This window comes from Sminthopsis crassicaudata, chromosome 3 (assembly GCF_048593235.1).
Source record: "Sminthopsis crassicaudata isolate SCR6 chromosome 3, ASM4859323v1, whole genome shotgun sequence".
Lineage (NCBI taxonomy): Eukaryota > Metazoa > Chordata > Mammalia > Dasyuromorphia > Dasyuridae > Sminthopsis > Sminthopsis crassicaudata.
Window position 1 is genome coordinate 241,931,965 of NC_133619.1, and position 144,179 is coordinate 242,076,143.

At 34.7% G+C, this 144,179-nt stretch overlaps 2 protein-coding genes across 6 annotated transcripts; both read right to left on the bottom strand.

The window, feature by feature from the left end:
* Positions 1-42,471: 42,471 nt before the first annotated feature.
* Positions 42,472-104,056, bottom strand: LOC141561133 (regucalcin-like). Of its 3 annotated transcripts, none has more exons than XM_074300274.1 (7): positions 103,851-104,056; positions 61,733-61,898; positions 53,978-54,160; positions 53,376-53,591; positions 49,900-50,031; positions 45,385-45,539; positions 42,472-42,698 (listed from the first exon to the last, which is right to left on the bottom strand). In XM_074300274.1, exons 2-7 carry the CDS (start codon positions 61,893-61,895, stop codon positions 42,648-42,650), a joined length of 900 nt encoding a protein of 299 aa, XP_074156375.1. In that variant the 5' UTR covers positions 61,896-61,898; positions 103,851-104,056; the 3' UTR covers positions 42,472-42,647. The 3 variants fall into 3 exon arrangements, with proteins under 3 accessions (XP_074156375.1, XP_074156374.1, XP_074156376.1); XM_074300273.1 differs by lacking the exon at positions 103,851-104,056 and adding an exon at positions 79,084-79,393; XM_074300275.1 differs by lacking the exons at positions 61,733-61,898; positions 103,851-104,056 and adding an exon at positions 54,487-54,673.
* A 9,558-nt stretch (positions 104,057-113,614) lies between these two features.
* Positions 113,615-137,547, bottom strand: LOC141561134 (regucalcin-like). 3 transcript variants are annotated; one of them, XM_074300278.1, is made up of 7 exons: positions 137,435-137,547; positions 134,328-134,508; positions 127,213-127,395; positions 119,429-119,644; positions 116,457-116,588; positions 115,610-115,764; positions 113,615-114,077 (listed from the first exon to the last, which is right to left on the bottom strand). In XM_074300278.1, the coding sequence occupies exons 2-7, from the start codon at positions 134,488-134,490 to the stop codon at positions 114,027-114,029; spliced, it is 900 nt and encodes a 299-aa protein (XP_074156379.1). In that variant the 5' UTR covers positions 134,491-134,508; positions 137,435-137,547; the 3' UTR covers positions 113,615-114,026. The 3 variants fall into 3 exon arrangements, with proteins under 3 accessions (XP_074156379.1, XP_074156377.1, XP_074156378.1); XM_074300276.1 differs by having other exon boundaries at positions 137,431-137,540; XM_074300277.1 differs by lacking the exon at positions 137,435-137,547 and adding an exon at positions 134,835-134,938.
* Between the last annotated feature and the right edge of the window lie 6,632 nt (positions 137,548-144,179).

Sequence of the window (144,179 nt, forward strand, 5' to 3'; positions counted from 1 at the left end):
ATCCTGAGGGACGTGCAACACATAGAATTAAAGGAACAAATTTCCTATTCAATTAAATTGTACATAAGTCATAACAACTTGTTTCATTATAATACAGCAAATAGTTCTGTGTTTTTAGGCTACTGGAATTAGGCAATTAAAAAAAAAGTTTATTATTTAGTTCCAGGTATTTGGCAGTTAATTAATTGCTTTTTTAATCCAAATCTTTTTATAGCTACCTATAAATCTGGTTCCTTGCTTGCCATGTGTCTGGATAGCATGTACTGAACAATCATAGGTGTGACTGGCTTGTAAAGCCCCTAGTACTTGTAAGGGAAATCCAAGAAAAGAAGACAAGTTACCTTTTCCTTGAAGTGAATATTTCACAGATAAGAAAAGGGGAGGGTGTCCTCCATGATGTTTTTGTTGTAGTGTCCAAAACTCAAACATTTGCTTCTAAATGTCATTCTGGACAAAGAAAAGGAACTTATCTGCACCCCAGTATGCTATTTGGAAGCAATTGTTGAGTTAATATAATAACAAATTGCTTGGGTATGCTATATCTACTAAAAAAAAATTAAAAATTCAACACATCCACTATCATCTCACCACAACCACATGGTTTTATAACAGATTATCATTCATCATATAATAAACATACAATGAGGATATTAATTTTTATTTTAAAATATTTTTAGGTTATACATGTTCATTTTTTATATATTTCCATATAATCATGTTGGGAGAAAAAAAGGAAAAACCACAAGAAAGAAAAAAATAGAAAAAAAAAAAAGGGTGAAAATAATATGCTTCAATTTTCATTCAGTTTCCATTATTCTCTTCTTTGGATATGGATGGCATTTTCCATTCCTTTCTATTCCAAGGAACTGCCTTGCTGAAAAGAGCTAAGTCTGTTATAGTGGATATACACAATCTTGCTGCTGCTGTGTACAATGTTCTCCTGGTTCTGCTCACTTCACTCAGCATCAATTCATGTAGACCTTTCCAGGTTTTTCTGAAATCATCCTATTCATCCTTCCTTCCTTCCTTCCTTCCTTCCTTCCTTCCTTCCTTCCTTCCTTCCTTCCTTCCTTCCTTCCTTCCTTCCTTCCTTCCTTCCTTCCTTCCTTCCTTCCTTCCTCCTTCCTTCCTTCCTTCCTTCCTTCCTTCCTTCCTTCCTTCCTTCCTTCCTTCCTTCCTTCCTTCCTTCCTTCCTTCCTTTCTTTCTTTCTTTTCTTTCTTTCTGAATGAAATGAGGTGAGATCTTTCAAGACAGTTGTGAAAATCGAGTAAGGCTTCATCTACTTCAGTGTTTGAGTAAGCCTGAAAGACTCTGAAGATCGAGTCAAGGGCATAAATTGAGTCCCCTTCCTGCTATCCTCCCATGATATCATTTTCTCCCTATTTCAGCCAAATATGGGCAACTATGTACTTATTGGTCAAGTTCAATTTCATGGGTAGATCTCGCCTGTAGAATGTAAGACTCTCAGCCAATGAGGATGAGGGTCACTGGTGGGAGGAGATGTTATGCGTTAGGGATTAAAGGTGCTGTCCTACCCACAGGAGGCGCCTCCTTTCTTAGATTGTCTGCTTGAAGGGTGGGACGCCCTTCTCCTGGAGAATGTACAATAAACTTTGCTTTATTCTAGAAAAGCTTTTTTATTAAATGGTGACCTTTCACCATTTCCGTACCACACATTTCTTTTGCTAAGGCAATTGGCATTAAGTGACTTGCCCAGAGTTAGACAGCTAGGACATATTAAGTGTCTGAGGCCAATTTTGAACTCAGGTCTTCCTGATTTCAGGGCCAGTGCTTTCTAAGCTGCCCCCTGTTCATCATTTCTTATAGCACAATACTATTCCACCATATCCATATACATTCATATATACATAACTTATGCAGCTATTCACCAATTGATGGTCATCCACTCATTTTCAAATTCTTTGCCACCACAAAAAGAGCTGCTGCAAACATTTTTGCATATGTGGTTCTTTTCCTCTCCTTATGTTCCAATGAGGATATTATTAAGCCTATGTATTTATACAAAATCCAAATATTATTCTTAGAAAAATAGAGTTTTAAAAGACCATTGTGATCCAGTGAAAAAGTTGACATCTTTAATCTATAGTGAATTGCTTGCAGTTTTTGGAAGGAGGAAGGGGAAGCAGAGGAAAGTACATTAGGAACACAAGGCTTTGTAAAGGTAAATCTTGAAAACTATCTTTGCATGTATTTGGGAAAACAAACTATTATTTAAAAAAAAAAAGGAAGAAAATAGTGTTAGATCTAAGATTATCTTGATTCAACTATTTGCTTGACATGGGCAAGTCACAACTCAGCCTCATTTTGCTCATGAATAAAATAATGACTTGATGAGGGAAAAAATAGGAAATGTAAAACTTATATGCTGGAAAATTTTATCTAAGTGAAATTCCCTGACAAGGTTAAACAGAACAGCCAAAACTGCAAAAGATATTAGAGCAAAATCAAAATATTAAAAAATAGAAAAAAATACAAGGTACCAACTTTCAGAAACAATTGTTTTAGAAAACAGGTTGAGGAAAGATAATTTAATAATCATCAGATTTACTGAAAACCATAAATAAACAAAAACCGTGACCCAAGTGAAAAAGAAGAGGCTATAAAAGTTGTAATTTTCTCTGAATGAGAACCATGTGCACCAAGAGAATAGCAGAGGACACTTGTGCCACAGTTCTCTTTTAATGTCCTGACCCAGTTTCCCTAATTGTCCTATTCAGTTACTCTGCCTCAAGTTATAACCATTCCCTCTTAATGTTAGGATAAAGGTCTTATATCTTAGATTTTAGACTATAATCATTCCCTCTTAGTGTTTGATGGGATAAAGGTCTTTATCCCTTTTAGACATCATTAGAATATCGGGGCCTCTCCAGTACCTCCCTCCATTATGTCATCCCCATCCAGGTACCTCCCCCATTATGTCATTGTTCTTGTTATCCTATAAAAGAATCCTATATCCTATATTCACTGCTGGATTCTTTGAGCCCATAGTCTCCTGCAGCCCTGGGATCAAACCATGGATCCATTTGGTCTCAGTAAATCTCTCCATTTAACAAATTCTGTATTGAATACTCTCTAATCTCTATCTTGCTCAGTTTCTTCAGCATTACAGACTCAGGTTGGGCAGGCCTTCAAGGTGGAATATAAAGTAATCTAATATAAAATAGAGACTTTTAGAAGGATATCTTCAGTGTCATAAGAGAATTTTAATAGAACTGCCATTTTGTCTGAGATAGCAGCAGGTCATGTGTTCAGCTGAAGTTTTTAGGAATTGAGCTGAGATCTCCAAAATCACTGAAAGGATTTCTAGTTCAGCTTAATTAATTTTATTTACTTATGAAGAGTATTTCTTCACTAGTAAATTTCAGAGCAGATCCCCTAGTGCTTACTGATTAATTTACAAATTGACCTGATGTGAAATTTCTCCTTCTAGTACAGTTGATATGTAAATCTTTTTTCCTTTCAGTTTTCCTGCTATAAAATTTATTTTTTTCTTTTTTTTTTAATTAATTTTATAATTATAACATTTTTTACAACATTATCCCTTGTACTCCCTTCTGTTCCGAATTTTCCGCTATTTCCCTCCACCCCCTCCCCTAGATGGCAGGCATTCCCATACATATTAAATATCTTATAGTATATCCTAGGTACAATATATATGTGCAGAACCAAATTTTATTGTTGTTGTTATTGTTGTTGCAAAGGAAAAATTGGATTCGGAAGGTAAAAATAACCTGAGGAGAAAAACAAAAAATGCTCACAGTTTACAGTCATTTTCCAGTGTTCCTTCTCTGGGTGTAGCTGATTCTGTCCATCATTGATCAATTGGAATTGAATTAGCTCTTCTCTATGTTGAAGATATCCACTTCCATCAGAATACATCCTCATACAGTATCATTGTTGAAGTGTATAATGATCTCCTGGTTCTGCTTATTTCACTCAGCATCAGTTGATGTAAGTCTCTCCAAGCCTCTCTGTATTCCTCCTGTTGTTGTTCATTTCTTACAGAACAATAATATTCCATAACATTCTTATACCATATTTTACCCAACCATTCTCCACTTGATGGGCATCCATTCATCTTCCAGTTTCTAGCCACTACAAAAAGAGCTGCCACAAACATTTTGGCACATACAGGTCCCTTTCCCTTCTTTAGTATTTCCTTGTGATATAAGCCCAGTAGTAGCACTGCTGGGTCAAAGGGTATGCATATTTTGATAAGTTTTTGGCCATAATTCCAGACTTTCACAACTCCACCAACAATACATCAGTGTCCCAGTTTTTCCACATCCCCTCCAACATTCATCATTATTTGTTCCTGTCATCTTAGCCAATCTGACAGGTGTGTAGTGGTATCTCAGAGTTGTCTTAATTTGCATTTCTCTGATCAATAGTGATTTGGAACACTCTTTCATACAAGTGGAAATAGTTTCAATTTCATCATCTGAAAATTGTCTGTTCATATCCTTTGACCTGCTATAAAATTTACAAATTTATCTTTGAAATTTTGACCTTTAACTCTCCTTTGAGTCCTGTAATATTCAACTCATAATCTTCTTGCTGATATAATTAAAGACTACATAAGAATTCTGAAAACTTTATTTGTGATTCCCTGAGTATTTCAGTATCATGAGCCTAAAAGTGCATATAATATGCTTATAATAATAATATAATAATAAGCTTATAATTAAAATGCCTTTGTATGTTAGCACAATTGTTTGGAAGAGTTAACTATCCAGGCAAAACATTATAAGAAAGATATATTAACTTTGCTGAAACTACCATGTAGCACAAAGGAGAAAAACCAGTGGAACCTGAAAAAGTAGACATTCTCAACCTATATAGCAAGTATACAGGGGTACAATGTGTAATATAAAAACCTCTCCACTCCAAATGTTCATATGGACCATTTGTGCCTGACCTGTGTTACAGCCTTCCAAGCTTATATTGGTCTAATCAGCCACAGTTGGACAAAATGTACCCCCATTATAGTGATGTCATTATGACCCTCTTCAAGAACAAAGGACAACAACCAACTAACCAATCAACCAACAAAACTCTGCCATAATTCAGTCTATATACAACCAACATAACTTTCTCAAGGTAGTACCTGGGATGTATCCAGATGATCTTGAGATTCTGTAAGGAAATTGCTGGGATCAACAAGAAAGACTCTGAACATATCTAAACCCTCTAGCACTTACTGGAATGCCATCATTGATTGGAATTAATTCCATTTTTTTCCAAAATTCTAATATACTGCAAAGAATTATTTAGAATGCACTACTTAATAACAATAGTAATAGCTAGCAATTTGTATAGCTTTTTAAAGTTTACAAAGGGCTTTACAAACATTATTTAATTTTATCTTTTCAATAATCCTGTGAGGTAGGTGCTTTATAACCTCAATTTACAAAGAACCTGAGATAGATTAAGGTAAAGTGACTTGCTCAGAATTATATTGCTAGTAAGTATCTAGGGGCTTTGAATTTGAACTTAGGGCTTCCTGACTCCAAGTCTAAGATGTTATCCATTTGACACTGATCTGCTTAGTATACATCTTGCTTACACATTTTTATTATCCATGTACATAGAGCAGAGGCTTATAAGAAAATAGAGACACAAGGTGTCAAGAAACATTATAAGAGTGCTGGTAATTCAACTCTGAATGGATCTTGAGATATTTAATACTGAAGACTTGCCAAATATCTCAATCAATGTTGATGCATAAGGGTGAGGGAGCATTTGCTTGACCCAACAAATCCAGCTTATAGATTTCTATCAGAAATATCTAAGAATCCCTGTACCTATGATGGAAAATCTCAGAAATCATCTCATAGAAATGCTAGTTAATAGTATCACACAGAATCCAGTAGTTTTTATATGTCACCCATAGTGATAGTATTAAAAAGGAATAGAACAATACAAATATATGTAGACTACCAGCTTTGAATGAAAGAGTCAAAGTGAACTTTGCTAGAGGTTCAAGATGTCTTGGATTGTCTGTCTGGCAGTCCGTTTTGGACTTGAATAATAAACACTATCAGATTCTTTTGACAAAAACTACCTTAGCTGTTTTTTAGCGTTAGCTTTTAGCTTTAGCTAGATTTTTCCAATTTGAGTGTATATTCAAAAGCACCTCAGGAGCACTATCTGATTTCCACTAGCTGATAGAGAAAGTAATTGCAGGATTGATCTACCTGGAAGTGTTAGTGTACCTTGATGACATCTTTATTTTTAGTAAACACTGGATAAGGAGAAAAGACCAATGAAAATGTTGGATTGGCTAGAAAAAAACTGTTGACAGCTGCTAATTCTGTTGCATCTCTGTTAATACACAGTCCAGATCATATCCTCCCCCCAACCCCCACCAAAATGAGAAACTAGAAGTTGAAGTGGAGCTTGAGATTTCCTTCAGAGAGAGTGCCAAGGAGGATTCTGGGAAGATGGTAGAGTAGGCTGGTAAATTTCAAGGTGCTTACATTAATACTGCTCATTTAAAAAATGAACTTACAAAGAAGAAAGAACTCCACCATTGAAACATATAGGAAGACCAGGCTTCATCTTCAGAGGAGAACACTTTAGTAAAAAAAAGCTTCTACCCCAAAGAGTAACATGAAATGGATTTCTACCCAGAAAGAATTTATAGAAGAACTCAAAAAAGAATTCAAAAATCAAATGAGAGTCATTAGGAAAAACTAAAAAAAAAAAAATAATAATAATAATAAAAACTATACAAGAAAAATAAGAAGCTTATGAAAAAAAGTTAACTAACTAGAAAAGGATGTATAGTGTGTCAAGGTGAAAATAATTCTTTGAAAAATAGAATTGGGCAAGGGGAAACCAGTGGAGCTATGAGAGACAAAACATTATAAAAATGAGAAAGCAGAACAGACTGTGAAACATAAGAAAAATGACAGATCTGTAGAACAGATCAAGAAGAGAAAATCAATAATTGGACTACCAAAAAGTTGTGTCCAAAAAGAGAACCTTGACACAATAATGCAGGAAATAATTCAAGAAAATTGTCCTTGAGTGATAAAACATGAGGAGAAAGTAGAAATAGAAGAAATCCATTGATCACCACCTCAAAGAGATCCCTTGTGGAAAATCCACTGGATATTATCGCCAAATTTCAAAATCCCTAGATCAAAGAGAAAGTTTTGCAAGAACCAAGGGGGGAAAAAAAAAACCCAATTCAAATAAACAGGAGATACAATTAGAATTGTACAAGATTTATCAATAGCTACAATAAAAAATCTCAAATCCTGGAATCATATCTACCAACAATCAAAAGAACTAGACCTGTGGCCAAAAAATCATATCCTTCAAAATTATCTCTAATTTTAAATGAGAAAAAAATGGACATCCAATAAACTTGCAGATTTTCAGGACTTTTTATCACCCAAACCCAAACTTAATAGAAAATTTAACATATAAGAGCCAACATTAAAGATCAATTTTTAAGGGATTTAACATGAACAAACTGTTTAAATATAGACAAGTTGTTTATGGTTTTTTTCTTTATATGGGAAAATATATACTATATGTTTAAGATTCACTTCAACAATAGGGTAGCTCAAAATAAAGATTGGCAGGTTCAAGATAAAAATAGTAATCATATTACACAAATGAGGTGCAGAGGAAGAATAGACACAGAGGCATTAGAGGGAGGAAGAGGGCTTGTAGTTCTGAAAACCTACTCAAATCAGGAATGGGTTTAATAGGCAACACTACATATATACCATGAAGGGTATAGTATCTTACAAAATTTATATAGAAATAAGGGGGGAGAATGGGCAGCTGGGGAAGAAAAGGGTGAGGGAAGAAGACAAGGGAAGGATCTTTGAGTGGGGGAGGTAAAGTAATAACAAAGCAAGTTATGGAGCAGAATGTAATTAAAGAGGCAGCACGGATAGGAAAGACATGTTGGGTGGGAGTGGGTGTGGGTGGGAGTATTATATCAGACAGTGACTGATCTCAAATGGAACCAAGAAGCAGCTGATGATATCCATAGCACAATGATGAATAACCATAAATGTCCTAAATGATAATTTCAGACATAGAGTGCAAGAAAAAAAAAAAAAAAAGAAATGATTTGTAATAGAGTTCCCTGGCCCAAGATAATTGTGTTGTTGACTGATATTTCAGTTGTGCTTGACTCTTCATGAGTTCTTTTGGGTATTTTCTTGGCAAAGATACTGGAATGGTTTGCCATTTTCTTTTCCAGCTCATTTTACATTTGAGGAAACAGGCAAACAGGGTTAAGAGACTTTACTAGGGTCACATAGCTGGTAAGTGTCTAAAGTCCCATTTGAACTCATGTCTTCCTGACTCCAAGAATGATGCTCTACCACAGTACTACTTAGCTATAGCTATAGATATTATCAAGAAGTGTAAATCTTGTGCTATATTTATACAAAGAAAAACATTACCAATCATACTATGAATTTGAAGAATATAAGTACTAACAAATCTTTGGAACTTATCTCTATTGACTTTCTATTTCTGGAAGGAGATGATAAAAATGTTAGTTGTATCCATATGGTCACTGAGCATTTCACTATGTTTGCACAAATATACCCAACCAAAAACACGACAGTATCTATTATTGCCAAAATATTATAGGAAATGTCTTTTTCAGTATGTGTATTTTTATGACAGGATCTACTCTGACTTAAGTAAAGAATTCAAGAGCAAGTTATTTAAGAAATTTTGATTTTGTAACGTATCAAAAAGTTTAGAACTAGTTCCTACCATTTACAAGAAGATCTACAGTCTAAATGTTTCTATCATATACTGTTGAACATTTTAGAAACTTTGAGAACAAAACAAAAATTTCAGTAGCATCATCACATGTCATTTCTAGCAAACATGTAAAGGTCCACCACCAAAGATGCTATAAATGTGCTTGTGCTTGGATAGAAACTTTGTCTATTTATTAATTCATGCTTTGGAATTTCAGATGAAGAGGATAATACAACTCACACTCAATATATCTTTCAGTTGAGAGAAAATATGAAAGAAATTAATTATTTGTGACCAGTTTAGAAGAGCTGTGACAGAAATTAGAGATAGTATTAAGCAAGACTTTTTAAAAAACTTTTTTGTTTTTTGTTTTAGCTTTTTATTTTCAAAACATATGCATTTTCAACCTTCACCCTTGGAAAAGCTTGTGTTCCAAAATTTTTTTTTTTATCCCTTCCCCTGACTCCCTCCCCTAGACAGCAAGTAATTCAATATATGTTAAAAATAGGCAATTCTTTTATACATATTTCCATCATTATCATGCTGCACAAGAAAAATCAGATCAAAAAGGGGGAAAATGATAAAGAAAATAAACAGCAAGCAAACAACAACAAAAAAGTGAAAATACCATGTTGTGATCCACATTCAGTCCTCATAGTCCCTTTTCTGGATGCTGATGGCTGTCTCCATCACAAGCCTATTAGAATTGGCCTGAAACAATTCTTTGTTGAAAAGAGCCACATCCATCAGAATTGATAATCTATGCAAGATTTTTTAAAAAAAAGAATTAGAGTTCTATTGAAAAACTTTGGCATTATTCTCCAATTGATAAATAGTAAAGGACAATTTTCAGATGAAGAAATTAAAAGCCACTTTTTAGCCATATGAAAAAATGCTATAAATAATATTGATTAGAGAAATGCAAATTATGACAACTCTGAGGTCCTATTTCACATCTCTCATATTGGCTGACAAGAAAAGATAATGATAAATGTTGGGAGGAGATGTGGGAAAACCAGGACACTGAGGAGAGCAATTTGGAACTATGCCCAAAGAGCTGCCAAACTGTGCATACTCTTTGATCCAGCAGTGTCACAAAGAGATAATTTTTTAAAAAATCATAAAAAGCATGTGCAATAATGTTGGTAGCAGTCCTTTTTGTAGTGACAAGGAACTAGAAGAGGTGAATAAGTTATGATATATGAATGTAATGGAATATTATTGTTCTATAAGAAATGATGAGTAGGTGGATTTCAGAAAAGCCTGGAAAGACTTACATGAACTGGTGCTGAATTAAGTGAGCAGAATCAGGAAAACATTATACATGATAATAAGGTTATGTGATGATCAGCTGTGATGGACTTGGCTCTTCTCAACAATTCAGTGATAATTCAAGGCAATTCTAATAGATTTGGAATACAAAATTCCAATCACATCCAGAGAGAGAACTGTGGAGATTGAATGTGGATCAAAGCGTAGTATTTTCACCTTTTTATTTATTTGTTTTATTTCTCATGGCTTTTTTCTCTTTTGGTCTGATTTTTCTTGTGCAACATGACAAATATAGAAATATGTTTAAAAGAATTGCAAATATTTAACCCATATCAGATCTTGTTGCCTTGGGGAGGGGGAAGGTAAGGGAGGGAGGAAGAAAAATTTAAAATGCAAAGTCATAAAAATAAATGTTGAAAACTATTCTTATATATATTTGGGAAAATAAAATACAATAAAAAAAAAAAGAAAGAAAGAAAGAAATAGCCCCAGAGAATAGAAGGAGGTATAGTGGCTGAAAGTGACATTTTCAGTGAGGAGAACTATTATCTATTATAAGACTATGGCAACTCCGTTCTTGCCTAAAATTGTTGCTACAGAGACTTACAGTGTGCAGTAGAGAACCCAAGGAGAACAAATACACCTGTATCCAAGCTGCCCCTACTTTATATGTAGACAAACATCAAGTGAAGACAAACAAGTCTATAATGATCCTTATGGTCAACCCCTACCATCTACTACCTCAGCTTTAGTTACAGAGATAGTCCAAATGACAAGGGAATTAGTTCTATGAAACCAGTCACTAGAATGACTTGCAATATTATAAGTGAACTTAGTCACACACATAGGTGAGCAACAATATTAGAAACTGATCTTGTGAAATGTGTTTTGCATGCAATTGCATGTTTATAATCATAGATGTTAACTGTTGCATGTTTATGCTTATTTATTGTTTTATTTTGGTTCATTGGCATTGCATTCATTTGTCTATATTCTATTATATTTAGCAATTAGTGTCTATTTACTGTTCTGCTCCTTGTTTTTATATATACATGCTAATGCTTATGGTTAAGTTGGATGTAAGTTGAATTTCCTCTTCTAAATTTCTCTATTACTGTCAAGGATGCTACCATCTTTCTAGTCTCCAAGACAAGGTGCTGCCCTGAACTTCCCTTCTCTCTAATGACCCCCTATCCAATTGTTATTAAAGCCTATCCATTTTACCTAGATATCATTTCTCTAAAATGATCACTTCTTCCCTCTTACATCACCCTAGCAAGAATTTCATTATCTTTTGCCTGATCTATTGCAATAAGCTGCTGATTGTTCTACTGTCTACAATTCTCTCCCTATTCCAGTCCATCCTCCATTCATCTGCCAAAATGATTTTCCTAGAAAAAACACAGTTCCAACCATCTTACTCTCACATACTTTGCAATCCTGTTGGCCTCCTCATTCTTCTTTAAATAACATGTTTTATCTTCTAAACTTGGTCATTTTCAATGGTTGCCTTCCATGCATGGAATGCTCTCCCTTATCTCTGTCTACTGGCTTCCTTAGCTTCTGTCAAGTCCTAGCTAAAATCCTACCTTCTATAAGAAGCCTTTTCTCATCCCTCTTATTCTAGTGCCTTTCCTCTGTAGATTGTTTCCTTTTTATCCTATAGATAACATCTCGTACATAATTTTAATATGTGGTCTCTGTACAACATGAACAAGCTCTTTGGGATCTTGTCTTTTGCTTTTCTTTGCATTTTTAGCACTTAGTACACAATATCTAGCTCCTAGTACTGGTTAATAAGTGCTTATTGACTGATAATTATAGTATCATTATTAGTGTTATCTAAGTCTGCTTTATTAGTCATGTTTTACTGATTGCCATGCGATTAAACTGTGCATGTATTATGTCCTAAATGTAACTCAGTCATGTTGTTCCATGTTCATTGAATATACTAGTTATGTGCATTTGTTTTCATTAAGGCCATAGGTTGTTTATGTGGGAGGCCAGAAACATAATTGTTATTTAAAGTGCAAATGTTTGTTTTGAAGCTGAATAGTCATAGGTTTCAAGTTCGTCCCATCTGATTTTTTGCAAGAAACTACAAAAAGTTTGACCCATGGGAGGAATGTAATAATACTTGTCCATGCAGGTTGGGTGGTTTGCTAAAGATTATTTGTATACAGAAGCATTCTGTGCTGCCTATGTGTAAGGGGACATGACTCATAACTGACTGAGAGATTGCTGAGCTCATGATGATGATGGAGTGAACCCTGGAACTGTGTCCCCTTTAATCTGTAAAAGAAGGGAGATTTAGGGTCCAGGCTCTCCCCTGGGAAAAGCATACCTTTCCCAGACAACACCCTCCTCCCCAAGTTAAATGGTTTCATTCAGTTGGAGATCTCAGCCTGATATTCCTATTGAGTAGCTTGAAACTCCAAGATAAGTAATCTCTTTTCAACTGGAAATTTAGGCCTGGGGGCATTGAAGCTCTAGCCTCAGACTGCTAATAAAAGACAAATCTGAATCCCAAATCTTTGCAGAAGTCTGAAACAAGATTATGCTTGCTAAGGAAGCTCTCTTCTTGGCAAAGCTCCCTGCCAGGACTCTTGCCCACTGTGAAGATATTCTCTTCTCAGTGCTAACCTTTGTTATCTCCCTGATAGGACCTTTTGACATTAAGAAGTCTGTCTTCCTAGCAAAGCTGTTCATTGCCAAACTCCTAATGAGGAGTTTTGCCTGCTAGGAAGTGAACAATAAAATTCCCTTTCTGTCACTCATATTTTCAGGTTTGTGAATTCTTTCGCATTAGACCTGCACCAACTAGAGGGGATTTCCTACCCCAATTCTCTCACCTCTTCACTAGCACTAGTTTCTTCATTTGCACCTCATCAATGATGTGTAAAGTGTATGTGTATATGTATATATGAAATATTACTTCAAATTTTAGTAGGGCATTTGAGGGAAGGAGTTTGGGAAAGAAAGTTTGAGGGAAGAAAGTGTGATTTTTGAATGCTAGATAGGTCTCCTAGGAGTTATAGACATGTGAGGAGTTGATACTCCAATACTAGAAGTTGATCTCTTTATCAGCTTCTCACCTTTATGAGATTATTCTGTCTTCTAAAAAAGTTCATGTACTCTTGTTTATCCTTTTACATTTTATCTGTATTACTTCTCTGATTTGTTTTTGCAATTTATTTTGATAAAGAAATATACTACTTGTGAAATCCTGTTGTGTAACTAGTATCTGATGGGAGGGAGCTAAAGCTGCCCAGAGTAAACATTCACTTTGAAGACAACTGTGAATGACTTAGCAATTCTCAGCCATACAATGATCCAAGACAATCTCAAAGGATTAATGATGAAGCACACTGTCTCCAGAAAAAGAGCTGATGTTATTTGAATACAGATTGAAGCATATTATTTTTCATTTTCTTTCATTTTTTCTTTTATTTTAGTCTTCTTATGTAAAATGATGAATATGGAAATGTTTTATATAATTTTTATATGTTTCATATAATTGCACATGTAAGTTAATTACTTACCAACTCAAGGAAGGGGGAAGGGAAGGAAGGACAGATAGAATTTGGAACTCAAAATTTTAAATATAAAAGTCAAAAAATTGAAAAAAAAACTAAGAAAAGCAGATTTTATTAGGAATCTCTTATTGTAGCCCTAGAATATAGATATTTGATATGTGGTACATAGGTATAATCCTAGTTAGATACCCCTCTTAAGGATAAAAGAATGAAGGAGAGATTGCCTAACCATAGCAGTGCTGGATGTTGCCAGCACCTCAATGCCATCATGACCCTTCTACTCTTAACAAAGTTGGAAATAGCAATAACTCTTGAAAATTCCGTGTGTCCTTCCCATAGCATCTACCCATGCTATGCTAAATACAGCTCAAACACATATGTTCATGTCAAATGAGGTTATTAGACTAATGTCTTCTAAAGTTCCTTTTAGCTCTAGGTTTTGACTTTATCATCAACATTATTATTATTATCATAATTATTATTGTTATTGTAATTGTTGTCTTGTTAGTACCTTCTTGAATTCTAATGTAGGGGCAGGAAACCTGAAGGAAACTGGTCTGGTTCTACTATAATGGATAAGAGTACATACAGCTCCTTGCCACCCTAGTTTTGATGTGTGGGAACATCAGAGTAGTATAAGTCATGAACCCAGTATGTCATAACACTGCTGAATATTTCATGCATGTTTCACAAGAGAAGCACAAAACCTAATACTGATGGTAACCACCCAGGGTATCTTACTGCACCACTGTGCCTTCTAGCTTCTACTTTTCCCACGTCCCAATTCCCTTGCCTCACCAAATCCCATCAGCACCAAGTTCTTGTACCACCAAGCTGATTTCTATCTACCCAAATCATATGCATTTACTTCATATCTCTGGAAACCCTACATAACTATGCCAGTAGAATTTCCCATGCTCACAGCTTCCACTTACTTCAGTTGTCCATGGAGAATCCAAGAGAGTTCATTTCCACAAAATCTATATCAGCCCCTGTCTTGGCTACTCGCCTCACATTATCTGACTTCTGTATAGTTCGTCTTCTGAGAGGATCAATTCAGTAGAAGAGAGAGCATATTGGCAAATGATCCATAATCAAGAGCTTGCTAAATATTAATGGAAAGATTTGTAATAAAAAAAGTCTAGAATAAAATTCTACATCTGATACTCATTGCCTGAATAATATTGGGCCAGTCACTTAACTTATATCAGTTTTCTCAAATATAAAATGATGGATTTAGGGTAGATGGTCTTGAAGATTCTGTCCATATCTCATTTTGTGAGATCATATATATATATATATATATATATATGTCCTATAACCTCCCACTGCTTATTCCTCTGTTTATCAATTATTCTCATGATTTGGGTAATTAATCAATGCTCTAGATTCTTATCACCACTCGATAGGCTAATTACATTGAAATCCTGGGCCTGAAAAATAGAACCTTGATCTGAACTAATACTACCAAGTGAACTGATAGTGGGAGAGGTCTAATCTAAACAGTCATATAGCCTTTTCCTTTGCCAGCTCCTTTTGAACTTCCATAGGTAGGATATTGGGAGTGTCCCATAATATTGTCCAGACTTCATGACCCATGATAAAAATTAGATGGAACAAAAAGGTAGAAAGAAAGAAAAAGTGATAATTAGATGCATGATCATTCTTGGTCCATAGGGTTATCATGTACATGGCTCCTTCTAAGATTTTAGGAATAAGCTACAATAGTGTTATGGAATCATGACTCATCAGAGTCACACAGTATCACAGTTTGAGATTAAGGATTTAATTGTTGACACAGCTGGGAGCAAAACCCAGATCTCCTGTTTCCTCAAACAGTTCCTTTCAATTGTACTTTGTTGTTCTTTTTAAAGATTAATTTATTTAATATTTTCCCCCAGTTACATTTAAAACAATTTTTACATTTGTTTTTAAAACTTTTGACTTCCAGATTCTCTCCCTTATCTCCATATCTCCATTCCCCCAACCTTCTTTAAGAAACCATATGTAAAGTTATGCAAAACATTTCCAAATAAGTCATGATGTTGTTATTTTTTAACTTAAATTTTTTTAAACATAACATGTGTTGGTTTACAGTCAGTCTCCATAGTTCTCTTTCTAGATGAAGATGGTGTTTTCTACCTAAAGTTTATTGGGATTGCTTTGGATCACTGAACCTCTATGAAAAATCAAATCTTTCATAGTCAATCATTGCATAGTCTTGCTGTTACTGTATACAATTTATTCCTGGTTCTGCTTGTTTCACTCAATATCAGTTCATGTAAATCTTTCTAGGCTTTTTTAAAATCAGCCATTACTTTCATATACGATAACTTATTCAGCCATTGGGCATCCACTCATTTTCCAAATCTTTGTCACCACAAACATTTTTGCACATGTGGATTTTTTCCCCTCCTTTATGATTTCCTTAGATACAGACCCAGAGTGGATCAAAAGTCACATCATGGAAAAACAACAACAACAACAACCACAACAACAACATAGATCTCTGACCCTAACTTAAAAAACCCTCAATAAAGAGAGATATTCATACAGAGAGAGACAGAGAGAGACAAAAGACAGCGTATGCTTCAATCTGTAATCAGAAACAATCAGTTTCTTCTCTAGGTATGGATAGGACTTTTTATCATAACTCCTTCAGAGTAATTGTGGATCATTGCACTATTGAGAATAACAAATACATTTATACTTGGCCATCCCAGAACATTGTTATTACTTTGTGTACAGTACATTTCATTTTACTTGAGTTCATGAAGGACTTTCCAGGTTTTTTTCTGAGAGCATCCTGATCACCATTTTTATAGCACAAAGATGTTCAGGACAGCTAAGTGGCACAGTGGATAGAACATCAGCCGTGAAGTCAGGAAAACCTAGGTTCAAATCTGGTCTCAGACACTTAATACTTCCCAGCTGTGTGACCCTGGGCAAGTCACTTAACCCCAATTGCCTCAGCAAAAACCAAAAAAACCAAAATGAAATTCTATGAAAATTACATATCACAGTTTATTCAGCCATTTCCCAATTGATAGGCATCCTGTCAATTTCCATTTTCTTGCCCCGAGAAAAGAGTTGGTACAGATATTTTTGTACATATACTTTTGTACTTATTCTTTAAAAAAGAAATCTCTTTTGGTATTCATGGCTAGTAGTGGTATTGTTAGATCAAAGAATATGCATAGATTTTGCAGCCCTTTGGGCATAGATCATATCTTTTGATCTTTTATCATTTGGGACATGGTTCTTATTTATTTATTTAAAAATTTGACTCAGTTCCTTCTAAGTCTGAGAAATAAGGCCTTATCAGAGATACTTTCTTAAAATTTTTTTTTTACAATTATTATTGCTAACTGTATTTCCTCCCATTTATTCTAGTCTCTCTCCCCTTTCACTCAGTCCCTCCTTAAAAGTGTTTTGCTACTGACCACTCCCTTCCCCAATGCACCTTCTCTTTTAACATCTTTACCCTTTCCTGTTTCCCATTTTCCTCCTACTTTCCTGCAGGATAATAGATTTTTATATGCATATTGAGTTCCTTTTTGAGTCAATTCTGATAAGGTTTACTCACTCTCCTCCCTTTCCTCTCTTCCCCTCTACTGTAAAAGCTTTTTCTTGACCATATTTTATGACAAATGGTTATACCATTCCACTATTCCCTTTTCCTTTTTCCCTGTACATTCCTTTTTCACCTCTTATTTTTTTAAATCATTTTTATTATAAAATTCATATTCAGTTCACAACTGTGTCCTCTATATATATACTCCTTCAAACTGCCATAACATTAAGAAAGTTCTAATGAGTTACAAGTATTATCTTCCCATGTAAGAATGTAAATATTTTTTATAATGTCCCTTATGATATCACTTTCCTTATTACCTCTTTATGCTTTTCCTGAGTCCTGTATTTAAAAATCAAAATTTCTGGGAAGGGCTCAGCCAGCCTGAGAGCCTGGCAAAGAGAATGGCCCCTTGATCTCCCCTAGCCACTGCTCTTCAGGAATTAGTGACATTAAAGAATGTGGACATAAATTTTTTCTCAGAGGAGTAGAGACATCTGGCCCCCTCTCAAAAGGAGATGTACCAGGAGGTGATGCTAGAGAACTATAGGAACCTCATTTGCCTAGAGACCATGCCATTTCTAAGAGAGATGTAATCTGCCAGTTGAAAAAAAGGGGAAGCCTGTTGGGTACCAGAGGGAGATGTCCCCAAATCTGCTTTGAAGAATCAGAGATTATCCCTGAATCTTTGTAAGTTTGTCACATCGTCCAAATAATCTTCTGAACAGCTCACAGAGGATCATTGCTGTTTCTCCCAGCAATAAGAAGCTTCAGAACCTAATAATGTCAGATTAAAAACAAATTGTCATGATGACATCCAATCTAGAATTCATACTGGAGAGAAACCCCATAAATGTGATGAATATGGGAAAGTTTTACCCAAAGGCTCATAACTCATTGCACATAGTAGAATTCAAACTAGAAAGAAACCTTATAAGCATAATGAATATGGAAATGCCCTTTAATTAGTGCTCATTCCTTGATGGACACCAGAGAATCCATACTGCAGAAAAACCGCATAAATATAAGGAATGTAGGAAGATCTTCAGATGAATCACTCAACATCAAGGAATCCATACTAGGGAGAAACCTTATAAATGTATAAACAGAGTTCACAATGTATTCAACATCAGAGAATTCATACTGGAGTAAAGAATATGAGAAAGTCTTTAGTTAGAGGTTTCAACTCATTGTACATCAGAGAAGTCATACTGGAGAGAAAGCTTATGAATGCACTCAATGTTGGAAAGTCTTTAAATGGTACTCACAGCCAACTAAGCACCAGAGAATTCACACTGATGAAAAAATCTTATGAATGTGAGGAATGTGGGAGAACCTTCCATTTCAGAACAAGTCTTACTACACATCAGAGAGTTCATTCTGAGAAAATCCTTATAAATGTAATGAAGTAGAAAAGCTTTCAGATGGATCTCATATTTTAATATACTTCAGACAATTCATACCAGAGAGAAGTCTTATGAATGCAAAGAATATGGAAAGACCTTCAGATGGAGATCAGAAAGTATGCTATGTCAGAAAATTCATATTGGTAAAAAACTTTATGAATATGAAAAAAAATTCCATTTTTTTTCATTATGAATGCTTGAAAACTTCTATTTCATTGAATTTCCACCTTTTCTTCTGAAGGATTATAATCAGTTTTGCTGAGTAGCTGATCTTTGGTTGTAATCCTAGCTCCATTGTTCATATCATATTCCAAGCCCTCTGGAATGTAGAAGCTATTAAATCTTGTGTTATCCTGATCGTGGCTCCACCCTTTTCCAAGAGTTTCTTTTTGGTTGCTTATAATATTTTCTCTTTGACCTGGGAGTTCCAGAATTTGGCCATAATATTCCGGGGAGTTTTCATTTGAGGATCTCTTTCAGGAAGTGATCAATGGATTCTTTCAATTTCTATTTTACCTTCTGGTTCTAAAATATCAAGACAGTTTTCCTTGATAATTTCTTGAAAAATGATGTCCAGGATCTTTTTTTTTATCATAACTTTCAGGTAGATCAATAATTTTTATTTCTCCTGGATCTATTGTCCAAGTCAGTTGTTTTTCTAATGAGATATTTTACATTTTTTTCTATTTCTTCATTTTTTTTGGTTTTGTTTTAGTGCATCTTGATTTCTCATAAAGTCATTCCATTTGCTAAATTCTAATGTTTAATGAATTATTTTCCTCAGTGAACTTTTGAACCTTCTTTCCAATTGGCCAGTTTTGATTTTTAAGGCATTTTTCTTATTATTAACTTTTTGTATTTCCTTTTGCACCACTCTCAATTCTTTCTCTAATTTTTCCTCTATCTCTATTATTTGATTTTCAAAATCTCTTTTGAGCTCTTTCACAGTCTGAGCTCAATTTTTATTTTTCTTGGAGGCTTTGGTGTAGGAGCTTTGACTTTATTATCTTCTTCTGAGTGTGTGTTTTGATCTTTATCACCATAGTAACTAAGAAAATTTTTTTGTTGTCTGTTCATTTTCCTAGTCTATTATTTGGTTTTAACTCTTAAGTTAAAGTAGGGCTCTGTTTCCAGGGTGTAGGATGCACTGTCCCAATCTTCAGGGATTTTGTGCAGCTTTTTCAGAGATTCTTCTAGAGATCTGACTATAAGTCTCTTTTTTGCCCTGGAATTGTTAGGAGTGTCCCCACTCTACTGTAGCTATAAGATCTATATGCTAAAGCAATAGAGTCCTGCTTTACTGACACTAGGGCTGGGGCTGGAGCCTATGCTGGGATTGTGCATTGAACCCCACCCTGTTGCCACAGACCTTTTCTGATGACCTTCTAAATTGGCTTTGACCAAAAAAAATTCTACTCTATCTTTTTTAGTATTTTGAAGCTCTAAAATTTGTTTAGAGTCATTATTTAAAGGAATTTGGAGGGGTTTGGGGGAGAGGTTGGGCAAGTTCCTGCCTTTACTCTGCTATCATGGCTCTGTCTCCCTCCTATCTTGTTATTCTTGAGAAAAGTCAAAGATAATTATTTTTCTTTTAAAAAAATTTTGTACTGATTTATTTTGTTTCTGCATCATCTGAATTCTTTTCCTCCCTCTACCAGAGGGCCACCCCCTATAACAAATAATTAAAAAGAAAGAAAGATAAAAAGGAAGGAAGGAAGGAAGGAAGGAAGGAAGGAAGGAAGGAAGGAAGGAAGGAAGGAAGGAAGGAAGGAAGGAAGGAAGGAAGAAAGGAAGGAAGGAAGGAAGGAAGGAAGTGTAAAGGGCTAGAACTGAGCAAATGTACTTGGATAATGGAGCACGTGAGACTAATTGCCAATTGGACAATTCTCTATTAACATGTTTGAAGGATGACCCTCCCCAACTATTTGGTGCTGGCTGGATCAGTGACTGTGGACAAAGGAGGGGAAGTGACATGAGTGAGTGGAGGAGGAGGAGGAAATTGAGGCATTCTCCTGGCAGTGGAGAGAGAGGAGGGAGGTGTGGAGATTGCTAGATCTAATTCCCTGACCGTGACTGCAAAAGACCAAGAATAAAGGCTTTTGATTATCCTGACTCCGGCTGATTCTGAGAAGACAGGGTTCCAACAAGGAAGAAAGGAAGAGAAAGAAAGATCCAAACACTACTTGTCTCCTTCAGTCTTGGGAAGGTTTTCCTAGATATTCCACATCCTTTCCATATTTTTAATATCCTATTAACAAGCTCTCAGTAAAGGAAGGAAAGAAGAAGGAAAAGGAAATGAGGAAGATGAGGAAAACCCTAGCAAAATAGGTCAATAGATGGGGAATCTGATAAATACAAATTCCTACATTTATGTACCCTTCACATCTCCAAAAGAATAGGGGGAAGTATCATCTTATACCAAAAACGTTTAATGACTATGATACTTGAAAGAATTAGTGGGGATGGTGAGCGTGAGGTCCCACCACTCCTATTTTAAGGATATAAGGGTAGCTTTTAGCAGCATGGCAATGCTGAGGGTAGAGAAGAGTGTAGAAGACCCTAAGAAAAATGCTTATTTCTTCTTACTAATTAAGTTCCCTAAAGTTACAGATTGTGTACCAATCAAATTTTGAATCTTCATTAGTGTAGAGCAAAGCTTCTTTTTTTTTTTTTTTTTTTTTTTTTTTTTTTTTGCTGAGGCAATTGGAGTTAAGTGACTTGCCCAGGGTCACACAGCTAGGAAGTGTTAAGTATCTAAGACCAGATTTGAACTCAGGTCTTCCTGACTTCAGGGCTGGTGCTCTATCCACTGTGCCACCTAGCTGCCCCAGAGCAAAGCTTCTTAAACTATGAATTGAGATTTCATTTGGGGTGCTGTGACTGAATGCGGGGAGTGTAAAAAACTTGACAACAGTAAAAGGTACCAAATATTCTGCCAAGATTTAGTTCTTCAGGAGCATCCAGGTGGCGTAGTGGATAGAGCACCAGCCCTGAAGTCAAGAGGACCTGGGTTCAAATATGATCTCAGACACTTAAACTTCCTAGCTATGTGACCCTAGGCAAGTCACTTAACCCCAAATGCCTCAGCAAAAAAAAAAAATAAAATAAAAAAAATTAATTTTTCATGTAAAAATAAACAAGCCCATCCATCTCATTAGTATGCAAATTTGCTTTCATCTTTAAGAAATAGTAAAATTATAATTTATACTCTAATATATTTAACATGTATTGGTCGACCTGCCTTCTGGGGGGGGGGGGGTGAGGAGAGAAGGAGGGGAAAAATGGAGCAAAGTGTTTGGCAATTGTCAATGTTGTAAAATTACCCATGCATATATCTGTTAAATAAAAACTATTAAAAAAAAAAAAAAGAAGTAGTAAAATTATATGCATACCAAAATTGTTTTAAAATAAATTTCTTTATGGTTTATCATCAGTAAATATTTGGTTAGTATACTTATTTTATTTACCTATGTACCTGGGATCATGTAAAATTTCCTTGGATGAAAATGGGTCAGGAGTGTAAAAAGTCTGAGAAATCTTGGAGTACAATAAATATAGAAGGGACTTAATAAATATCTCTGGGTGTATATGGTGTAGTAGATAAAATGCTATTCATAGAATGAGTTGGATCAGAATTAAAATATGCTTGTTGACATTTACTACTTAGTACATGAAGGTCTGCTGGTCTCAGTTTCCTCACCTGTAAAATGGAGATAAAAGTAGTACCTGTCTTTCAGGATTTTTAAGACTCAAATGAGATTTATAAACTACTTAGCAAAGAGCTGGGCACAAAGGAAGCACTTAATATACCCTTTTTTCCTTCTCTTTCGCTCTCTCTCTCTTTCTCTCTCCCTCCCTTTCTCTCTCTCTCTCTCTCTCTCTCTCTCTCTCTCTCTCTCTCTCTCTCTCTCTCTCTCTCTCTCTCTCTCTCTCTCTCTCTCTCTCTTTCTCCCTCCCTCCTTCTCTCTCTTCCTCTTCCCCCCTTCTCTCCCTCTCTCTCTTCCTCTTCCCCCTCTCCCTCTCTCTTCCCCTTCTTTCCTTCCTTCCTTCCTTCCTTTTTCTCTTCTTTCCTTCTTTCTTCTTTCTTTCCTTCATCCCTCCTTTCCTTTCTTCCTGAAAAATATTGAGAAGAAAAGGCGAGATGATAATTACATTTTCTTCTTTATGCTTTTAAAAAAAATACCTAGTAGGCTCCCTGTTTTCAAAATTCAGCTCCTTGGAACTATAAGAAATGAATGATGAAGTTGAATGGTGTTTTGGACAGAGAGAAACTAAGGAATTGATCCCTGAGGCAAGCAGGGAGAAGGCACTGAGAGAGATCAGTTGTGGTCCCATCCTCTGGGGAGGTGGTCCAATCTGAAATCCAAGATGTCAAACCCCTGAGGCTCATTCTCTGTAGAGGTCAAGCAGTTTCACCTTGCTATGCCCTGTCAGAAAACCCAGTAATGTCCCTGAGGTTAAATTTTCCCAATAAAATCTATTTATGGCTGCTGCCCCTCCTTTGGGTTAATCCACCACAATACACTGCCTTGTGGTGTTTTTCTCCTTATCCTTTCTCCCTCTTCCCATGGTATCTTCCCCAACTCTACTCTGCTTCTCAATCCCACTTCTCCTTATAACTAATTCTTTCAGAGTGCTATGTCCATTTCAGGAATGCTCTCCCAACTCAATTTAATATTTACCATTCCTGGTGTCTTATTATTTCCCTTCATTTTGTTGGTAACCTCTTCCCCTAAATAAATCTACCTTTTGCCAAAGAGAATGACCATTGTGAATTCTTCACATGACTGAACCCCAACTTTTGGTGCTTGCTATCATCTAGTATTTACATCAACTTACTTTAGTCCTCAAATCACATCAATGAAGATAAATGACTTCCTCTAGAAGATATAAACTGGGGATGAAGGAGATAGAGGAGAGAGTCGAGAGATGAAAACATGGATTCCAACTCCAGCGTTCCAAATCCATTTATTTCAAGATCCACATTCCAATCATAGAAATATGTTCATTCTTTTGAAAGACTGGTTTTATTCCTTCTGGCAAGAAGGAACTGGGAGTTCCCTGGCCACAAGTTTCTCTCCACCATCCAAGACACCACCCAGTCAAGTACAGCCCCTTCCCATTGTATTTTAATACAGGGCATGTGGCTCATTTCAACTCTAGTTTAATAAAAAGCAAACTACTGATTTCTCAATTTCTACTATGTTTAGAAAAACTGCCCTTCAAAACTTGTTCTCCATGGCAGGCCCAGACACATATTAAACAACTGGCCCTATTCCACTGTGTGTGTGTGTGTGTGTGTGTGTGTGTGTGTGTGTGTGTGTGTGTGTGTGTGTGTGTGTTTTAAAGAAATAATTCTCCCTAGCATACATCTCAGCCATTTCTAAGCAGAGAAATATAAACATAGGCAGAAAATATAGAAGCTTAACCTATTGTTAACTTTTATTCAAACAGGGGAAGCAAACTAATGAATTGAATTTGGTAATGGAGGTGGTTGTATTTTTCATTGAAATGATTGTCTTGCTATTAGGCTGACACCTGCTTTTCTGAAAAGGCACCCAGACTGCTTCCTCCTAAGCACAATTGCACCCCATTAAAGTCTTATGTTACTGATTCATGGAAAAAAAGAGAGAGAGAGACAGAAAGACAGAGAGACAGAGAAAGCATGACCAAAGAATACCAATAAACTAGATTTTATGAGGCGTCTTTCACACGACCAGATTTATGGCTTTGTTGCATTTGCAAAGATTTATAGCATTAATAAAAAGAAAAGAAAAAAAATTCTATCATTGACAACAGCTGCAAAAGAAAAAAAGTATCCTATGACATGAAGGGGAAAAGTGGTGTATAAAAAGAATAAAAAGCTTAAAAATATAAATAATCACACAAAAAGAACTATATATATATAGTTAGAGGTACTAAATTTGAGATAAAGAGGAATAGCATTTATATGACACCTACTAGGTGCTAGGCACTGTGATAATAACTTTATAAATATTATCTCATTTAATCCTCACAACATCCCTGGGAGGTAGTATTATCCTTATTTTACAATTAAAGAAACTGGGGCAAATAGAAGTTAAAGAAGTTCAGTGTCTCAACCTGAAATTGAAGAAAAGTCTTCCTGACTACAGGCCCAGTTCTTTAATAACTATAATACTTAGTCCCCTGAAGAAGCAAATAAATAAAAATAAATGAAGTATAATAAAATAAAATAAAAACTACTTGATTTAGAGTCAGAATTCTTATTTTTCAATCTCAGGTGTGCCATGATGCAGTCAGAGGATGAAAGATTTAGAAATGGAAAGAATCTTAGAGAGACCAATGAATTCAATCCCCCTCATATTTATTCTAATTAAAATTTTTTTGGTATTTGTATACTTGACAAACATTAGCAATGTGTGGTACGGAAATGGTGAGGGAACACCATTTAATAAAAAAAGCTGGAGAGAGCTCTAGAGAAAAGCAAAGTTTATTGTACATTCTCGCGAGAAGGGCGTCCCACTCTTCGAGTAGACTATCGAAGAGAGGAGGCGCCTCCTGTGGGCAGGACAGCACCTTTAATCCCTAACGCAAAACGCCCCCTCCCACCACTGACCCTCATCCTCATTGGCTGAGAGTCTTACATTCTAAACGCGAGATCTACCCATGAAATTGAACTTGACCAATAAGTACATAGTTGCCCATATTTGGATGAAATAGGGAGATGTCATAGGAGGGGAAGGCAATGCCCTTCAGAGTCCTTCAGGCCTACTCGAACTCTGAAGTAGATGAAGCCTTACTCGATTTTCACAACTGTCTTGAAAGATCTCACCTCATCTCATTCAGCAAGTATAAGCATTTCAGCATGCACAGAAGAAAGCATGCACAGCATGCACAGGAAAACACGATTATCTTAAATATGGCTTAGGTTTTTATTTTTAAATTTATATATATATATATATATATATATATTTATTATTATTATTTTTGCTGAGTCAATTGGGGTTAAGTGACTTGCCAAGGTCACACAGCTAGGAAGTGTTAGGTATCTGAGGTTAGATTTGATTCAGGTCCTCCTAACTTCAGGGCTGACACTCTATCATCTACACCACCTAGCTGCCTCTTGGTTTAGGTTTTTAAAACAGCAAAATAAATTCAATATGTTAGTTACAAAGCTGTGTTTAATCTGTCTGAATCTTTTATTTTCTTCTGTATTGTTTTTAATGTTATAAGAATCCTCATTTTTTTCTATTGTTCCTTTTATTTTGAAGTATACCTAACATTGGTTTTCTTTCTCTTACAAATCACAATCCTTCAGAAAAAAAAAAAAAAAAAAGCCCAAATATTCCAAACAACAACAAACCTTTCTTGTAGTAATAAGCGTAATCGAGCATGACAAATCCACATATTGGCCCTACTGAAAAATCTATGTTACTGCTTGTTGAGTGAGTTAGTGAATGAGATGAGGTGAGATCTCTCAAGACAGTTGTGAAAATCGAGTAAGGCTTCATCTACTTCAGAGTTCGAGTAGGCCTGAAGGACTCTGAAGTTCGAGCAAAGGGCATTGCCTTCCCCTCCTATGATACCATCTCCCTATTTCATCCAAATATGGGCAACTATGTACTTATTGGTCAAGTTCAATTTCATGGGTAGATCTCGCGTTTAGAATGTAAGACTCTCAGCCAATGAAGATGAGGGTCAGTGGTGGGAGGGGGCGTTTTGTGTTAGGGATTAAAGGGGCTGTCCTGCCCACAGGAGGTGCTTCCTCTCTTCAATTGTCTACTCGAAGGGTGGGACGCCCTTCTCGCGAGAATGTACAATAAACTTTGCTTTTCTCTAGAGCTCTCTCCAGCTTTTTTATTAAATGGTGTTCCCTCACCATTTCCGTACCACACATTAGGTTGCTTCCTTATAGGTTGAAATAGTAAAAGTCCTTAAGACTTTTTTCTTTGCAATGCTCTTTTGTTCAGTCATTTCCCAGTGGTGTTCAATTCTTCATAACTGCATTTGTGGTTTTCTCAACAGAGATACTGGAGTGGTTTTCCTTCTCCAGCTCATTTTATAGATAAGGAATAGATCACTCACCTTGGTGTCTGAGTTCTAATTTGAACTCAGGTCTTAATTCCAGGTCCATAGTGCTTCATAGCTTTCCTCCTTGGAAAGTAGGGGCTGCTAGAAAGAGAAGAATTAAAAGGCAATGATGGGATTTGAAGAGCTATCTTGGGGAAAAGGAGTTAGATTTATTCATAACCCCAGAAGGCATAATCAGAGCTAACTGTTATTTGTGTGGAATAAGTGGGTTGTTTTGAAGAGGACTAATGACATCATGAGGATTATGTCTTGATTTGGAGGTAGTGGGAGGAATTTGCCGAGAGGTGGATTAGATTCTAAGAAAATAAACTTTCAATTAGTGTTATCTCAAAATTAAAAGGGCTTCTTTGACAGATGGGGAGCTCCCCATCCATGGAAGCAAAGGCCATGGATAAGGACAAGGGGTCAGTAATATTGTCACAGGTGTTATTTCTTCAAATAAAGGTTGGATTTCTGAATATCCTTCCACATTCCAAGATTTTATGGTCTCTTTTGCTTCTCTCAATATCACTGTAAATTAAGAGAGCAGGTACAGTAAGATCCATATTTTAAGAATGGATACCCTGAAGCTCAGATTGTTGAAATGAATTCAGGGCTCTTTTTTATCTTTATGTACAGCTTCTTGAGTCAAAGGCCTAAATAGCAACTCCATATATATCTGAATAGGACGCAAATCAGAGTCAGATACAACTTAAAAGATGAAAGACTTTCCTAGGAAGTCCACAAGAAGGAGGCCTTTCCTAAACTCTGGATTTATTCAGTGTTTACTTTTTTAAAATAATATTTTATTTTCCCAAATACATGCAGTTAGTTTTCAAGATTTGCCTTAGCAAAACCTTGTGTTTAAATTTTTTCTCCTTCTCTTCTCCCCTCCCCATTCCCCAAGAGAGCAAGTAATCATATGCAATTCTTCTAAACATATTTCCATATTTGTTATGCTGAACAAGAAAAATCAGATGAAAAGGGGAAAAAACACAAGAAAAGGAAAAAAAAAAAAACAAGCAAACATGCAACAATAACAACAAAGTGAAAATTTGCTTTGATCCACATTCAGTCTTCATTGTTCTTTCCCTGGATGCAGATGGCTCTCTCCATCACAAGGCTATTAGAACTGGCCTGAATCACCTCGTTGTTGAAAAGTGCCAAGTCCATCACAGTTGATCATCACATAATCTTGTTATTGTGTACAGTGTTTTTTTGGTTCTGCTCTCAGTGTTCATAAAACAAAACAAGTCTTTCCTCAGCTTTCTACATGGTATTTTAATTATATTAATTTAATTAATTAAATGGTATTTCTTCCACTTCCTTTTATTTAGGAATTTCTAGACAGAGAGAGGAATATGATGGGGAAGGAAAAAGACAAAGGAGACATTTTCCAGGCCATTATCTATATGCTTCATTGCTAATCAATAAACCAACAAGCATTTTAAAAATACCTGCTATGTACAGAGTGCTGTGCTAAACTTTGGCTATACAGAGAAAGGCAAAACGGTCCCTATTTTTAAGGTTCTCATAGTTTAATGCAAATTCCTAAGTTGGTTGTCTATAAACATCCTCTGTGGCAGGGGCCATGAACAGATTTGGTTATTAACTGAAAGTTTGATGCTTGGAGCCTAATAGCCAAATGTATGAAGGTCCATGTTAGGACATGGAAAGATCATTGGCCTAGGATTGGAAAATCTGGGTTCAAATCCTAGCTTTTATTTAATGCCCTTTATAATCTGATCTTATATTTCCAGTCTTATTGTACATTGTTTCCCTTCCAACACTAAAATTTAACCAAATTGGAGTTCTTATTGTTCCTCACACGTCACTCCTTCTCCCACTTCTGTCCTCCACACTTGTCATGAGCTCTTTTCCTCACTTTCATTTCTTAGAATCCCTAATTTTCTTCAAAGATTTACCATGAAGCCTTTCCTATTTCCCCAAAGGCTAGTTTCTTCCCCCTAAATTATCCCATATCTCCATAGTATACTCTTCAAATATGTATATTACTTGGTTTACTACTCTTTGAATATACCCTTATGTCCATGGGATCTCCCCAGGTAGAAATAAGCTTCTCAAAGGCAAAAATGTCTCTTTCTCTCTTTTTTACTCCAGTTATTAGCATAGTGCCCAGCACACAATAAATACTTAATAAATCATTGTTACTTCACATATAACCTATATCAAATTCTTATTGTCTCAGAAATAAAGGAGAAGAGAAAGAGAAAGTATTTAAAACTCAAAATTTAAAAAAAAAACCAACAAATGTTAAAACAAATTTTTTACAGGTAATTGGAAAAAATTTAAAAATAATGTGGAAAAAATAATTGATTCTTGATAACTGTTATTACTTTATATTTATGCAGCTGTGGTTTAAGTCACCAAACCTCTTTTTGGCTTCAGTTTCTCCATTGGCAAAGGGATTTGATTTAAATTGTCTCTGAGGTGCCCTTTAGCTTCAAAGCCTACAATATTTATTTGCACTTCCTGCCTACCTTCCTACCAGTAAATCATAACCTTTCATGAAATTCCTATAAGGATAGATAATTCACAATCACAAGCACAATCACAACCAAATTCCTCTGGAGACAGGTAACACCCGGACTTATATTCACACTTAAATACAAGTATTTCATGTCCTTTCCTAAGGGTAATTTTTATAGGAGATAAAGAGAAGAGTCTGAAGGGAAAGGGCCAAGGAAAAAAAATCTAGCAAGAATAATTTACATAATTTTTTAGAATTTATAAAGTACTTTCCTTACAACAATTTTGTGGGTTAAATAGTGTTGGTATTATTTCCATTTTATAATTGGGGGGAATTAAAACTCATATTCATATGGTGGTAAGTATGGGAGTTGAGCTCTACTTTAAATGCATTCCTCACTTATCTTTCAAGTCCTGGATCAGATACCATCCTGTCAATTGAAAGGTATTTTCCCTTCTTTGCTAAGATTTGACCTCTACTTTGAACTTAATGCTTAAACTTGATCTTTATATTTGAATTCATGTTCTAAGTATGGACAGACTTTTGAATTTAATGTATATGGCTAATGTTTTCTCTGGGCAACTAAGTGCTACAGTGCATCAAACCTGTAGGCACTCAAATCCATTCTTAGACATTTATTAGCAATATGATTCTGGGTAAGGCCTTTAACATTTATTTACCTAAGTTTCTTCATAAATAGTAACATCACCTTTTTCCAGAGATACCGTGAGGAACAAATGAGATAATACTTGTTTTGCTTTAGGTTTTCTTTTCTTTTTAAGTAGTATTTCAGTTTTCCAATTACATGAGATTACAATTTTAAATTAAAATCTCCAATTACATTTTAAAATTCATTTTTAAAAAATCTTGAGTTCCAGATTTTCTTCCTTCCCTCCTCCCTCCTTAAGATAGTAAGCAATTTTATATAGATTATACATATGCAGTCACATAAAGCATATTTTCATATTAGTCATGTTGTGAAAGAAGAAACAGATCAAAAGAAAAAAAAACATGAAAAAAAAAATAAAGTTAAAATATCATGCTTCAATCTACATTCAGAATCCATCACTTCTTTCTCTGAATGTTAATAATATTTTTCATCATAAGTCCTTTGGAATTATCTTGAATCATTGCATTGCTGAAAATACCTAAGTCACTCACAATTTGTGGTCATAAAATGCTACTGTTATTGTGTACAATGTAAAATGAAATACAATTTTTATTTATTTCTTTTTTTCAAAGCAATGGTGGTTGGATGACTTGCCTAAGGTTATATAGATAATAAATGTCGAGTATCTGGGATCAAATTTGAACTCAGTTCCTCATGATTCCAGAATGGGTACCCTATTCACTACACCACCTAGTGCCCCAGGTAATATTTGTAAAGCACTTAGCACATAATAGGTGATATAAAACTGGTTATTTCCTCCCTTTTCTCCCTCTTCTCCCCATTACTTTCTTAAGACGATTAACCAAACAATAAATCAAGTCTTAATTTCCAATTTGAGTTGGTTCCAGCACATTACTGCATATGAGAACACAAGAGGCACATGCACAAGGAACTCACATAGCAAGAATTCACCTAGACATGGCAAATCATATTTCTGAGGCTGTGATCTGCATCCTCACAAAGCTGGCAATGTCTTCTTGTGCCATCAACAAATTAGCTGGGTCCCCTGATGGACCCTTGTACTGTGGATGTGCTATGCTGCTTTTAAAGAAGCTTTAACTTAATTGCATAGGTAGCTTCCTGCCTGAAAGAGAATCTACCTTTTTAGCCATAGCTCTAGGTTGTACCAAGTTAGGGATCCTAGTAATGCTCGCAGAAGTCTTCAAGTTTAGATCATATCTTTCTCAAACTTCTTTCTTTCATGACCATTTGGATAACTTTCAGTCTTAACTTTTATTTGGTTTATGATTCAAATTTTCTTTAATACTTACAATAGTTTAGTTGCTAGCTTAATTCCCCTTCAATTTATCCTAAAGACCCCTCTCAGCAAAACTGCAAAGGAACTGGATGGAAGTGAGATAAATGAAATTTTAGAAAACTTCCTAAATGCCCCTAAATTGCAAATCAATGAAGCTAAAAAAGAGTGGGAGGAGCTAGTGAAGATGGAGAAATCTCTCTTCCTCTCTCCCTCCCTCCTTTTTTCCCTCCTCCCTTCTCTTCTTATCTCTTTCTGTCTCTCTGTCTCTCTCTCTCTTTGTCTCTCTGTCTCTCTCTCTCTGTCTCTGTCTCTCTCGCTGTCTCTGTCTCTGTATGTTTCTCTCTTTCTCTCTCTCTCTCTTTATGTCTCCCTCTCCTGAAACAAAATCTGCTATTTTCCCTATAGATGGGTAAACGATGTATATGAAATTGACTTGAACTGGAAAGAACTCTGGATCTTAAGTCAGAACTATACTTGAATCTTGAGCTTCCACTTATTATTTGTGTAACCTTGGCTCTTATGATTCTCAATGTCTTCATTTATAATATGAAAGCATTAAATTAATTAATATAAAAGGTTGCTTCTTGAGGTAAACTCTTTGACCCAATGGAAGGAATTGAATTAAATTGAAAACTAAGACTGAGGGTGAAGGACAAACTTCACCTACTTCACAAATTTGTCTAGGGCTAATTATACATTTTGAGGGGCACTCCCAAAGGTGGAAAGGAAATTAGGCAGAAGTTTAGTATTGCTCCATCTGTGTAATGAGAGACAAAGAAAAAACATATTACGTGAGGAATCAGTTCTCATGCAAAATAATTATGTATATTAAAATATCAGTGTGGACATTAAGGAAAGTAATAGGAGGAAAGCCACCACCTTTTATTCAAATGACCTGAAAAGGGTGTGTTTGCCCTTTAAAAATAATGCAAAACAGTACACAATGGAAATCTTTGAATCACCAGGGAACACCTTTCTGAGAGGGGCAACATTATGGGTCTACACCTCCAGTATAAATTTTAGTTATAAAAATAAAATAACAAGAACACAACTCTGATTCACAAGGTGACTCAAGTTAGGGTCTGATACATCTTTACTAATCATAGACAAGAGTGATATTTGGGGTAATCTAGTCTCCTAACAAAAGGTAGAACCTGATACTTTAGCCTAAGATCCCAGGAAGATACTTGGAAATGGGCACTACAGAGGAACATTTGCTTAGAGTTAAAAAGACCATTTCATCCCTTAAAAGTCATCTAGTCCAACTCCTTTTTTAAATTTTTATTTATTTATTTATTAACAGATGAAGAAACTCAAATCCAGTGACTTAAGAGGCAGAATCAATCAAACTTTGGATCCAGGTCTTTTTGACTCCAGACTATGCACTCTAATTACTGTACTACATAGCTAATTAAGGACCCCCCAAAAAAGAACATCTAGACTAACTTCTTCATTTTACAAAAAAGGAAATCAAGTTTTAGAAAGATGAATTGATTTAGAAATATTTTGACATAGTGAAAAAAAAAAAAACCCTGGGCCAGAAAAACCGGAGTTAGGATACTTGCTGGCTATGCGATTCTGGGCAAAACTTTTTACCTATTTGAGTATCATCTATCTACCTTATATTTGTACTATCTACCTTATAGAGATATCAGAAATGTTTTATCAGCCTTAAAGCTCATTAAAATCTGAGTTACTCTTAGTAGATTGTAAGCTTCTTGAAAACAGGAATTGTTTTTGTTTCTTTTTATCTCCCCAGCACTAACCACAGTGCCTGACAATAGTAAGCACTTAATAAATGATTATTGACTTATTGATTGAGAGTAGCAGAAAAGAGGCACTTAACTGTTACAATAATGCTCTGTCTACTATCCCATTTTCTCCAGATCTGTGTAAACTTCACATTGAATCAAAAATCAAAAAGTTGGGATATATAATGGCCTATACATGATCTATAAATGTTTATTTATGATAATAGTAATATTTTGACTAATTGAAGAATTCTATTTAAAGAAGTGTGACAGAAGACTAGCCATTGAGATCCTAATCATTAAGGTGTTAAAAGGTTGAATTGACAGAACAAATCAGATATGGGAAGATGAGAAATATCAAATAACAAAGTGACAGTTAAGTGTAAAACTTGAATCAAAGTAATACTTTTAACAGTGATAGTAGGAGTTCTGAAGAGGAGAAGGTTTTTTGGGGAAAGATTTTGAAGTCCATTTTGGACATGTCAAATGTAAGATTGCAAATAGGACATCCAACTCAAGATGTCCAAAAGAAAGCTGGCCACGTAAGACTGGAGATCAAGATAGACGTTAAGGCTGGAAAAATGGATCTGAGAATCATTTACAAAGAGATGATGATTTAATTCCTTGGAACTAATAAGATCATCAATTTAAAGAGAATAAAAGTAGGAGATTATGCATATTATGCTAATTTTTTTCAACATATTGGTCAATTTTGCCAAAAAAAAAAAAAAAATCCCTTTTACCTTTTGTTATAGGGGGGGTACAGAGGAGCCATATCAGAAAATGTATAATACAATATATCAATAAAATTTACTTTAAAAATAAAACAAAATGCCAGCTGGAAATCAATGTGCATTAGGGGAAAGAGAAGAAATGTGATATTCATTTCATGGCATATGAACCTAGACCAAAGTGAGAGTTAAAATGAGAGCTTCATTTGGAACAGCTTTGGAGGGATATAGATAGCTATGAAAGCAAAGGAGAAAAGAATGACTCTCCCCACCCCTGAGTACCCTGGAGCCTATAATTGAGAATACTTTGAGCATCAGAGCTACTGCTCTTGTCTCACCTCATCTCATGAGAGCCTAGGGCAGGCTTTACTGTGGGCATGATGTCCTGACTCAGTGAAATCATTCTCATATTCTGTTTTTACGAAATCACGTACCCTGAGATTCTCATGCACAGAATGAGACAGCAGAGGCATCAAACAGTGATCTCGAAAGCACCCACAGGTCCATGGCACCCATCCAGGCTGGATTTCTTTATTATGGAGAGTCCTCCAAGGGCATGGGAGTACTGTGAGTCAGTGAGCACAGGGTCAACTTATAGGAACTTGTGACTGATGACACACTTTCAGGTATATCTTTTTATAAACTCAGGTCATCACACTACCCACCCATGGGAATCTAAAAGTAATTAGTGCACTTTGGAAAGCTTTCTTAGGCCCAGAGAAAGAAGGAATGCTTGTCATCGTGAAGTATGTTTGCCTCATTTTTTATATCTCATATCCAATACATACTGGATAAATGACCTTTATTTCTCTAAGCTTCAGCTTCCTCATCTATAAAATGGGCATATAATAATACTTACATTCCCAGAATTGTTGAGAGCATAATTAAAAATCCTAAATGCTCTATGTAAATGTTAGTTATTATTTAGAGATATGTCTTGTCCATGGCCACAAAGCAAATTACCCTTGTAATCCATGCTACTGTCTCTACCCTAATCAGGTTGGAAATGCCAAGGCTCTAAAATGAAATATGCATTTCTCTCCTCTACCTACCATACATGGTACAAAAAGGAAATTAGGAGGATCATGAGATCGTTGAATTTTTTTTTTTTTTTTCAGATTTTATGGTTCAGTTTCAGTCTTCATGACCCACTTGAGGTTTTTTCACAAAAATACTGAAGTAGATTGCTATTTCTTTCTCCAACTCATCTACATATGAAGAATTGAGGCAAAATAGGGGTAAGTGACTTGCCTAGGGTCATTTAGCTAAGTGTCTGAGGTCGAATTTGAACTTGAGATGAGTGTTCCTGACTTCAAGCCTGGTGTTCTAACCAATGTGCCTTCTAGTTACCTTGTAAAAATTAAATTTTATTTTCAGTTCCAAATTATCTCCTTCTCTCTTCCCTCTTTCTCATTTTTTGAGAAGGTAAGAAAAACAAAACCTATTACAAATATGTATGATCATGAAAAATAAATTCTTCCATTAGTCGTGTCTAAAAAAAAGAAAATAAAAGAAAGGAAAGGCAACTTCAATCCTCATTCAAGTCCATCAGCTCTCTATTTTGAGGTAGATAACAAATTTCATCACAAATCCATAGAATCCTACATTAAGGGATGGAAGATACCTGAGAGGCTATAAATTTCAATTTCTTCTTTTTGCAGATGAGAAAACTGAGGGAAAGAGGGTTGAATAACTTGCCCAAGTTCATACAGGTAGTACATTTTGAGACTCGATTTGAACTCAGATCTCCCTAACTCTAATCTCAGTTCTTTATCTAGTGTGCAATGTATCTGCCCCTTTCTCTGGGCATGCTACTGTTTATTAATGCACCTCTTCAAATGTGATACGAAGATCTGGATGCGATACTGTGACCTGACAATTGTAGAATACAGTGAGCCCATGATTTGCCTTTTTGTAAACTGCTAATACTTTTTATTAGCTTATGTTCTGTCACATGGGAATGGTTCTCTTAAGCTAACAGACCCAATGTAATCACATGGTTTGAAAGGCACACAACTTCATATATTAGTTGGTTTTGTTTTGGGGAATTTGGTTTATTTTTTTATTTTTTTTTGTTTTGGCTTTGCTTTGTTTTGTTTTACCACCAATACCACTAATAGTTCTATTTCCAAAGATGATTAAGGAAAAAGGAAAAGAACCTATATGTTCTAAAATATTTATAATAGCTCTCTTTGTGGTGACAAAGAACTGGAAATTACAGGGATGCCCATCAGTTGGGGAATGGCTAAATTTTTATGATGGAATTTTATTGTGTTTATAAGAAGTGATAAACCTGTTGATCTTAGAAAAGCAGGAATAGACTTGTATGAAATAATGAAGAATGAAATGAACAGAACCAAGAGAATATTGCAAAGAGCTATAATAAAGTCAAATTAACTACAAAATATATATGAAGGACGACATTATCTGCAACCAGAAAAGAACTGATAAATAGAAGTATGTATAAAATGATTTTTCACATACACACAGATATACAGATGTATACATCTTTGTGTCTAATGGTACTCATTTCTAGAAGGCAGAAACAAGGGAAGAAAACAGGAAAAAAAAAAGACTGATTATTATACATTTAAAAGACATAGCAATTTGTACATAATAGATTTGCAGTTTCATGTACAATCATCTTTCCCCCTTTATTCTACTATGTTATGAAAAATAAATAATGTTTTTTAAAATGCACATGATTTCATAACAATTGGCTAAATAAAATGTAAAATAAGCTGGAGAAAAAAATGATAAATCACTATAGTATCTTTGCCAAGAAAACCCAAAAAGACATCATGAAGAGTTAGATATGATTGAAAAATAACTAAACAACAACAACAATAACAACAATAAATGTCCAGAGAACAGCAAACGAGACAAAGCATCTATAAGCTATAATACAAAGAATGGTTTCACAGGGACAGTGGCTTAGAAACCAGCGAACTCAAGTTCAAACACTGACACTGATTATTTGTGTGACCTTGAACCGACATCTAGCTCTAAATCTATGAAATATAGATAACAAACCTAGAAGGGAGAAGATTTAGGGAGGTCTAAGAGCAGTTTTACAGTATTAAGAAAAGCTTTTATTAGGAGGAATCAGATTTATCATGTGAAGCATTAAAGGGCAAAAAAACAGATTATTCCTGAGAGGAAACTGAAGAGGCAAATCTTGGCAAAAAATGAAGAAGGGGCAGCTAGGTGGTACAATGGATAGAGCACTAGCCCTGAAAGTCAGGAGGACCTACGTTCAAATTTAGCCTTAGACACTTAACACTTCCTGGCTGTATGACCCTGGGCAAGTCACTTAACCCCAATTGCTTCAGGGGAAAAAAAAAAGGAGAATAATAAAGAATAATATCCTAGCAATCAGGAATGCCCCGTTGGGTAGTCTTCATGTATAGGCTGGATTAATATTTTATAAGGATGTTGTGTTGGGGAATTAGGAATTGTCTAAAGATAATACTGTGTGATCTTTAAGGTTTTTTTGAACTCTGAGATATTTGACAGATTTTATGAACTTATATAATAATAAAATAATAATAATGATAATAGCTAACATTCATTTAGCACTTTAAGGTTTTCAAAGTACTTTACAAATATTATCTCACTATGATAAGACACCATTATCAAAACCAGTCTTGAAGGCCATGAAGCAGATAAAGCACTGGATTTAGTGTCAGGAAGACCTGAGTTCAAATCCATATTCAGAAGCCTTACTAGCTGTGGGAGCCTGGGTTAGTCACAGCTGTTGTTTCAGGTTCCCTAGGTATTGTTAAGAATACAGCTTTAATTGGAGTGAAGGCAACTGGGAACCCAGTGTCAATAAACTGGGTGATAACTTGGTTCCCTTGCTATCTTTGGACAAGAGGAAGGATAACCAAATCTAATTTTGATGAGTAAAAAGACATGAAGATTGGGATAAGATTTCTGTCTGTAAGTAAAGTCGGAGAGGCATAATATAGAGACCATAGAGAAGTCGAGTCAGGAAAAATTAGGTTAAAATCCAGCCTTATATACTCATTATCTATATGACTATAAGCAAAGTACTTATCCTTTCTGAGTCTCAGAAGTTTTTTCATCTATAAAATGAGAATGATAAGAGCACTTATCTTTACAGATTTGTTGTGAGTTTCATATAAAAAAAATATGGATAATAGTAATAAGATTGTGATCAACTATGGATAGACTTCGCTCTTCTCAGCAATGTGGTGATCCAAGACAATTGCAATAGACTTGGGGTGGAAAATGCCATCATCATTCAGAAAGAATTATGGAGACCGAATGTGGATAGAAGCATACTATTTTCATCTTTTTGTTGTTATTTGCTTTTTTTCTTATTTTTTTTCCCCTTTTGGTCTGATTTTTTCTTGCACAATATGACACACATGGAAATATGTTTAAAAAGATTGTACATGTATCATCTATATCAGATTGCTTGCTGTCTCAGGGAAAGGAAAAGAGGGAGAAAAAATTTGGAACACAAAATTTTGCACAAATTAATGTTTAAAACTATTTGGAAAAAATAAAATACTAAGAAAAAATGTGTATAAAAGCATTTTTCAAACCTGAGAACCTTAAATAAATGAAAGTGACTATTATTCCTTTCCTGTAGGTAAGGGTAACATAATTGTAAAGAAAATGATGGGAAATGTTACTCTGTGAAGAGACACAATAACTTCCCACCTTATTGAAACAATGTATATAAAGACTCAGTTGAACTATCTATTGCAGATTATAGTATTTTCATTGAATTTTCTTTTAATATTTCCATCTGGTATTTCATAGTCCATAGTCACTCAAAAAAGTTTGATATAACTATCTTCACAGAAAAAAATCAAGTGGCTAAAAAGTGCCTACTGTTTGAATTGTGATATGCAGTTGGATGGTCAGCCTCTAGATTTAGTCATTTGTCCACCTATCTTGGACAGAAAGTATAGAGAGATAATAAACTAGATACAAAATTGAACAGGAGAAAGATTGCCTAAAAAATGTCTGAAATTATGAATCCAGAGCCTACACTAAAGATATTTATTTGCATACACACACATATTCATATATATATATATATATATATATATATATATATATATATATATATATATATATATATATATATATATATATGTCACACACACACACATATATATATGCATGTGTCACACATGCATCCTCTCCAGCCTTCACGGTGTAGATGTCTAAATTCTAATTCTTGTTGTTTGTCCTTTGTTCTTAAAAAAGACCATGATATCAGGGAGGTAATAACATAACATGTAAGTGAATTAGGTTCATGTAAATGAACTGGATTTAAATGAAGGAGGGCTGTGCAAAGTCACCTGCTCTACTTTCCCGTCCTGAGCTGTCTGGGCCCAGTGGCCAGATATAGATCAGGATAACTGGAGATGGCCCTGGATGAAAGGATAGACCTGGGACTTTTAAAGCTAAGGTCTTCAATAGGTCCAAGTTTGACTGAGGCAGCACCCATTCAGTGATTAAGACAGGGTAGCATTGAGGCAAAGAATTTCCTCAAAAGGGCAAATTCTAATTAATACCTATACCTCAGTATCAGTTTTTACATCACAGTCCCATGTGGATTGTGAGTCAAAGAGGCAGTAGGCAGCAGAAGAAGGTGGTTTTGAGTGGTGGGATTAAAAGAAGCCTTGACATTGTTGATAGACATAATCAGCCACTCCTGATCACTAATATAAAAGAGAATGAGTGTCTTTCCTTCTTGGCTTATTCACACACACTTTAGCCTGCTCTTGTAATCGTTCTTTTCCTTTTTTTTTAAGGACGCCCTAATGATATTTTTAGGAGTAAAAGTAGGAGAGCCAAGGAAATCAGATAAATAAGATGGAATTTTAGAATTTCCTGGCTTTTAGAAATTCATGACTAAATTCCTCTAAATATTTAGAACCATAGAGTTGTTTTTTTGTTCTTTTTTTTTTTTTAACTTTTGTTTTTGTTTTAAAAGGATGGTCTTCTGAATGATTTGGAATGTTTTTGCTTGCTATGGGGAAATATTTCAAGATGAAAGGAAGGTGTCCGTTCAAACTTGCTTAAATAGCTTTTCTACAAGACTTAAGCAGCCTGAATCATCCCCATTCAAAATCTGAAGAAAGCAAACAAAATAATTAAGTGTTCATTGCAATTAACTAGTTTTAGATAGATCAGACTCATATGCTGTATCTGGCTTATGATACATCTTGTAAGAATCCTTGTTTCAGAGTTCTGGCCTGTAACAGGAATTATTCTAGAAAAATGCCTAATCATTTGTTCCTTTTGGCTCAAAGATCCTTCAAATCTAAGGTCAATGACAGAAAGAAAGGACTCATATAAATCAAAATATTCATAGTAGCACTTTTTGAATAGCAAAGAATTATGAGCAATCTAAGTAAGTGCCATAAACTGGTGAATGGCTGAAAGGATGAATGTATATGATTATAATGGAATATTAATGTACAATAAGAAAAACTGAATATAAAGAATTCAGAAAAACATAGGAAGATGTGAATGAATTGATACTGAGTAAAATAAGGACAAGTTGAAGAATATAGATAACTATGACAATAATATGAATGATATGAATACTAAGACTAATTGTCTAAGGCTGGAAGGGATCTCTGAGGTCTTCTAGTCTGAGTGTTTCATTTAATAGATGAAGAAATAGGATTAAGGAAGTGATTTGCCCAAAGTCAGAAAGTGATATTAGAAACAGGATTTGAACCTAATGTCTTTTGAATCCAGAGTTAGAGCTCTTTCTGCCATACCATGAAGTTAAACTGGGTGAATGGAATAAACCATCTTAGTTCTAGAGAACAGATAATGAAGAGAAGTGGGAGAATATCAGGGCAGCACATTCCTTAAAATGCCAGAAAGTATTTCTGTTGCTTTGGTTTAATTGTTTGTCATTATACCAGGAAAGGTTCAATTGCAATGTAGAATAGGAAGAAAAGAAGGAAGGAAGCATCAGAATTATACATTGCAACTTGAAGAGAATTCAGAGGCTATTTATCCAATTCTGTCTCTCTTTCCCCCCCACCTGTGTGTATGTGTGTGTGTGTGTGTGTGTCTTTCTCTGGCAAGACAGTTTGTGTTAAGTGACTTGCCTGAGGTCATACAGCTAGTGTCTAAGCCCATATTTGATCTTGGATCTATCTGACTTCAGGTCCAGAGCTCTACCAACTTTTTTACTTAGCTATCAGAAATGACAATGATAACAGAACATAAGACATTAAGAGGATATATATATATATATCCCCCCTCTCCCCCCCCCCCAGGCTGGGGTTAAGTGACTTGCCCAGGGTCACATAGCTAGGAAGTGTTAAGTGTTCTAAGACCAGATTTGAACTTGGGTCCTCCTGAATTCAAGGCTGGTGCTCTATCCACTGCGCCACCTAGCTGCCCCCTATTAAGAGGATATTAAGAAGGAAAAAAACAAAAATGAATGGGTCTCAAAAATTAGAAGCTCTAGTCTCTAGTCCTGGTTCATTTTTCAAGTTTAAAGGACCTTGAGGAAGGTTTTCCCTGATTGCAGTTTCATCACCAATAAAATAAGAGGATTGAATGTTTTCTAATTATTGTGGTAATATATAGTTGTATTTTGACTTTTACAGCATATTATTGGTCTGACTTGTAGGCAGTGTATATCAAGAACTGGCTTTAGGGTCAAGAAGATATAGTTGGAGTCTTGCCTCTGACATATACTAGATGCATGGCTGTGGCTGAGTCACTTAAGCTCTTAATTCCTCTAACAATTTTTCAGGATAAGATGAAGAGCAGTTCCTAATCTCCTTTGGCCAAGAGCATTCCCTTCAAAGGAATTACCTACATCAGGAAATCATGAGTCTAGATGAAAATATATCTGATTTACTTGAAATGTAATCCATAATTATTTCATTCTATGGAGGGTGAGCAAATGTGATTTTCTTATAAGGCTGGGATGGAAAAATAGGTATAGTCCTTACTTTATAATCATACTAAAAAGAGCACATATATATATACATACATACATATAAAGAATTCAATTATATTACGATAGTAAATGGATTTAGTTGATTTATTCTTCAATTATTTAATGGATCTGTGAGTTCACCAATGTGGAATCCCAATATATCTGCACTTCAATCACACATTCATCAATTAATAAATTGATTAATGATTTATTTGTATCAATCAACAATTTATTAAGTGTTAGACACTAAGGATACAAATACAAAAGTGAAATAGTTTCTACCATAAAGGAACTTACATTCTAATGGGGGTATACTTTATATAGGGAAATTGTGGGTAGGGTTGGCAGCTTTGGTTTATGAAAGCAAAGGAATTCAGGAGTGGGGGGCATTAGGCAGTAAATGGTCTCACTCTGATGGAAATAGTACTATTATTTGATTATTGTTCCCATAATAAGGATAAGAAATGAAATGGTATACGTGGTGGACAGGATATGAGAGTTTGTGTGTAAGCAATAAAGCAGATGACAAGATATCTATAGTAGGTTGGCCCTAGTGTTTTGCTTGGTAGATGGTTAGCTAGAGTGTGAGACATGATCTGGAGCCAGCTAAAGTGGTTTGAGATGGATTTTCACTTACTTCACTTATTTACTCACTAATCAAGACTGTTTAATCCTAGGGCAAAGTCCCAAATCTAAATGGATTAATTCCATTAATCTTATTCGGAGGTTCACTGGTCTTGGTGGGTAATATAGACATAGCAACAGGGAAGATGGCAAGATGCCCATGCTAAATAAACTTTGATGTTCTGGTGGAAGGCTAGATGGTAGAGATGTCTATGACTTCCTCTCAATAAATAAAGGATTCATCCACTGCATGGAAATTGTGCAACATAGAGATAGCGCTTGAATATTACATTCTTATGCATAACTTCAACAGAGCATAAAAGTATATTGTGATAGCAAGCAAAAATAATAAAAAGTAAAGAAGAATATAACTAAGGGGAAAGATTTTAGCATAATGCATATATCTTTATTGTCTAAATCTGTTAAGGAATCATGAAAGAGATAGAGTACAAGTATAGAAATAAGTACTACATAGGACTACAGGACTGTGTTACAGGTTTAAATCCCTCTGAGGTATGAAAGACTTCTTGATGAAATTTTTGTGACCTGAAGTGTTCAACCTGCAAAGGAATACTGAGGGATTCCTTTCACACCCAGTCCAGTTACCTGTTAAAAATAAAACAGATTAAAATGTAAATCATTTCCTTTAATTCTTTGAAATCATGAAGAACTATCATGTCATGTATAGATTTTAAAGTCAAAGATACAATTGATAACAAAACAACTTAACTCAAACAACAGCCATTTTCCCAGCCGTCAAGATGCCCCCCCCCCAAAATCTGTAATATGCCCTATCTAAAAGTGGAAAGCTGTAATTCACAGGGGAAAAAAAAAAAAGAATCAGACCTATTTCCATCACATCCCACCCTTCATCACTTTGTCTGGGGTTTTCTTGACAAAGTAGAGTGGTTTGTCCTTTCCATACCCAACTTATTTTACAGATGAAGAAACTGAAGCAAATAGGCTAAGAGACTTGCCAGGATTCCATAATTAGTAAGTTTCTGAGGTCAGATTTGAATTCAAGAAGTTGAATTTTCCTGACTCCAGACCTGGCTCTTTATCCATTATGTGAAGATCCCCTAGACTCATTCATTCGAATGAAATCTACATGAAAAGGAAAAAGGTCTATCTATATGATTAATTAAAAGTGTAAAATAGAGAATATTAAAAAAAAAAAAAAACAAAGAAAGAACTAAATAACTTTATTGTCAGCTGCATAGTGGAGAGGACCACAGATAGTGGGAGAATTCTGGGTAAGGTATAAGACCCTTCAGCCCAGAGGGAACCTGCTAACAATGTCTGGTTTGGCTCCCCACCTCCCTTTGGTGCTCTCACCTTTCCTGAGAAGTCAAGGAGGGCGTGACAATCCAGGAAGGATGAGAACACCAAAGGGAGGTAGTCACACCCTCCTTGACTTCTCAGGAAAGGTGAGAGCACCAAAGGGAGGTGGGGAGCCAAACCAGACATTGTTAGCAGGTTCCCTCTGAGCTGAAGGGTCTTATACCTTACCCAGAGTTCCCCCACTATCTGTGGTCCTCTCCACATAGTACAATATTATAGGGCCATGGGAAATTTCTGCCATATCCCCTAAAGTGAATAAATAAACTCACAGACAGAAATACCATCCAAGAAACCTTTTGTGTTTCAGGGAGCATCTTTTTTGCTCAAGATATTCTTATTTGACTGATAACTAGAAGTAAGTAGATTCTTTATGAAATGGATGCTTTGGGTTCCAGAATCTAAACTTATATTACTAAAACTTATGAGAAATAGTATAGCATTATGAATAGGGAGCTCACCTCAGAAGTAAAAAGACCTGGTTTTAATTTTCATCTTGACATATACTGGCTCTGTGATCCTGGGCAAGTCATATAACCCCTTATTGCTTCAGAAGATTGTCTAAGACTATAAATTGGAGGAGAGCAGAGGTATTAAGACTGACTACAAAACTAAAGGTCTATAGAGCCATTGTGCTGACCTCATTGTTGTTGACATGTTTGTGAAACCTGGACATTATACCAATGCCATGCTAGGAAACTGAATTGCTTCCATTTGAATTGTCTTAGAAAGATTAGAAGATCACCTGGTAGGATAAGATACCAGACACTGGGGTTCTTTGCTTTAATTAAACTGCCAGGCATTCAAACTCTTATTGCAGAGAGTGTAAATCAGTTGGGCTGGCCACATTATTTTAATATCAAATGTATTTTAGCCAAAAAGATTATTTTATAGGGTACTCACATAGGGCAAGCACTCACAAGGTGATCAGAAAAAAAAGGATAAAAGGACACTCTCAAGGTTTCTCTTAATTTTAGAATTGAATGCATGCCATGGGAAACAATGGCACAAGACTGCCCAGCATGTGCCCTCATCTGTGCTGTGCTATATGAGCAAAGCAAAATTGAAGTAGCTCAAAAAAAATAATAAACATGTTGTGCAAATTTAGAGAATCCATCCCAAATGTTCAAATGGACTATTTGTACCTTGACCTGTGGTAGAGCATTTTGAACTCATATTAAATCAGCCACAGCTGGACATTTGGTAATTGATTCTAACTTAGTGATGTCACTTTGATCCTCTTCAAGAATGAAGGACAATAACTGACCAAGTTGCAGAGGGATCAAATTGCATTGACTTTGAGAGTTTCCTATAATATCAATTATATGATAGGTCTACTATCCATCCCTATTCCAAATATTATTCATTCGGAGTTAATACATATATTAAGGAGTTTAACCACTCTCCAGGATATGATTTATACTAATCATCTGTTCAATAAATTCCTTTTTGAGAGACAGTATAAACATAATGTAGACAAGTTTTTCTGGGGAGTTATCAGAAATTCCTAAATCATCATTACTCATCCTGAATAATACTATTTTTCATACTATTCTTTACATAATAATAATGTTCAGTCAAGTCTGATTCTTCATGACCTCATTTGGGGTTTTCTTAGCAAAGATTCTGGAGTGATTTGGTATTTCCTTCTGTAGCTAGTTTTACAGATGAGGAAATAGAGGCAAAAAGGATTAAATGACTTGTCCAGGATCACATAGCTGTAAGTGGCTGAGGCTAGATTTGAACTTCTTGACTTCAGACCTAGTTCTCTATCTGCCATGTCACCTAGCTGGCTAATTACATAAATATTAAGAGCTAAATAAATATGTGCTACCTTCTTGTTTATGTAGCATTTTATGATTTACAAAAAACATTTTTTTAAAAAACAAGAGCCCAGTTAGAGGTCCATTTTGCTGTATAAAAGAATGAATAAAAGGATCCATGGTCTCACTACCTTGAAAATCTCTCCTGCATGTGGTTCTTTTGTCAATTCTTCTTGGCTCAAGCCATCAGAGGCTGAAGTGACGTAGAGTTCAGAGTAATCCTTTCCACCAAAGCAGCAGGATGTAATCCTAGGAGTGGGCATCTTCACTGTTTGCATTCTTTTTCCTATAAAAATAATGGTAGCAGCTTAAATTTGTATAGATTTATAATTAGACCTTAGAGCCCAGGGAAAGTTGCCTGAGAAGTACCCTTAAATCAGTCTTCTAAATTCAGGGTATGATAATAACATGAGGCAGAATAGCACAAGGCAAGGTGTCAAACTTTTGTATGTAGTCTACAAGCAACCCACAAAACTCTGAGAATGGCCTGAATCATGTTAAAATGTAACTGGGAAATGTTTAACAAAGTAAATAAAAATAAAATAAAACATAAATAATGTTAATTTGTGGTTTTCTAAATTAATATGTGGCAAAGATCTGTTTCTATTGGGGTTTGACTCCTCTGGTCTAGTGGATTGAGTGTTAAAACTCCACAAACACAGAGCTAGTCTTTGTTTGAGGTAAGAGTTGACCTCAGGTTCTAAGATTCCAAGTCCATCATATATCTACCAGGAAGCACTAGTACTTAGGAAGCAAAACATTTCTTCTTTTGTTGCTTCTGCTTTGAAAAATTTAGTGATAAATTTATTCTTCCCCAATAGGTTGCTTATCACAAAAGCAAAATAGCTTCTTAGACTTTTAAAAGTTATAATGTTAAAAACAAATAAATTAAAATTTTTTTTTAAAAAACAAAAAAGAAAACAACATTTCTCCAATGTTACAGCTAGCCTTTGGCAAAATTGTGAAGTACACAAATTCTCTTTTAATTGCAGTCTCTCCCTTTATTTAGCCTTTCTCATCCACCATGATATCTTATACATCTTTCAGGACCCACAAATCTGTGGTCTCTTCTCTCTCCCTAATATCACTCCATGCTTTCAATATCTGTTAAGTATAATCTAGTATAAATTTAAGTCCATATATCTTCTCTTGAAAAATACAGAAGACTAGAAAGAATGTGACAGAGACAGAAACCCAAGATCAAATGCAAAACCTGACATCTATTAGTTATGTTATTATAGAAAAGCTTTTTATACTGTTTCCGTGTCCTTATCTACAAAGCAGGAATATAAATATTTATATATTTACTTTAAATGGTTGTTGCAAGAAAAGCACTACATAAATATGGTATGCATATTAAAATATTAAATATTTTAAATATATCAGTTTAATATATTGAAATGCAAATTAAATTTAAAATTAAATTTGCATTTAAGTTTTATTGGTGATGGCAGAATGAAAGGCTTGATCCACCATTAAAGAAGTTCTGAGTATTAGAGTCTAGTTTGGGGGGGATATTTTTATGTGGTAAGGTATCTTTACTGCTACTTCCTATTTTCTTTCTATTGGTCCAGGTTCAGGTGATATCATCCACACCCAAACAATTAACCTCCTAATTTTTCACCCCTCTTCAGCTGCTCCTCACTAATCCAGCAGCAGTATTTTATTTTATTTTATCCCCCCCACTTTTTTTTTTTTTGCTGAGGCAATTGGGCCAATTGTGACTTGCCTAAGGTCACACAGCTAGGAAGTGTTAAGTGTCTGAAACTAAATTTGAACTCAGGTCCTCCTAACTTCAGGGCTGGTAGTCTCTTCACTTCATCATCTAGCTATTCCTTAGAAGCATTATTTTAGAGCTCACTTCTACACTACCACCCCCCCACAAAAATTTTCTTTTTGATAGGACACAAAGACACATACTGTAATAATAGGAGCATTAAATTTGTAATCAGAGTTGTGGATTTAAATCCTACATCTAACACCTACTATATATTTTGTTTTATTTGTTTAATCTTGGGCTAATTATAACTTTTGTGGGTTTCTACATTAAAATGAATGAAAGAAAAGCATTTATTAAATTCTTACTCTGTATCAAGTACCAAATTAAACACTAGGGATACTAATTTAAAAAATAAAACAGTCCCCACTCTCCAGGATTTTAACTAGGAAGAAAAGATAATACATAAAGTGCAACTGCAGAGTAGATCAAATAATATAGAAATCCTAAGGGTTTATCAGTTAGGTGGCAAGGAACAAGAATTCTTAAGTTATATAAGAAGGTCAGATGACAATGGGCTGTGAGAGGTGAAGAAAGACATAGTATTATAGGGTTTAGAGATAGAGCAAAGGGTAAGGTCTGTAATGTTCTCTGGTTCAGTTTTCTTGGAGTCTTTTGGGAACAGACTTCATTTCAGTTCAGTAATCACCACAAGAATCGCCAAGGGTTAAAGTTCAACTCCTTTATTGTCTCTTTCAAAGTCTTGTCTCCTTTCCTGGGGCCCGGTTAGCTTTCTTAGAGGCCTTTTTCTCTCCTTGGTTCTGAGAGCTTGAGCTCCTGCCTGTCTTCTCTGACTTCTGAATCTCCCCAAATGATTCCTGGCTGAGGCTCCTAGCTTATATGCTCTACACTGAGTATAAACCAGTCATTATATCACTAGGAAACCATTATTTGTTATAAGATTAAATCAATCATACTGAACCAAGTTAAATTAGATAACTATTGTCTCTATTTCCACTGATTTAGCACCTTGTAAGAATCCTTTGTTTCAAATTCAGAGTTCTGGCCCATAACAAAGGCCTATAAATAGTGAAAGAGTAGATGGTAAGATCTTTATTGACTCCCATCTTATTCAAGTCTTGTGGGCCATTAAGCTGCTCAGGCAAAGGAGGATGGCAGAAGAAAAGAGCATCCCCAGTGAGGAGAAATCTTTCTTCCACCTGGTAGTCCCAGATGAGTTCTAGGATGGCATGGGACAGGGCAAGGGGGGATAGGAAGGACAGATATTGTACTAGAAAGTTTTTAATTTCCATTCTAACACTCAATCTTATTATTTAGACAGTTAAGAAATGAAATGATTAGAGAGCTGAACTTGTAGTTAGGAAGACCTAAATCCAAATCCTGCCTCAGACACTTACAATCTGTGTGACCATGGGCAAGTTAATTGACTTCTCCATGATTCAGTCTTCTCATTTATAAAATGGGACCATGATTACCAGACCTCCTAGGAGTATTATGAGGAAGTAATGAGTTTACCCATGTAAAGCATTTTGTAAGCCATAAAGTGTTATCTAATTTGAGTTATTTTTGAAGAGCACCAATGACTTTACAGGGTGATGTCTTGACTTGTGCATAAATTGGATTTAAGTGAGGTAGAGGCCAAAAAGCTGTCAACCTCACTCTCTCTTTCAGAATGACAAGACAAAAGTCAGAATAAGTAGCAGCGGTCCAAGACTTTGGTTTTTTCAATTTCTGACCAAGCTCTAAGCACTCCTCAGTACCTGCTTCTGCCACTTTCACGGATGTTGGAATAAATTGTTCTCATCTGCCTATTCTTTTGGAGGAAATCTTCACATGCTTGCAGTAGACATCCCAACTAACTCACATCCTAACTCATCCATAGTTTTGAGACTTGTCAAAGTTTTGTTTGCGTATGGCTGCTGCACATACTATAGTTTCTTGGAGTCACAGGTGAGAATTAAGTGCCAAGTAGACACCAAAAATGAATGAACAGCCCTAAAAAGACCTCAGCATCAGAGATATTATTCCTGTCTGAATACTCCATATGCCCCTATTTATTGTTATTATACTTTGCAAACAATAGATGTTCAATAAATATTTGTTGAAGATATGAAAAGAGAGCTACATCTTATAGTGAATTTAAAATCTGATTAGCTTTATGTGAAAATCATTTTGCTCATGACTTTTTTTTTAAAGTTGAGATAATTTCTTTTTTCTTTTGATTAAAGCTTTTCATTTTTAATATATATGCATAGATAATTTTCAACATTCACCTGTGCAAAACCTTGTGTTTCAAATTGTTTTCCTTCCCTTCCCCCACCCCTCATCTAAATGCAATACATCTTTCCAAAATTATCATGCTGCACAAGAAAAATCAGATCAAAAAGAAAAAAAGTTAGAAAGAAAACAAAATGCAAGCAAACAACAATTTTTAAAAAGGTGAAAATACTATTTTGTGACCCCCATAATCCTCTTTCTAGGTGCAGATGGCTCTCTTCATCACAAAACTATTGGGACTGGCCTGAATCATCTTACTGTTGAAAAGAGCCACTCCCGTCCATCAGAATTGATCATTGTACAATCTTATTGTTGCTGTGTACAATGTTCTCCTGGTTCTACTCACTTCACTTAGCATCAGTTCATGTAAGTCTCTCTGATTGCTTGTGACTTAGGAGAAATATTGGTCCATAAAAAAGATAACCTGGTTTGAATAATTTCTATTAAAAAAAAAAGTGAAAGACTGTAAGACTAGTGAGGGCAATTATGATTTGATAAATCACTGACTATTCTCTTATTTCTGTCTCTCTGAAGTCAACATACTAACATGGTATTTCTAGCTGGAAATGCCATTCCAAAAGCAATCCCATACCTGACAAAAACTTCCAGAATTTCGTTTGCAGTATTTTACCTGTCTCAGGGTCCAAGCGTATTATTCTTCCACCATCAATGCAAGCTACCCACAGCTTTCCTTCAGTGTCGATGCACATACCATCAGGCATGCTTTCTTCCTCTTCCAGCTTATAGAGAAGCCTTCTATTAGCTATAAAAAGGATGGAGAATTTTATAAAATCATAGATTTATAAAATCTTATTATTGGAAAAGGACTTAAAAGTGAGCTAGTCTATCTTGGGAAAATATCCTAAATGTCATCCCCATATCTCCATACAAATTAGGCTAGATTTTCCTTTAAAAGTATGGATACCATCCTTGAGATTTGATTAGCTTAGGAGACTGAAGATTACAAGCACAGATCATCAGTGTTCTAAGTTTCTTCCATGTTCCTCTAATTTTCTTACACTGTTACCATTTATGTCTAAATTATTCATCCACTTGGAGCTTATCTTGGTATATAATGCCTCACTTGTTCTTTTAAAATGATTGAGACTTATTCCATTTGGTTTTGTGAGTCTATTAAGGAGATTGATATTGAATCATTTTGGAAGAAGAGGGGTAACTCATTTGGAAGTGAAATATATTTCCATTGCCTCACTAAAGATCAGAAATTATAGCCTCTTCAATGTAAATTACTTTCCTGAATAAATATTCTATATTTTGATAGTTATTGGAAGACTCTATTTGTTTACAATGAATGGAGTCTAATATCTCTAGGGAGAGCTAAAATGAGTTAAGTTATAATTTTCTCAGAGACAGAATCTGTGTAGAGGAATAAGCCAGAGAGATAGGAATGATTATTTAAAACCCTCAAGGTAGACCAGTTTGAATGCTGAAAGCAAAAGGTTTGGCTCTGTTTTCTTGTTCCTTCATCTTTTTCTATACTACCATTATCCCAGCCTCTGCTGTTTGAAATCTCAGTCATTTCTTATTTCTCCTTCTTCACACTTTCACCTGTAGCTTCTTTGATAAAATCTTTCTTTTTTATTTCTGTTACTACCATCTAGATCAGATTTTTAAGAATCTTATCTCTCTTTTTTTTTTTTTCCCTGAGGCTGTGATTAAGTAACTTGCCCAGGGTCACACATCTAGGAAGTGTTAAGTGTCTGAGACCAGATTTGAACTGGGGTCCTCCTGAATTCAAGGCTGGCACTCTATCCACTGCACCACCTAGCTACCCCCTAAAAATCTAATCTTTAAACTGATCTCCCTGTCTCCATCTTTAGCCCTATGCAATCTATCCTGCATATCATCCAAAGATTATTGCATTATGAATATAGTAAACATTTAATAAATTTAATAAATAATAAATAATAAAAATAAATAAATAATAAATAATAAAATTTAATAAATTCATTTATTATTTTTCTGAAATAATTAATTCATATCTTTTTCCTAAGACATAGCTTTGATCATGTTATCCCCTGTTCAAAAATCTTCATGGACTCCCCATTGCATAAAGAATGAAATCCATCTCTGATATCTTTCTTATTGTTAGGTTGAACTATTGTTTAAATCTTGCATAGTTGTTTAACTTTTTACTTATGTGTTTTGTCTTTATTAGACTGTGAGATATACAATTGGGGCAGGATCTATTTTTTTGTCTTTTTTCTGTATCCCCAGAGCTTAGCATATTTCTTGATGCATAATAGGCACCTAATAAATGCTTACTGATTAACTCATTGACAATTTTTCCTTCTATTCTTTCTTCTTTCTTCTTTCCTTTCCTTCCTATTACTTCCTCTTTTCCTTCTCTCCTCCCTCCTTCCCTTCCTTTCTTCCTTTCTCCCTTATTTCCTTCCTTCCTTCTTTTCTTCCTTCTCTCCCTTCTCTACTTCATCTAGCCTAGAAGTTTAACAGCTACCCACATACCTAATCTGAGGGCTCTTTAGCAAGCATACTTTGAATTTATGGCTTGAATTTGTTCACTTTCCTTAGAGGATGAGCCCTCAGGGACTTACCATATTGGTGCCAGATTTAGTATGGACACTCAATCGGGTTTAGCCCACTATAATTCAAAACTCCAAAGATCACATGACCCATCAACCTCAACCTCCCCAGAAACAGAGATTATAGCACTACTCCCAATCATTTTTTTCTAAATAAATCAACAAGCATCTATTATACAATAACTTAGTGTGTACCCAGGAAGAGAAAATAGCTAATACAAAGTGAGTCAAAGAATACTGTTCAAAAAAGCATGATCATTGATCCCTAGTATCATGAGTTCTGTAACAATACATCAAAGCAATGTTCTTTGATATTTAAGTAGCATATAGACTCACAGAATTTTAACCCTAAAATTGAATTCATAAGCTATTTAGTTCAATCCTGATTTTATAGATTTAAAAAATTATTTTCTAGAAATATAAAATGATTCACTAAGTTCAAATAGCTGGTTAATCGTAGAGCTAGAGCTTGAACTCAGATTTTTAAACTATAAATTTAACCTTCTTTCTACAATCCGACCATTGCCACAGCAGATCAGAACCATGATAATCCAAGGCTCTGTATATCACAGTAGCACCAAGCAACATTATCATCAAAAGAGTTGTGGTCTTTTTGATGGGCATGGCCTTACTCATTGGCAATGAAGGCAGCTGCCCATCTCATGGCTATCAGCAAGGTTTCTCTGCCCTAATTTATTTCCCCTATCTACTCAAGGAATGGGGACAATTCCTTAAAAATTCTATAATAAAAGCCTAAAAATGAAAATAGCCCCAAAGCAAGTGTTACATAGACAAATTCATACTAAGAGTTTTTAAAAAAAGATTTTTCAAAGGGCAGGTTTTACTAGGGGAAAGGAAAAAGAGAACTGAGGGTACAGAGTGCTTTAAAACAGTGAACTTATAAATGACTCTATGTTTATTACAACAAGAGTTCTTTTTTGTTTGTTTGTTTTTTCTCTTCCCCCCCCCCCCCCCAGGCTGGGGTTAAGTGACTTGCTCAGGGTCACACAGCTAGGAAGTGTTAAGTATCTAAGATCAGATTTGAACTCAGATCCTACTGACTTCAGAGCTGGTGCTTTATCCACTGTGCCACCTAGATGCCCCCTTACTTTCTTTCTTAATTGAAGAGGAGGTAGGAAACAGAGAAGGTGGATTTTTATTGATTAAAAAAATCTAATTAAATGAAAAAAAAATTCTCCTATTTCACGATTTGTTCATAATTCTTTGGCCAGATTTGTATGTTACATCAAGGCTAATGTGTGTACCCTAGAGTCTTGACAGGTTGTTTTAATAGTCTGTCATAATTCCACTATTCACCAATTTGTTAAAACCATTTTAAATTTATTTTCTTGAATTAACCTCTTAGAGAAATGAGTTCTGTAAATCCATTAGCATCCATAGGAATTATTTGTCCTAAATGAACCATTGGAGAACAAGTCCATTTTCATATCACCTGTTCCGACTAGGTTAATAAGAGTGGTTTTCAGTATTCAGTATATTCAGGAATACTGAAATAAAAAAGACTATAAGATCATATTCATACCAATCTTCCCTGATTGTAGGTCATAGTCAAAGGCATGCACAGCATATTCCAGGCTATCAATGTGGTAGAATATTTGGTGATCCAGAGACCAGTCCAATCCATTTGAGATGCCTAGTTGGTCCAATTGCTTCACCACAGAGCAATCTGAATAGAGAGTATAGAGAGATCCTTGTTGTTTCTCCCATACTCCTGAGTTAGATTCTTCAGGCATTGTACCTACAAGGATCAATCAATCAAACAATCAATTAACTTTTATTAATCACTTACTATGTGCTAGGTAATGGAATCAAAAACAAAAAATAGGAAGCCTGGGTTCAAATCTTGCCCTAGACATTTACTAGTCTCTAAACTAGAAACATTTCAATTTGGAATAATATAAAACTTAGCAAAATTATTTTTGTCAGATTTATACCCAAAGCTCAGCATATTTTTTTTTTTTTTTCAAAACAAGTTGCTTCATCATTCTAAGACTCAGTTTTCTCATCTGTAGAACAGGGATAATATATTCACTACCTATCTCACAAGGTCATTGTGAAGCAAGCACTGAGGCAATTTTAAGAAACAGTATTAATATAAGCCATTATAATTATTTCCATCCTTACCAGCCACAAATCTTCCAGCTGGGTCCACTTTGCCATCATTGAACCTATTGTTTGGTTTATCCTGCTCAACATGAGAAACAGTTGTCACTGATTGGTTTTCCCAGTTCAAGAGACCAAACTGGGTTCCAAAGGCTACAACATAGTCCCCACACTCTCTGAGGGCCACACATCCTACACGGGCATCTGCAAGAAACACAAAGGAGCAGATAGTGAAGAATAGGAATCACTCCTAGTTAAGCAATGCTTTGAAAAGGCATCTGGTCCAACCCTTATACATGATTCTGGAACAAGTACTCACCTACAACTTTCACTTGAAAATCCTCTAAGATTGGGGACCCATTCCATTTTTTGGGAAGCTTTTCCTTACATTGAACCAAAGACCTATCTCCCTATAACTTTCACCCTTTGGTCCTATCCTTTGAGGTCAAGCAGAAAGTCTGATCCCTTTTCCATATGATAATCCTTTAAAATATTTGAATAAAAATTCAAATATTTATATTCTCCCCTACCTCTTCTTAATCTTCTTTTCTTCAAGTTAAATATTTCTAGTTCAATCAATAAATCTTTACATTGTATGGTTCCAAGTCTCCTCATCCTTTTGATTGTATTTCTTTAGATGTCAATGTCCCTTGCAAAATGTGATGCCCACAGTTGAATACTAAGCTCCAGATATGGTCTAATTAAAATAGGATACAGTGGGTGTATCATTTCCTTCTCTTCAAATACTATGTTTCTGTAGCTAGTAGTTTCACAGAATATGAATTTAGCTTCTCTGCCTGATTCCAGCCAACCACATTTGTTTACTCGGGAATTACAAAATTCTAAACTGCTCTTAGCTAGTCATGTGTGACTCAGCATTAAAGGTTGTTTTGGGCATGATGAAACAATCTCTTATTAATCACTGAGCCAGAGGACCATTAAAAGGAAAGGACCCACCTTCATTTGTTTTTTTCTCTTCTCTGCTACAAAGCACGAGAGAGCCCTTCAATCTTCTTGTTGGAGGGAGTTGGTTCTGTCACCTTTTCCCACCCACCTACTCCCTTTATTACTACTCCTACATGGCAATGAGAGATAGAACAGGGCACTCAACTAGGTTAGCTTAAGCCCGAAACTTTTGTCTGCCTGTTCACTTTGTGCTTATTTGATAAAAGACCAATTGGTGTTCTTAAGATGGTTCAGTCTTGTGATTTGAAAAGGTTAAATCCAGGGTCAATCAGTCAAAGATGACTAGAAGTAAAGGGAATTTCTTCATTTGACAAGATGACCATTACAAAAGGCTGAGCCCAAGCCCTGTACTGTCTTCCCAGAAGACACACTTGAAGTTATTTGAGCCTTGTAGAGCCTAGATGAAATTCAACAATGCCTGTTCTGCAGTTCCACAAAATCTTTCTTGTTTCAATGTTTAGTTTCAATATTCCAGCAGAGTATAACAGTAATTAGTACTATTGCTTGTTTAAGTTTCCATCAATATATGCTGAATGTAAGAATATCACAAATTACTGTAACCTGTATTAAGTTTTGTCAATGTAAACTGATGAAAATCTTTTATTTAGAACATTTGTGTATGTGTGTATAGGAAATAAATACCTGTCCTATACCTTTATATTGCACATTGTATAGTTTTCTACTCTTCACTTTGAGGAGAATTTAGATAGAAACCAAAACTACTTTTAAGTAATTTTCACTTAGGGTGAGAAGAGGCTAATCCCTCTCATTAGAAGTCAGACTCCTCTAATACCAAAGTTCATCCAAACCAAGTGACTAGTCCAAAATTGAGAGGGTCCTCTTAGGGAGGGAGGAGATAAAGAGAGACAGAAAGAGAAAAAGAAAGAAACAGAAACAGAGAGACTGAGACACCAAAAGAGAGAAGATGCAGCCTCCTAAACCCTTCCTCCAGGAGTGGTTTGTTAATTGTTAGATTCCTATTAATGTAGCCTAAGATTCCATTAATTTTTTCTCTACCATGTCATGATGCAGAATTTTGTGGAGATTTTTAATTTGAACTTTTTTTTGACCATTTTCATTTTTTAAGAAATGTAAATAGTACTTTATTTTTTCAATTACATATAAAAACAATTTCCAACATTGATGTTTTATAAGATTTTGAGTTCCAAATTTTTCTTCCTCCTTCCATTTCCACCTACCTCCCCAAGAAAGTAAGCAATCTGATATAGGTTAAACATGTGCAATATATAAAACATATTTCCCATATAAACAAACCTCTTTGTACTCATACTCCCCAGTGTTTGTGTACAGTAAACTCATATTGTACAATAGAATTACTTTCTAAATGGTAATTTTTTTATGGTAAGCATAAAAATCATATAATGTAGCAATTATCCTAGAAAGTCCCTGAAATCACCTATAAAAATAGTTGTTCAGTCATGTCCAACTCTTTCTGATCCTTCAGAATGTACTGTCCATGGGATTTTCTTGACAAAGATATTGGCATAGTTTACCATTTTGTTCCCCAGTGGATTAAGACAAATAGAAGTTAATTGACTTGCCCCTGGACACATAATTAATAAATAACCAAAGCTAAATTTGAACTCAGATCTTCCTGACTCCAGTGTTCTATACACTGAGTCATTAAGCCATCTTAACATATAGTACAGTATCTTTAAATAGTTGTGGCTGGGAAAAGGTTCATGCCTCTTTCAAAGAAGCAGTTTGTATTAGAAAACATATGGCTCTGAAATGGTTACCATAGAAACAATCAAAAGTAAAGTTGAGGGTTTTTTTTTTTGTTGTTTTTTTGTTTTGTTTTCTTTTAAGTAACACCTTATATCAAAACTTTTACTTAAATAGAAGAAAACAAAAAATAGGCAAAGCCTTAGTTGACAGGAAAACTGATAACAGGAGGGAAAATACTCTGGAAATGGATTCATGTATGTGTGATTACATAAGGAGGTAATCTCACTATCATGTAACTTACTTTTTTTCAGTCTCATCAGAAGGCAAGAGAAGGAATCAAAAAAAGTCAAAATGAACAAAAGCAGGGTCATAAGCTCACTAATAATGTCAGAAAGAACAACTAAACTATCTCTCATCTCTCTCAGTTTGACTAGAATGAATATCAATGGTCTGTCAATATTATAAAGAGATTGCTCTTAACATGCTCATAACAAGAAGGCATAACTGAGACCTTATGAGGGAACAGACCTCTCCTATCCCAACATTTATTCTAAGGCATAAATTAAACCTGGTTAAGTTAAATTCACCTGTGATTTCATTCCTTTATAGATTATTTTTTTAAGCCCAAGGATAGGATTTTTACATTTATTCTTATTAAATTTTATCTTACTATCTTCAGCCAATATTGTGGCTTGTTGAGAACTCTAGGTTCTTGAATCTATTATTCAGTATATCAGCTATCCTTCCCTGCTTCTTGCCTTCTCCTTCATTTAAATACATAGTCTTTAAAAATGGTTAAAAGAACAAAGCCAGGTAGATAACAGACTTCCCCACACTGGTTGTCATCCACCTCTTTCACAGGATGCCTTCTGAATTAATTGTCAATAGAGAAAAAATAGCTCTATTTTATTTTTCAAATTTTTTTCTAATTTCCTTTTTAAAAAAAATTCTGAACCCAAAAAAATAAAAGAAGCATTTTCTTAGCAAAGTGGAATAGAAAAAAAAAAAGAGGATTGCACTTGAAAGTGCAGGTTTATTATATTCAACTTGCTATTCTCTTTAAATATATAACAAAGTTATCATGTAACTTTATTAGTCCTCCTTCCATCCCATCCTAAAAATAGCTACCTTTGGATACAAATATTTGTATCCAATTGTGTGTGTGTGTGTGTGTGTGTGTGTGTGTTTACAGACACATACATACACATCAATTCTTTCTCTGGATGCTATTTGTATTTTCTGTATCGATCCCATTTCCTATGGAGAAGAAAACTTCTTGCAAATCTTTCAAAATATAAAGACTATCTTCAGGATTCTTTAACCAATGAATTGTTCAGTTTCATTTATGATAAATTTGTTTTGTTTTTGCCATCACTCTTTGATACAACCTTAATGAAGCTGATAGGACAAAATCTTACAATATAAGAGACACAAGGTATTTCCCAAAAATTCTGGTCCCTTGCTACCTTCAAGTGTCAATCAATCAACAAATATTTATTAAGCCTTTATGGTGTGCCAGACACTAATGCTAGCCTCTGAGGATTCAAGTACAATGAAGGATAGGATTCCCATTTCCAAGGAGCTTACATTCAAAGTACAAGTTACCCTACAGTACAACAAACAATAATCTAATAACTCTCTGCTGAAGTCTACCTTAAATTCAAGACTTGCTAACCTAACACAACACCACCAATAATAAAAATTAGCATTTATATAGAGCTTTAAGATTGCAAAGTGTTTTACATACATTAAATTATTTGATCCTCACAATTTTGAGGAAAATATTATTCCCATTTTACAGAAGAAACTGAGGCAGACAGAACTTAAGTGACTTGTTCAGAGTCACACAGCTTGTGGCTCAGGCAGGTTTTGAACTCAAGTTGCAGACCCTCATGATTTTCTAAAAAAGATCATTCAACCAATAAGTTATCTACTGGGTAGGTACACTGGCCAGTGATAATACAAAAGTAAAAGATAGAATCCTTCTCCTCAAGAGGCTTACTATCTAGTTGAGAGTAGTACTCTTACTGTCGTTAGTTGTTCATTCTTGAAGAGGAACAATGATATTAGAAGAGTGATGTCTTGACTTGCAAGTGAATTGGATTTAAATGAAGCAAAACTGTGCAAAGTTACTAGCTCCACTTTCTCAGAGTTACTGGGGTCCAGTGGCCAGATGTCCCTAGATGTAGTGAGAGATCCTAATTTTTTTTAACCTAAGGTCTTTCCTAGGTCCTGGCCAGGAAAGAAGCCAAACAATGAGCAAATGAAGCTTAGACTGGGATCTATTATTGGCCAATCAGGGAGAGCCACAGTGATTTGAAATCTACCTAGAATTCACCATCAATATTTGCTAATGCTTTCTTTATGGCATAGTCAAGCAGTACTGTTTGAATCACAATGGATCTTAACAAAAGCTGATTTTTCTGACATATTTCAATAATCATAAATGAAAACTACATGAGAGTTAATTGTCCCAGTTTTTTTTAAAGCACAATATCAATAGCTCAAATAAATAGGGAAAAAGAAAAAAAATCGAATCCCCAAATCCCAAGTTACCTTGAGAAATATGTGATAAAAATTTATATTCCTTTGCACAGAGAACCTACATGTAAGAGTATGACTCCCTAGCTGGACAGAAAGGGAAAAAAAAAAAAAAAGGAAGAGATGCTGATAATAACAAGAAGGGAGCATTTAGAGAACAATATATAATCAGAATATTATAAAATTAAGTGCTCAAAATGAAATGTACTGGGTACAAAGTAATAGCAATATTCTCAGATGATCAGCTATGAATGACTTCGCTATTCTCAGCAACACAATGATCCACAATACAAAGTCCATTCTGAAGGACTTATGATGAAAAATACTATCCATATCCAGAGAAAAAATTGATTGTGTTTGAATATAGATTGAGTTCTTTCTATCTTTCTCTCTCTTTCTCTTTCTCTCTTAACTTTATTTTTCTTGAGGGTTTTTTTTAGGGGGGAGATCTATATTTTCTTTTATGGAAATGTTTTGTCTTAATGGGGGATGGGGAGGATAAAGGAGAGAATCTAAAACTCAGTTTTAAAAACAAATGTAAAAATTGTTTTAAATGTAACTGGGGGAAAATAAAAATATCAAATAAATTTAAATAAAATTATTGGACACTTTAAAATGAAAAAGAAATAAAAGAAAATTAAGTGCTCAGTTATGTGACACAGACTAGAGATGCTCTTCGAATTTACAGGAGAGCTAGAAGTTTATTTCAAGTCATCTTCCTGAAGACTTTTCTGCTCTTCTCAAGAGTTAGTGTCCCCTTAAAGGTTACTTTGCATCTGCTTTGTATGTGTTTTATATATGCAACTGTAATAGCTGTCTCCTGGATTAGAATCAATTAATAAAGCAATCAGTATTAATTAAGCACTTACTATGTGCCAGACATCGTACTAGACTCTGATGATACAAAGACTAAAATGATACACTCTGTTCCAGGAGTTTCTATGCTTTGGATTAAATAGAAGAATGTACATTCCAATTTGAAATATCCTCAAAGAGCTATAAAATTGTGCATATCCTTTGATTCAACAATACCATAGCGAGGTCCAAAGACATCCAAATAAAGAAACAATAACCTCTCTGTACAAAACCATTTATAGCAGCTCTTTTTGTGATGGCTAAAAATTAGAAATGAAAGAGATCTCCATCAATTGAGGAATAAACAAGCTGCAGTATGTAATTGTGATGGAATATTATTGTGCTATAAGAATTGATAAGCAGGATGATTTCAGAAAAACTTGGAAGGATTTATATGAACTGATATTTAGTGAAGTGAACAGAATCAGGAGAACATTGCACACAGTAATAGCAATAGTGTTCAATTAAGAGACTTAGCTATTCTCGGCAATATAATAACAGATTGTTGTTGTTTGTCCTTTGTTCTCAAAGATGACATGACATCAAGGAGGTGATGCCCTCACATGCAAGCAAATTGGATTTGAGGGAGGGAGGGATATACAAGGTCACCAGTCTCACTTTTTCCTATAGAACCATCTAGGTCCAATAGCAAGATATAAATCAGGGTGATTTTGAGATGGCCCTAGTGGGAGACCTTGGCTTTTTAAAGCCAAGATTTTTAATGGGTCTCAGTTTTACTAAAGCAAAATAACTCCAAAGCTCTAATGATGAACATACTATCTGCCTTCAGAGACAGAACTAAAATTGATTGAATACAGACTGAAGTATACTATTTTTCATTTTTTTATTCAAGTCTTTTTTGTACAATATGACTAATATGGAAATGTTTTACACAATTGTACATGTATAACATATCTGATTGCATACCATGGCAGGGGAGAGGGGAGAAAGGGATAAAAATGTTTAAAAATTGGGAGGGAGGGAAAGAATGTAAACTTTATGAAGGTAAGGATTACTTCACTGTTATCATTAGATTCCCACAAGTTCTTAATAAACACTTAAAAATGCTATTTGTTTGTTTTCTTTTGATTTAACAATTCAATAGGCTTAGCGTGATCAAGGAAGGCATTGTGGAGGAAATGAGATTTGAGGCAGACCTTGAAGACTGGGGAGAAATTGAAAAGGGAGAGGTAAAGGGATATTTTAGAAAAAGAGAATGATAAGCAAAGACAGGATGGCTAGGATGAGTATCATCATCTGTAGATAACATAAAGATGGTACTTTAAGGTTTGTTCCTACTTACTTTGCTTGTTCCTCTTTTTAGAAGAGGAAACTGAGATGGAAAGAGATGAAGCATTTTGTTCCTAGTTAAGACAACTAGCAAGTATCTGAAGCAGGATTTGAACCCAGATCTTTGGGTTAACTAAAGGAAAAAGGTACAAATCAGGGAATAATAAAGAAGTAAGATCAACTAGTTCACATAGGCCAGATTATGGAAACTGTTGAAAAGAATTTTTTTTAAATACTAAAAGTTAGAACAATCTGAACTTGATATTACCAGCAACAACTTTCTTTCTTTTTCTTTTCTGTTTCCCTTTCACTCATGTATTGTGTTTGCAATATACTATTCTGCCCTAATAAAGGGATACATGGACATTAGTAAATCAAGAAAGCCCCTTTTTTTCATGTAGGAAGTTTTTCCAATAAGCAGCTTCTCCTACTTACCCAAAGTCACACTCTGTACTTCCCCAGTGATTGGGTTCCATCTGCAAACTTTTTGTGCATTGATATCCACAAAAACAAGGTGACCAGTCTTTTCGTCCCACACAGGACACTCTCCCATCCGGTTCTTTTCCTTCAGAACAGTCTCTATCTTAATAGAAGCCATTGCCTGAGGAAGAAAGTGAGTAAATGTCAGTAAATCCATGACTGAATCATATAGTTGGTGGGGTTTCCTTTATCTTTTATACAGACTGCATCTGAAAATTTGAGCCATCTGTTTATGGGACACTCTTTAAAGGAACACACTGAAAATTCTATTTGGGGAAGGGAGCTGAACTCATTGAACATTATATATCTCATTATTAAACAATCAGTTTGTGTAAGTAACCATGTATTACCATGTATTAAGCATCTACTATATGCCAGGCATTATGCTAAGCTCCAGAGATACAAAAAGAGGCAAAAGTCATTCTCTGCCCTCAAAGAGCTCACAATCTAATAAGGAAGACAATATGTGAATACATACAAACAAATTATATACATTATGAGACAGAATTAAAGATCTAGAAATGAAAAGACCTTTAAAGGCCACATAATTCAAACTTTCTTCCCATCATTTTTACAGATGTTAAAAAATGAGGTCCAAGAAGATTAAATGAATTGCTAAACATCACACAAGTAGTATTAGAATTGAGATCTGAATCTAGGTGTTCTCCCTTCCAAGTTAGTGAACTTTTCATTGTACCATCTTGCTCCTCAGTTGATGATATTTTGTAAAATGTCTTAAGATAGTTTTATTAGCTTAAAATTTTTCTTTTTTTGCGGTTTAAAATTTCATGAATTGGAAGGTACCTCAGACATTATCTAGTTCAACTGCATTTTTCAAATAAGGAACTTGAGTCCCAGGAACATTCAATGACTTGAAAATTTTATTTTGATATTCTTTTCCTCATAAATTTCATTATTTAATTCTGTATTTTATTTTTTTATTTTGGTGATACAACTGGGGTTAGGTAGCTTGCCCAGAGTCATACAGCCAGTAAATTTTAAGTGTCTAAGTTTGGATTTGAACTCAGCTCCTCCTGACTCTAGGACAGATATTCTATGCATTCTGCCATCTAGTTGCGTGTAAGTCTATATTTTTCTTTAAAAAAAAAAAAAAAAAAGCATTAGTATTTAACTGAGGCTATATTAGCTATGTAAATTAATTTGTGCAGTATTGTCATTGCAATGCAGCTGAACTATGAACACTGCCTTTCCAAATATTTATGTGTGCCTTTATTTCAGGCTTTATATTTTTATAAGAGGTAACATTTTGTAGAGGAGAGCAGATTCAGGAAAACCTGGGTGCAATTTTTCTCTGGTATGTACTGACCATATAATACCATGCTCTAGGCAATTCTCTACTCCCATAAATAGCAGTAAAAGTGCTAATCTGGGGGCAGCTAGGTGGTGCAGTGTTTAGAGCACCAGCCTTGAATTCAGGAGGACCCGAGTTCAAATTTGGTCTGAGACACTTAACACTTCCTAGCTGTGTGATCCTGGGCAAGTCACTTAACCCCAGCCTCAGGGAAAAAAAAAAAAAAAAAAAGTGCTAATCTACATTGAGAATGTGTTTCCCATGATGCAAATGGATTGAGAACTAGGCAGAGTCTGGAAGATCTGAGTTCAAATCCAGCCTCAGATACTTACTATCTGTGTGATTCTAGGCAAGTCACTTAATCCTATTGTCTCAGTTTCCTCATCCATCTGAGCTGGAGAAGAAAAATGGCAATTCTCGTCAGTACCTTTACCAAATATACCCCAATGGAGTCATGAAGAGTCATGCACAATTGAAGATCAACAAACACCATCTTTGTAATCATTGATCAGGTCCCTATCCTTATTTACTTTATAATTGTCTTTTGTAAAAGCTTCTTAAACTGTGGGTTCATATAGGATCATGTAATAGGAGTCACAAAATTATGATTTATCATCACTAAATGTTTGATTTGTATGCCTATTTTATATACCTATATACCCAGGTTACATAAAAATTTCTTGGGCAAAAAGAGATTGTGAAATGTTAAATCACAAGTAATTGGTGGGTTTTGTTGTTGATATAAATGAGGTTTCACTTTTCTTCATTCTCATGTAAGTCCCCAACCTGTCTTCTTATCTTGTTCAGCTCTCTTTTTCCACTGTGCCCTCGAGAACAAAATTCCCCTTTATCTTAAACTCATTTTTGTACTTATGAAAATTTAGTTCCTCTTAGAAGACTATATTCCTGACCACTCTCTCTAGTATTGGATGAGCTTTCTACCCATCCATCTTTCCACATTGGTTGACATCTATTAGCCTCCTTTCCTATTCCCTTCCTCTTCCTTTTTTTTCTCTTGAGAATAATGGAATGACTTTTAAAACTATTTGTATTAGTTCCCCATATATCTTAGAAAATAAATATCTTCTCTGAACTATTATAGTTTTTTTTAATTTTTAATTTAATTTAACTTTTTAAGCTTTTAATTCCTAAAGTCTGTCCCCACTCCAATCCATTCCATACATAAACTGTTAAAATGATTTTCCTTAAATTTAGTTTCAACTATGTTACTTCTTGTTCACTCGTTTTTCAGTTGTTTTGACTTTTAATGACCCCATTTGTGATTTTCTTGGCAAAAATACTGTAATGACTTGCCATTTCCTTCTTTGGCTCATTTTACAGATGAGGAAACTGAAGCAAAAAGTGACTTGCTCAGGATCACATAGATAGGAAGTATCTGAGGTCAAATTTGAACTCAAGAAGATGATTCTTCTTGACTCCAGGCCCAGTCCTCTATCTACTGGCCTCAAGTACATCATTATTCTATTCAATAATTTCATGTTTTATTATTGTCTCAAGGTTAAAATATATACTACTGCTTGATTTTTAAAACTTTTTTATAATCCAGTTCCAACCTAATTTTCCAGCTTTGTTACATATTATTCTCCCTTCCTAACAATCTGGTCTGGTTTGGCAATTGAATGGTGGAGTGGATAGAGTACAGGGCCTGCAGTCAGGAAGGCCTGAATTCCAACTCAGCCTCAGACATTTAATATCTGTGTTTCCTTGGTCAAATCTCTGTTTGCCTCAGTTTCTTCTGGTGTAAAATGAGAAAAATGATTGCATATACCTTGCAGAGTTTTTGTGAAGATCAAATGAAAGGATATTTGTAAATGCACTCAGCACTGGGTCTATACATAGTAGGCACTATATACTTGCTTATTCTTTTCCCTTCCCTATAATACAAGTTACTAACATTATGTTTCAGAAAGTATTTTAAGGTTATTCTTAAATTCATCTGCCTTATATATTGCCAAGAGAGATAAATTTATACTACAAATGGTTCAATCATTCAAAAATATCACTTTAACATTAAACAAATAAAATAGATATACAACAATGAAGATCTCTGTTCTCCAAAATGTGGCTTCCATACTTTGGGAGACATATTTTTGCATTAAAAAAGTGGCATATAAACTTAGACACATCACATAATATCTCTGAACTTCAATTTCCTTGTATGTAAAATGAAATGGTTAAACCAGAAGATTAATTAATTCTTTTCCATCTCTAAGATTCTAAAACTTTTATAATTTTCGGTTGGACCCAAAGATATTTGATATCAGCAATTTATATCTGATTGATAGCTTTTGTTTTTATATGACCATCATTTCCAAGTACATTCTCTCATACAAAGAGCCATTCATTATAGCAATGGATAAAAAAGAGGAAAATAGGTCATTGCAGCAAAATTAACTGCAAAATTGTATATCAACTGAATCTCGTTGTATATGTAGAATTCCATATCCATATCTTCCACCTCTGCTAGCAAAGGAGACAGATGCATTTTCTCATCTCTTTGAAGTCAAAGTTTATTATCAAAATGAGTGTTCAGTTTTGTGCTTAAGGGTATTATTTTTATTTTTAAGTTTATTCTTAATCTTGTGTTTTCTGAAAAGTGAAATTAATCTTCCTTCTGTGTCGTTCTCGAGTGAATTCCTAAGGGGCCCAATTTACCAAGTAAAACTATAAAGCTGTTGCTGTGATGGCAAACAAGATACTTCCAATGTTTGCATAAAAATGTAAAAAAGAAAAAAAATCCCCTAGCTTCTTAAGACTTTCATTTGAAGAATAATGCACTTACAAGGAGTATTTAATAAATATTTATTGACTGGAATCTTCCTTCTCTCAGGCAGAAAATAATTGAGGACATAATCTTCATAGTCATAGTCAAACAGGACAATAGTGTCAATACTTGAATAGAGATCTGCTGATCATGAGTCTGGAACTTTTCCCACAAGGCCGCTTAGAGTCAAAATAACAAAGCAATCAAGACCTGAGGCACCTTTACAGTTATTCTGACGCTATTCTGGCATGAGAAGCAGGCTGTGTGGTGAGAGGGAACAAGGATCTGTATAAAGTAAAGTGAATTAGAATAGATGCCAAAGGTTTAAAAAAAAAACCAAACCCACCCCTGGGACAGCTAGGTGGCACAGTGGATAGAGCACCAGCCCTGAAGTCAGGAGGGCCTAAGTTCAAATTTGATCTCATACATTTAATACTTCTTAGCTGTGTGACCCTGGGCAAGTCACTTAACCTCAATTGCCTCAGCAAAATAAATAAAAAAAATAAAACCCCAAACAGTTTCTAGCACATTAATTCAAATATGATATAAGTCACTCAAAGAAAGAAGTAATGGTGAGTTAGCAAAACTGCCCACAGAGTGGATATGGTACTTGAAGAAGCAGATAGCCTAAGAGCTGAGATGGTAGCCTCCGAAGTGTCCATAAAATTATGAATAATTTTTAAAAATTAGAAAAGATAGTGTCTTCTGTTCTTGTTAAGCTGGTAGTTCACCTATGCTATGAATTTGGCAACGAAGGAGTAAATTACTGAATGGAAACAGTGCCTGGTAATTTATGTAGCACAACTGAAGGAGTGAAAGTCCTCATTCAGCATTCTCTTTCATATGGGTGTGGACTGGCATATGGGTAAACAAACCTGACTGTTACTAAATGAAGCCCAGGTCTTCACTAAATAAAGAACTTAAGGAAAAGTAATGCTGTTGTGAAAGACAGGTAATAGGGTCAGGTCTAATACTTCAGGTAATCAAATGTCCATCATATGCATGTACTTTTGAAATTTGATGGCCATCATAGGCCTGTCAACAGAGAGAACATATAGAAGTTCTACTCAAGGGCTATGTCAGTAGGACACAAGTTCTCATAGATCCCACTTAGCTGGAAAGGTTTCAAGGGTGAGAATATTTATTAATTAAAGAGTTGTACATTCCAACATCATGTAGCTAGATGGTATAACCGATAGAACATTGGACTTGGAATCAGAAAGACATCTTCATGAGTTCAAATCTGGCCTCAAATATTTACTAGCTGTGCGAATCCTGGACAAGTCACATTTGCCTCAGTTTCCTAATTTGTAAAATGAGTCAGAGAAGGAAATGACAAACCACTCCATTATTTCTACCAAGAAATGGGATCATGAAGAGTTGGATACAACTAAAGCATCACAATAACAACCACCTCCAACATGAAGGTTTTCTTGATGCCTCCCAACTACCTAATAATTTCTTAATATTATTTTTGTAGAAATTGTGCACATTCTTGTATATATATTCTATTCAATATTCAATAGAACACAAATCTTCTGCAAAACTGTTTCTTTTTTGTCTTTGTGTCCCCATTGCTTAACACAGTTCTTAACACTTGGTAATAAGAGAAACAATTATTTCTCTCACATATTAATAACCATTTACTACTGGGGACATCCAGGATTGTTTCCCTTTTTATTTCCTCATTCTTTATTAGGTCAAATCCCACCCCTGGGCAATATAGCTGCAAATGAGATAGGATTTTAACATTCTCTTCAATCTTGTTCAGACTCCACCCAACTGGGGAAAATTAGTTCTAACTCAAAAGTAAAATAATTTAATCTAGGTGAATTGTAGCCCATTTTGTTCTACTCGGACTTGGTGGGTCTGGGGTAGAAAAGAGGTAGAACCTTTATCTAGATTGCTCAAGGTTAGATATGATCTGGGAGTAAGTCAAGTCCCCTCATTAAAATGGGCCCATCTCACATTGTTGGTGCAATTGTGAATACATCCAGCCATTCTGGAGAGTGATTTGGAACCATGCTTAAAAAGTTATCAAACTGTGCATGCCTTTTGACCCAGCAGTGTTACTACTGGGCTTATATCCCAAAGAGATTTTAAAGAAGGGAAAGGGACCTGTATGTGCCAAAATGTTTGTGGCAGCCCTCTTTGTAGTGGCCAGAAACTGGAAAATGAACGGATGCCTATCAATTGGAGAATGGCTGAATAAATTGTGGTATATGAATGTTATGGAATATTATTGTTTTGTAAGAAATGACCAACAGGATGATTTCAGAAAGGCCTGGAGAGACTTACATGAATTGATGCTGAGTGAAATAAGCAGAACCAGGAGATTATTGTACACGGCAACAGCAATAATATACAATGATCAATTCTAATGGACTTGGATCTCTTCAACAATGAGATAATTCAGACCAGTTTCAATGGTCTTATGATCAAAAGAGCCATCTACACCCAGAGAGAGGACTGTGGGAACTGAATGTGAATTACAACATAGCATTCTCACTCTCTTTGTTGTTGTTTGCTTGCATTTTATTTTCTTCATCATTTTTTTTTCTGGTTTGATTTGATTTTTCTAGTACAGCAAGATAATTGTATTAATATGTACACATATATTGGATTTAACATATATTTCTACCATGTTTAACATATACTGGACTACTTGCCATCTAGAGGAGGAGGGGTGAGAGAAGGGGGTGTGGAACTAGAACACAAAGTTTTGCAAATGCTAATGTTGCAGAATTATCTATATATATGTTTTTAAAAAATTAAGAAAAACAAGTAAAAAATATTCTTCTAAAAATAAAATAAAATGGGCCCATCTCTCTTATAATATCCATTCTCATTAAATATTAGGCAATTAGAATTGAGTTCTGCCTGTTAGAAATACCCATTTTTCTAAGGGCATATAAGCATTAAGAGGCCACCATGATGTATCATTGATTTAAGAGATACAACTAAATGACCATCCTTTTATTAATTACTTGCAAGACATGACTTTTATGGAAATGCATATGACTTTTCAATGAGGGGAGATAAGGTAGAAAGAAGAAGACAGAGAATCTGGAATGCAAAATTTTATAAAACAAATGTTTAAAATTATTTTACATTCTTGAGAATGATGTAGCTGGGGAAAATAAAATATCAAATAAGTTAGAAAAAATTTTAAATTATTTGCTAGCCATGATTAATAAAATAAATAATCACCCAGAAATTATGTTTCTTGAATATTTTGTATGTCTTAGTACTGACTAAATCCTTGTTGATTGATTAATTGAAGACTGCCTGATGAAGTGCAGAGAAACTGAGGTAAACCACCATGTAATGACTTTTTTTGGCCACAGAAACTTATGAAACTGTTAAAGTAGAGAGGGGCTATGTGATTTGTTTGTGGAAGGAGTATTCATACTAATGAAAATATATTTTGGGTAGTCTAGTAACTAACTCACTGCTCATCATGAATTTGAGATGAATTTTTCTTAAGGATTCTATCTACACAGTTTACATATATGTTGTACACATATTTCACCTACACAGTTAAGTGGCAAAATGTTTAGCATTTAGGATCAGGAATCAAGAAGACCTGAGATCAATTCTGGCCTCCAATATCTACTATTTATGTTACTTTGGGCAAGTCGCTTTAATCACTGTCTGGCTCAGTTTCTTCAGAGATAATAATAACATCTACCCCTCAGAATGAGGAGAAAACAAGATATTTGCAAAACACTTTACAAACTTTAAAATGCTATATAAATGTTAATGGTTGTTATTATTTACCTAGGAAGGAATATAGTAAAACCTGTTTCCAACTCTGTTTTCCATGCCATCCATCATTGGTCCTTCCCTAATGCAATCAAGTCTAAAGGATTCCTCTGGCCTTCCTCCCTTTCTTCTTGCACTATTCACCAATACTCCCCTCCTGACTCTCCAGGCTATCAAACCTGCCAAATCACCTGGAATATGGTCATTATGAACCCTATCTACATTATAGTTGTTATCTGTTTGGAATTTGATTCACACAAACCACACTACAGTATCTTTCCCCATCACCATGATTAGAACCTATCCATAAGCTTGTAGATCTTATGCTAGAAGAAAAGTCAAAAGTCATCAGATCCAACTCTTTCATTCCATAGAATACTGAATACTCATAGAAAACTAAAATCTGTGGAGATTAAATGATTTGTCTACATTCACATTGGCAATAAATAGAAGAGCTGAAATTCAAATCTATATACACCAACTCCAAATCTCATTCTCTTTTCATCTTTGTTAGGGTTGATGTTTTGACTTCCTTGTCAATTGGATTTAAGTAAGGCCATAGCTGCGGATATCAGCTTCACTCTTCCCTCCAGAGTTATTGAAGTCCAGAGGCAAGACAAAAGTTTTGATGATGGCCAGGATGCAATGAATGATCTTGGCCTTTCTAAGTTAAAGTCTTTCCCAGAACTCAGTTTATCTGAGGCAACGCCCATTCAGTGATTAAGGTCAATGAAAATTGAGACAAAAGATGGCTTAATTTGCCATCACAAAATGTCAGTCTGGAAGAGAAAGATTTTCTGTTCTGGGCAGAACAGAAAACAATTGCTAATTTAGACTCATTCTATGATGTCAAAAACCTAAGCAATGAGCCATAGAAGCTTGGAAAGGGGTGCTATTATTGGCCATCTTACCAGCTGCCTCTAATCCTCATGATTTAAAATTCTTGGTTTTCTAGTCAAAAATTCCTCTTCTGTGTGATCTATAACCATCTTTATCCTTGTTCAGTTTAGTCCTACCTCTCTTCTCCTTAACTCTTCTAGGATGGTATCTCAAGTCCTCATTAAATCATTAGCAAGCTTCCCTTCATTTTCCATCTCTTCTTATACTCATTCCATCTCCTAGTACTAAATAAAACCTGACCTTCTATTGGAGACACCAATTTCTTTATCGTCCAATGATAGACTCAGAAGGAGTTAGCACACTCCTTCCTCTTCACTGCTTCTCCTAGACCTTTGGTCTTCTATCATCACTTTAGTCTGCTGCAGTCCTTGTATTTCTAGAACATGTTCCTATCTTATCCAATTATTTTAGCATTAGGCATATAGCTTTCCTTTTTGCCCTAATTTTTGTCACCATCTTCTGTGATTTCAATTCTCATTGTGATGACCATCCAAATACTCAAGGGTAGGGAAGTCTTTGCCTGATAAATACTAGGATCTCCATAAATGCTTGTTGATTAAATAAAAACCTCCCCTCCAAAGTTACCCTTTTTTTAACTTTGGATATATCTTCTATATATTTATTTATTTACATCATGGTTCTCCCATTAGAATCTAAGTTCATTTTAAAAATAGGATCTAGCCAGCCCACTGTCATTACTATTTTTCAATAATGAGCTAGAAATGTTAGCTATAGCAATAAAAGAAGAAGAAACTGAAGGAATTAGAATAGACAGTATGGAAAGAAAGCTATCACGTTTGCAGATAAAAAATGGGTATACTTATAGAATCCTAGAGAACCAATTAAAAAACTAGTTGAAAAAAAAACTAGTTGAAATAATTAACAACTTTAGCAAAGTTGCATGATATAAAATAAGCCCATATAATCATCAACATTTCTATATATTACCAAAAAAAAAAAAAGTCCAGCAACATGTCATAGAAAGAAAAATTCCTTTTAAAATAAGTATAGACAATATAAATTATTTGGAAGTCTACCTGCCAGGATAAATCCAGGAACTATATAAATACATTTCCAAAACATTTTTAGTGCAAATAAGGTCAGATGTAAACAATGGGGAAAATATTAATTGTTCATGAGTAGATTATGACAATATAATAAAGATGACAATTCCGCCTAAATTAATCTACTTATTAGTGCCTACCCACTCAAACTACCAAAATTTTTTTTTTAACATTCATCTGGAAGACCAAAAAGTCAAAAATATCAAAGGAATCAATGAAAACAAATGTGAAAAAAATGTGGCTTAACCATACCAAATCTTAAATTATATTATAAAGCAATAATCATCAAAACTATCTAGTACTGGCTAAGAAATAGAGTGGTGGAATTCATTAGGTACAGAAGGCTCCCAAAGTGAGCATGGATACCTAGGATATAATAAACATTTAATAAATGTTTGTTAATTAATTGATAGATTAACATTCACTAATTGTGTCTTTGACCTTTTTTTCTCTCCTCTCTTTTGGTAATCTCACCAGTTATCATTGCTCAATTATCCCTCCTATAAAAATAATTCCTTATTCTAAATGTCTCACACTTGATCTTTTACTAGAACTCCATTCCAATACTTCCAATTACCTCCTAGACATCTTAGTCTCACTTTCCTTTGTTTCATCTACATTCAAATAATGACCACTAACTCTTGGTGTCCTTCAAGGTTCTGTTCTGAGTCTTCTCCTTTCCCTTTATTTTATCCCACTTAAGGATTTTATTAGTTCAACTTTCATCTCATGGTAGCTGAAGCAGGTGTTGTGGAGCACTTAAGAGCTTGGTCAGACATCAAAGATGTCAAAGATTATCCACTGCATCCTGGGACATTGCTAGTCATTTTGATTTTTGTCTTGCCCTTGTATTTCAATGACTCTGAAAAAGTGAGGTTGATGACTTTGTACAACTCTGCCTTACTTAAATCCAATTCAGTCATGAGTCAACATATCACCATGGCAATGTCATTGATTTTCTTTGAAAATGAAGGACAAATAACATATCTATTCATTTGTCAAACTTTGTTCATTTCTCCACAGCATCTTTTATATACCTCCTTCTCTTCAGTCGCACAGATGCAACCCTCAGTCAGTTCCTCATCACTTCCTGCCCAGACAATTGTAATTATTTTTTAGTTATTCTCTCTGCTTCAGGTCTATCTGTCTCTTTCCCATACACATACTCAAATCCATCCCACACACAGCTGCTAAAGTGATTTTTCTGAGGGCAGAGCCAAGATGGCAGAGAAAAAGCCAGGAATTTGCCTGAGTTGTCCTTGGTTTCCATTGAAAACAACAGTAAATCAAGTCTCTGAATGGATTTGAGAATGACAGAATCCATAAAAAGACAGTGAAACAATTTTTCAGCTTAAAATAACTTAAAATCACTTCAGAAAAAGTCTGTCTCACTTCCGTAAATAGGTAGCACAGCCCAATACAAGCACTAGATTGTGAGCCACCTAGTGGGAGGCTCTTAGCTGTAATACAATTTAGCAGCTCCTGGATCCTGACTCAGTAGGTAATGGCACAGCAGGCCAGAAGTGAAGTTTCCAGCCTCAGAACCCTGCCACTACAGGTGAAACCTAGCACAGTGGACAAGTCACCAGCTAACTTTAGCCCCAGTGAGGAAAGTCAGTGATAAGGAACCTGTCCCACAGCAAAAAGAAGCAAGGAACAGTGACCCTTGCATTCTAGGAGTAGAACTCAACTTATAAAAATGAATGCAAAAACAAACAAAAAAAAAGCCCTAACCATAGAAAGCTAATATAGTGTCAAGAAAGATCAGAACACAAAATCAGAAGAGGATAGTAATGGCAAAATGCCTATGTATGAAACCTCAAAGATAAATACAAATTGGTCTCAAGCTCAAAAAGTTCTCTTGGAAAAGCTCAAAAAGAATTTCCAGAATCAAGAAGGAGAGATAGAAGAAAAATCGAGAAATGAGTTGTGAAGGAGAATTATGAAAAAAAGAGTCAACAATTTGGAAAAGGAAGCACAAAAAATTGGTTGAAGAAAACTCCTTAAAAAAAAACTAGAGTTGACCAAATGGAAAAGGAGGTAAAAAGCTAACTAAAGAAAACAATTCATTAAAAATTAAAATTGAGCGAGCGGAAGCTAATGACTCTAGGAAACATCAAGGATCAATCAAGCAAAATTAAAATAATACAAAAAAATAGGAGAAAATGTAAAAAATCTAATTGGAAAATCAACTGGCTTGGGAAAATAGAGAATTTAAGAATTATTGCACTTCCTGAAAGCCATTAGCCAAAAAAAAAAAAAGAACCTGAACAATATGTTTTAGGAAATTATCAAGGAAAACTGCTCTAATATTCTAGAGCCAAAGAGCAGTTGTTTCAGTCATGTCTAATGCTTTATATGGTATGTGTCTGAGACCAGATTTAAAATCAGGAAGATGAATCTTCTTGACTCTAGGCGTGGACCTCTATCTACTGCACCTCAGAAAGACTTTAATAATATTTGATACATTTCCCTCACCCCCAACTTCAAAGTGATCTCTCCTTCCTGCTATTATCCATAGTGCTTTTTCCAGATCCTTTTTTTTTTTTTTTGCTTTCATCATATTCTGTCTCCTCTGATCTAGAGTTGGAAAGTACCTCAACCCAGGTAATTCCAGTTCAATCATCTTTATGAAATACTCTGCATCATGCCTATTGCCTACCTCTCCCTCCTAGAATAATCAGGTCAATTTTCAACACCCTCTTTGCCTGTTTCATTGATAAGGAAGCCTATCATATGCTGACGAAAAGTTAGATTGCACTCAGGTTTTGAAGAATGATTCCTTATTGGACAATTTTAGTTTTTCTTCATGAATAATGGTTTTGTCTCTCTGAGTCAGAATAAATGATTCTAAGATCTAATAATAAAATAAGACTTTCTTTACAGAAAGGTATTTTGAAAGAAATAATCTGGTTTAGTAATTGGTATGATGTAGGAAATGCATGCAAGTAGCAGACATCCCCCTATATATTCCAAAGTAAACTAATTTCATTTTTATCATTGTATCCAATGTAATCACAAAAATTATTCTCTTTTTCGCTTGACTTTTTTTTTTCTTTCCCATTTGGAGTGTCTCATATATTTATTCTTTTCTTTTATTGTTGTTTTTCTTTCTCATTGGAGAATGTAGCATGATAAATTAAAAAGACTCCTAGACTTGGAGTCCAGAGACCCTTGTTCTGGTAAGAATTTTTAATTGATTAAAATATATATGAGTCAAGTTACTTCAAACCAGATTTATTAAAAGTGCCCACCATATGCCAGATATTATACCTAGCACTGGAATATATGGGGGGGGGATGTCTGCTACTTGCATGCACTGAAAGTCACCTTCACTGCAACTTAAAACATTAGCGTTGTCTAGAGGAGCAAGAGATTAAGTAACTAGCCCATTAAGTAACAGTCACTATATATATGTCAGAGGCAGGATTTGAACTGGAGTCTTCCTGATTCTGAGGTCAGCTCTCTATCCATGATACCACAAAGCTCTTTGATCATTGTAAGAATATTGTTAAAAAGTACAAAACAGTAACACCCTCCCCAAATTGAGCTTACCATTCAACTCTGAGTGCAATTCACTTGTCTATCCATTGTGTCCAAGACATGTTCTGATGGACCAGTTCTATATATTGTCCATCTAATTTCATATCATGTTTCTCATCCTTTATTCATATAGCTCTTTTAGGTATGATTAGTTAGGAAAATTATTTTAATTGATTATAGATCATTTTTAGAAGGCTCTGTAATATTTCAGGCTTTAGTGAAATCAATACAATTCTATTTCTAAACTGGAGAGTCTGGAGAACCTCTCAATTTCTAAGGAATTTCTCTTTCATTGTAGAATGACACTACACTGGATTTTTTTCATGACAGAGGCAAACATCTCTGGTAAGAATATGTCTCTCTGCAAGCAGATTTCAGAAAAAAACTGGAGAGGCTTACATAAACTGATACAAAGTAAAATGAACAGAACCAGGAGAACATTGTACAAAGATAGTGACAATAACATACTCAACCATGAATGATTTAGCTCTTCTCAGCAATAAAATTCCAAAAGAACTCATGCTAGAAAATGTTATCCACATCGAAAGAAAGAACTGATAGCCTGAATGCAGGTTGAAGAATACTATTTTCACTTCACTTTTTTTCATGGTTTTTCCCTTTTGTTCTGTTTCTTCTTTTACAACATAACTAATATGGAAATGTTTTACACAACTGCACATACATCCATCAAATTACTTACCACTTTAGAAATTAAAGAGGAAGGAAAGAGAGAGAAAAATTTGGAATTAAAAAAACTTAAATGGATGTAAAAATTGTCTTTACATGTAATTGAAAAAAATAAAATACTATTTAAAAAAAGAATATGCCTCTCTGTTTTATGCACTTGATTCTAAAAATCAGAGGACGGCTAAACAAAATTTTATTGTTACACTTTCAAGGAATTTTGCATCATTTTAATATATACATAACAGATATTTTATTTGAAGAGAGTCTTTAAGGCAACAATATGCAGTTAACAAATAATAATAGGGATCCAGATAACACAATGAATAGAGCTGGACCTGAGTTCAAATCTAACCTGAAACACTTCTTAGCTGTGTGATCCTGGTCTCTTGACTTCAATTTGCCTTAGTTTCCTCAACTGTAAAAAAATAACATTTATCTGGCAGGGTTGTTGGTCAAGTGAGATAATGTTTGTTATTTATTTAGCACAGTGCCTGACACATAGTAGATGTTTTATAAACACTTATTTCCTTCTCCTTCCAAATAAGCATATCAGGATTTTATATTATCTGACTTTTTCAAACAATTGGATGATTCTAAAGAAGTGCTTTGCTGTAGAATATCTTTTAAAAAATTAGATATTCTTTTTTCAACATCTTCATTGAATATGTCCTTGATGTATAGACAGTTTATTCTAAGAAAAAATTTCTAGAGATGGGAAAGTAGGAATATGAGTCAGTAATTTTTAATATTTACTTAATAACTTTCCTCTGTAATAGTATAGTCTGATTTTTTTCTGAAACATTTGGTTTGTTGGAAAAAATTGTTTTGGATACCTTTCAGATATCACAGAAATCAATTCCCTAACACCTTGAACATTATGCTGCTTCCAACATGAACCTTTGCTATGTTTATTTGATCTGGTACAGCTGCTCTTCCCACTTGTTTTCTTTAGTATTATTTTGACTTTATGCAGCACATCACACAGTGATGCTAGAATCCAAATTTTGTGTCTGCACCATCATTTTTAGACTGGACTTTTCCATTTAGAAAAATCTATTTGGTTGTCTTCCTTCCTTCTATCCTTAGTGCTCTGAGGATGATTTAGCTAAGCAAGATCTCCTGCCAATTTTTCTATAAATTTATTTTTCCTTCCACTACTTCCACCTATTTTATGAACTCAAAACTGTTCATAAGTTTCTACTATTCCCTTCCATAAGATTTCCAGCAATTTGGAAAGTTTACCTTATAAACAAACTACTGTTGCCCCTGGTTGCCTTATCTCTCGACTTATAAAAGAGACCATATGTTTCCTGTTGATGGAGGTTAATAGCCTCATTTGGTCTCCTTGTTATAATGATTGATTACATCATAAACTTCCTTAGGAAATATCAATGTCTTTGTCAGTCCATCTTCTTTTATTGAATTCTCATTTTTAGTATCAACAGCTTGTTTAAATACTCAAGCTGGAATTGCTTCAATTGTATGCAATATTTTCTTTTTTTTTCTAATTTTATTACTATTCTAATTTGATATTGATTTGATCCTTCCTCTAACCAGTTGATGATCTCATTATATATGAGCAGTTTGTTGAGAAATGACTCTCACATCAATAACCAATGAGTCCTCATCTGCTATATGCTTATTGTATTGGCTACCAGTCATTTCCTGTCTCTTAGAATATATTCAACTTCATTTTTTGATGTGTTATTTGGTCTCATCCAGGATTTCCTAACTCACTTCAAAGAAAGTTTTCATGATACATAAGTAGGAGGTTTCTGTACAATCCTCTGATCATAAAAAGGGAGTAACAGCAATTCACTTGAAGATGTATAGAATAAATACACAGGAGATGGGGGTGAGGAGCCTCCCTCCTTTGGAATGAAGCCTGTCTTTCAAAAAGGAATCCAGAAGAAATCTTACATTGGTAATAAACTTGACTTTTATTGATAGCCCTAGGACATATTTGAAGTAGAAAGTAAGCAATTTTAAGGAGGAAAAAAGCCAAATTGGCAATGTCACACCTCTTATAAATCTTTGCCATTTTTTTATCCGAATGGTGTTATTATAATATTGAATATAATGACACCTTCCATTTATATAGTAGTTTATGGTAACAAAGTACTTTATATACATTAGTTTATTTGAGCTTTACAACAACCCCGTGAGGTAGGTAGGACAAATTATTTTTTCCATTTTTTAGATGAAGAAACTGAAGCTCAGTGAGGCTTATTAGGTGATTCAATGGAAAGTACGCCAAATTTGGAATAAAAAGATATAAATTCATATATCAGCACTGTGTGACCTTGATTAAATCACTTAGGGTGAGGCCCTTTCTCTGAGTCTCAGTTTCCTCATAAAAATCTATAATAATACATAAGTAAATAAACAAATACAGAGATTGGATGGGATAACCCTTAAAATATCCTCCAGCTCTAAACCTGTGATACTTCACTTTCCCAAAACAAATTTTTAAATGGCAGGCAGGACCCACACCCAAATCTAGGGCTTTTTCCAGTATACTATACAAAACATATCAAGCCTTTCAGATTTGAAATCTTCCCCAGATTGTTTTTATTTTGGAAAAAAAAATTTTTTTGGATTCCTAGAAACTCAGGATAGATGAATATATTTATAAATCAATTAGATGATTTTATTTATTGACTCCTATGATCCCCCGCATTTATATATCTCTTGAAGGAAAAGTATTTTACAGGTATAATCTCATTTGAGAACAGAAACTCTGAAGTAAATGCTCTTATTATCATTATCTCCATTTTATGGATGAGAAAACTGAGGCTGAGAAAAGTTGAGATTTGCCCAGAGTGCAAAGTTGAGAGGCAAGTCCACTATAACCACTTCATTACCTAGTTACTCTTTTATATTTTTTATACTTAAACGAGGGAGCAATGATTTTAGTATGGGAACTCTCTACCAACACACATAGCAAATGATCTATGATGTAAGTAGAAATAAATCCTAAAGCACGGCGCCCTCCACCTCCCCTTATTCTGAGAAGTTAAGTGCAATATCACATAATGAGCATCTGCTGAGGGATTTGAACCCTTGCCTTCTTGACTTCAGTCAGGTGCAGCCCTACACTCCAAACTGTCTCTGCTGTCTCCTACGTATTCAACATTTTCTTACAGTTTCCTCCCGTCCCCTTCTGCAGCATTGTAAATGCAGGAAGCTAGGTCATTAGCTTATTTAAGAAAAGAAAATCCCAGAATTCTCTACGATCACGTTCTGTTACCTGGGTCCTCTTGATGGTCAGAGCCTGAAGAAATCTGCCGAATCGCTACCCAGGCAGCCTAAGTGAGCAATGTTGCCAAGGCCGGGACGGCAACACAGGCAGTTCTCCTGATTGCCTCTCTATCAGTAATAAAACGGTGTAACTCATAATTATGGTTTCAGGAGGAATTAGCCAACGATCACAATTTGACAGCCCTGTCACTTGAAAATTACCAGTACTTCATCTCCTATAATAAAGAGTCATTTTAAGGCAAAACCTTCCCAGAGTGGAGAGAAGCCACTTAGCGGAATAATTGCCACACTCTGTTGTCATGGTAACCTATCCACTTTAATAGAGAAGAGTGTTTGGGGGCAGGGAGAGAGGTGGTAATTGTGAATTTGAACTTCAGCCGAACTCGAGTACCTTTTAAAGGAAAACCTTCCTTTTAGGCACTTTTATTGTTGGAAGGCTTACCCCCTTGAAACTATTCCCTATTTCCTTTCCATTTCCAGCAACTAATCCGACCTAGAAATTGCTTCTTTCGGCAAACTTTTTTTTTTTTTTTGAGTTCCAAATTATCTCCCTCTGCAATTTCATGTGCAGTCATGCAAAATACATTTCCATATTAATCATGTTTTGGAAAAAAAAACACAAATCAAAAAAAAAAATCCCAAGAAAAATAAAGTTTAAAAGATGATGTACTTTGATCTACATTCAGACTCCATTAGTTCTTTCTCTGGAAGTGGATAACATTTTTCATTGTGTCTCCCCTGAAATTGCTGATAATAGAGAAGTTATTTGCAGTTGATTATAGTGTGGTCAGACTAGGCGTTAAGAAAATCACTTTAGCAGCTGGATGGAGGATGGATTGGAGAGGTTTTGTCATTGTGTTGTTAAAGTCGACCCCATTTTGGAATTTTCTTGGCAAAGAAACTGGGCTGATTTACTATTTCCTTCTCTAGCTTATTTTACAGATGAGGAAACTGAGGCAAATAGTGACAGGTTTTCCCGTGATTTTAATATCACCTTTAAATCCAAACTCTTATATTCTAGGCAATTCATTTAGTCTTTTTAATTCTCAAGGTTTTTCTCCATCTATAAAATGGAACAACCATATTGGTGATCATTGTAAGGAGAGCGAAAAGTCTTGAAAAATCATAAAACAATATAGAAATACAAATGACAATGTTATTTTATACTTGAAAAGTATGGATCCAATCAAGTAATAAGCACTATAGGAACAGGTAGTAAATAGCAAAATGAGAATGAAACTGTAGGTCTTTCCAATCCCAAAGGACAAAGGATGAAGCATACTATCCACCTCTAGAAAAAGAATTGCTATTGTTTGAATGTAGACTGAAGCATGCTATTTTTTCACATAGTTTCTTTCATTCTTTTTTTTTTTTTTTAATTCAAGTCTTGAACAAAATGGTTGATTGATGTCCTTCATTCTAGAAAAGGACCAAAATGACATCACTATGTTAGAGTCAAATTGCAGTATGTCCCACTGTGGCTGATCAGACCAATACGAGCTCAGAGTGCTTTGCCAAAGATCAAACATAGTTGTTTGTATGTTGTCTCTCCCATTAGATTTTGAGCTCCTTGAGAGCAGGGTCTAGCACCTTTTTAGTATATTGAGCATTTAGCACAGTGTCTGGGACATAGTGGGACTTAAATGCTAGGAGACTGACTCTCTGAATCACCTCTCTCAAAGCTCCTTCTTCAGTTAATAAGGAGTTATGTATCCTTATGCTTACACAATACATTGCCTTCCCCATTGCCAGGGTTAAGGGCATGGGAGTTAGAGGTATGGCACCCCAGCAATTTGGAAAATCTGCATAAAAATTTTTGGCTGACTCTTCATACCAGAGAAAATGTCTGAATTACATTAGTATTAAATGAGAAAAGATGTTGATATTGTGTAATTCTATGCATATATTTTATGCATTTCTGAGTTTCTAAACTTTTTTTTGTTTGTTTCATCTGCTGGCTGCCTTTATATGTCATCTATGACTTCCACAAAACTCCCCCAAAATTCCCACTTGATTTCTTATGCTGACTTGCAATATATTAAAACCATGATTGGAAAATTATGATGTGGAAGGGATAACTGTATAGTTTAGTCACAGAGTTGTCCTTCCAGAGTAGTGCTCCTCCTGAGTAGGGAGATGAAAGTGTAATATGTGTGTGTGTGTGTGTGTGTGTGTGTGTGTGTGTGTAGTAGTAGTAGTAGTAGTAGTAGTAGTAGTAGTAGTATAGTAGATAAAGATCTTGTAGCCTCAAGCCAGCAAGACCTTTTGCATCTGACACATGTTAGGTGTGCAAGTGCTTTTAAATAGATTTTTTTTCTTTCTTTGTTCTTTCTCTCTCTCTTTCTCTCTCTCTCTTTCTTTCTTTCTTCCTTCCTTCCTTCCTTCCTTCCTTCCTTCCTTCCTTCCTTCCTTCCTTCCTTCCTTCCTTCCTTCCTTCCTTCCTTCCTTTCTTTCTTTCTTTCTTTCTTTCTTTCTTTCTTTCTTTCTTTCTTTCTTTCTTTCTTTCTTTCTTTCTTTCTTTCTTTCTTTCTTTTTATTAATTTTTATAATTATAACATTTTCTTTGACAGTATATATGCATAGGTAATTTTTTTTTTTTTTAACAACATTATCCCTTGTACTCCCTGCTGTTCCGAATTTTTCCCCTCCTTCCCTCCACCCCCTCCCCTAGATGGCAGGCATTCCCATACATATTAAATATCTTATAGTATATCCTAGGTACAATATATATGTGCAGAACCGAATTTTGTTGTTGTTGTTGCAAAGGAAGGATTGTATTCGCAAGGTAAAAATAATCTGGGAAGAGAAACAAAACAAAACAAAACAAAATAAAAACCAATGCTCTCAGTTTACATTCATTTCCCAGTGTTCCTTTTCTGGGTATAGCTGATTCTGTCCATCATTGATCAATTGGAATTGGATTAGCTCTTCTCTATGTTGAAGATATCCACTTCCATCAGAATACATCCTCATACAGTATCATTGTTGAAGTGTATAATGATCCCCTAGTTCTGCTCGTTTCACTCAGCATCAGTTGATATAAGTTTCTCCAAGCCTCTCTGTATTCCTCCAGTTGGTCATTTCTTACAGAACAATAATATTCCATAACATTCCTATACCATAATTTACCCAACCATTCTCCAATTGATGGACATCCATTCATTTTCCAGTTTCTAGCCACTACAAAAAGGGCTGCCACAAAAATGTTGGCACATACAGGTTCCTTTCCCTTCTTTAGTATTTCCTTGGGATATAAGCCCAGTAGTAGCACTGCTGGATCAAAGGGTATGCACAGTTTGATAACTTTTGGGGCATAATTCCAGATTGCTCTCCAGAATGGTTGGATTCTTTCACAACTCCAGCAACAATGCATCAGTGTCCCAGTTTTCCCACAGCCCCTCCAACATTCATCGTTATTAGTTCCCGTCATCTTAGCCAATCTGACGGTGTGTAGTGGTATCTCAGAGTTGTCTTAATTTGCATTTCTATGATCAATAGTGATTTGGAACACTCTTTCATATGAGTGGAAATAGTTTTAATTTCATCATCTGAAAATTGTTTGTTCATATCCTTTGACCATTTATCAATTGGAGAATGGCTTGATTTCTCATAAATTAAAGTCAATTCTCTGTATATTTTGGAGATGAGGCCTTTATCAGAACCTTTAACTGTAAAAATGTTTTCCCAATTTGTTACTTCCCTTCTAATCTTGTTTGCATTAGTTTTGTTTGTGCAGAAACTTTTTAATTTGGCATAATCAAAATTTTCTATTTTGTGATCAATAATGGGTGTCTAGTTCTCCCTTGGACACAAACTCCTTCCTCCTCCACAAGTCTGAGAGGTAAACCATCCCATGTTCCTCCAATTTATTTATGATTTCGTTCTTTATGCCTAAATCTTGGACCCATTTTGAGCTTATCTTAGTATGTGGTGTTAAATGTGGGTCCATGCCTAGTTTCTGCCATACTAATTTCCAGTTTTCCCAGCAGTTTTTGTCAAATAATGAATTCATATCCCAAGATTTGGGATCTTTGGGTTTATCAAACACTAGATTGCTTATTTTTATTCACTATCTTGCCCTGTGAACCTAAACTATGCCACTGATCAACTAGTCTATTTCTTAGCCAATACCAAATGGTTTTGGTGACTACTGCTTTATAATATAATTCTAGATCAGGTACAGCTAGACCACCTTCATTTAATTTTTTTTTCATTACTTCCCTTGAAATTCTCCACCTTTTGTTCTTCCATGTGAATTCTGTTGTTATTTTTTCTAGGTCATTAAAATAGTTTCTTTGGAGTCTGATTGGTATAGCACTAAATAAATAGATTAGTTTAGGGAGTATTGTCATCTTAATTATATTTGCTCGGCCTATCCAAGAGCACTAAATGTCTTTCCAACGATTTAAATCTGACTTTATTTTTGTGGCAAGTGTTTCGTAATTTTGCTCATATAATTCCTGACTCTCCTTTGGTAGATATATTCCCAAATATTTTATACTATCCACCGTTATTTTGAATGGAATTTCTCTTTGTATCTCTTGCTGTTGGATTGTGTTGGTAATGTATAAAAATGCTGAGGATTTAGGTGGATTTATTTTGTATCCTGAGACTTTGCTAAAACTCTGAATTATTTCTAAGATTTTTTTTTTTTTTTTCTTACAAGGCAATTAGGGTTAAGTGACTTGCCTGGGGTCGTACAGCTAGAAAATGCTAAAGTGTCTGAGGACAAATTGGAGTCTCCTGACTCCAAGGCTGCTGCTCTATCTACTGCGCCATCTAGCTGCCCCTAAATAGAATTTTTTTGGGGAAAAAAAATTCTGGAATTAAAATGCCTTTTAATAGAAACAGACATCTGCTGATACCAGTGTGTAATTGAGGCAAATTTTCAGTAATATTAGTGTGCCCAAAGAAATATTTTCCCCTTGCTGATGTTTTGTTCTATGTGTATTGTACATAGCCATAAGAATAAAATATAGGAGAGTGGCAAGAATAACCTGTGTTAAATGTTCCTCATAAAAATGAAACTCAGTCTGAAGAGACAGGATATAGAATACAAACCCCTCAGACTCTCAGATGGCAAATTTCATCAGTCATAAAAAAAATCTACACTATTGCTTCCCTTCCAATCCCCATTGTTACCCAGAGGAATACCAGGAAGGAAGGATTTCTCTATGCAGTGATGCATTGTCCTAGGCATGCTCCATTTGCAAAGGGAGCTAAGGGAAGCTTTTTGTGCTCAGTCATGCCCTCTAGAATTATTTCGGCTAATAGAACACTGACTCAGGCCAACATGTAATGAAAACACAGAGTCAATGACTCTAAAACAAGTGCAATAGATTTTTTTAAAAAAATAAGCTAAGCCCTTTTTCAGTAATTAAGAATATGTATTTAAATAGGGATAGGAACTAGACCTATGATTTCATTCATATAGGGAACTCCCAGGTGAGGAAACCTTTCTAAGTTAGGTAAGCACCTTTCTTCACCTTATAGTTTTAGAGAGATGCTTAGAACACTTCACTGACTTGCTCAGCCTGTATGTGTCAGAGGTAGGGTGTGAGTTTTCTTTCTACTACATCACTAGAGAGAGACAGAAACAGAAACAGAGAGAGACAGAGATAAACAGAGAGACAGAGAGTCAGAGAAACACAGAAAGATGATAGATAAGATAAAAAAATTATTGATAGAAAAAAGATTAAATGATTAAAGATGATAGATGGACAGACAGACAGACAGATATAGTATTCTACCAAAATTCTTAATGTAATTTTAAATTTTAGTAGCTTAAAACTGCTTTATAACTTTTTTGGGTCTACCCGTATAAATATTAATATATATTTACATCTAAATGTCAAATAACCAAGAATTAATCATTAAAATTGTAGGTTATGCTAAGTGAAATGAGCAGAAGCAGGAGATCATTGTACACAGCAACAGCAAGATTATGTGATGATCAATTCTGATGGAAGTGGATCATTCAAAGATCTTGTGATGAAGAGAGCCATCTACACCCAGAGAGAGAATTGTGGGAACTGAGTGTGATTCAAACATAGCACTCTTTGTTATTTGCTTGCTTTTTATTTTTTTTTCTCATTTTTTTCCTGTTTGATTTTTCTTGTATGGCAAGATAATTGTATAAATATGTATGCACATGTTGGATTTAACATATATTTCCACCAAGTTTAACATACTGGACTACATGCTGTCTAGGGGAGGGAGTGAGAGAAGTGGGGGGCGGGCGGGGAGGGGCATTGGAACACAAGGCTTTGCAAGGTTTTTTTTTTTGTTTTTTGTTTTTTGTTTTTCTTTTCTGAGCTGGGATTAAGTTACTTGTCCAGGGTCACAGAGCTAGGAAGTGTTGTTTGAGATCAGATTTAAACTCTGGTTCTCCAAAAATTCAGGGCTGGTGCTCTATCCATTGTGCCACCTAGCTGCCCTCCTTTGCAAGGGTTAATGTTGAAGAATTATCCATGCATATGCTTTGAAAATAAAAAGTCTTAGTATAAAAGGAAACTTAATCCCCAAGAGGATTTAGATAGGATCTAGTCCCACCTTTTCAATAAGATTCAATTAATAAAAACCCTGTCTGAGAAAGATATTTCACATTTTTCTCTTCCAAACATGCTATGCTCTAGTCAAACTAAATGATTCTGTTCCCTGACCATATTTTGTGCTTCCTTATTCCTGAAGACCCCTCCCACACAATCTTTCTTCACCCCTCTTGAATTGTTACCAAATGCTATCATCTTTTTTGAAAATTATTTTTTCATTCACTTGGTTGCTAATGACTTCCCATTTAACCTTATCCTCATCTAGCAATTTTTTGGCTCCTCTTTAAGGCACGTGAATAATATTGTTTTAGATTATAAATTTTTTGAGAAGTGATTTTTAGCATATCTATTGTTGTGTCACTAGAGTCTAGCATAACACCTTGAAAATAGCAGGTGCTTAAATACATGTATGTTAAATTGTATATTTAGTATCTATGTGTATACCTTAAACTTCTATATCACTATAAATTCCATAAAGGACCTCGAGTAAATTTTATATCTCCCCATAACCTGCCACAGTGCTGTATACATAATAGATGTTTGGTGAATTGAACAAAAATAACTTTTGGTACAAAGGAAGTTAATTCAGTTTTCATTTATTAAGCTCTCACTAGGTGCATAGCCCAAAATAGAATATAATAGAAGTATAAGGCAGAATCCATGACCTTCATCACTTCATTCCAGTTGTCACACAGAAGACAATTAGTAACATGCCTATCAGTGATGTTAAAGTTGATGTTTCACCATTAGAGATTTTGTTAAAAGAGAGTGACTTTAGATCTCTTTTAACAAAATCTGGGGAAAGAGATCTCATAAAACTATTGGTCATTAACTCTTTTGTTAGGAATTAATTAATCAATCATTTCAGCTTCCAAGAAACTATTGATCAAATAGAAGGGGGGAGGAGGAAGAGAGAATTATGGAGCCTATTAGGGAGGGCCGGGAAGTCTGCATGGAATGTTTTAATAGAGAGCTTTGGACAACATAAAGGTTTACTTGTTTACCTGAATTTGTCAGAAGGAAGGAGAGGTCAAAGGAGGGAGAAGTGGGAGGACACTAGTCATTCAACAGACGTTTTATAAAAACAACTGACATTTATATAGCTCTTTATGGTCTACAAAATATTTTATACATACATATTACTTCATTTGATCCCAAAACCTTGTGAAGTGAGAACTGGTATTATAACTCCATTTTATAGATGAGAAAAGATATAAAGGACATAAAGATACAAAGATGATTAAGAATGGCCCTAGACATCACACTTTTATCTAGAGAAGACCTATCTTGAAGTTCTTAAAAAAGCAAATGTGTAGCAACTTACCATTTCTCTTCTGTTAATTTAGAATCTTCATGGAAGAGACTTGTTTAAATAAGGGAAGACAAATTTCAAACAGAAAGATAATGGGGAGAGATAGAGACACCCAAGCATAATAATTTTTAAAATTGTATTTATTTCAATTAACAAGCATTTATTTTCTCTCCCTCCCATCTCCAAAAGAAAGAAAAGCAAAGCCATTTAGCAGCTAGATTGTAGACAGATTAAGAGTGTAGACTTAGGGTCATAGAGATTTGAGTTTGAATCCTGTCTCAGATACTAGTTGTTCACCTATGGGCAAGACATCTAAGATTTCACAGCTACGGTTTTCTGAGAAGAAATCCCAAAAAGATTTTTAGAAAAAAAATTTATTATTAGACAGAGGGAAGAGATGGAAAAAAGTATGGCTCTCTTGTTGTTGTTCAGACTTTCCATGGCCCCATCTGGAGTTTTCTTAGTAAAGATTCTGGAGTGATTTGCATTTCCTCCTCCAGCTCATTTTGCAGATGAAGAAACCGAGGCAAACAGGGTGAAGTGATTGACTTAGGGTCACAAGTGTGTGTTGATTGAGGTAAATTTGAACTCATGAAGCTCAGACTTCAGGCTAATTCTATCCAGTGTGTCACCTAGCAACCTTTATGAGTTTTACTCTATATAGAATTTGAAAAAGGGAATAAGGACAAACAGCTGAGTGATCTATACTTAGGTAATTTAAAAAATAAGGCTGTTTACAGATAAGCCACATAGATTGCTTGAGATGTATATCAGCAGACAAGTCTAAACATTCAATAAGATTTGGGAAAAATCAAAACAAAAGCTTTAAGTGAAATCTAACACAAGAACTAGATGGAATCAAAGTATTCCTTATAACAATCTGGATCCCCTGGAGGGGATCTAAGGTCAGCATGACATAAGCATCTTGCACATTCTAGGTTAAGCAATATCTAAGCACACAAAGCTAGATTTAAACAATATATAATAAATACAAATAATATAAATGATGGTAATATGGATTATTATTAATAGCAAATTACTTCCAAGATTGTTTGAGATAACCTGTATACAATGCTTAGCAAACCTTCAAGTACCATGCTTATAAATAAGCATGCATAGTTAAGCAAAACAAATTCCTATATTTGCCATATCCAAAATTTCATATTTCATTCTGCATATTTTGTCCAGTACCTCTCTGTCAAGGATGTAGACAGTATCTGTCCCCTGGAGTCATGATTAGTCCTTACAATGATCAGGGTTCTTTAGCCTTTTAAAGTTGTTTGTCTTTACTATGCTGTCATCATACAAATTGTTCTCCTGGTTCTGCTCAGTTAACTCTGCATCAGTTCATGCAAGTTTTCCCAGTTTTTTCCTTTCTGAAACCTTTCCTTTATCATTTTTATAGGACAAAACTGGTAATTTATTTCAATTATTCTTCAAATTAGTTTCCAATTCTTTGCCTCTATAAAATAAGTTGCTCTAAACTCCAAATACAATATTAAAATACAATAAAACATAAATAATATTAAACTTTAAAACAAATCAATATATGTTCTCAGAGATTTTTATGTATGAATTAGTGGCCATTGTTTCTATTTGAATTTGATATCATCAGTCTAAAACAGGTCAGATGAAGGGACTGTTGAGGTTAGTCTGAAAGGAGCTGAAATCAAAGGAATCAGAACCACAGGATTTGAGATTTGAAAGGGAAATTAGTATCCAATGATTCCAACCTATACTCCAAAGGAATCTAGACTATGCCATACCCAATAAGTGGTCATGCAAGCAACTTCAAAAATCTTCAATAAAAAGAGATCTACTAAAAAAAAAAAAAAAAAGAGAGAGAGATCTACTAATTCCAGAGCAGCCTGTCCAATTATAACTTTTGACATCACTCCTCAATTTGCCTTTTTGCAACTTCTACCTATTTCTCCTACTTCTGCCTCCTAGTCCAAATAAAACAAGTTAAATAAATATCTTATCTAAATCTCACCCCATCAAAAACTTGATCATAGATCAAGTCTGTGTCATCCCCTTCTTCAAGTCTTCTTGCTTTTCTATGCTAAATAGTTTCGTCTCTTCAACCTCCTCAAGGTCTTTCAACATCCTCATTGCCCTTTTGACATTTCTTTTATCCAAGTCTTTCCTAAACTATATCATCCAGAACAAAAAAAAATCCTTTAGACATGGTTTGGCCAACTCAGAGTATAGAGGGATATCAATAATGGTAATAATAGTAACTATTAAAGTTACTATTAAAGTAAAAATAGACCAAATTACTTTTACATCCTCCATCTTGGACTCAGCTTGTAATCCATTTAAATCCCTAGCTCTTTCTCTAGGGAAAAATGTAGATACTTAAGTTTAATGGCCAAGGACTCACCATCACAAGACCTATGTTCTAGTCTTAGATCCTCACACTTGAGATAAACACCATCTCAAGAAAAAACAAAATATGACATTTTAGGTTTTTCTTTCTAACCAGAAAACCATATTTTATGTTTTTCTCTTCCATGAAGGTTTTGTACTATTAACAGTCAAAGGGCCTGTGTTCCACATTGGACACTTGTCACAAATTTGTAAAATCCATTTTTTATCACTATCTCTGGCACAGTCAAATGTATACTTATAAATCTTTAACAAGTAGTCTTCCAGAGGGAAAGAGGAAATACACGTGACAGACTTTAATCTACATTGTTATTATCTTCGCCTTCACTTTCTTAAATCTAGAAATCAAGATAACAATAAATCAAACCCTAATTTGTAGCATTTGCTGATTTTCTGAGGTAAAAATTCTCACACTGAAAATTTAACAATTATCTCTCAAGAGCCAGTTGGAGCATGTCCCTGCTGAATAATACACCATCCTTCTCATTCTATTTGCTCCCATTTTCCTGGCTCTTGGATAGAAATTGTAAAGACTCAATTGTAACATAAGGGGAGGTCAGACTATATGATCTTCAAGGTGCCCTCCCCATCAGACATTCTATGAACCTCTGAATTTATAGCTGCTGTATGACTCTGAGTCACAAAATACTTCAGACTAAGCAATTAAAATTGAGCATCACTCCAAGAGCAATAGAGATGGGTACACTAGATACAAGGAGACAAACTTCTACCAGAGAACTATAAAGAATAATTAGAGTAAACTTCTTGAGTGGAGTGATTGTTTCCTTATTTCTTTCCTTAGCACTTAGCATAGTGCCTGACAAATAATAGATTCTTTTTTTTTTTTTTTAATAGCTTTTTATTTACAAGATATATGCATGGGTAATTTTTCAGCATTGACAGCTGCAAAACCTTTTGTTCCACCTTTTCCCCTCCTTTCCTCACCCCCTCCCCCAGATGATATGTTGACCAATACATGTTAAATATGTTAAAGTATAAGTTAAATACAATATATGTATACATGTCCATATAGTTATTTTGCTGTACAAAGAGAATCGGACTTTGAAATAGTGTACAATTAGCCTGTGAAGGAACAGATAATAGATTCTTAACAAATGCTTGTCAATTAACCACAAGTTATCTAACTGAATGTTAAGTCTTTTATTCCTTGCCTGTTATCCATGATTAGGGCTTTATTGAACAAAGAATATGCCTGTTCTATCTTTCAAGGAATCTTAAATAGTTTATAGATGGCAGACATTTTATTGGAAGAAAACTTTCAAGGTAATGTTTTGCCCACTGAATCAAATGGTTTTTATAATCATAAATGAGTGAAATCTTGCATTCTCTTTCATATATTGTATGATAGTGAGAAAGCCATGGTCTACTGTGGAATATCACTTGTAAAAACTTATCTTTTCCAAATTATACACTAATAAAATATATATTTAAAGTACATATATATGATTTTTATTAATATATATGTATATATATATAAAATTTTTTCCTCCACATTGTTGGCCTTTTTCCATTCTTAGATCCCTTGTGTATTGATCTCTCAAGACCTTTATACTTGTGCTGCTTCTAGCAAAGATCTCATCTAAATAATTGTTCTATGTTAATTGATTTCCCACTCTTTGTTATCTTTAGGGACATTTCTGATCTAATAATTCTGGAATTTAACTACAATAATCCTTGGAGTTTTCATTTTGGAGTTTCTGTCAAGAGATGATTGGTGGATTCTTTCAATGACTATTTTACCCTTGGGTTCTATGATATCAGGACAGTTTTCTGTGATGTTCTTTTTCTCTAAATTATAATTGTTCTCTGAGAGGAGGTTTCTTTGGGGAGTTTCCTCTCTCTTTGGTTCCCTAGAGCTCTTGTCTGAATGTCTCCAGCCAGCACGAAGGTTGAAGTTGGAATGAAATCTTACTCTGCCTCCAAGTGTGGGATTGTGGGTTTCCCAGAAGTCAATCCTAGTTGTGAATCTCCCAAAGTCTTCTCCTCCCAAGTCCCCTGAAGTTCTCCCGGGAAGTCCTCTCCTTGACTCAATCCTGGCTTTTTATATCCTCCCAGAGAATGATCTTGTGGGCACTCCCTGGGCTTGTGGGAGCGTCTTAAAAGTATGCTCTCTTAAAGGTGTGAATCTAATGTGTGGACCAATGATCGAACTCCTTTAAAGGTGTAAACTCTTTTAAAGGTTTGAACTCTTTTAAAGGTGTGAACTAAGTGCATAAGTACCTTGTAAGAATCCAAACAGTTTTCCTTAAGGATTTCTTGAAAAATGTTGTCTAGGCTCTTTTTTTGATCATGGTTTTCAGGTAGTTCAATTATTCTTAGATTATATCTAAAATATATATCTAAGGTCTATTTTTTAGGTCAGTTGTTTTTCTAATGAGGTATTTATATTTTCTCCTGTTCATTTTTTTTTTTTTTTGGTTTTGTTTGACTGATTCTTAATGTTGCATTGAGTAATTCACTTCCATTTGTCCAATTTTAATTTCTGAAGAATTATTTTCTTCAGTTAGCTTTTTTTTTAAACCTACTTTTATATTTGGCCAATTGTCCTTTTAAAGGAATTGTTTTCTTGAGTCAATTTGTGTGCCTCCTTTTCCAAGCTGTTGGCTCCCCCAACCAAGCTTTCATAATTCTCCTGCGGTCTCATTTCTTTTCCCCATTTTTCTTCTGTCTCACTTACTTGATTTTGAAAATCCTTTTTGAATTTTTCCAAGAGAACCTTTTGAGCCTGAGAGCAGTTCATAGTCCCCTTTGAGACTTCACATGTAGTAGGCATTTTGCCATTGCTGTCCTCTCTCAGTTTATGTTCTGATCTTTTCTGTTTCCATAGTAGCTTTCTATGGTCGGGCTCTTTTTGCCTTTTAGCTCATTTTTAAAAGGATGTTCTGTTCCTGTGAATGGGAGAGATTGTCCCAAGTTTTTTTTAACAGGGGGACAGGGGCTTCTCACTGATTTTCTGCATTGGAGCTAGAGTTACTGCAAGCTTTCCCATTGCTCTTGGTAGGCCTAGCTAGTCCTGCCTGTTATGCTAAGGTTTGAGGACTCAAAATTTGCTTTCTGTGATTGGATTGGAAGTCTCATAGATAGCCTGCTGAGCCACTGGCCCTCTGAACCAGGATAGAGTAGCCAGCACTGATATATTTGACTAAAAACCTCCTGCTAGATTCTCAACACTGCATCTGTGCTAGGCCCCTGTTCCTCCTACCCAAGAGAGATAGAGCTTTCCTGAAATCTTTCCAAGATATCTTAAGCTGGAAAATTGTTTCACTCTAAAATGTTTGTGGGTTCTATGACTCCAAAATCTGTTCAGAGGCTTGATCTAGGTTTGATTCTGAAGGAAACTGAGGAAAGCTCAAGCAATGTCCTTGCTTATCTCCACCATCTTGGTTTCATCCCTTTGGGGCCATTTCTGCCTTCTCTGTGATATTCATTGTTAATGGTGAAAGAAATTCATCATAAAAATCTCTGCAGAGAAGGGAAACAATAAACTGGGAAAACATTTTTATAGTCAAAGGTTCCAATGAAGGCCTCATTTCCAAAAATATAGAGAATTGACTCTCATTTATAAGAAATCAAGCCATTCTCCAATTGATAAATGGTCAAAGGATATGAACAGACAATTCTTAGATGAAGAAATTGAAACTATTTCTAGCCATATGAAAAGATGCTCCAAGTCATCATTAATCAGAGAAATGCAAATTAAGACAACTCTGAGATACCACTACACACCTGTCAGATTGGCTAGAATGACAGGGAAAGATAATGCACAATGTTGGAGGGGATGTGGAAAAACAGGGACACTGAAAATTGTTGGTGGAATTGTGAGTACATCCAGCCATTCTGGAGAGCAATTTGGAATTATGCTCAAAAAATTATCAAACTGTGCATATCCTTTGACCCAGCAGTGTTACTACTGGACTTATATCCCAAAGAGATTTTAAAGAAGGGAAAGGGACCTGTATGTGCAAGAATGTTTGTGGCAGCCCTCTTTGTAATGGCCAGAAATTGGAAATTAAGTGGATGCCCATCAATTGGAGAATGGCTGAATAAATTGTGGTATATGAATATTATGGCATATTATGGTTTTGTAAGAAATAACCAACAGGATTTCAGAAAGGCCTGGAGAGATTTACATGAACTGATGCTAAATGAAATGAGTAGGACCAGGAGATCATTATATACTTTAACAACAATACTATATGATGATCAATTCTGATGGATGTGGCCATTTTCAACAATGCGATGAAAGATGAACCAAATCAGTTCCAATAGAGCAGTAATGAACTGAACCAACTACATCCAGCGAAAGAACTCTGGGAGATGATTATGAACCATTACATAGAATTCCCAATACCTCTATTTTTGTCCACCTGCATTTTGGATTTCCTTCACAGGTTAATTGTACACTATTTCAAAGTCCGATTCTTTTTGTTCAACAAAACAACTGTTTGGACATGTATACATATATTGTATTTAATTTATATTTTAACATATTTAATGTATTGGGTCAACCTGCCATCTGGGGGAAAATTGGAACAAAAGGTTTGGCAATTGTCAATGCTGTAAAATTACCCATGCATATATCTGGTAAATAAAAACTATAATTAATAAAAATATTTAAAAAAAAAGAAATGATCAATAGGATGATTTTAGAGAGGCCTGGGGAGACTTAGATGAACTGATACTAAGTGAAATGAGCAGAACCAGGAGATCATTTACATGGCAACAAACAAGATTATACAATGATCAAATCTAATGGATGCAATTCTTTCTACAACATAGCATTCTCAGTCTTTCTGTGTTGTTTGCTTGCATTTTGTTTTCCTTCTTGATCCAATTTTTCTTGTGCAGCAAGATAACTGTATAAATATGTATACATATATTGGATTTAACATGTATTTGATATATTTAACATGTATTGGACTATCTGCCATCTTGAGGAGGATGGGGGAAAGGAGGAGAAAATTTGGAATACAAGGTTTTGCAAGGATCAATGTTGAAAAATTACCCATGCATATGTTTTGTAAGTAAAAAACTTTAATAAAGAAGACAATTAATACATTTTTAAAAGCTCTGCAGATTTTTTCTATTTTTCTTCTGTCTGTCCTTCCATTTTCATCCTTGTAATAATTTTACTTATTTTGCTCTATCACTTAAATCCTTAAAATGTTTTTACCCTTTATTGCTTCTCTCTCATTAAATAATCTTATATTTTAATAATTATATATTTTACTTCTTTGGCAAGGTTTTACAGGAATTTATATTTTACTCTGATATTGACTTTGGATTCTATTTATCTCCACTTGGCAAGTAAATTAAGCATTTTCTGACTGAAGTACTTTTTAAGGTTCCTTTGCTCTTTTTGCTGTGGAAATTGACTTGCATTAGTTAAACTTTGACATGAAACTATTTATATTTGTATCCTTTCTTTCATTCACTATCATTTTCAAATGAGCTCTATATCTTTTCCTTATTTTTATTCTTCTTTATTCCCTCATAAAGGGAAGCCCAAGTGGGAATGAAAAAACATGATAGACCCATGATTAGAGAAAGCAAATCATAGAATCCTAACAGAGACAATGAACCATGCCAGCACTTAGTATAGACTTAGGAAAGGAAGTAGAAGACAGTGGAAGAATCTCAGGAAAGCAAGGCCCAAACCAAAGATAACCTGACCACCTATGCTGTCCATGGGAACAAGAGCAATCAGACACTGGCACAAAATCCTGAAACAGAACTGAGGCTGAAGAGATAAGTAAGCAGAAGATACCAAACACCCTGAAAAAATATCATGTTTCAAGGAGCACATAAGAGAAAAATCCAACTTGGCCTAAGGACTTTAAGAGTATCTGAAAATCATGAAACAATTATTGAAAAATGAAATTATAAATCAAAAAGAATCATGGAAGAAAGTATTGGAAGAATAAATAGCTTAGGTAGGAAGTAGGAAAAAATTACCCATCCTTGAAAAATCAAACAGTACTCAATGATTCCAGGAAACAAGAACTGTCAAAATAAAATCCAAAGATTTTTTTTTAAATAGAAAAATAAAAACCATAAGATATCTGCTGTCAAAAATGACTCACCTGGAAAACTGCATGAATACTATGAACAAAAAAGGGTCACATGCCATATTTCAAAAAAATCATAAGTGAAAACTGCTCAGATTTATTTAGAACCATATGGAAAAAGGAAATGGAAAGAATTTATTAGCTACTTGTTGAAGGAAAACCTAAAATGAAAACTCATAGAAAGGTCATAGAAAAAAAAATTCAGAGCTTCTGGATCAAAGAAAATACTACAAACAACCAAAAAAAAAATAATCTTAATATCAAAGAACTAGTCAGGATTACATAAGACTTGGCAATCACTTCATTAAAGATGAGAAAAAAGTCAGTATATAATATTTCAAAAGGCAAAAGATAAAGGTTTGTAAACAAGAATAACTTAACCTGCAAGAAAATGGGGGAAATGGACCATTTATACAATAGAGCATTTCTAAACATTCATACTGAAAGGAGTACACCTGAGTAAAAATTTTGAAATGAAAACACAGAACTTAAGAATTTAGAAAGATAATATATTTTAGCAATTGATAGGGACTAAATTAATATAAAGTGTTTAATTTCTAACAAGACAAAAAGGGAAAACAAGCCCTTTAGAATTTTAATAACTTTATGGGTCATATAGGGAATTAATGAAAAATAAAGGAATTAGGGGTGGGTTTGGGCTTTTTGTTATTTGGGGGTTTTTTGTTCTGTGTGCTTTTCAATTTTATTTTTATTTTTTCATTTAATAGTATTTTTTCTAGTTATATGTAAATTTAGTTTTCAACATTTGCTTTTATAAAATTTTGATTTCCATTTTTTCTCCCTTTTTCCTCTCCCCTTCCCAAGATGGCAAGCAATCTGATATGTATCATATACAATCATACTAAAAATATTTCTACACTAGTCATGTTGTAAAAGAAGAATCAAAACAAAAGAGAAAAAAACACAGGAAATAAAAAAATATTATAAAAAATGAAAACAATATGCTTTGATCTGCATTCAGATTCCATAATTCTTTCTCTGGATGTGGATAGCATATTCTATCATGAATCTTTTGGAATTATCCTAAATCATTGAATTGCTGAGAAGAGCTAATTACCTAGATGCTAATTATTATACAATGTTGCTATTACAGTGTGCAATGTTATCTTGGTTCTGCTCATTTCATTCATGTAAGTGTTCATGTAAGTCTTTCCAGGTCTTTCTGAAATCTGTCTGCTCATCATTTATTATAGAAAATAGTATTTCATTACATTCATATTCCACAATTTGGCCATTCCCTTTGCTGGGCATCCCATCAACTTTCAATTCTTTGCCACCATAAAGAGAACTGCTATAAACATTCTTATACATTTGGGTCTTTTTTCCATTTTATCTCTTTAGGATATAAATCAACTAATGGATAGCTGAATCAAAGGATGTACACAGACCTTTGTGCATAGTTCCAAATTTCTCTCCAGAATGATCGAATCATTTCACAACTCCATCAGCAATGCATTAGTGCCCCAGTTTTCCTACATCCTCTCCAACTTTTATCACTTTTCTTTTCTGTCATATTAGCCAATCTGTGAATTAATGTCTCAGAGATGTTTTAGCTTGCATTTTTCTAAACAATAGTGATTTCGAACATTTTTTCATGTGACTATAGATGGCTTTGATTTCTTCATATGAAAACTGTCTGTTCATATCCTTTGATCATTTATCAATTGGGGAATAACTTGCATTTTTTGTAAATTTGACTCAGTTCTCTACATATTTTAGAAAGGAGTCATCTATCAGAAATACTGGATGTAAAAATTGTTCCCCAGCTTTCTGGTTCCCTCTAGATTGCATTGATTTTGGTTGTCTAAGACTTTTTTTATTTAATGTATTCAGAGTTAGTGGTTTTCTATTTCATAATGGTCTCTATCTTTTATTTGGTCATAAATTCTTGTCATCTCCAAAGATCTCATAGGTAAACTATTCCTTGCTTTCGTAATTTGCATATGGTATCATCTTTTATGTCTAAATCATGTACCCATTTTTAACTTGGTAAAGAGTGTGAGATGTTGGTCAGTGCCTAGATTCTGCTATTTTGCAGTTTTCCCAACAGTTTTTGCAAATAGTGAGTTCTTATCCCAGAAAATGGAATCTTTGGGTTTAGCAAACAATAGATTGTTATAGTCATTGTGGTTTGTGTATGTAACCTATTCCACTAATCCACCATTCTATTTCTTAGTTAGTACTAACAAGTTTTGATGATTGCTACTTGATAATATAGTTTCAAATCTCATCTAGGTAGGTCCCATTCATTTGCATTTTCCCCATTATTTCCCTTGATATTCTTGATCTTTTGTTCTTCCACATGAATTTGCTTATTTTTTTCTAGCTCTATAAAATGAATTTTTTGGTAGTTTGATTGGCATAGCACTGAAAAAATTACTTTAGTAAGAATTATTTTTATTATATTAGCTTGGCCTGCCCATGTTCAATTGATATTTTCCCAATTATTTAGATCTGACTTTATTTGTGTGAAAGTGTTTTGCAATTGTATTTATATAGTTCCTGAGTTTGTCATGACTTGTTAGTGGTTTTATCCCATTTTTGGGATCTTAAGAGAGGGAAAAGAAGGGAAAGAAAAAAGAATATAGTAGAGAAGAAATAAGGAAGAAGAGGATGGAAAATACTACTTCTCATATTTGGGTTACATGTAAAGAACATATAAAAATTAGGATAAAGTAGGAGTTGTCATCACATGAACCTCACTCTTATCTGATTTGGAGAAAGAACAATTGAATACATGTGTTTAAAGAGTTTGGTGGTATTATACATTAAACTTAAAAGGGAAAGAAGTGGGGTAGAGGGAAAACTAGATTTATATGTTTATATTACATGCATTATATATACATTGAATGAAATAAGTTAAAATTATTTAAGGGAAAAGTATATGGTGAAATAATGAAAATATAATAGTTGGGAATCTTTGCAGAAGTAGAAAAATCTAATAAAATGATAAAAAAGTTTTGAACCTATATAGAACTTGGAAAAAGTTAGCTATGAGAGCTCTCTGGACAATAGTGAATGGGAGTAGAAAAAAGTTTAAGTATTTTCAGCTATGCATGGCATCTTTATAAAAATTAATCATGTCCTAAAGCATAAAAACTTAATAATCAAATGCAGAAAAGCAGCAAAGTTAAACATGTACTTTATAAGCCAGAATTTATCTATTGGGCCTATATTTCAAAGAGATCATAAAAAGGGAAAAGTTCCTACATGTACAAAAATGTTTGTTGCTGTCCTTTTTGTAATGGCAAGGAAACCGAATGGATACCCATCAGATGGGAAATGGCTAAATAAGTTATGATATACGAATATTTAGGAATATTATTGTTCTATAAAAAATGATCAACAGGATGATTTCAGAAAGGCCTGGAGAGTTTTACATGAACTGATGCCAAGTGAGTAGAACCAAGAGAACATTGTATACAGCAACAAGATTATGTGATGATCAATTCTGATGGATGTGGCTCTTTTCAGCAGTAAGGTAATTTAGGACAATTCTGGTAGATTTGTGATAGAGAAAGCCATTTGCATCCAGAGTGAAAATTGCACAACATATTATTTTCACTTTGTTGTTGTTGTTGTTGTTGTTTGCTTGCTTTTTTGTTTTTTTCTCATTTTTTTCCCCTTTTTGATCTGATTTTTCTTGCACAGCATGATAAATGTGGAGATGTGTATAGAAGAGTTGTAAATGTTTAACATATATTGTATTGCTTGCTATCTGGGGGAAGGGATGAAGGGGAAGGAAGGGAAAAAAAATTGGAACATGGGGTTTTGCAGGGGTGATTATTAAAAACTATCTTTGCATGTATTTTGAAAATAAAAATCTATTTTAAAAGACCCCAACTTTAAATAATTATAAAAATAAAGGTTCTTTGAAAAAAGAATATAAATTTAAATGAAGACTTCAGTAATTTAATTCTAAAGAATTGTTGGGCTTCTAAAGAATAAACCATAAAAACAATAGATAATTTCATTTTTTAAATGACAACAATAAGATAACATGCTAAAACTTTGGGATAAATCAAATTAGCCTGGACCAAATGGAAGCATTATATCTTTAAATACATTTTATCAATAAAAGAAAGAATAAATTAACAAATTCAGCTTTGTAATTGAAAAATTCAGAAAAGCCACTATTTTAAAAAAACAACTAAATAAAAAGAATTGTGAAAAAGAAAGGATTTCACATCATTGAAAGTTTAAAAAACAATTGAATCGATTAAAAAAAACTAGGAACTTTTTTTTTGTGAAGAAAATATTGATAAAATAAATAAAACACTAGCAAATTGATGTTTCAAAAATATTGCTATTATTTGTCCTTTGTTCTCAAAGATGAAGATGATTTCTGGGAGATGATGGCAACATGCAAGTGAATTGGATTTGGTGAAATCAAATCACTCAAAGAAGGCTGTGTAAGGTCACTAGTTTCACTTTTTCCTCCAGAACCATTTAAATCCAGTGACCAGATATAGACCAGGACAACTGGAAATGGCCCTGAATGCAATGGGAGACCTTAGGCCTTTTTAAAGACTTGCAAAGGTCTCAGTTTGACTAAGGCAACTGCCCATTTAGTTATTAAGACTAGGTAAGAAAGAAATGAAAGAAAATCAAATGACAAACTTCAAAAGTTAAAAAGCAGAATTTACAAATGAAAAGGAAATAAAGAGAATTATTAGAAATTAGTTTGACCAACTATATATTCACAAAATCGATAACTTAAATAAAATGAAATGGATATATATTTAGACTGCAAAATATTCAGATTAATATGTATATGTTGTTTTCCTTTAGAATGTGAGCTCCTTGTCGCTTTTCTATTTGTAGCCTTAGCTTAATATGGTACTTATAGAATAGCATCTAATAAATGTTTTTTATTCATTTATTCAGAGATATAAGAAAAATATATAATTACTTTCACTTTGGTGACATTATTCAGTACTAATCATGAGCCATAACTAATGGTTCTTTTCTTGAAGTATTCATGATTATAATCAGGAGGCTTTGGGTAACATACAAATCCTTGGTTTCTCATTCCTTATTCCTGATCCATGTCTGCTAATACACATCTTACCATTCTTACCCATTCCCACCTTTGAACTGAAATCACCAAGTATTAAGATATATATTGATTGAATTTGAAGGTTCTTACTGAATTCTTTGAATTTCAGTATCTCTTCATTCTCTCTTCATTCATCTCTTCATCTCATGATGTTACATAAACTGCAATTGTTTTCATGTTTGTCTTATTGCTAATATTTTTCATGAGCATCACAAGACAAGATGGCCAAATGTCTGAGAAATTATATTTCTTGTTGTCACTTCTGTTGATTTCTTATTTGTCTTTCCAAAGGGAACTTATAGATCATTCTTTAATTTAGCTGATATAACTTTTTTTCTTTCAGTTTCTTTTAGAGTTCAACATCTTTTGTCTGGTTGAGATAAGAGTAAAGTTTATGTGAAATCCACTCCAACTACTCCTTCCTCCATATCTATATATTCTTCATATGCACCTCAGTTATGAGAAATTGTTCTAACCTCCTTCATCCTCACTTCTTTCCTAATATCTATTTTCCTTACCTTTTCCTTTCTCTCTTAAGGACATCAAAATAGAGCAAATCCACAACTAATTCCTGTTTGTCAAATCATGACAAATAAATATAATTCTGTATGGTAAGAAATGATAAATATAATGAAAAAAGAGAAGCATGGGAAAACAACATGAAATGATACAAAGTCAAGTGAGATTGCTTGTTAAGGACAATGCCTAAGTGAAGGGGCAGGTCAATTCCTTGAGACCGCCACATAACATCTGAGTCATAACATCTAAAGGAGTTGCAAAGAAGCCTTTACTGACACAGTTGTTGCTTGTGGACTGGGAATAAAATAAATTGGAGGCAGAGGGAAGAGGAGTGAGGTCAGACAGTGCAACATCCCCTCAGTACGGAGGTCAGGGAACAGCAACTGCCTCTCAACCTCCTTGTATCATCAATCAATCCTTCTCCTCCTCCTCCTTCTCCTCCTCCTCCTCCTCCTCCTCTCACATGAAGAGATCCAGCAACCACTGGCAAGTGGCTCCCACAATTGCTAAAATTCATTTCCTGTATTGGTACATCCAATTAGAAAAAGATCCTATGATTAGAGGACCATCAATCAAGTTAAAGTTTATAAATGGTCATGCTGAATTGTTCTTCATTCATATTCAACTCTTCATGAGTCTTCCTGATTTCAAGTCCAGCACTCTATCCACTGTACCACCTAGTTGCCCCCATAGATGGCCTAAAAACCCATCAATCTTATTAGCATTCTCTGCTCTTTCTTGTCATTCTACCATCATTACTGCAGAAGTGGAAGGGGGCAACATGGTTCTGGGACTGTTCCTTATATATTTCTCATTCCTTGGTTTGCTATGGTCAAAGGTTTCATTACTGAGTGGTTAGCCTCTCTGTGCTTAGCAACACAGTTCTCAGAAAGCAGACTTAATCATCTATCAAGATTGTACTCAAAAACTTTGCTGCTGGGTAGAACCTGTCAGAGTTTGTGTTCCACTGATACAGTCTTCAGGAACACAGGATTACTTCCATATCATAACAAAGCATCAAAAAATGGTGTTGCAGAGCACAAATATACAAATAAATAAAAAATATGTTTAAAATAAAAACAAAGTAATTACAGAGGGCAGTGACCACTAGTGGAAAACAGGAAAGGAATCTTTAATAATATTAGCACCAATGATCATCATTATCATTGACATTTATGTTGTTGTTCAGACATGTTCTTTATAATCCCATTTGAAGTTTTCTTGGCAAAGATACTAAGGTGGTTTGCCATCTCCTCCAGTTCATTTTACAGATGAGGGAACTGAGGTGAACAGGGTGAAAAAAACAGATTTACAAGAATTCTCTTATTTGAGCCTCATGACAAATATGTAAAGCAGCTATTACAGATATTCTTATAAGCTCAGTTTTACAAATGAGGAAACTGAAATTCAGAGAAATTAAATGACTTGATCATAGTCACTTAGCAAGTAAATTTCATAGTTGCACTTGAATCTAGTTCTTTCTGATGCCAAATCCAGAACTCAAGTAGTAATTCCTAGATGGAGCAACCTATTTAGTCAGAAGAAAAAGGAGAAAAAGGAAAAAGGAGGAGGAGGAGGAGAAAGAAAAGGAGAAGGAGCAAGAAGAGGAAGAGGAGAAAAAGAAAAAGGAGGAAGGGGACTAATAGGAGGAGGAAGAGGAACAGGAGAAGGAGGATGAGGATGAGGAGGACAAAAAAAAAAAAAAAAAAAAAGCCAACTGACAACATTTCAGATGCTGTGACAGCCAGGGGGAAGAACCGTTTTTGGTCAGCATAATTTCCCATTGACCTCAAAATTATTGTACCCAAATAGCTCAACAAATTGTGGTATATAAATGCAATGGGATGTAACTATATAGTAAGAAAGGATAAATATAAAGAATACAGAAAAGCATGGGACTCCTTAAGTGAAATGATTCAAAATGAAGTTAGCTGAATCAGGAATATACCATGAGTGAAATGTAAATGGAGAGAACAACAACAATAAAACTGAACAATCTATAATTATGGTGACCAAACTTGGCCCTGAAGAAGAAATGGAAGGGGAAATTTACCTCTCTCTCTCTCTCTCTCTCTCTCTCTCTCTCTCTCTCTCTCTCTCTCTCTCTTTCTCTCTCTCTCTCTCTCTCTTTTAAAGAAATGGGGGAATGAGTGTTGAACATTCACTAAACTGCTAATTTTCTCTTTTTTTATTCTTTGTTATAGGGTTATGTGTCTTTGTAGGGAAAAGGATGTTTTTGGAAATCTAGTTGATATAAAAAAAAATCCACCAATAATATCATCATAAAAGACCATTTCACATAGGTATAACTGGACCTTTCCTATGAGGTTACTGACATGCAATCAATGGGGAGAAAAGTGATTATTTTGAGTTTGGGTAGAAGTCTAGAGGTTAAAATAAAGAATTTTCTCAATACTTCATGCATGTTTCTTTTAATAAAATCTTTGTCAATCACTGTTCATTTTAAGAATAAATTCAAATGATTCTTCCATATAGAGACATAAATTACTTTTACTTTATACTTCACATGACATGATTTCCAGACCCACCCTCATCTTCATTATTTTTCCCCTAGATGGATTTTAATTGGTCAAAACCCTTCTTAAAAGGTGGTATCTAGAAATGGACAATATTCCAGCCACGACCTCGACCATCACAGAGCAAAATACATTGGTACATCATATCTCTATTAATAGCCCTTCCAACTCCAAAGCTATGACCCTATGAGCACAATTTAAGATCACTGACTGGACTTTTTTGAAAGAATACAAAGGCAGTTGCTATCTACAGCCTGGCGTTGGAAACATTGGCTCTTACCTTGAAAGTACGTGCCAATACCAGCTGGAATCTGAGTAGATATTTGGTTTGATATCACTTGATGAGAGAGAATAACTTCTGTAGGAGCTGTAATAAAGAGAGACTAGATAGAGGCTTTATAGATCAGCAATAGTATGCTGAAACCTAGAAATAGGGTGTTTCCCTGACAGCTAAATGTTGCATCACCATGAGAGCTTGTCAGCTGTGGCTTGAGGCTTCTGGCAAATATGCCTTTCTAGACTGAACAGATAGGGGAGGCTCAAGGGCCCAAAGGAAGTCTCCAGGACTGGCACTGTGTAGATTAATACCAATAGTTACATCCAGGATATCTTTCACTGACACAGACATTTCAATGTATCATATATGCATCTGAGTGCAGTAGATTCCTGGACTAAAACTCTAGTTCCAAGGTGAAGTAATACTATCACCTAAGGTTAATGAATTCTCTTCTCCTTGACTGCCATTGAAACCCCAAAGAGTTAGCCTGATAATGTTTGGCTATCTGATATCATTATAGTAATCTTTTCTAATTTAGCTTTCTGGCTTATTATTGCATTTATTATAGTCAATTAAAAGGGTCTATAAAATTAGCTTCCATTTATTTTTTATATTATTTGACATCTTTGTAACTGCACTTTATCTCTGATTTTTACATTTGTAATTCAGACTTCACATTAAGAACCAATAAATTGAGTTTGCTAAGTTAACCCCCCCCCCCCACACACACACAATAAAAATATAGCAAATGTTTACCCTTGTGCCATGGAATTTCCCATAAATTTCTGTATATTATTTTTCCACTTGGCTATCCAGCTATACCAGTAGCCCAGCCATATTATGAGACACCAAGAAATTCTGTTGAAATAATCACCTTTTGCTGGGTTAAGCTCTCTGTACAAGGTAAAGAAAGAAATTAGGATCTCATCCACTTTAGTTATCATTGGAAGAAAATATATTTCAATCCTCTATTTATCTTAGTAAAATTCACCCTTTTAACCAACCGTTCTATTACTTAAATGACTAAAAATTTAAGAATCAATTTCAATATTTTTACTATTAAAATTCAGGGAATATATACTCAAATGAATTATGAGGTCAAATTATCTAGTGAGATTTGTCTGGAGGTATTTTGTGCAATTAGGCTAGGAAGATGGAGCTAAACTAGCTTCTTTCTTCAGAGAGATCCTATTATAGAAAAAACATCACCCATCACAAGGATTAGCCTAATCTTTTTGGAGCTTGTCCAGCCTTAGAGAAGCGTAGCTGGTAATTCAACATGTTGCATAACCTATTTAGTTTAATTTGGTAATATTAATTTACTGTATCTATATGGCTATGAATCATGAATCAAAATCTCAAATGAGCCAAAAGTCAATGGAAAGACATATTTTCAATGACAACTTCTTTTTTAATTGTTTTTTCAATGAAGAAAAATATTTTTTTCTCACTACCACTCTCCTCATTGAAAAAGAAAAAGAAAATATTTATAACAAATACACATAATAAGCATAGCAACTTATTGCCCAAGGATGACTTCTTTATAGGAAGTGTTATAAAAGAATGTTCGTGTCTGGGAACAAATGTTCATATGAGTTGATCATGTGAAGAGAGCAAGGGATAACAGATGTATGGCCTTAAGGTTGCATTGATATCTGTGAACTGTTAAAAGATCCAAAAAGGATATGAGCAATGAACAATAATTGATACCTGAAGACTGATTCATGGCAGAAGCCTGCTTCCTGCCTTTTGAAAGAAAGGTGATAGATTAGAGGTGAAGAAATTAATATACATTCTCAGAAATGGTCTGATTTGTATATTTTTCATAAGTTGTTACAAGAGATAAGTTTTAATCTGAAGGAAAATATGGAGATAATGATAACTAGGAAGGAAGGAAAGAAATATTAGTTTATTGATTCAAACCTATTTCTTGGTTCAAAGAGCCAGTTATATGGGACTTTCTCCTTATTAATACTTACAGATTTTCTATCAACCAAACCCAAAATTTATTAGAAAATTAGAAAAATTAATAAAAAATTTAATATATAAGAGCCAATATCAAAGATCAATTTCAAGGAATTCAACATGGAAAAATTGTTTATAGCTTTTTTTTTTTAACATGGGAAATGTATATCATATGTTTGAAATTGACATCAACAATAGCATAGCTAAAAAAAAAATGGGGGCAGAGTTAAAGTAAAAACAGTAACTTTTTGTTATATAAATGAGGTGCAGAGTGAGAATAGACATAGAGGCATTGGGGGAGGGAGGAGTTATAGTTCTGAAGACCTAATTACATCGGTAATTGGTTAAATAGGCAACGTTACTTATATACCATGAAAGGTGCACTTTTTAAACTCTATAAGGAAATAAGGAGGAGGGAAGGGTTGGGCATATGGGGAAGCAAAGGGTGAAGGAAGAACACAAAGGAAGGATCCATGGGTAGGGTAAGGTTAAGTAATAGCAAGGCAAGTTAAGGAGTAGAATTAAAACAAAGAATCAGCAAGCATAGGAAAGATATGTGTATGTATATGTTTGGGGAGGGTGAGGTGTGTTTGTATGTATATATCTACATATATATACATACATATATCCTTTCTTAACTATGGCCTGGTTAGGGGTGGCAGGGGATGAAAGACGGAAAAAAGAAGAAAGTTAAAAAAAAATATGGAGCAAAGAACAAAAAAAAAAGTGTATAAGGACAATCATAAATATAATTTCATATATATACACTTTCTTGAATTGGTAATTTATCGTTCTGTATTTTGAAAGCTCCCTGATGTTTTATTGGGCACATGACAATGTTCAAGAGAATAGATTGTTCTCTTGAAAAAAAAAAAAAAGATTGTTTTATTTTGTTTTGTATTCCTTTTTTGTTTCTCTTTTTTCTTATTCTGCTTTTTAAAAATAAAATAAATTCTAAAAAATAAAAAAATGGCATTCAGGAGTATAGCTTGAATCTAAAAATTGTCTCCCCTAGATTAACGATATAGGATCTTAGAAACTATGACGTTTAAAAAATTTGAGAGATATAAGTTTCTGGGTAATTAATCATTTTATTAATATTGCTAGCATATTAACAATACAATGGACCAGTGACCCTCCTAAATGCTAAAGATCAATCATGGTGGTGGGTTTATATTTTGTATACACTTGGAAGAATGAGTTTTCCTGAGGGTAGCAATCAACTCTGATTAGCTAACAGTGAGAAGAATAAATATTACAATGAGAGATGGACCTATCCTAATAAGGAACTGGGGAGCTGTGACTTTGATTATATCATTTACTTTTAAATTACCTAACTTTAAGTAACCTAATCAAATAACTTATTTCCACCCAAAGTATCAACCACAATGGACTTCCCCATCTGGATGATGTCTGAACAAGATTGAGGAAAAAATTGATTCAATCTCATTATCAGCACGGTCTTTCAGAAACTGAACTACGTAGAGGATTTTGAAAAAAATCCTGTTCCTAATTCAATAACTGAGTATTAATATGAGAGAAATGGTTATTTCACTCATAATATTTGAGGGAGCAGATAGACATAATTCTAGCCTGATACCCTCTCTCTCTGAGGATAACAAAGTGGCCAATTATAGACATCAGTCTCCTGTTTATCTTTCTAGCAAGGACCAAAATCTCCTCTGGAGAAGAATAGGAGAAAGAGATGCTAGTACTCTTGCCTTTTTGTAAGCCATTGCTAAACAGACCCAGGGAGACATACATAACAAACATGGGTACCCATAGTACTAACAGACCATCCCTACAAAGGAAATAGAAGGGAAATGATGGGAAAAAAGGAAAGAAAGGGAAGAGACAGCATGAAAGAGGGGAAAAGAAAAAAAAAAGTGCAATATAAATAAAATATTTGTACAGAAGAATACAAGAGGTTTAGAGAAAATCCAAGACTAGTAGGATATTTTGGAGAGTTAATATGTTGAATTAACTGAATAACTGAATTTACCACATATTTAAAAGAAAACAAGAGATAAATAATGATTATAATTTTATATTAAATATTCATACCTACATATAATATGCTAGTGTACATGTTTATTGGAGTTTAAATTCAGATTAACACTTTTTAAAAAAGACTTGAGAGGAAGATTTCCATGGGTGTGGAAAATATCTTTGAAACTCATGAACAAGTCCTTCATAGGATGTGATGATGTTTGTGGGTTGAGACCTAAATTGGTAGATGAAGTATGCATACCAAGTACACTGATGCATGCCATCAATCCAAGTATTAGAGTATATTATACCATATTTGTGCCCTAAGGTTCCTGGATAATGACATTCTTTTTCTAATGCAAAAAGTTCCTGTTGCCTGGCATATTTATAGCATATTTATAAGTTTTATGGTTTTTACATCCAAAAAATGCCAATTAAGTATTTTTTGCATATTCCAAAAATTTATCTTTTTTTCTCTATTCTTTCAAATTTCAAATTTCTTTGCAATTGCAGTGGAACCTTCCACTTCATTTCCTAGGTTTGCAACTTAACATTTTCTAGCACAGTGGCTCTCAAAAGTGTGGTTGAGAGAGTCCTAGGTGGGGGGAACCTCTGAAACCCTTTCAGAGGGTCTACAAATTCAAAATTAGTTTTTATTTCTACTATGGTAAATATCTACAAATATGACCTATGTACACAAAACTTCTTTGGACAACTTCTCAATAATTTCTAATAGTATAAAGATACTGAGAACATGTTTGAGAACCACTGTTCTAGCAAATGGCTAAAAGTTTCATTCTGTCTAAAGATGTTCCAAAATATATAAATGTATCTTGGGTTTAGGAAGATGTATATATACAGAGATACATATCTATCTACTTATCTGTTTATCTAGGTAAACAAACACATATTTATATGTACATATTATTCCGTTTGTGTCCCAAAAGTATTAGCATAGTTCTAAGCTTTAATAGCTTAGCACTAAGACTTTGAGGACAATATGCTGGAGTGTGTGTGTGTGTGTGTGTGTGTGTGTGTGTGTGTGTGTGTGTGTGTGTGTGTGTGTGTAAATATAGAATCACAGACAATTAAAATCAGAAGGGATTTTAGAGATTATTTTATAAATCAAGCAATCAGTAAGTATTTACTTAGTGTCAAATGTATGTCCACTCATATTTCTAGAGAAAAATTGTTTCTCCCTTCAGGGAGCTTACCTTCTAGTGGAGGTATAGCATGTACTTATACCAGATATATGCAGAGCATTTACTATGGATGAGAAAACTAAGACTTAGAGTCCTAGTGACATATTTTGTCAGCCAATCAACAAGCATTTGTGAAGAGTTTATTATGGGTTAGGAACTGTGATAAAGGATGAGGCTATGAATATAAGCTGAAATATAGTCCCTACCCTCAAGGAGCTTATATTCTAATCAAGGAAGACAGAACATAAAAATAAGCTGGTAGGCCTGGGAACAGACCCCCAGAAAAGATCCATTGTAAAGATGATAGTAGTGATAAAGAAAGTGGTGAAGGCTGGAGAGGAAAGAACACAAAGGAAGTAATAATAATAATAACTGGCTTTTATATAATGCTTAACATTTGCAAAGCATTTGACAAACTGCCTCATTTGATCTTCACAAAAAGAGAGGTTTGTGCTGAAAGATGAATACTGCTATTATTACTTTTTTTTCTTTTTACAAATGAGGAAACTGAGGTTTGAAAAGGTTAAATTATTGATGTTCATGGTTACATATATTTAATGAACAGAGGAGGCAAGAACCCAGTCTAGGTCTCACCTGATTTCATGACCCCATTTAGGATTTTCTTGGTAGAAACAATGGAATAGTTTCCCATTTCCTTATCTAGGACATTTTGCAAAAGAAGAAACTGAAGTAAACAGGATTAAGTGACTTGATCAAGATCATACAACTAGTGCATATCTGAGGTGAGATTTGAACTCAGGAAGATGAGTTCTATCCACTGCACAGTCTAGCTGTCCATTCACTTAACTACCTGCCGGTTTTTTTTTTGTTTTGTTTTGTTTTGTTTTGTTTTTTTAACAGAGACAGAACTTGAACCAGAGGCCAGCTCTCTAGGCTGAAGCATTCCACCTTCAACAACCTTTAAGGCTATCTTGCTTAAATGGTTATGAATATTTCTGAAGGTTGCCAGGTGGCAGAGTAGAATCTTCCTGACTTCAAAATCCACTTTCAGATACTTCCTAACTTTGGGCAAGTCACTTAACCCTGTGTGCCTCAGTTTCCTCATTTGTAAAATGAGATGGAGAAGGAAATAATAAAACACTTCAGTATCTTTGCCAAGAAAACCCCAAATGGAATTGTGAAGAGTTAGTTGGACAAGACTGAAAAATTATTTAACAATCTTGAAATAGGAATTTTCCCCCCATTTCACTGTGGTTTGCTCAACAAATGTGCACATTAATATATATTTTCCTACTTTCTCCCCTCTGAGCTCTAAGAAAATGAAGAGGAACAGGTATGTAAGGAAAAGAAAACATTTTATTAGTTGCAAGAGATCCCAAATTGGCAGGAATGAAGGTTTGGTTGTTTTTTTGTTTGTTTGTTTGCTTTTTGCTTTTGGGATTTACATTAGATTGTTCTTCCATGCACTTTAATGTAACTTCATCAGTATAGCTGGGATGCTCTTGTTATAAAAATGTTGTTTTCAACTAGAGTGTTTGGAGAGAATGGGAGAAATCCCAGTTCCTTGATGTCATTAAATGGTGCAGCTTTGAGGTTCATGCTCTTCAAGTCAAAGGTAGCTGCTGTGTGCTTTCCTTCTTAAGGATTATAAAATCTAAAAAATTGCTTAAAGGAAACACAACTACCAGTTCCAGTTTAATGAAACCTTTCCTCACATGGAAGCATAATGCATTTTGGTTTGTACTTGCCTGTTATTAAACTTTTCCCATGAGAAGCCAGATGTTGACATCTGGGGCTGGTTTTGATTTTACCTCTGAAACAACTTATTTATTAAAAACAAAACAAACAAACAAACAAACAAAAACTTCCAGGAATTGAATTAGGCTTCTTGTTTAGAGTACCATAATGCAGAGAAGCAGATAGAAACATATGAAACACCTCTTTGGAGGCCTTATGGCAACTTGCTACATACTAATTGTAGAAAAAATTAATTTCTGAATCTCCAGTCACCAATTTATTCCATTTATCGAAAGTTTAACAAGGGTACTGATCACAGCTGCCAATGCATTCAGAGGCTCATATTTTCTGGCTACATCCTTTGACTATCTTGGAACACCTTAGAATGGTGATAGGTTTACAGCTGATAGGAGAATGCCAGATTTTGTTTCAGAAAACCTGGACTCTGATCCTGTCTTGCCACTTACTAGCTTATGTGACTTTGGGCAAGTCAATTAACTTCTTGGACTTAGATTTTGTTTTTGACTTAAGTTCAAGTAGCTCTTTTAAAAAAAATAAAATTCCACTGGTTTTCATTTTACCTTCATTTCCAAATATTTTTCTTTTTCTCCCTTCCCCCCATTTCCATCAGAAAACCACTCATTGTAAGGAAGAATTAAAGAAAGAGAAGAAAACTAGTTGGCAAAACAAAGGAACATCTTAATCTAGTCTGACATTCTATATACATATTCCTCCCAACAAAGAAGGAAGAAGGGTGCATTTTCTCCTTTCTTCAGAGATGGTCATCATTGTAATTATATAGAATTCTGGGAGCTGATTATTAGTCTTTTCATTTATATGGTTGCCATCATATGTATATTGTTTCTTTGTTCTGCCTACTTCACTTTGTATCAGTTCATCTGAGTCTTTTCATGATTGTCCACATTCTTCACATTAATTTTTACTACAAAGTAACATTTCATTCCATCCTATACATACTCACATCACCCCCATTCTATAATTTGTTCAATTAGTCCATAACTTATGACCATCTATTTTCTTTTAATTAGATGACCCCTTAGTTCACCTTAGTTCTTTTTTTCCCCTCAATAGTATTTTATTTTTCCAAAAACATATAAAAATAGTTTTCAACATTCATTTTTATAAGACTTTGTGTTCTAAATTTTTCTTCCTCCCTCCCTTACCTCCTCCACCCCCAAGACAGCAAGCAATCTGATACAGATTATATATGTACAATCCTTTTAAGAATATTTCCATGTTTATCATGTTGTGCAAAAAAAAAAAATTATATCAAAGGGAGAGAAAAAAAACTACGAGAAAAAAAAGTAAGTGAAAATGCTATGTGTCAACCCACCTTCAGTCTCCATAGTACTCTATCTGAATGCAATGAGCATTTTCCATCCCAAGTCTATTAATCCACCTTAGTTCTAAAACTCTGTGAGTCTATCTACAAATTATTTTATATGATTTTGATTGTGTGATCACTGATCACTTTTTACACCAGGCTTCACTGGTTGAGAGAAATCAAAATCCCATTATTCTGATATATAAAACCTCCCTGTGTCTTCTATGCTTCTATTCTCATCTAGTTACTTCTTTGGGTAGCCCTTTGCTGAGTATGAGGTAGGTAGAAAGGGTTCTACAAAGAAGAGTAAATTAAAGCTTCTTTCCTCAACTCTTCAGGGTAACTTGTAACTTCTTCTCCCAGGATCATTACCACTCAAGTCACTACTGAAAATCCCTTTGCCAACCAAACCTACCTGCCTTGGCACTATTTGCAAGTGCGCCCAAACAAATAGATATAAAATTATTTCCCTGAGGGAAAGTTAAAAAAAAAAAAAAGACATCTCCTGAAAAGTTATCTAACAAAGGAACAGATCAACTAGAAAGGTTTTAGGATCTTTTTCTGTCTTTCTGTCAACAAGGGTTTTGTCCTGGCAGAGGTCCCAAGTAAACAATTTCTCAAACTCCTAAGGCTACCTGTCTTTTTCAAAAATTTTTCCACCTTGATAAATTAGTAACACAGTAAGCCCAGTAGATGGCAGCTGAAACTAAGGATTCTGCTTACAGTTTACTAAAAGAACTTTTTTGATATATTTTTTATTCTAAACCCAAAGACCAAATAAAATAGATATTTTCATATACATGACAGAAACTGTATGTATTTTTAAAATGCTTAATTCAGCATTTAAGTCTTCACCACCACCTTTTTTGGTCACTTATAACACAATTAGTCAGTATAATTTAGAGAAGGAAATAAAATAAAGAGCTCAGAACATATCCATGGAGGGGAAACTCCCTTTACTCACAAAAATTGGTATCTTCTGCAGCCCATCATTTTGAAGGGCAGCCTATTATAATTATGAGAGGCTAAATGACTTATCCAGGTTCACATAGCCAAGATGTGTTGGAGATGAGAATACATTAAAAAATGTCTTTTATTAGGTCATATTTTTAGATGGTTAGACCTATTTTACTGACAAATAAGGTTGTATCCAGAGAAGTTATCCAGTCTCATGAAGGGCCCTCAAAAGCTTATTATATAAAGAATAGATATATTTAGCATGGAGGGAAGGGAAGACTTGGGGGGAGGGAAAGAAGAAAGACATGATGACTATCATATATGAAGAATCATTGCATGGAAGAAAAATTCAGCTCATTTTGATTTTATACCTTTCTTCTAAGAATTATCTTGTTACTTATATAGTTATATATACATGCATATATTATACATATGCTGCTGCCTCTCCTGGATAGACAGCAAGCTACTTGAGGTCAGGAACTGTCTTGCCATTACTGACAATCTACAAACAGTGGCTGATTTTTTACCAGGGATGTAGAAGAAACTTGAGCTTCAGGTCCCTGGCAACCCTGAGAATCTATAATTAAAACTAAAAACGTAAACAAATGGAATAGACATGCAAGTAGATTGATATTTATTGGGCACAAATCATGTCCTAGATCTTTTTATTATTACAAAATAGAAGAACTGATGTGGTCCCACTTCAAGAATAATCCTTAGCAATTTCACAGCATTCTTTACTGAAGATTTTATAGTATATTGACAGAAATGATTAAATATCATATAACTGCTCATGAAAAGGTATGAAGCATACACATCACAAGGTGCTCTTGGGTCTCTTTATTTAGCAGGGCAAAACAACCAGCCCCAAAGATTCATCAACTCCAATGTGACCATTACACATTATCCCAAATAAAGATCAAATCATTCATTTTTTGGCATTTTCTCCTTGAATCCAAATCTGCCAAAGGATTCCAGTAAATAGAAAGAGCTGGGAAAATTACTCCTGTATGGGTTCAAGATTCATCCAGCAAAAGGAAATGGGGCAATTCCTTTTACACCCAGACCAGTTATCTGTTTAAAAGAGGAAAAAAGAGGGTTGGACAGGGAACAAAATGTTTTGGAATAAAAGAAAAAAGAAATATCTACCCATGATTGATTTTTCAGATAATTTTCATATTTTATGAATAATGAGAATTTGTTTTAATCTTCATTCTAACATTATCCTTAAATAAGAAAGGCATTATTTACTAAATTAGGCATCTCTAGTAAAATCTGAGGCATAATCAGACTTCATTATTTACATGACATAAATCCAACTATTACCCACTGGTAATTAACTTGAATTTTAAAAGAAAAAAATGTTATTTGCTCTTCTTCATTTCTTTCTAGGGCATAGTTTTTTCAAGGACCTCATCTGCAATGTCCCAGAAATCTTTCCACCATGGAAACTCACTTAAGCACTGCACTTCTCATAATAGATGGACCCTCCACTTCTTTGTCCCCTCACTCTCACTGACTAGTTTCTCCCAGAACCTTTATTTTAAGGAATAGGTACAGGTCAGCTCTATCTTCTTTCCTCTACAACCTGCATTTCTGCCTCTCCTGGACTTTCTCTACCTTATATCCTCACTCTCCTTTTTAGTGTTATTTTCCTCATTAGAATGTAAGTTTCTTAGGTAGGGCCTATTTTTATTATTTGTGTTATTTTTATTTGTGTTCCCATTGCTTAGCACAGTACCTAGCATGTATTAAGTGCTTAATAAATACTTGCTGACTAAACCTGATGGAATCTCTATTTTCTGTTAGCTTCCTCCTCTGCAAGAAGAGAGAGTTGGATTAGACAGATGAATTCTAAGGTTTCTGTCATCTTTAAAATTTCACTTTCTTGGATTTTTGGTGTTTGTTTTGATACAATGAGAGTTTATCATAAGAACTTGAATAGGTTCTAAAAACATTCACACTCACAGCATTTTCCATAAAGATAATATCAACCATAGAACCTGTCACTCTGCCATATTCAAGACTCAGAATATTGTTCCTGGCACACAGTAGGAGCTTGTTGTTTTTGTTGTTTGTTCTTTCTCAAAGAGAATCATGACATCAGGGAGCCAAAGCCATGACATGCAAGTGAATTGAATTTAAGTAAGGGGGAGGGTGTTGTGTGAAGTCAACAGCCTTAAGAGCCATTGTGTCCATTGGCAAGATATAGATTAGAATGATTGGAGATGAACCTGGATACAGTGGGAGCAGTAGGAACTTAAACTTATTGAATGATCTATGCCCAATATACTCAAAGTGTCTTTCTAACTTGGTAAAGTCTGCTAGAGATTGTGCTTTGCCCCCATGGTTTTTGAGAATTTAGAGTCACTTTTATATAATACGAATGTCTTTTATTTGTCCTCTAGTGAAAGACAGACTAAGAATTTGAGTAAATAAATGCCGCAGATAGGGTGAACCAAAATTCTTAGTGCAATTTAAGCCATTATTAAAACTAAAGCTTTTGGGAAACTATATTAAGTAAACACAAGAAAGAGTACTAGCTGTTTTGATATTTGGAAAAAGGTTTTTTTGTCATGGAATAAAGAAAAACAAAATCAAATCACCTTGAAAATCCTTCCTGTATCAGGTTGTCTTGAAAGTTGATCAGCATCCAGGCCATCCCTGGCAGAGGTCACATATAATTCAGAATAATCTTTTCCTCCAAAACAGCAGGAAGTTGTTTTTTCAACAGGTAGCTTTACTGTTTGAAGTCTTTTTCCTGGTTAGCAAAACATTTGTTGTAAATTCTGTTCTACTGATAAGACAACTGGTCACTCTTCTTTATAGAGAGATAACTATGACAGGTCATTTCCTAAAGACCCCTTAATTTGGAGCCAGAAGATCTGGAATGAGTCTGGAATTTCATTCTAGAAATAATGGGTATCCAAAGAAGTTTTTAAAGCAAGGGATTGATATGGTTAGATGTAAACTTTCATTCTATCAGTTTGGAAGCTCTGTAGATTACAAATGGCAGAGAGAAGAAACTAGATATGGAGACACCACGGAGCAGTCTATTATAATAATACAGGCAAGAGGTAATAAGGGACTAGACTAACGTGGTTAGGGTGTGAGAGAAGAGTATATTCATGGGATCCCAAGGAAGTGCCAGCTGAAAAGTCTAAAGTCCTTATTTTAAAGGCTATCTTATCTATAATGATGATAATCCCCCCCCCCCCCTTTGCTGGAGTTAAGTGACTTGCCCAGGGTCACACAGCTAGGAAGTGTTAAGTGTCTGAGACCAGATCTGAACTTGGGTCCTCCTGAGTTCAAGGCTGATGCTCTATCCACTGTATCACCTAGCTGCCCCACAATGATAATTTTTATAATAGATTACTAGTTCCCCTGTAAAATGAACATTCCACTCCATTTTTTTGTGTTCTCATTAGACAAATAAACTTATAGTAGACTTACCTGTCTCTGGATCTAACTGGATCACTCTCCCTCCATTGTAACAAGCCACCCAGAGCTTCCCTTCATTGTCAATGCACATTCCATCTGGAATGTGTTCTTCCTTTTCCATCTTGTACACACTTCTGCGGTTAGCTAGGGTAGGAATAGGTTTGTCAGTACTGAGTATCTTACATAGTTTTTCTAAATGGCTTATTACTAAAATTTCTCAATATCAATAATTGTAAAGGGCTAGAACTGAGCAAATTCATTTGGATAATGGAGCACGTGAGACTAATTGCCAATTGGAAGGTTCCCTATTAACTTGTTTAAAGGTTGACCCTCCCCAGCTATTCTGTACTGACTTGATTGGTGGGACAAAGAGGGGGAAGTGTGTGTGTGTGTGTGTGTGTGTGTGTGTGTGTGTGTGTGTGTGCATGTATGTGTGTGTGTGAGGAGGAGGAGGAGGAAGAGGAAATTGAGACGCTGAAGCTTAGTCTCTCGTGGCGTTTGAGGGAGCAAAATGTGTGTGAGATTGCTAGACCTAACCCCCTGACTTTGAATATAAAAGATCAAGAATAAAGACGTTTAGTGATCCTGACTCCAGTTGATTTCTGGGAAGATAGAGTTCCAGCAAATCATGATTGTCTCCATATAGCATATGGTCCAGACGCTTAAGGAATTTAATTCTATGAGACAAATGGTTAGAGTAACTCACATGATTTTTTTTTTTTCAAAACTATTTCTTTGTGGGAGGGAAAGAAAGGGAGATTCAGATATATTTATTTTGATTATTTTTATTTTATTTATTCAGTGTTTTGTGAAAATTCCTGGAAGAGAAGAAAAATGATAGTGGAACGAATTATGAAATACTTGTAATTGACTTTCTTACTAAAATACTGAGAGCCATTTTTAAGACTGATCTGCATTCAAGTGCCCAGATTCTGATAGCATATATATTGTGCATCCTAGGGGAACATTTCTTGTGGATTTTGAAGTCATAGTATAGATATTTAAATTAACTCTAGTCTAGTAATTCATTATATCTTGTCCACATAAACAATATCACCACAAAATTAATATTGTATACAAACTAATATGAAGCTGTGCTTATTGAATAAGCCAAATATGTATATATGTATGTATGTAGAAGTACATTGTAAAGCTTAAAATTGGTTGGTTTAACTAACCCTGAGAATCAAAACAACAACAAAAATAAACCCAAGGGATCTGTAGAAAAACTGCATATTCCTGAACTCAGAACATGGACTTGACATGAAAAAAAAAAATCAAATATGACATGTGAAAGAAAAGGAGAAAAAAATAAGTCAAGAGCCTTATTTTTAGAGCCAGACATCTGTGCTGGTAGATTTTTTTAATGCAGTACATCTGAATAAAGAGAATTCTGGTTTCTTTAAGAAACAAAATTCAGTTCTAAAAGAGACTCTAGTTGATTCCTTTCTTTAAAATGTTGCCTATTAAATTCATCCATGTAACAAAATAATATAAAGGCATCAATACCTGTTTTAAATCATCCAAGAATTTATTTTACTTAACTATTATTTAATAAATGGATTTTCTCTTTTTTTCTTAAAAAACAAAAAGGGAAGGGGAAGAGGAGAGAGATAAGAGGGAGAGAAAATAAACACTTAATTTAAAAAAATCCAAGTTTTTGTCCCCATTATTTTAAATGAAATCACAGAATCAGAATATTTCAGCTCAGTTCTCCTACTTATTAAAACTGGCTAGAGTGAATCAATATATGAAAAATCACCATTACAATCTAACTTTAGATACCTTTCCTTTACAGTTATCCCTTCCACAATGCAGGAATAAGGGTTGTGGTTCCCTCATGATCTGGAAAGTCTGCATAAAATTTTTTTGCCCTCCCTTTGTACCAGAAGTCTGATTTATTATGATATTAAAAGATAAAATATATTGATATTGTATAAGATTATACATATGTTTGAAGAATTTTTGCTTTTCTAAACTTTTTCTCTGTTGCCTGCTAGTCTTTACATGTTGTCTGCAGTTTCTGCAAAACTCCCCCAAAATTCCCATTTAGTTTCTTATGCTGATTTATGATATATAAAAACCGTAATGGGAAACATCACAGTGTGGAAAGGATAACTGTCTTCAACTTCATGTGTCTTGTTTAATAGACCTTTTGGCGGAATACTGATAGAACTAGATCCAACAGAAATACAAAGTGGAAAACTGGTGCTAATAATCCCTAACTTGTATAATTACTTTGTAGTTATGCCAATCTTTCAAAAGATGCAGAATTTTATCAATGTGGATGCTATCCTTCACCTACACAGAGTATAACACATTAGTGCCTTTGGATGGTTTTTGTGAATGATTGTTATAGGCAAAATATACTCATGACCTAATGAAACTTTGATTAACAAGCCTCTCCAAAATTAGCTAAGCTGGTCTTTGTGATAAATGCACACAATTCATTGTACGTTCCACACTCAAAGTCCTTTCTACTTTGGCAGGACCTTCCAGGATTTGTACTTTATTGGAAGAGCTTTTGAAGATCTCTAACTTCTTTATACTATGTAGATATTTGGTCTATGCTATACCCAGATTTCACCATCTATAATTCCATTAAAAAAAATCTTAAAGACACAACTATACTTGCATATTACAATAAAAGCAATAGCTAGCAATAAGTGTTTCAACACTGTATTCTTTCATTCATTCACTATTGCATACAAAAGCCAGTATTGCAATGAAGAGTATTCACTGGCCCCCATTTAAATGGTTATAGATTGACCTTGCCTCCATTCAAATCTGTATAATAATGACCCATATCACCAAAAGGTCCCATAACATTCCCAATCTTAGAAAGTTCCTTAGTTACTATCCAGCTGAGTCTGGTCTTTAAACCTGGGGAGAAAGGTTGACAGTAACTCTCAGATGCAAAAAAAAAAAAAAAAAAAAAAAGTAATATCACAGAGATGACTTAACAATGGCAAAAATATCCATACCGATTTTTCCTGTCTGTAATTCATAATCAAAGGCATCCACAGAATAAGACAGGCTATCAATGTAATAGAAGATTTTATGATCCAAGGACCAATCCAAGCCATTGGAGATGTCCACATTATCAAAGTACTTCTCTGCAGTGCCATTGGGAAAGAGAGCATAAAGGGAACCTTGGTGCCTCTCCAGCACTGCAGGGGCAATCTCCTCACCCATGGTACCTGGAAAGATCAGAAGGTTATGAGAAATGACATAATAGATTTTGCCACCAGACATCCTAGGCTTACAGATTTAGAGCTAAGCTTTCCACTATTACAGATAAAGAAACTGAGGCCCAGAGACTCTTAAACTCTGGATTGGCAGAAGGTAAAATAGCCATTGAAAGAATTAACTGTTCACCTCCTGAAAGAAACCCCAAAATGAAAACTCCAAGAAAAATTTCAGAACTATCGGACCAAGGGAAAAATATTACAAGCAGTCAGAAAGAAACAATTCAAATACTGAAGATACAATAAGGATTACTCAGGATCTAGCAGCTTCTATCTTAAAGGATGGAAGGGTCTGGAATCTGATATTTCAAAAGACAAAGGAACTTGGAATGCAGCCAAGAATAAACTACCCCGATAAACTGATCATTTTCTTTCAGGGAAGAAGATGGACATTCAGTGAAACAGGTGAATTTAATTTATTTCTAATGAAAACACCAGAGCTGAAAAAAATTGGACTTCCAAATATAGAAATCAAGAGGCATAAAAGGGTAAAAAGAAAAGAACTCTTGAGAACTATAAGTTTGTTATGAGTATGCACAAAGGGTGCATGTATAATTTGATTTTACTGTTATAATATAAAAAATAGTAGAGGTGGAAAGGGGATTATAATAGAAAAAGGGGAAAGTGGAGGTAAAATAAGGGAAATTACAACTTACAAAGAGGCAAAGAAAACCTATTATAATTGAGGGAAAGAAGGGAAGGGGATGAACATTGTGTGAATCTTACTCTCATCAGATTTAGTTCAAAGAGAAAATGTTAGACATATTTGGTTTCACAGAGAAACTTCTCTCACCTTATAAGGAAGTTTCAGGGGAAAAGGAAAGAGAAAAATCAAATTGTTAGTCTCAAAAATGAAAAGGGAAAACGTTCCATCAATGAAGAGAAAATTAGAGCTAATTAAGAGTTATTTTGCCCAACTTTTCTTTTTTTAAAAAATTTATATCTTTTTATTGACAGAACATGTGCATGGGTAATTTTTACATTATCCCTTGCACTCACTTCTGTTCCAACTTTTCCCTTCCCTTCCTCCACCCCTCCCCTAGATGGCAGGCAGTCTCATACATGTTAAACATGTTAAAGTATATCTTAGATACAATATATGTATGCAGATCCATACAGTTCTCTTGTTGCACAAGAAAAATTGGATTCAGAAGATAAAAATAACCTGGGAAGAAAAACAAAAATGCAAGTAGTCCACATTCATTTCCCAGTGTTCCTTCTCTGGGTGTAGCTGATTCTGTCCATCATTGATCAATTGGAACTGAATTGGATCTTCTCTTTGTTGAAGATATCCACTTCCATCAGAACACATCTTCATACAATATTGTTGTTGAAGTGTATAATGATCTCCTGGTTCTGCTCATTTCACTTAGCATCAGTTTATGTAAGTCTCTCCAAGACTCTCTGTATTCATCCTGCTGGTCATTTCTTACAGAACAATAACATTGCAAAACATTCATATACCACAATTTATCCAACCATTCTCCAATTGATAGTCATCCATTCAATTTCCAGTTTCTAGCCACTACAAAAAGGGCTGACACAAACATTTTTGCACATACAGATTCCTTTCCCTTCTTTAATATCTCTTTGGGATATAAGCCCAGCAGTAACACTGCTGCATCAAAGGGTATGCATAGTTTGATAACTTTTTGAGCATAGTTCCAAATTGCTCTCCAGAATGTTTCTCCAACTTTTTAAAAGAAAAGGAATGGGAGAGGCTAATAGAAAGTAAAAGAGAAATAGTAGGAGAGAGATATAAGAAAGGGGAAGAGGCTATAAAAGGGGGGGGAAACTCCATGAGGCAAGTGGAGCTCATGAGCAAAATACTGGGGAGGAGGGAAAGGGGGAAAGGAAAGAAAAAAAGCATAATTTGGGGTAAATAAGATGACGGGAAATACAGAATTAGTTGTTTTAACTATGAATGTGAATGGGGTGAACTCTCCCATAAAACGGAAGCGGATAGCAGACTGGATTAAAAACCAGAATCCTACAATATTTTGTTTACAAAAAATACATTTAAAGCAGAGTAACACATTCAGAGTAAAGATAAAAGGCTGGAGCAGAATTTATTATGCTTCAGGAGAAGTTAAAAAAAAAAAAGCAGGGGTAACCATCATGATCTTAGAACAAGCAAACAAGCAAAAACAAAAATAGATCTAATTAAAAGAGATAAGGAAGGAAATTTTATCTTGCTAAAAGATACTATAGATAATGAAGTAATATCAATACTAAACATATATGCACCAAGTGATACAGCACACAAATTCCTAAAAAAAACTGCAAGATGAAGTAAATAGCAAAACTATAATAGTGAGGGATCTCAACTTTGCTTTCTCAGAACTAGATACATTGAATCACAAAATAAATAAGAAAGAAATTAAAGAGGTAAATGGAACACTAGAAAAGTTAGGTATGATAGATTTTGGAAAAAATTGAATGGAGGCACAAACGAGTACACTTTTTTCTCAGCAATTCATGGAACCTATACAAAAATTGACCATATATTAGGATATAAAGACCTCAAAATCAAATGCAGAAAGGCAAAAATAATAAATGCATTTTTTTTCAGATCACAATGCAATAAAAATTACATTCAATAAAAGGCCAGGGGAAAATAGACCAAAAAACAATTGGAAACTAAATAATCTAAATAATACTAATATAATATAATCTAAATAAACTAAATAATCTAAAGACTGAATGGATAAAACAATAAATCATAGACACCATCAATAATTTCACCCAAGAGAATGACAATAATGAGACAACATACCAGAATTTGTGGGATGCAGCCAAAGCAGTAATAAGGAGAAATTTTATATCACTAGAGGCATACTTGCATAAAATAGAGAAAGAAAAAAATCAATGAATTGGACTTGCAACTAAAAAAGCTTGGGAAAAAAAACAAATTAAAACCCTCCAATCAAATACCAAATTTGAAATTCTAAAAATAAAAGGGGAGAATAATAAAATGGAAAATTTTAAAAAACTATTGAATTAATAAATAAAACTAAGAGTTGGTTTTATTTTAAAAACAACAATAAAATAGTTAATTTGATTAGAAAAAAGAAAGAGAAAAATCAAATTGTTAGTCTCAAAAATGAAAAGGGAAACTTCCCACCAATGAAGAGGAAATTAAAGCAATAATAAGGAGGTATTTTGCCCAACTTTATTCCAATAAATTTGATAATATAAGTGAAATGGAGATATAACTACAAAAATATAGATTGGCCAGATTAACAGAAGAGGAAATAAATTACTTAAACAGTCTCATTTTAGAAAAAGAAATAGACCAAGCTATTAATCAACTCCCTAAGAAAAAATCTCCAGGGCCAGATGGATTTACATGTGAATTCTACCAAACATTTAAAGAACAATTAATTCCAACTCTATACAAACTATTTGAAAAAATGGGAAAGAAGGACTCCTGCCAAACTCCTTTTATGATAAAGACATGCTACTGATAGCTAAACCAGGTAGGATGAAAACAGAAAAAGAAAATTATAGACCAATTTCTCTGATGAATATATAGATGCAAAAATCTTAAATAAAATATTAGCAAAAAGATTACAGAAAGTTATCCTCAGGATAATACACCATGACCAAATGGGAGTTATACCAAGAAGGCAGGGCTGGTTCAATCTTAGGAAAACTATTAATATAATCGACTATATCAATAACCAAACTAACAAAACCCATATGATTATGTCAATAGATGCAGAAAAAGCATTTGATCAAATCCAATACCCATTCCTATTAAAAAACACTAGAGAGTATAGGAATAAATGAACTTTTCCTTAAAATAATCAGTAGCATCTATTTTAAAATCATCAGTAAGCATTATATCTAATGGGGATAAACTAGAACCATTCTCAATACGATCAGGGGTGAAATAAGGTTGCCCATTATCACCATTACTATTCAATATTGTATTAGAAATGTTTGCTTTGTCAATAAGAGAAGAAAAAGAGATTAAAGGAATTGGAGTAGGTAATGAGGAAACCAAATGATATGATGGTATATATAGAGAACCCTAGAGAATCAACTAAAAACTATTAGAAACAATTCACAAAGTTGCAGGATACAAAATAAATCCAGATAAATCATCAGCATTTTTATACATCACCAACAAAATCCAACAGCAAGAGATACAAAGTGAAATTCCACTTAAAATAAGTGTCAATAGTATAAAATATTTGGGAATCTATCTGTTAAGGGAAAGTTAGGAGTTATATAAAAACAACTACAAAACACTTTACATACAAATAAAGTCAGATCTAAACAATTGGGAAAATATTAAATGATCTTGGATAGGTCAAGCAAATATAATAAAAATAACAATACCACTTAAATTAATCTATTTATTTAGTGCTATATCAATCAAGCTGCCAAGAAATTATTTTCCAGACCTAGAAAAAATAATAACAAAATTCATATGGAAGAACAAAAGTGTAATGTTCGGGCTAGCTTTTTGGAGGTCCTTCAGACAGGCCTTGGTCTCAGCAGGATAGACACCACAAGAATGGTCAGCCATAGAGTCTAGAGTTTTGATTGACTCCTTTACAGTCTGTCTCCTTTACAGTCTGTGTCTGTCACAGTTTGATACAGTCTTGAGCTTAATGGAGGAGTACAGGAAGTAGGACAGCTACTAGGAGGACGGTCAAAAATGGAATGTCTCATTTCCAGTCCTCAGCCCTTACATCACTATGCTATGTACTAAATATATGTATATTAAAGAACCATCACCTCATCAATTCCACTGATTTAACACCTTGTTGTAAGTATCTTTGTTTCAAGTATACTTTTCCAAAGTTCTGGCCCTCTACACAAAAGGACAAGAATTTCAAGGGAATTAATGAAAAAAATTCCAATGAAGGTGGTCTAGGTGTACCAGACTTAAAACTGTATTAAAAAGCAGCGGTCATCAAAAACAATTGGTACTGGCTAAGAAAGAGAGTAGTAGATCAGTGGAATAGGTTAGGTTCACAGGACAAAATAGTCAATGAGTATAGTAATCTAGTGTTTGACAAAACCAAAGACCCCAGCTTTTGGGATAAGAATTGAATATCTGACAAAAACTGCTGGGAAAATTGGAAACTAATATGGCAGAAACTAGACATTGACCCATACCTAACACATATACCAAGATAAGGTCAAAATGGGTTCATGATCTAGACATAAATGATCATATCATAAACAAATTAAAAGAATATAAGATAGTTTACCTTTCAGATCTGTGGAAGAGGAAGAAATTTGTGACCAAAGAAGAACTAGAGATCATTACTGAACACAAAATAGATAATTTTGATTATATTAAATTAAAAAGTTTTTGTACAAACAAAACTAATGAAGACAAGATTAGAAGGGAAGCAATAAACTGGGAAAACATTTTTACATTGAAAGGTTCTGATAAGAGCTTCATTTTAAAATTATATAGAGAATTGACTCAAATTTATAAAAATTCAAGCCATTCTCCATTTGATAAATGGCCAAAGGAAAAGAACAGACAATTTTCAGATGAAGAAATTGAAACCATCTCTAGTCATATGAAAAGTTATTGATTAGATATTATTATTCTATAAGAAACAATAAGCAGGATGATTTCAGAAAAGCCTGGAGAGACTTGCATGAACTGATGCTAATTGAAATTATCAGAACCAAAAGATCACTGTACACAGCAACAGCAAGATTATATAATGATCAATTCTGATGTATGTGGCTCTCTTCACCAATGAGATGATTCAGACCAGTTCCAAGGATCTTGTGACCAAAAGAGCCATCAACATCCAGAGAGAGGTCTGTGGGAACTGAGTGTGGTTCACAACATAACATTCTCACTCTTTTTGTTGTTGTTTGCATTTTATTTTCTTCATCATTTTCTTTTCTGATTTGATTTGATTTTTCTTGTACAGCAATATAATTGTGTAAATATATATGCATATATTGGATTTAACATTTCTACTGTGTTTAACATATATTGGACTACTTGCCATCTAGAGGAGGGAAGTAGAAGAAGGGAGGGAAAAACTGGAACACAAAGTTTTGCAAGCCCTAAAGTTGCAGAATTGCGTATGCATATGTTGTGAAAAATAAAAAGCTTTAATAATAAAAAAAAGTCTGGATCATACTCATAGGAAGTGGAACAGCTAGGATTTGTCATTGATAGTCAGGGTGGGCCATAGGAAGGAGTATTGACAGGAGATCAAGCTATATAAATGCTACCCTCACCCTCTTTCTATAAAAGTATTTAGTAGACCCCCATTTCTTTATTAATTCCTTTTGGAAATTAGCCAACCAATTAGTGGTATAATAGTAAAATCTTTGACTCTTGATTTGGAGAAGTCCTAAGCCTACAAATTCTTTTGAGACACTTTGTGGCACTGCTCCAGAACCCCAGTATCTTGAGAGTTCAGCTTCTAATGGGAAAACAAGCCAGCTTGTCTTTTCCCTAAGACCAAAAATTCTTTTATCCACTCTGAAACCATCTTCCCAACTCTCCCCTAACCTTGTCTCTCCAACTGATTTTGCCCTTATCCTTGAAGCATCTCTCCAATTCCTCTCTGATTTTATCCTTCAAGCATTTCCCCCCATTCCTCCCAGATTTTATCTTTCAAGCATTTTCCTAATTCCTCCTAGATTCCTTCAAAACATCCCTTATCTCCCCAACTCTCTCCCTCTGTTTATTACCTTCCCAAAGTATGGTACAAAATTATATTTGGACTTTATCTGTGAATAAAGGTACTTTTCAGCAAGTAGAATGCCTCAATGGATTTTTCACAATTTTTGTGCCTCATCTTTGCTCTCAGACCTCATTACATGACCCCATCACTTCTGTATCCCCAAACCACCACACCAGAAGTATGGGAAAGTTTCTGCCATGCCAAAAGACAAAATGCCTGAGCTTTTGACAGGATTCTTCTAAGCTCCCCCCAGGAACTTTGTTCCATCTTTACCACGCTTTGTTCCTTATAGCCATCATAAACCCAAGAGGGATATTAAAGCCAGGAAGATAAGAAATAATATAGTCCACTACTATAGCTCCACAGCATTTATTGTCAATGAGACAATTTCCTTCTTCTAGCAGGTAGCAAGTAGTGACCTAGAATGCTACCACCAGCCACACAGACACAGACACGCACACATACACACATATATCCTATCCTCTAATCAGTAGAGGCCATAAGCCACCCATACTTTAGTAAACAATTTTCCTGGCATTTCTGTAGCCCATAAAAAAAAAATCTATCAATTGGTGATAAATCTTCTTGAATTGACCAAGGCTGATTCCCAGTCTATTGCTCCGTCTACCTCAAAGCTTTCTCCTGCTTATTTCTTCCTACTCGTTTTCTGTCTACTCAGAAAGCCTTTGAGAAGCCAGTTCCTGCCTCAGTGACACAGCTGAGGAATGCTTTCATGAAGGAACTTTGTCATTAAGGTTATTTTCTTTCTTTTCAACATGTGTAATCAAGGTTTTCCCTTTAAACAGAAAAACAAATTTCAAAAAGTAAAAATGATACCAGCAAAGTATCTCCCAGCTGGATCCACCTTTCCATCATTGAACCGAGTGTTTTTCTTATCTTTATCCACAGAAAAGAGGTCAGATAATGATTGGTCCTCCCAGTTCAAAGCACAGAACCGAGTTCCTACTGTTGCAACATATCCACCAGATTGTCGAATGGCCACAGAGCTGACTGTACTATCTGTAATTGTAAAAACAAACACACATGATCAAAAGGCAGAATAAACAAAATGCCCAACATTAAGTACAGTGGTATAGTGGAAAGAGCATTGGCTCAAAAGATAGAAGACCTGGGTTCAAATTCTACCTCAGGTACTTGTTACCTATATGGTCCTGGCCAATTTATTTAGTTATCCTGGGTCTCAGGTTTCACATCCAAAATAAGATGGTTAAATTAATATACCTCTAAGAGGCTGCCTGACTTTAGAACTATAGTCCTATGTTCTTGCTTCATCCTTACTGCAATTTTGTAGGCTCATAGATTTATTACTGGAAGGAATCTCAGAGAACATCTCTTTTTATAGGATCATGGATTTCCATCTTGATCTTGTGGTCATCTAGTCTCACCTCTTCATTTTACAGATAAGGAAACTGAGGCCCAAAAGAGTTAAATGACTTGCTCTAAGTCAGGTAATGAGTAGTAGAGAAGAATATTATTCCAAATAATATGATGTCTCTTAAAGGTATCTATTTAATCAACACATTATCAATAAATGAGTTAATAACATTAAAGCAATTATATAAAGCAAACTTTTAAGGTTTACAAAGCTCTTTACTTACAGTGTCTCATTTAAGAGTTATGATAATTTTATGATCAAGAACTATTATTATTCTTTGTTAAGAAGTCTTTTTTTTTTTCAGTCATGTCTGACTGTTTGTGACCACATTCAAGGTTTTCTTGGAAGAAATACTAGAATGATTTGTCATTTACTTCTCCAGCTCATTTTTACAGATGAGGAACTGAAGCAAATGAGATTAAGTGACTTGTCCATGGTTACACAGCTAGTAAGTGTCTGAGGCTGAATTTGAACTCAAAGATGAATGGTGTTGATTCCAAACTGAGTGCTACCTAGCTGCCCTTATTTTTACTTTATTGATGTTTTGAAGTTTTATTCATTTTAAATGACTTGCCCAGTGTCTATGGACAGCTAGGTAGTACAAGGGATAGCACACTGGGCTTAGAATCAGGACAACTCTTCTTCCTGGGTTCAAATCCCTTTGAACACTAGCTGTGTGCCTCTGGGCAAGTCACTTAAATCTGTTTACCTCTATTTCTTATCTGTAAAAATTAACTGGTGAAGGAATTGGGGTCTTGAAGAGTCAGACAAAACTGAAACAAATAACAATTTAAGGATTACACATCTGGGTATGGATATCTGAAGTGAGACAGGAACTTCAATCTTCCTGACTCCAGTATTCATGCCATATCAATGACAGTATCTTTGATCATATAAGAACATCCTTAGATGAACACATTCATTTCCTGTGACTTGGTACTAATCTCTATATCATGACATTTTCTCTTGGTCTACTGATTGCTACATATCAGTCTGACTGTACACATTGAGAAATGCCATTTCCTAATGCAAAAATGACTGACAACATTGCTCAAGTTTGCTTACACTTGGTTAAAGATTATTTTAAAATAAAGATCCAATTATCTTATGGGGAATCCATAGTAAACACAAAGTTAACTTTATCATGATCTTAACTTGGGACTTGGGACAAAACAAATTAAAGGATATACCTGACTTCTATCACATTCTGTCTTGAATCTTTTATTTGTAGATGAATATGTCTAATCTTTCCAATTATGAGTTATTTAAGAGCAAGTATGATGTCATTTCTTCTTTGTACTACTGATAAATCAAAAGGAATGTCTTACTCTATCCTCCACCTCAAAAAAAAAGTTTACAACTTAAAGTAACCTTGTTGGTACCATTGTGGATAAGAAATTTTATTCCAATTCAAAAGGAGCAAGAATATTAGCTGGAGTAAGGAGAAAGATGCCATTGAAGGGATTCAGCAAAACAAACCAACAAATGGAGCCTATCTGATGGTATTTGTAATATTCGATGCCCATAATGCCCCACTTCTACAAAGGAGCAAGGAAGAAAGAACATTAAAGCATAAAACTGAATTATGACTTTTGGGACAGCTCATTTTCACCTAAAATTTTAAAATAAAATAATATGCTAAATTTTCCATTTTCCTTTTAATATTGAGGGGCAGGTAGAGACAGACTGACATTTGTGCAAGTTATAAAGTAAATCTATGTATGTGTTTAAAAATGTATTGAAGAAAACAACATTAATGCTATATTCTGCATTTAGGTACAAGCCTATTAGGAATTATTTTTATTAATTTCTCATTAATCTAAATTCAAGCCTTGTCTGCTTCAGAGAAATGCCCAGACAAAAAAAGTTTTCTCATGTCTTCAGACATCTAACAAGATATTTTGAAGTAACATGGGAATATTAAATAAGGCAAATTTCATAACATGATAAAACATAGTTGCATAGTTCAAAGTGAATATTTTACTTTATCTGAGGAAACAATGTCACATGTTTCAGGAATGACTCTGGAAAATCCTGTCCTTCAAATCAAATCTCATTGATCACATGATATAAAAATTCTCTCTGGTCTGGTCACTGATGACCTGAAGTAATTACTCCTGATGGGAGTAAATAGTCCACATCATTTATACATGTTCATATATATATATACACACACATAATATATACATACACACATATATTTTTTTCTTTCTTTTTTCTATTAAAGCTTTTTATATACAAAACATATGCATGGGTAATTTTTCAACACTGACCCTTGCAAAACTTTCTGTTCCAAATTTTTCCCTCCTTCCCACCTACCCCTTCCCCTAGATGGCAGGTAGTCCAATACATATTAAATATATTAAGATACATATTAAATCCAATACACACATATATAGATATAGATATAGATATAGATATATACAGAGGAACCTTTATATGCACATATGTAATATATATATGTGTATGTATACACAATACATCTATTGGGAGGGGGTTGGTTAGGGAAATTTGAGAAAAATTATTCATTTAATGGAATCTATCACAAAGATACCACAAATGTAGTGTTTTCTTTTCATGGACATAGACATATTTAGCCTATTTTTGCACATGTCCACCTTTGCTATTTGCTTCTCTGCTAGAGAATAGGGGTATGTGGAAGGAGCCTCCCTTTTCTCTTCATGTTCCAAGACAATCTGACAAGAGAAATATCACTTAAAATATCTGATAATTGGATGAAACTTGAAAATTAAATTACTAAATAGTGATAATCCCCAAATATATGAGGCATCCCCAAATTTTAACTATTGTAGAAGTGGGGGCATTATGGGCATCGAATATTACAAATACCATCAGATAGGCTCCATTTGTTGGTTTGTTTTGCTGAATAGCCTTTTTAGGTCTCTTAAACATCTCTTTGTTATAAGGGATGATTCATTGGGAGGGAAGTGTAAGAGAAATATTCAGAAATGATGAATAAACAGAAAATAAAAACAATTTTTTTAAAATGAAAAAAATGTTACACAAACTTTTTAAAATGACAAGTAGCTAAATGGTATGGTAGAAAATATTCCGAACCTAGATTGTATATGATCCTGGACATGTCACTTTCCCTGTAGTTTCCTCAACTATAAAATTAATGAAAATTTTAGCATTTCTCTTCCAGGTTTATCCTCCAGGGTATGGGGGGGAGGGGGAAATGAGATAATAATTATAATGCACTTAGCAGAGTGCCAAATATAGTAGGTGCTACATAAATGCTCTGCTTTTGGGGAGGGGAAAGTCAGTAGGCTTCATAATGTCAAATCCTTTTCAATTATTTTTTTCTGACTGAAATTCAACTCTCAGAGGACAAATCCTTCTTCTGAGAAAGAGCCATTCTCATTCATTGCTTTCAGAGATTTTAGTACTTCTTTAGGGACATGTTACTGCATCATGATCTAGTGGAAAGAGCACTGAATATTTTTAGAGTAAGAGTTCCAGCTTTCCACCTTAACTACCTTGTGACCACAGAAAGATGACTTGGTCTCTTGGAAGTCCTAGTAGTTTCCTCAAATGTAAAATAATCACGTCCAACTCTTAGTGATCCCATTTGGAGTGGACACAAGGATGCTAGAGTAGTTGGCAATTTTCTTCTACCAAATCATTTTACAAATGAGGAAACTGAGGCAAACAGCATTAAATGATTGCCACATAGTAGTCCAAGCAAATAATAATATCAGGTTATGATAGCAAATGCTATGATCCTATTTTTCAAAATTTTTATTTTATGGGCAACTAAGTGGCAAAGTAATAAAGCCCTAGATCCAAGAGGACCTGAGTTCAAATCTGTCCTCAGACACTAGCTGGGTGATCCCAGGCAAGTCACTTAAAGTCACATGTCCAGGGTCATACAACTTTTAAATTCAGGAAGATGAATCTTTCTGATTCCAGTTTGCCTCAGTTTACTGATTTGTAAAATGATCTAGCAGAATAAAATTGCAAATGACTCTTGTTATCTTTGCCAAGAAAAGCCCAAATGGGATCACTGAGAGTCAGACACAACTCAACAATAATAGTACTTGCATTGTTGTTCCTAGTAAAATGCTCTGTAAACCTTATAACGCTATGCAAACATGTTTGATATTTTCATTAATGATTGTTGTTATTGTTGGTTGTCTTTCATCCTCAAAAAGGATCATGACATTAGGGAGGTGATGCCATGACACACAAGTGAATTGGATTTAAATTAGAAAAGGCTATGCTAAACCACCTGTCTCATTTTCCCCTCCAGAGCCATCTGGGATTAGTGACCAGATATAAATCAGAACAACTCTAGAGATGGCCTGTATCCAATGGGAGTCTTGATCTTTTTAAGCTAAGGTCTTCAACAGGTCTCAGTTTGACTGAGGTCATACCCATTCAGTGATTAAGACTAGGCAGCAATTGAGGCAAAGAATCTACACTTTCCATAGTTCAAAAGAAAATCTAAATGCATAAATAAATAATGTAAACAGCAATTAATTCTGCTTTGGGCAGAAACCTTGAGGGTCTTTCCCTCATTAAGAAATAGCATTTGTATAGCTCTTTAAGGTTTGCAAAGCTCTTGACACATTATCTCATTTAATTCTCACAATCAATTGGAGTTATTGTTCTTATTTTACAGATGAGGAAACTGAGGCAGACATAGTTGAGTGATTTACTCAAAGTAACAAAGTTTGAAAGTCTTTGAAGCTACATTTGAACTCAGGTCTAGCACTCTATTCATTTGTACCCCCTTGTTATTGGGAAGCTTAGTCTCTAAAATCAGAGATTGGGTATCTTCCATCAGCAGATTGGGACCTATAAGTACATCACCATGCCTTATTAGGTAGATTATAATATTTTGTAGCTAGTCTTAAAAGTGCTCATGGATGTTAATCATGAATCAATTGCCACCACCCCCTTTCTTTCATCTGCTGTAATTTTGGATTGGGCATCAGGGCATTGCATTGGTATACTCCTTCCTACCTCTGTTAAGGAATTTAAACTGTTAGCACTATCACTCACCCTCCTACTTTCTCCTCAGTCTCTATACCTTGGTGATCTCAAGGGTTTAGGGAAATGAAAAATATGTTCTCCCTTCGAAAATATTAGGGATTCCTGTCAGAACTTTAGGACTTCTCTCCATTTATTATAATTTCTGATGATGTCTTTTGATTAAAGCAAAAGTTTGAAGTAATAACAGGCTTCAATTAGAAAGCATCAACCTTGGTTTTGTTTTATTCAATTATTTCAGACTCTGCTCCTATCTGAGAGTTTGGGTTGTGGTTTTTTGTTTTTTTGTTTTTTTGTTTTTTCTTTTCTTTTTTCTTTTTCTTTGTTTTTTTTTAGCAGAGATACTAGAGTTGTTTGTAATTTTCTTTTGTTTTTCTTTTAATAGTATTTTATTTTTCCAAATACATACAAAGATAGTTTTAAACATTTACCTTTGCAAAACCTTGTGTTCCAAATTTTTTTTGGTGGCAGTTAGCTGGATAGAGCATCAGCTCTAGAGTCAGGAGTGCCTGAGTTTAAATGTGCCCTCAGATACTTAAGACATACTAGCTTTGTGACCCTGAACAACTCACTTAACCCCAAATACTTCATAAAAAAAGAATAAAACCAAAATTTCTCCTTTTTCTACCCCTCTGCTGCCCCAAGACAGCAAACAATCTAATAATAGGTTAAACATGTGCAATTCTTCTAAACATAGTTCCAAATTTGTCATGCTGTGCTAAAAAAAAAAAATTAGATCAAAAGTGAAAAAACAGGAGAAAGGAAAAATCATTTGTAATATATACATACATATATACATACATATATATATATATATATATATATATATATATATATATAATTTTATTTATTTACTTATTTTGCTGAAGCAATTAGGGTTAAGTAACTTGCCCAAAGTCACACAGCTAGAATGTGTTAAATATTTGAAGGCAGATTTGAACTCAGGTGCTCCTGACTCTAGGACTGGAGTTCTATCCACTGCACCACTTAGCTTCCCCCATGGATTGTAATTTTTAAATAAACTGAAGTTACTTGTCCAAGGTCATTCAACTTTTAAATTCAGGAAGATGAATCTTTCTGATTCCAGGCCCCACACTATTCACTGCATCACCCAGCTGCCCAGTTTATAGATAAGGAAACCGAGGTGGACAACAATTTGGTTAGGATAAGAATCAAATAGGATTTGAACTAGGGTTTTCCTGATACCAGGTGCAGAGATCAATACATTACTATGCATAGACCTACCACATAGACTAGGGAGTTCAGCTTCTGGATATAAAGTAGCTTCAAAAGTAGAAACTTTGAATCTTTTCTTCTGAGAGCAAGGGAAATAGTTGTTCTAACCCACTTTAAAAGATCAAAATAGTGATACCCAACACAAAGCAACAAATTAATTTTCAACTGTCAATTTTAAAAAATTGAATCAGATCAAAGTTTAAGAGAAAAAGTCCAGAGATATATCTTTGTTTTCAGACCATCTCTTTAGAAGAAAAGGTTAGTGATTATAACAGGTACTTTCTTAGATAAAGAATCTCCTCACCTGCAATAACTTCCTGCACTTGCTTGGTGAGTGAATTCCATCGGCAAATCTTCTTAGATGGAATATCCACATACAGGAGACTATTGGATTTTTCCTCCCACACTGGAGATTCTCCACACCTGTTGATGTCCCAAACAACGGTCTCAATCTTAATAGAGGACATGATCAGGACAGTGATCTCCTAAAACCAGCCAACATAGATCAAAGGCAACATGAATACCCAGGATTTCAAACACCTAGCATAAAAACCACAGTTAAATTCAAAATAATTTTAATCAGTTCAAACCCACAGGCTGACAGAAACAGTGTGGGAGGCACTTTGCAAAAAGAAGACCATGCATGGCAGACTCAGGAAGACCTCAATTCAAGTGTGAAAACAAGGAACAGCCAATAAAAAGAGTCTCACTCAATACTCTTCCTCCTCCACCCCAGACTTGAGCAGCAAACATTTCAATTTACCAAGGATTTTTAAATGACTTTAAAAACAATTGAAAGCAAAGATACAACCTTCAAAAGTTGTGCTCAGGTCCTCAGGAAGTTAGGTTCTTGAAGGCTGCAACTGATTGAGAGCTTCCCTTTTATACTCTGTACCTGACACTGAAATGTCTCTTCTCCTATTACCTCTGCTTAAAGCAAACTGTCCTCTAATTGGCTCTTTCCTATTTCCATATCCAAGGATGATCTTTCCAATGTTATCTTTAAAATAGTTATTTATCTTTCTAATGCTCTCAGAGAATAGTTCAGCTAAATTCTTCCAAGTCTAGTTTTTTGGTTTTCCCCTTCTCCAGAATCTGACACCTCCCTTCTAAAGAGATTTCTTTCCCAACTTTTGAGAATAATTTAGGATTATAATAAATACTAAACAAGACAGCTAGGTGGTACAATGGATAGAACACAAAGTCAGGAAGACCTTAGTTCAAATCCATCCTCAAATGCTTCCTAGCTGTGTGACCCTGGGTAAGTCACTTAATCCTGTTTGCCTCAGTTTCCTCATCTGTAAAATAAACTGGAGAAGGAAATGGCAAACTACTCCAGTATACTATCTAAAAAAATCCTAAAAGGGGTTACAAAGAGTCAGACAGGGACAGGGACAAAAAACAAGTATTAATTGCTTTTGACATCATAGGATCATAGATCTTGCCTAGAAGAGAATTTAGAAGTCCTTTAGCTTAACACCTTCAATTTACAAATGAAGAAACTGAGGTCCAGACAAATTAGGTGAGTAGCCCAAGGTCAAGCAACAGGTATTTATTAATTTATTATAGGCTATGCACTAAGGGCTGCCCTCAAAGAGTTTACATTCTTTTCGTTAAGATTTCAAATAGCTTTTTATTTTTCCAAATACATGCAAAGATAGTTTTCAATATTCTTCTTTGAAAACTCCAAATTTTTCTCCCTCCCTTCCCCTTTCCTCCTCCCCTAGACATTCTTCTAAGTGCAATTCTTTTGAACATATTTCTACATTTGACATGCTGCACAAGGAAAATCAGATCAAAGTGGGGGGGGAATATGTGAAATAAAAAACAAATAAGCCAACAACAACAGAAGTGAAAATACTATGCTTTGATCCACATTCACAGACTCCAAAGTCCTCTCTCTGGATGCAGATGGCTTTTTCCTTCACAAGTTTATCAGAATTGCCTTGAATCACTTCCATGTTGAAAAGAGCCAAGTCCATCATGGATTATCATATAATTTTGTTGTTGCTATGTACAATGTTCAAAGAGGTTACATTCCAATGGGAAAGACATAGCAATAACTAGGTAAAAAGAAGATTGTAACTGATGAAAGGTTATTTTAAAGGAAGGCTTACAACCTAAAGTGAGACTTAAGATAAGTTGAAGAAAATCAGGGAAACTAAAAAGGCAGAGTTGAAAAGGCAGAGCATTTCAGGCATCATCATAGCTAACATTTATGTATTGCTTACTATATGCCAGGCACTGTGCTGTTTTACAAATATTATCTCATTTCATCTTTATACTTACCCTAGGAGGTAGGTGCTATTTTTATACTGATATATGGAGTTAGAAAGGCACATATGGATTAGATGACTTGCCTAAAATCACCTAATTAATGTTGAGGCTACATTTGAGCTCAGGTTCCTTGACTTCCAGATAAAATCTCCATTCATTTTGGTAACCTGGTTATTAAACTAGCGAAGTGAATACACTGTGGGGGGCTGGAGTCAGGAAGACTCACTTTGCCTAATTCAAATCTGTTCTCTGACACTTTCTAGCTGTGTCCCCTGAGCAAATCACTTCACCCTGTTTACCTCAGTTTCCTAATATGTAAAATGAGCTAAAGAAAATGGCAAACCACTCCAGTATCTCTGCCAAGAAAACCCCAGAAGGGTCAGACAAGACTGAAATGATGAAACTGCTCTTAAGCTGTTCTTAAGCTAGTGATGACGCTTAGTAGAGGGAAGGGGACATAAAGTATAAGAAATTCTTCATGAGAAAGTTTTTTTAAAAATGGCAAGAATACGTGGGGTAAATAGATGTGGGAAGAAGGACATTTGTGATTATGAGCTCCAGGGACTGGGAAGATGGTGGTGACCTGAAGAGTAACAGTGATATCAGAAAGATGGGAAGAGAGGGAAGATGATGAGTTGGTTTGGACATGTGGATTTTGAGATGCCTATGAAACAACTGTAGTTCAATTTGATGGGCGCTTGTAGCTGCTTATCCAGGATCAGAGGCAGAATTTGAAATGAGATCTGACTATAAATCCAGTCCCAGACAAGTGTTTGACAAGATTAACCTTTAGGCATATTTACTCTAAAATGGCTTTGCAAGTATCTCTTTCTGATAACTCTCAGGAACATAAATTTAAGCTCTACGTTTCCCCCCAGACACAAGGTTTAGCTTTTGCAATTTTAGTACTTTAGCCTTCAAGAACAAGCTGTTAGGGAAATTGGCAGTAATCTTATGTTTCAGATTGGTTGCACAACTGGGTCAAGAGATGCATTCTAAAGAATACCCCTCTTTCAAGGACAATCTCCAGAAGCGAAGCACTTGCTACGGGGGAAGTCTGAAGATGCAGACAGAAATGAGACAGAGAAGCCAGGTTATCGGAGTTTAACAAAAAAATTTAAGCGATGTACCTGCCTGCGTAAAGACCCTTGGGGGTTTCCCTTCAATGCTGATCCAATCTATGCCTGTAGCTCAGCTTCTGATGACTGCTGTGCAGTACACCACAAGCAGGAGGAGTTACCGTGGGCCAGACCCTCCCTTGAGCGTTCCGGCAGACAGCACGTGAACAAAAATCTGGGTTTGGCTTTGGGGGTGAAGCTGGCGGAGTCAGATTCAGAAGCCGTCTAGCTGAGTGGGGGTGAGGGAAGAAGGAGAAGAGTAGTTGAATTCACCAAAGGCGTTCTAACCAATTCCAATAGTTTCGGGAGTCTTCAGCTACAGGCTTAGCAATTATAGAAGCAGGGATCTGACTGGCACCAGCCAGCAGCTGCTCTCCCTGGCTCTGCACAGGCATAGGCTGGACTGGCATGTGAGAACTGAAGAAAGGACTTCATATACATTTAAAGGGCAATGCACCTTCCTCCTGCCAGAAACCAACTTCCCTGGGGTTCTAGTGTAGGTTGTTTTTGTGGGGGCAGGGAAAGAAATCCTTCCCTTTTGGGAGATGAAGATCTGCAGGCCTGGTAATGACCGGAGAAACTTGGGCGAATAGAAAAGATTACAATAAATCTGAACGTAATTCTTGCTCTAATCAAAAGCATTTGTGGGCGGGGCGGGAAGAGAGAAGGGAAAAGGTTTTAGTTAATATACACAATTCCTTTGTAAGTCGGATTTCAGAGTTCTTAACATGGAGGCTGTGATTTTTCTGGGTTTAGTTTTAATTAGCTTTGCTTTGTAATTTTGGTTCATTTTCTACAATGCTGAAATTTAAAATGTTAAAAAAAATTACAAAAGATATTAAACTGAAAAGATAGAAAATATTCTTGAAAACAAAATAGAAAAGGGGGCTGATGTAGCATAAATTAGTCATAAGGCCTGCTACTTTTTGGAGTGAAGTATACTGATAGATATACAAGCAAATTCTATAAATATTTTATTTACCATTGAAGAAAAACTAAGCAGCCACTGTTGGCTTCGATAAGAACAAAAAGTTAACAATTGTGAATTTATTTGTTTGTTTATTTTATTTATTATAGCTTTTTATTTACAAAACATATGCATGGGTGATTTTTCCACATTGACTCTTGCAAAACCTTCTCTTCCAACTTTACCTTTCCTTCCCCCTACCCCCTCCCCTAGATGGCAGATAGTCCAATACATTGTAAACTTATTATTAAAAATATTTTAATTACTATTTAAATATAAAGTGGTTTCTGGAGTATTTTATTTTATGCATTTAAAAAATTCTAAGGCTTTACCACTCTGCCAAAAAAGATCCATCACACACAAAAAAGTTAAGAACCTTAAGGTTTACCAATTCATCCAAGCAGGTGGTGCAAATATAATAGACCTTACTTTCCAGAAGAGGAAACTGAGACTTCCAAAGTCTGATTAGCCCAATCACACTATTGCTACAGTTTTGCCTATAAAAACCATTCCCATGGGACATGTGTGAAAGGGAATATGATTGTTTTTGTTTTGTGTTGCATTTTGAATGTTCTGCAAGAACAGAGAATTGAGGGAAAAAATCTTCAAAGAATTGAGTACAGATATTAGGGCCAAGCAGTAAGAATCTGCTCACATTAGATATGTGCTCTAGGAAACAAGTCAAAGCACTTGATCTGTTTTTACATTTAAAACCCATAGCTAAATTATCTGTGACTTCCTTCAAAGAGTCAGGAAGTGTGATAACTTTAAATTTTGGAGCTTGTCCCAAGAAATTATTTTACAGATCTAGAAAAAATAATAACAAAGTTCATTTGGAAGAACAAAAAGTTAAGAATTTCAAGGGAATTAATGAAAAAATGCAAATGAAGGTGGCTTAGCTGTGCCAGACCTAAAACTATATTATAAAGCAGCAACCCATTTGGTACTGGCTAAGAAAGAGAGTAGTTGATCAGTGGAATAGGTTAGGCTCACAGGACAAAACAGTCAATGACTATAGTAATCTAGTATTTGACAAACCCAAATGTGAAGTCTAGATTAGCTCCCTGGAGACCTCAGAATCAGCCGGAGTCAGATAAGCAAAAGTCCTCAGTCTTTAGGGGAAGAAGTGAAGGAGATCAACAAAACTGCCACATGCTCTCCACCCACTTCCCTTTTCTTCATCTTCCTCCAAAGTGAGTCTGCCTTGTCTCACTCCACCCCCTAATCTCTCTCTATCTGTATATACCAAAATATCAAGCTAGTACAGAATAGTAAGGACCATTTTTCCAAGCATATGCTAATAGAGTATTGTCCAATAGGTAATTAGCCTTAAGTGCTCGGTTATCTGATTCCAGTGCCCTTATTCACACTTTACACCCAAGACCCCAGATTTTGGGATAAGAATTCACTCTTTGACAAAAACTTCTGGGAAAATTGGAAACTAGTATGGCAGAAAGAGTGATATTATAAACAAGTTAAAAGAACATAGGATAGTTTACTTCCCATATCTGTGGAAAAGGAAGGAATTTGTGACCAAAGAAGAACTAAAGATCATTATTGAATACAAAATAGATAATTTTGATTATATTAAATTAAAAAGGTTTTGTACAAACAAAACTAATGTAGACAAGATTAGAAGGGAAGCAATAAAATGGAAAAACATTTGTTCATTCAAAGATTCTGATAAATGCCTCATTTCTAAAATGTAAAGAGAATTGACTCAAATTTATAAAAATTCAAGCCATCATCCAATTGATAAATGGTCAAGAGATATGAACAGAATTTTCAGATGAAGAAATTGAAACCATTTCTCATCATATGAAAAGGTGCTCTAAATCAGTGCTGATCAGAGAAATGCAAATTAAGACATCTCTTGAGATACTATTAAACTCAGTTTGGCTTAAAATGACAGGAAAAGATAATGACTAATGCTGGAGGGGATGTGGGAAAACTGGGACATTAATACATTGCTGGAGAAATTGTGACCAGATCCAACTATCCTGGAAAGCAATTCGGAACTATAACCAAAGGGTTATCAAACTGTGCATACCCTTTGATCCAGCAGTGTTTCTATTGAACTTATATCCCAAAGAGATCTTAAGGAAGGAAAGGAACCCACAGTGCAAAAATGTTTGTGGCAGCCCTTTTTGTAGTGGCAAAAAATTGGAAACTGAGTGGATGCCCATCAATTGGTGAATGGCTGAATAAATATGAATGTTATGGAATATTATTGTTCTGTAAGAAACGACCAGCAGGATGATTTCAGAAAGGCCTGGAGAGACTTGCTTGAACTGATGCTAAGTGAAATGAGCAGAACCAGGAGATCATTGTACACAGCAATAACAAGACTATATGATGATCAATTCTGATGGTTGTAACTGTCTTCAACAATGAGATGATTCAAACCAGTTCCAATTGTTCAGCAATGAAAAAAGTCATCTACACCCAGAGACAGGACCGTGGGAACAGAGTGTAGAACACAGCATAGCATTCTCACTCTGTTGTTTTTTGCTTATATTTTGTTTTCTTTCTCAGTTTTTTTTTTCCTTCTTGTGCAGCAAGATAACTATACATATGTATACATATATTGGATTTAACATATATTTACCATATTTAACATGTACTAGACTACCTGCCATCTAGAGGAGAGGGTGAGGGGAAGGAAGGAATAATTTGGAAGAGAAGATTTTGCAAGAGTCAATGTTGAAAAATTACCCATGTATATGTTTTGTATATAAAAAGCTATAATAAAAGAAAAAGAAAGAAAGAAATGATCATCAGGATGATTTCAGAGAGGCCTGGAGAAACTTATATAAACTGATGCTAAATGAAATGAGCAGAACCAGGAGGTCATTGTACATGGCAACAAGATTATATGGTGATCAACTCTGATGGATGTGGCTCTTTCCAAAAATAACATGATTCACTCTAATTCCAATGATCTTGAGATGATGAGAGCCATCTACACCCACAGAGAGGACTGTGGGAACTGAGGGTGGATCGCAACAGCATTTTCACTCTTTTTGTTGTGATTTGCTTGAATTTTATTTTCTTTCTCATTTTCCCCCCTTTTGATCCAATTTTTCTTGTGCAGCAGGATAATTGTATAAATGCATATGCCTATATTAGATTTAACATGTATTGAATTACATGCCATCTAAGGGAGGGGGTCCGGGGAAAGGGGGAAATTGTAACACAAGGTTTTTCAAGGATCAATGTGGAAAAATTATCCTTGCATATATTTTGAAAATAAAAAACTTCAATTAAAAATAAATAAATTTTGGAGCTTGGTGCAAAAACTTGCTCTCTGGATTCCATAATTATTCTTATGATAAGAATGAAATGAAAACTATTAGGCATCTAGTGTGGGGTTTTCAACTTTAGAGAAACAGGGGTCACAATGTATGTAAATATCCCTTCCAGGCTGCATACTGATTTAGAAAACCAGATTAATATTATCTATGTTTTATTATAATGTATACATTGTATTTTGTTGATGTATTTATGAAATTGTAATCTGGTTCAGTTTGCACTAGGGAGTGTTGTGGACCTAAGGTGGTTGGCTGCAAGTTTGACATGTGGTCTAACAAATTGATTAATAAGAGGAAATAAGTGATGAAGATAGGATTTGGTCTGGATCCTAAGATTACCCATCCAGTATTCTTTCCCCTTTTCCAAGCTGCATCTTTCCTTCCTAAATGCAATCTATTTTTTTTACTTGGCTTCTGCGAACCTCAGATGCATTCCATCTTTGTTCATCTTTAATCATCCTTACCAATTAATAAATACATTAATAATAAATATTTTAACAAATAATGAATATTTTATCACTTAAATATATTTTATAATAAATATAATTTTATTATTTATATCAATAATTTATTTAAATCATTAATAAAACTATAAGTATATTTAAATTATTCATAATTAATAATATATCATAATGATAATTATTAATAACCACTTTAATAATCTACCTTTTATTATGTAAACATGACAATAAAACTTTTCAAAGTTGCTAAAATTCCTTACTATAGGAAGTAGAACATAGAAGTAGAACTCTACTTCTTATTCCATATTCTTCTTAACTTTGTTTATACTTTTCCAATCACTCAGCACCTTTTTTTCTAGACAGGATATTTTGAGGGGAGGCCATTCATTGTCCCTCTACTCTCAACCTTACCAAATTCCCTTGAATATATGATGTGGCTGATATAGCAAATGATGTGGTTTGTAGGCTAAAACAATAAATGATCTGTTTTAGAGCACTAAATGTTGACCTGTGAGATGGATGCTATTCCCCTTTCTATTTTCCATCATTTCCTTGGTGGAACTCACAATTATCCAGGAGAAAGGGAACACCCTATGAGACTGGGGTATACCCAGTTAGCTGGCAGGCTAAATCCTAAAAGAGACTTAGCACTTTAAAAGGTAGTTATAAGAAGAAAAAAGATATAATTAGACATAATGGAGTTTGAGAAGAGAGATTGCATATGGCATGAAGAGGGTGAAGAGAAAGATTCAAGTTCGTCCAACTTAAGTTGGTATCTGGGGAGAAATTACATGTATACTTATTAAATAGAGTAGATAGATATGAAGGGAATGTGTGGTAATAAGAACAACTGAAGGTATCCAGAAAGGCTTCATGAAATAAGTATCACTTGAGATAAGGTTTAAAAGAGGCCAGAGATTCTAACAGACAGAGGTTAAAAGAGAGTAAATGCTAGACATGGGGGAGAGCCTGTGCAAAAGCATGGGAGTAGGAAATGGAATATGAGGTGTGAGGAATAGGAATGGGGCTAGGTTAATGTTTTTGTAAAGAAATATTATAGAAGAAGTCAAGAAAAGTAGGACAGATAGAACCAGTGTTCAACAGAAAGGTAGGTGTGTGTTACTCTAGAGGAAACAGGAAATCTCTGGAGCTTTTTGGACAGAGTAGTAAAGTAGATCTGGACTTTAGAATGGCACTTTAGCAACTGGATGGAGGGAAGAGTAGAAGAGGGGAGAAACTGAGAATGTTGGTTGTTCTTCAGTTATTTCAGTCATGTCTGACCCTGTGACCCCATTTGGGGTTTTCTTAGAAAAGATGCTCGGGTGGTTTGCTATTTTCTTCTCCACCTCAATTTACAGATAAGGAAACTGAGGCAAACAGATTTAAGTGACTTCCCTAGGATCACATAGCTAGTAAGTATCTGAGGCTGGATTTGAATTTAGGAAAATTAGTTTTAATTGGTTTATCTACCTAGCTGGCCCCCACCCTCCCAAAAGACCCCAAACATTTGTAGTTATTCAGTTGTGTCAACACTTCCTGTGACCCTGGATTTTTTGTTTTGTTTTTCTGTTTTGATTTTTTTTTTTTTTTTTTTTTGCAGATACTGAATGGTCTTCATTTTCTTCTCCAGATCATTTTTACACATGAAGAAACTGATGCAAACAGGATTAAGTTACTTATCCATGATCACACAGCTGGTAAGTGTCTGATACTAGATTTGAACTCAAGTAGTCCTGACTTCAGGATTGTATGAACTGAGCCACCTAGCTTCCCCTAGTATGTTGGTGCCATCAAAATAAATAGGAAAATTAAAAAGTGGATTATTTGGGGGAGAAAACTGGACTATTTTGGACATTTTGAGATTGATAGGACTAAGGAACATTTGTTGAAAAATATCCTAATAAATAGATGAGAAAGTCTGCTCAGAGGAGAGAGTAGGATGATAGTATGTATAGTAGTATGAGAGCAGGATAAGTTATCATTGTAGAAATAATCATTAAACTCATAGAAGCTGATGAGGCA

Excerpts from the sequence above, each read along its gene's own strand:
- LOC141561133 (XM_074300274.1), bottom strand. The coding sequence starts at position 61,895 with ATGGCTTCTATTAAGATAGAGACTGTTCTGAAGGAAAAGAACCGGATG. Across the intron at positions 45,540-49,899 it reads ACGCTTGGACCCTGAGACAG|GAAAAAGAATGCAAACAGTG; the intron begins GTAAAATACTGC and ends TTATTTTTATAG. Across the intron at positions 42,699-45,384 it reads ATGCAGGAGAGATTTTCAAG|GTAACTGGACTGGGTGTGAA; the intron begins GTAGTGAGACCA and ends TATTTTTAACAG.
- LOC141561134 (XM_074300278.1), bottom strand. The coding sequence starts at position 134,490 with ATGTCCTCTATTAAGATTGAGACCGTTGTTTGGGACATCAACAGGTGT. Across the intron at positions 116,589-119,428 it reads ATTACAGACAGGAAAAATCG|CTAACCGCAGAAGTGTGTAC; the intron begins GTATGGATATTT and ends TTCCTACCCTAG. Across the intron at positions 115,765-116,456 it reads CCAGTTAGATCCAGAGACAG|GAAAAAGACTTCAAACAGTA; the intron begins GTAAGTCTACTA and ends TTTGCTAACCAG.